Source organism: Leptopilina heterotoma, unplaced genomic scaffold (assembly GCF_015476425.1).
Source record: "Leptopilina heterotoma isolate Lh14 unplaced genomic scaffold, ASM1547642v1 Lhet_12, whole genome shotgun sequence".
NCBI classification, from domain to species: domain Eukaryota; kingdom Metazoa; phylum Arthropoda; class Insecta; order Hymenoptera; family Figitidae; genus Leptopilina; species Leptopilina heterotoma.
The window spans coordinates 406,167-550,345 of NW_025110837.1; the positions used below are offsets into that span (position 1 = coordinate 406,167).

At 31.2% G+C, this 144,179-nt stretch overlaps 5 protein-coding genes and 2 long non-coding RNA genes across 19 annotated transcripts; 4 read left to right on the forward strand and 3 right to left on the reverse strand.

Annotated features, from left to right (window-relative positions):
* Positions 1-12,349: 12,349 nt before the first annotated feature.
* Positions 12,350-13,210, forward strand: LOC122509820. The gene has a single exon (XM_043624079.1). The coding sequence runs from the start codon at positions 12,350-12,352 to the stop codon at positions 13,208-13,210; it is 861 nt and encodes a 286-aa protein (XP_043480014.1).
* A 19,184-nt stretch (positions 13,211-32,394) lies between these two features.
* On the reverse strand, positions 32,395-32,648 carry LOC122509737. The gene is made up of 2 exons (XR_006302383.1): positions 32,594-32,648; positions 32,395-32,515 (listed from the first exon to the last, which is right to left on the reverse strand). It is a non-coding gene; the product is annotated as an uncharacterized LOC122509737 (long non-coding RNA).
* A 318-nt stretch (positions 32,649-32,966) lies between these two features.
* On the forward strand, positions 32,967-33,220 carry LOC122509943. Its single transcript, XR_006302394.1, has 2 exons — positions 32,967-33,021; positions 33,100-33,220. It is a non-coding gene; the product is annotated as an uncharacterized LOC122509943 (long non-coding RNA).
* Positions 33,221-37,761: 4,541 nt separating this feature from the next.
* Positions 37,762-43,836, reverse strand: LOC122509629. The gene is made up of 3 exons (XM_043623828.1): positions 43,760-43,836; positions 40,344-40,916; positions 37,762-38,221 (listed from the first exon to the last, which is right to left on the reverse strand). The coding sequence occupies exons 2-3, from the start codon at positions 40,806-40,808 to the stop codon at positions 37,913-37,915; spliced, it is 774 nt and encodes a 257-aa protein (XP_043479763.1). The 5' UTR covers positions 40,809-40,916; positions 43,760-43,836; the 3' UTR covers positions 37,762-37,912.
* A 17,047-nt stretch (positions 43,837-60,883) lies between these two features.
* On the reverse strand, positions 60,884-77,940 carry LOC122509637 (putative uncharacterized protein DDB_G0289963). 13 transcript variants are annotated; one of them, XM_043623856.1, is made up of 16 exons: positions 77,052-77,940; positions 74,898-75,141; positions 72,681-72,848; positions 70,946-71,032; positions 70,766-70,858; positions 70,368-70,424; positions 69,929-70,024; positions 69,498-69,551; positions 69,200-69,286; positions 68,861-68,950; positions 68,730-68,780; positions 67,902-68,039; positions 66,190-66,269; positions 65,190-65,412; positions 62,940-63,074; positions 60,884-61,973 (listed from the first exon to the last, which is right to left on the reverse strand). In XM_043623856.1, the coding sequence occupies exons 2-16, from the start codon at positions 75,010-75,012 to the stop codon at positions 61,927-61,929; spliced, it is 1,521 nt and encodes a 506-aa protein (XP_043479791.1). In that variant the 5' UTR covers positions 75,013-75,141; positions 77,052-77,940; the 3' UTR covers positions 60,884-61,926. The 13 variants fall into 13 exon arrangements, with proteins under 13 accessions (XP_043479791.1, XP_043479775.1, XP_043479783.1 ...); XM_043623840.1 differs by having other exon boundaries at positions 76,720-77,080; XM_043623848.1 differs by having other exon boundaries at positions 74,898-75,290; positions 77,000-77,073.
* Positions 77,941-78,229: 289 nt separating this feature from the next.
* On the forward strand, positions 78,230-98,998 carry LOC122509849. The gene is made up of 3 exons (XM_043624126.1): positions 78,230-78,242; positions 88,362-88,430; positions 96,509-98,998. The coding sequence occupies exons 2-3, from the start codon at positions 88,395-88,397 to the stop codon at positions 98,996-98,998; spliced, it is 2,526 nt and encodes an 841-aa protein (XP_043480061.1). The 5' UTR covers positions 78,230-78,242; positions 88,362-88,394.
* Positions 98,999-119,350: 20,352 nt separating this feature from the next.
* Positions 119,351-120,945, forward strand: LOC122509854. The gene is made up of 2 exons (XM_043624138.1): positions 119,351-120,728; positions 120,872-120,945. The coding sequence occupies exons 1-2, from the start codon at positions 119,351-119,353 to the stop codon at positions 120,943-120,945; spliced, it is 1,452 nt and encodes a 483-aa protein (XP_043480073.1).
* The last annotated feature ends 23,234 nt before the right edge of the window (positions 120,946-144,179 follow it).

Sequence of the window (144,179 nt, forward strand, 5' to 3'; positions counted from 1 at the left end):
AGTAGTTACGTCCACCCCAAAAAAAAGTGTTGCTTATCACCCCAAATATGATATTTTGCGAAAATGATTTGTAGGCAATACAATGCAATGGAAACACAAAATATAAACAGATATTTAAAAACACTTAAAAAACCAACAATAAACACATTCTTGTCTATAAAATAAATTAAAACCCTTCACGAAACGACTAGAAATGTTAAGCGCGAGAAATATTTCCTTCTCGAAACACTACCCTAGAGTCAGAAAAAGAGACCTATATCTTTGATGATTTGTTTTGAGAAAATGGAAACTAGAATAGGATTTCTTTTTGGAAGGTTTATTAAATACATATTGAAGAGTAGAAAAAAAATTTTTATTAAAAATTTTATAACAAAATGGCGGCGGTAAATTGCATAGGAAAAATCGACTATTTTTTTCTTTACCAAAACGGCCAAAAAGGTTTTTCGAAAAGTTTAAGTCCTGGAACAGAAAACAAAGAAATTTTATAATCTATATAATATAAACTTGAAAAGTACAAAGGAGTTTTTTTTATATCAATTTTTGTAAAAATAGTGCTCTTTTTAGTAAAATAATCAATTTTTCGACAAAAAATAAAAAGTAAATTGTTTATAAAAATTAAAGTTTACATCCAATTAAAAAAATCCTATGTACTTTTCAAGTTTATATTATACAGATTATAAAATTTCTTTGTTTTGTGTTTCAGGACTTAAACTGTTCAAGAAACCTTTCCGGCCGTAAAAAAATAGTCGATTTTTACTATGAAATTTACCGCCGTTATTTTGTTATAAAATTTTTAATAAAAATTTTTTTTCTACTCTTCAATATGTATTTAATAGACCCTCCAAAAAGAAATCCTATTCTAGTTTCCATTTTCTCAAAACAAATCATCAAAAATATAGGTCTCTTTTTCTGACTCTAGGGTAGTGTTACCCCTTAAGTCAACTTACGTACAGCAAACCTAGCTACGAGCTACCTAGCTACACAAACAAATGGCATTACTTGTCTCTGTTCAATATCAAACTATAGATCAGAAATTAGCGGTGTTGCACATCCCCCCATGTTTCACATCACCCCACATCACCCTACAAAAATATTACTTATTTGCGAAATAATTTATAATGATATAATTTCGTAAAATTAGCTAAAGTAATGCTTTAATGAATATTTAAAAATTGTTATTTTATAAAAAGTAGGGCGTATGACCCCCAATAAACTGCATCAATTACGAAGACTTTTTGAAAAATACAATTATTTACTATTTTATAATAATATAGCTATTTGGAAATGTTTGAAAACATTATTTTCGATCTTACTTGATACAATTTTCGTAAAGAAACCGGTGTTAACAAACTTGATTGGAGATCATATTTGCGAACTATGAGAGATAAAAATTTGATTTTTCCGAAAAAATGTCAAAAAATGACCCTGTTCCCATACTGAACTTCTACATATCGTCACCTATTGGGCTAAAATTCTATACACATTTTCATTTTCAATTGTAGATTTGGGGAAAATTTTAGCGAACCTGATTGGAGATCATATTTGCGAACTAGGAGAGAAAGAATAGTTATTATCGTATCAAGGGCGCAAAAGTACTTTTGCGTCCGCTTGTCTGACGTCAGCCGGCGTAAAAGAACGTCTGCGCCCGCTTCCCCGACCCCGGGCGAGAATCAGTTACTTTGCGCCCACTTTAAGTGCCCGAAATGACATACTTTTCGTGCAGGTAGGACAGAAATTTAATTTTTTCGAAAAAATGTCAAAAAGTGACCATGTCTCCATACTGAACTTCTACATATCGTCACCTATTGGGATTACATTCCATAAACATTTTAATTCTCAATTGTAGATTTTGGCAAAAATTTAGGGAACCTTATTGCAGATCATATTTACGAAATAGAAAGAAAAGAAATTAAATTTTTTCGAAAAAAATTTAAAAAATGAGTATTTTCCAGGGATGGATTCGAAACTAAATAAAAACGAAAAAACAATTTAGTTTTGGTGGAAGGAATCAAAACTAAATGGTCGGTGTATTTAGTTTTGGTGCCAGATTCGAAACTAAATGGTCGGTATATTTAGTTTTGATTCTGGATACAAAACTAAAAGGTCGGTGAATTTAGTTTTGTTGCCAGATTCGAAACTAAAAGGACGGTATATTTAGTTTTGATTCTGGATACAAAACTAAAAGGTCGGTATATTTAGTTTTGATTCTGGATACAAAACTAAAAGGTCCGTGTATTTAGTTTTGGTGTCAAATTCGAAACTTAAAGGTCGGTGTATTTAGTTTTGGTGCCAGATTCGAAACTAAACAAAATAGAAAAATCAATTTAGTTTCGTGTCTAGAAGAAAATTTAATTAACATATAATCACAAAATATTAAATTATAAAATTAAAAAAAAAGTTATAAAAAAGATGATATATAATCAGGGTGGCCACATGTCAGGGAAATGTTAGGAAAAAAATGGTTTGTCAGGGACATGCGCAGTAGTGCAATTTAGTAGTTATTGCTGCGCAGTAGTCTACCATTACACTTGGCAATGCGCAGTAGTGCAATTTAGTAGTTATTGCTGCTCAATAGTCTACCATTACACTTGGCAATGCGCAGTAGTGCAATTTAGTAGTTATTGCTGCGCAGTAGTCTACCATTACACTTGGCAATGCGCAGTAGTGCAATTTAGTAGTTATTGCTGCGCAGTAGTCTACCATTACACTTGGCAATGCGCAGTAGTGCAATTTAGTAGTTATTGCTGCGCAGTAGTCTACAATTACACTTGGCAATGCGCAGTATAAAGATAAAGATACTAATTTTTGGTATTTTTACTAATTTTTAGTATTTTCTACTAATTTTTGATATTTTTACTAATTTTCAGTATTTTCTACTAGTTTTTGGTATTTTTACTCTTTTTTAAAATTCTTTACTAATTTTTAGTAATTTTTCCATAAAATTTTAGTAAAGGAATTTTTTATTAAGAAATTCGAATAATTCAAAAGTAACAAACTTAGGTAAGAATAATAAATTGGAAAACGATAAATTTTTGTTTTAATTTAAAATGAAATTTAAAATAGAAAAAAAATTAAAATTTTTTAAAATAATTATAGTAAGATTTGAAAATGAAAAAATTATTAAGAATTCAAAATACAAAAAAAGGTGTTTAAAATAAATGAAGTAAAAATAAAAAAATTAAAATTATAAAAAATTAATTCTGCTAAATTATTAGTAAGAATTATAATATAAAGAAAATAAAACAGAAATCGAGTAAGACTTAAAAATTAAAGAAAATAATATTATTAATAGTTAAAAGTAAAAGAAAATTGTAGGCATTTTCAGTATTTTTACTAATTTTTAGTATTTTTTACTAATTTTTGGTATTTTAACTCTTTTTTTAATATTCTTTACTTATTTTTAGTAATTTTTCCATAAAAGTTGAGTAAAAGAATTTTTTATTAAAAAGTTAGAATAATTCAAAATTAACAAATTTAAGTACGAATAATAAATTAGAAAACGAAAAATTTTAATTTAAAATAAAATTAAAATAAAATAAAAATTTGTTTAATAATTAGTAAGATTTGAAAATGAAAAAATTATTAAGAATTCAAAATAAACAAACGTGGGTAAAAATAAATAAAAGTAAGAATAAAAAAATTAAAAACATAAAAAATTAATTCTCCTAAATAATTAATAAGAATTATAAAATATAAAAATAGTAGGAATTATAAGATAAAGAAAATAAAACAAAAATCTAGTAAGACTTAAAAATTACAGAAAATAATATTATTAATTTTAGTTAAAAGTAAAAGAAAATTGTAGGCATTTTCAGTATTTTTACTCTTTTTTTAATATTCTTTACTTATTTTTAGTCATTTTTCCATAAAAGTTTAGTAAAAGAATTTTTTATCAAGAAATTGGAATAATTCAAAATTAACAAACGTGAGTAAGAATTTAATAAATTAGAAAACGAAGAATTTTAATTTTAATTTAAAATACAATTTAAAATAAAAAATTTTTTTAAAAATAATTATAGTAAGAATTCAAAATACAAAAAAAGGTGATTACAAATAAATAAAGAAAGAATAAAAAAATTAGATACCAAAAAATTAATTCTCCTAAATAATTAGTAAGAATTATAAGATAAAGAAAATAAAACAAAAATTTAGTAAGGCTTAAAAATTAAAGAAATATTAAATATTATTATTTAATATTTTATTAATTTAGTTAAAAGTAAAGGAATTTTTTAGGAATGTCAATTAAAAAATATATTTATTTATTAAGAGTTAAAAACGTTAAAAGTGAAAAAAGTAAAAGAAAAGGAAATAGAAATAAAATAATCGAATGTTTCTTAAAATCTAATTTTTACGATGAATTGTATTAACAACTTTTGAAAATATTTAATTTCTTTTAAGGAATTTAATTAAAATTTTAATAATTATTGCATTTTTCAAGGAATTTATTTTAAATTGTATTAAAAGTATTTAAAATTCTGCGATGAAAATAATTGAATTCGTAAATGAAATTTTATTATTTATGAAAATAATTGAATTTTAGAAAAGAATTTGATTAAAAATCCTTAAAATAATTGATTTTTGGGAAGAATTTTGTTGGTTATCAAGATAATTGAATTATTTTTCAGAATTACTTAAAAATTATTGAAAATAATTGATTTCCTGCGACGAAAAAAATAGGGGGAATTTAGGGAAAATTTTCAAAATAGGGTACGTTTAGGGGCCAAAATTGAAAAAGGGGACTTTTAAGGAAATAGGGGACAGACTGTGAAGCCTGGAAGGGTTATAATTGTACATTTAAGAAATTATTCAATTTCAGGTTTTAATTTGAAATTTATCAAATTTTATTTACCATAAAAATAGGAATAATAATTATTTAATTATTTTTTTAACAAAATTATTCAAGTTTTGAAAAATTGAATTTAGAGATCAGTGAAAATTTATTCATGAATTGTTTGATGAAACAGACATTAACCTTTAGAGGGCCGAAAATTTTTTAAAAATTTTACTAGTTTTTTATTAAGTAAAATTAAATAAAAAGTCAATTCGATGAAAATAGTAGTGAAAATTAATGGTGGCCACTATAGTGGCCACCCCGGCCCTCTCGAGGTTAATTCTGTTGCACTGCCTAACGATGCAGTGTCATCAGGGATTTCTAATATTTTTTGCTTTTTGTTCGCGATTATATTTTTTTCCTCCTTTCTCATTTGGTGCTCATTGCTTCGCAAAACTAGAATGTCGTCTAAAATACCATGACTCAGGTTAACGCGCAAAGTTGAGAAAATGAATCTCATTGCAGAAAATAATCTTTCAACGCTAACCTGAGTCATTGGTACAGCGTTGACAATTTTTGCCAGTCTATACAATTCTGGCCAACTGTGTTTGCGTTGCTCCCAGTAGAGCAACACATCTTCAGTCACTGGGATGCTCGGAATTTTTTCAAATTCGTCCATTATCGATACCAGATTCTTCTGTAAACATTTATCTATTCTCTGCATCCAATCTTTTTCTTTCAATTTCGAGAATATCTTCGCATTCCTCGACCGATGATGCATCTGAACTCTAAAATGGAAAATGATATTTTAATTTCTTATTGTTTACTTTACTGTTTTTATTTATTATTGTTTTATTTATTATTGTTTTTTTATGATTTACTTTTTGTTTTATTATTCATTTTTATTTATTTTTTTACTGTTTTTTTATTTATTTTAGTTTTTATTGCTTTATTTATTTATTTATTACTATTTATTATTTTATATATTATTGTTATTTATAATTTACTTTTTACGTTTTATTTTTATTTATTTTAGTTTTTATTGCTTTATTGATTCATTAGTTTATTGTTTTATTTGTTATTGTTATATATAATTTACTTTTTGTTTTATTTTTCATTTTTATTAATTTTTTACTGTTTTTTAATTATTTTTTAGTTTTTATTGCTTCTTTTATTCATTACTATTTATTGACTTATTTATTTATTATTTACTTTATATTATTTATTTGCTTTGTAATTTTTTATTTTTTATTTATTGTTTTATTTTTTATTTCTTTCATTTTTAATTGTATTCTTTATTACTAAATTTTTATGTTTGTTTTACTTATTTTTCAATTTACTTTATATTATTTATTTTACTAGTTATTATTATTTATATTTATTTTTTTACCTGCCGCTGTAGTGGAGAATTGGAGTTGTTTAAAATGTTTCCTTCATCCGGCTGTCACCGCTAGATGGCGCCACTTGCAAATTCCAAACCCCTTGGCGGGAAATTTAAAAATTTAATTTCAAACTTTCGAGTGGCTTAGAAGGGGTTCTCTGTTTTACCGACCGATTTTTTTAGTGCCGGCTGCCGCCGATGGATGGCGCCACTAGCGAATTCAAACTTGCTTGGCGGGAAATTTAAAAATTTATTTGATAAATTCAAACCGCTTGAACAGAGAGCCGCCATTTTATTTTACCGACCGAGTGCGGTTTGAGTGTTGTTCCGAGAGATGGCGCCACAACTTAGTCGTTTGAATTTTTGTATTTCGCGGGCAAAGATGGCGCCATATTGTTTACACTTATAAGATTATTAAAATTTTAATAGATGGCGCTTGTAAAAGTTGTTGAAATCTATTATATTAAACATAACCTTAAAATATATTATATTAAACATAACCTTAAAATATATTGTATTAAACATAACCTTAAAATCTATTTCATTAACCATAACCTTAAAATGTATACCTTATTATCTAACGTAATACTAATGAAGGTATTTAATTAAATACAGTATTAATAACAGTTCATACATTTATTATATTCAATATACAATATTTACACTTGTTTAATTTTAAATTCAATATGGTTGTATGGACCACCAATATACTTCAGCCGTAATTGTCCAGAACTAATAGCTTCTTGCATCTGATCCAAGCATATAGAGTCATCAGTGAACATTGGTACAAATCTTGAAGGTAGGAATGTATTGAACTTCTTATCCACCTCAGCGACGACCTTGACTCCATACCTGGTGTTGACAATCTGGATCTTCGTTATAGGATACTTATGTCCAGGAGTCAGCTCGGATAGCGGCTTCGTAGGTAGGAAAGCATCCATGCGACCAATGGCGTTGATTTTGGTTAGATCCATCTTTTCTTAGAGATAATACTTTGTGAAGTCATAAAACAGAATGACTAAATCGGCTCAAATGCCTCTATTTATACCCAAATATCACGCATTATCCCCACCATTACTTCTACGCATGCGCATTATCCCCACCATTATATCCGCACATGCGCATTATCCTCTACTCTTATTATTGAGCCACACCCACTTTGTGACGTCATAAGACAAGTCTAGACTAGTTTTAACATGTTTAATAGTTTTACACATGTGTAATAAAGATAAAAGGATGGGGAAGGGTTAATTAATGTAAACATTAATAGACATTTAATACATTTATTCATTATATAGGAAATTTTCACAATCATTATAAAAATCTTTCAATGTACAATCATTGTCAACTTCATCATTATTTTCTATAATATTTCGTAGTACATTTAATGGTTGTATCAACCAATTTCGTAGATGACATACATTTTTCACAGCACAGTTGCTGAAGCTACGTGTGTGATTTGTACATGTAGATGAACTATCTACACTTAAACTTTTTAGCGACGGACATTTAAAATCATCTAAATTAAACACATTTAATGTATATTTTTCTAACCATTTTTGTTTTTCTAAACCTTTTACATAAACGGTAGGTGTACCTATTAGCACTTCCTTTATTATAGGTTGTAATTCTTCATAAGATACGTCACCAGCAGCCCAATCGATACCATGATAATTATTTGTAAGCCATCGATTCTCACATTTGTATCTTGCAGGCAATCGACTCCAGGCATATGGCGGCTCGAAGAGGTAGACCAATGGATGAGCATCTTGTTGAAGTGGTAGAATCGCCAACTCTTTGATGACAAACTCGTTGTATGGTCTCTTGAAGCACTGAATATCTACGACGTACGCCATGGTATCTGAAATAGAATAATGGCTCAAGCTTTAGAGAGATGCTCTCTTTATAGCCTTTCCCCCACTACTCCAAATACCCCCACTACAGATGTCGTCTATGATTGGTCATTATTTCTACCAATCACGTTACTTTTTTAACAACGCCGCTGATTGGTGTATACTGTATAATGCGGTCGTGAATTATAAGGCAATATGCAGCTGTATTGGCTGGAAAATTTTCATTTGTTTCAAATTCCAATCGTACATCTACAGATGCTTGTTTTAGAAATTCGTTTTGTTTTGAGCAATCAATAACAGCCAATGGTGAATAATCTTTAAAGTTATTTCTAGTTAATAAAGGTTCAGATTCTTTTCCATAGTAGGATGGTTGAAAATTACAATACATTTCATATAGTATGGAAAATTTGTTTTGAGTAAAATTTAAATTTAAATACCCATAAGGATAGTACTGTGAGTTTAAAAAAAGTTTAACATTGAGAAGATTACAGGTATCAAATAAATTTGCATACCTTCCTTGATCTTCTTTTCGATTTGTTTGAAAACCAAGAATAACATATCGAGGTTTTTCAACTTGTGTTGAAGTTTTTACAGTCCACACGTGCTTTTGAGTGGCAGGAATCATAGGATACTTATACAAATCCCATGATCTAAAACTCATTGTTATAAGTGAGTCTTTTTCAATAAATTTCAATAATTCAATTTTTTGGCGATCATTTACCATCAAATATGGAATCAACCATTCAACTTTATTAATTAAAATTTTTAATTCTTCACGCTCAGCTACTCCTATGTTTACTACAGCATTGAGATCAGTACGAGATCTTGTTAAAATAAGTTCATGTTTTGCATTTACAACAATCTTTCGATAGTCTTCAGCAAAACCAATAATCATACTTAGTTGAATATTTACATCAAAATATCCAGCATCATTTGTTACTCTAGTATCATCATCATAAGGTAGATAACCAGCATTTTCAGAGTAAATCATTTGATTAGGTGTTTGAGAAATTAGATTCTTCATTGTGGTTGTAATACCAACATTTTTAGAGCGATCAATTTCAACACCATTTAATTCATGACGAATCTCATTAAACAGGTAGGAAATACCATTGCTAATTAACTTTGTATTAGTTACAAGCGTATTGTTTGGCTTAACAATTCTGCCAGTGACGTGTAAAGTACTTTTAGAGGGAAGAATGTACAAGTCTTGATGTTGAACTGCAATTCGAATCTCGTCACTGTTATTAAATGCTGATGACACGTATGGTTAATGTGCATGAATCTCATAGTGTGCCACAGAGTTATCAAATTTAACTGGACTTAGAATGTTTAAAATTTCTTCCATTTTTGTTACAACAACAAATAAAAAGTATGTGAAAAATCAATTTTTTCCCTTGTTTTCTTGATAAACTCTTAGGCCGAGCTGCTTCAGAAATAGTATGTTCTGAGATGTTAGTCTCTTGCGAACTGATTGAGGAATGAATGACTTCTGACATGGCAACTCTTTTATATAGCTTCCACAAGTTTTTCTATGAAATACAATTCCCATTACGTTGATTTAACGTGTAATCGAATTGTTATAGTTTCACCTCTAAAATTTATTAAATCCCCGTCTTGATCAACGATTCTTACTTGGATATTATGTATTGTCTTCACGGCGATTGGAAGATAAATGACGTGAGATGGAACTTCCACAATCTTATATCCAGCTGGAACGATTGGAAAAAATTCGTGAATTGTGTGTACCTTTTTATTATTTATGTATGCACCAGTAGTAATGTTACATTCAATTCTGATAGCATTTACCTTAAGAATGGCTACTGGTACATCTGACGTATGAGCCTTATTAGCTGTCAATATTCGTGGAGTAAATCCTAATAATTTACCAATTGAATCGTCTTGTTCAAAACTAACTTCAAGGCTGCTTGTTATTTCACTACGTAAAGTATTATTCTTAGGTTTGATTCTTACAATTTCAGATCCATTTTCAATAGAGTTTTGAATATATTTTTCAATATCTTCAATTTCATAGCTTCCAGGGGGTATAGTAATCACTTTATCACCAATATAAAATTTATTTTTACCTTGATCGATATTAGGAATTGAATTGAAAGTTAGTAATTCAACTAAGCCAAGTACATAGTTTTTATTAGATAATAATTCTATCGGAGGAAAATATTCTGCCTCTAGGACAGATGAATTGCCTGAGATAGTCAGAGTAAAAGATTCTTCCATGTTGATGACTTTTTATAAACTGATTAGCTGGAATGACTTACAATCACTTATATAGAATATATTTTTGAGTTATTTCAAGCTGTCCACATAAGAATTTTAGACATAAATGACCACAATTAAAGCTATTATAATCTTGATAATTTTGATGATTATACTGTATTAAAGTATTGTAACCTAAGTAATTGACTAGTTCATAGGGTGGTTGAAGATTACCAAAACTATCAAAGTATACTGCTTTATTATTAACTTTTTTATATGCAACCCAATGAGTTCCAGAACCATCTTTATCATCTAAATTAATAATGGCGGATTCATTTTTTCGAGGACCTCTTATAGGTAGTTCATTTCGCATAAAAACTCCTCGAAAATGGGAAATTTTCATTTCTTTAGCATATTTAAGTAAATCTAGATCTGTAAGTGCTCGTTGAGGCAGCTTTAAACTTTTTTTTTCTACATCGTCTTTTAATACCTTGTCCTTTAACGTATGGTTTCAAATGAAGTCCCAAACCTTTTTGGTATGGTTTTAAATGTAGACCTTTGCCAAGTGCCACTGCTTCCAACTCTCTATTATGACGCTGAGCTTCCTTCAACTGCTCTTTTGCTGCACTTGCATCATTAACAGCTTTTGCTACACCAGCAGCTCCCCCAGTAAGCGCTCCAAGTGCACTTAGACCAGCAAAAATTGGAATTAATGGTAACAGACCACCAACTTTTGATGGAACAGGTAGAATACGAGGTGTTAAAACCTTTTCTCTACCACCTGCTTTCCTTACAGCTTTTCGAGCTGTTTCAATAGCTGACTTTATTGTTGATTGAGCATCATTACCAGGAATTATTGATTTTCTTGCAGCATCAACAATTTTTCTAAGATTTACTCGTTTTTTTTATTTTATCTTCTTAACTCGTTTCTTTGCCTTTGTCTTCTTCTTCTTCTTTACTCCCATTCCAAATTTTGATTTTACTTTCATAGCGTTTGTTATTGCGTAAGCTGCAGCTCTTTCACTATATTGTGCGTCTGGAGCAAATACACGTTGCCACGCTTTGTCAGCTAGTACTCTATCAGCAGCGTTTCTTTCTTCAACGTTTTCTCGATTTTTCGAGTAAGCAATATCGTGCTCTTTACAAGCGGCGTCTAATGGATTAAAACCTGGATCACCTCGGTCTAGACGTTTTGCTAACTTTGTACCAGGTCCACAATATTGATAACCTGGCAAATGTAATTCAAATGGTAACTTGTTTATAAGTTTATTAATTAAACCTTTTCCTTGAGAGCGATGATGTATAATCATACCTTACTCTGTGAAAGTTAAAATTAGAATGACTTGTTAGCTATATAAGCGCTGTATTTATACCTTTAGCGGCAGTCTTAATCAGGATGCGGTTCAAGGAACAACTTCACAAGCTGCCAGTCGTCAATCTAGACTCGATTGTTAAACAACAAGAGAAGAAAGTGAAGCGTCATGGTAGTTTATTTTCCGGTAGTATTCGAGCTATTTTTTGTGGACCATCAAATTGTGGAAAGACAAATGTACTCATTTCTTTAATTTTACATCCTAATGGTCTTAGATTTGATAATATTTACTTATACTCAAAGTCTTTACATCAACCCAAGTATAAATTCTTGGAACAAGTTGTTAATAATGTTGAAGGAGTAGAGTATTTACCATTTAGTGAGCATGAAGATGTCATTACTCCTAAAGATGCAAAACGAAATTCAATATTTATATTTGATGATATTGCTTGCGAGAAGCAAGATAATGTAAGGGCATTTTTTTGCATGGGTAGACATGTTGATGTTGATTCTTTTTATCTTTGTCAAACCTATGCCCGCATTCCTAAACATTTGGTACGTGATAATGTTAATTTACTAGTTCTTTTTCGTCAAGATGAGAAAAATTTAAGGCATGTTTATGATGACCACGTTAATACTGACATGACATTTAATCAATTTCGAGAACTATGTACCACATGTTGGAATTCAGACAAGTATGGCTTTGTAGTAATTGATAAGGATTCTGATTTAAATGATGGAAGATATAGAAAAGGATTTGATAGCTTTGTAACTCTATAAATATAAGATCATTCCTAAAATATTGTTAGTTCAATATGAAACCTTGTAATAATAACATGTTTCATAAAGAAAAAGAATATCTTCATCAAATTGCTAAAGCTAGCGAGGCAATTAGGCGAAAACATCGTATGTTAAAATTAGGAAAAGAAGAAGTTGAAAATGTGCTGATTAAAACTTTTAAACCGATAGTTCAACCCTTACAAAAAATTGTTAACTTGACAGACACTGAACATGAAAATGTCAAGATTGAAAAGAAAGAGAAGAAGATGGATGATAGCATATACTATGAAAGTGAAACTGAAAAATCTCCAGATGATGATAAAATAAGTAATAAATTTCTATACTTATTAAATCATAATAGAAAGCAATGTTTAGATTCAACATACGGCATACGTAAGCTAAGTGATGGATCACTTATGATTGGCGATTCACCAATAACTTTTGAAGATCAGCATGTAAAAATTGGTAATAAACGATATCTTCAAACGCTTGGATTACTTGAACTTTTATTTAAAAGTAAACCTACTACATCGCTTATAAGTGAAGATGATGAAAGAAACTATAAAGAGATTCTGATTGCTACTAATGCACACAAAAAGAAGTATAGTTCCTCTGAATCTATACGTACGGATAAGAGTTACAAGTATTTGAATTTTATATCTCAATTCTTCCCTCGAACACCTACCAAACGGTCATCTGTAAGCGGTAGTTCATTACCTAAATTTATGATTACAAACAAAAATTTTCAACGAGAATATATCTATTGGGATGATCCAAATGAGTTGGTTGACCGTCTTAGACTATTAATGGCTTCTCAAGCTGCTGGAAATCCTAGTCACAATAATGAAATCATGTCTATCATTGAGGAACTACGTGAAGCTAAAATTATATATTAAGATGTGTTTTAGCAAATATCATTCATTTCAACAATGAGCATTGACGTGTTCGGACATCCTCTCACTCAAAGAGGAACAGCAAGACGAGGGCCTCCTGGAGTTGGTTTTAAACTTAATTCTCAAGGTAACTTTGACGTTGAAGGAAGAAAACTCTCTAATCTTGCTAATGCTGAAGAAGAAAACGACGCTGTCAATTTAAAACTTGTACGATATATGATAAAACAAGAAGTGCGTTTATTGTATGAAGCTAGTGCCTCACTTAGATCAGAGGTGGACAATAACAACTTATTTCTAAAAGTTCTTGAAGACTTTATTACAGAAAAAATAAAACATTTTGAAAAAGATATAAATCAAGACTTATTTTATCGAACAGCTGAAATTATTAGTGAATTGGATGCTCGCTTAAGTGCTCTCGAGAATGAACAACAAAAAATTAACGGTAGTGAATGAACTTCATACCCAGGCTAGAAAAAATTATCCTCGACGGCGAGTTGAAATGCGTGATATTGATGAGACATGGCAAGCAGATTTAGTAGAAATGATACCCTATTCAAAAATAAATAAAGGTTTCAAGTATTTACTAACAGTTATAGACATATTTTCGAAATATGCTTGGACTGTTCCAGTAAAAAGTAAAAATGGAAAAGATGTTTCTCATGCAATGCAATCTATATTTGCTAAAAAACGCATACCAAAAAACTTGCATAGTAACAAAGGAAAAGAATTCTATAACTCACAATTTGAAGCATTAATGAAAAAGCATAAAATAAATTTTTATTCAACATACAGTAATATGAAAGCTTCCATTGTTGAACGGTTTAATCGAACACTGAAAAGAAAAATGTGGATGCAATTTAGTTTACAAGGAAATTACAAGTGGTATGATATATTGCCTACTCTTATTTCCAACTATAATGATACAAAACATAGAACAATTGGAATGAAGCCTAAAGATGTTACTTCAGAAGACGTTGAAATTTTAAAAGAAAGGATCTCTAAACTGAGAAAAATTCCTTTAAGACGACCAAAGTATAAAATTGGTGACAAAGTTCGAGTAAGCAAATATAAAAACGTTTTCGAGAAAGGATATACACCCAATTGGACAACAGAAATATTCACCGTGGATCAAGTTGTATCAACTCAACCAGTGACTTACAAGCTCAAGGATTACCAGGATCAACCCATCAGCGGAGGATTTTATGAAGAGGAACTTCTTAAAGTAAAATATTCAGATATTTATCTTGTGGAATAAATTCTCAAGACACGTGGAAACAAAGTTCTTGACAAATGGCTTGGCTTTGATAATTCTCACAATACTTGGGAAGATAAAGCAAATGTATAATCTATTATTCGCAAATCGTCCCTAGTAACTTAACGCAAATGTCAATCAACCAGCAAATCAATCAAAGATTAATGTTAGCGTAGAACCTCTCTATAAATCAAAACTGCTTCCAACAACAGACCTTTACACTGCCAGTGCCAAATTTAATTAACATTAAATCAATAATGAATCATTAATGAATCAACAATGAATCAACAATGAATCAATAATGAATCAACAATGAATCATTAATGATTCATTAATGAATCAATAATGAATCAACAATGAATCATTAATGAATCAATAATGAATCAACAATGAATCATTAATGATTTATTAATGAATCAATAATGAATAAACAATGAATCATTAATGAATCAACAATGAATCAATAATGAATCAATAATGAATCAATAATGAATCAATAATGAGTCAATAAGTACTCCCCGGTAACAAATACCGTTTATCGTCTTGCGGACTTAAAGCTACTTTAATTTTTTTTTACAGTCTCAATGTTGTGTAATCGTGATCTAATATTATACTGTGTTCGAGTTTGAATGTCGAAATCTCGCAGACATTTTACATAATCATCAAAGTGAATCGATTTTTTCACAACGCCGGATTTAATACCTTTAACTTTTTTAATAAAATCTTTACCTTCAACCCGTACGCTGTACATCTTACTCCGCAAGCCAACAAATTCGGTAACGATCTTACCGTTACATTCATCTTTCATTAGACCGAGAATCTTTTTGTTGGCTTGCGGAATGCCGTACACGTTGTTTGCGGGATAGTCTGACTTATCGAACTTTTGGATGTCATTTTTCATATCATTGTAGACATCTTTTCATTTAATTTCGTAGATTAGACTGTCTGTATCGGTATACATTAGTTTACAATTATCGCCGTATTTTTTTAACATATACCCGTAGTGAAAATCGTAGATTAGCGTTTTGGAAACATCGAGCACACTTAACCCCACATAGATTGGTTTGTTGAGTAGTACCTCGGTTTTACGCAGTTCAATGGCAACCAGATTTTCGTCGAATATTGCTCGACTATGGAAATTCGGGCGAGAAATAAGGGCTTCAGCTCCATAGCGGCCAAACCATTGGGTGACAAGCTTAATGTCGACATGTTTACGGACATTTTCCATTGTTTTGCCGTACACAGCGTTGTTCATGAGCTTGAACAAATTTTTCTTGAACTAATTTTTGGCATTGGTTCGCATCATTGTATTATAGTCTATGTATGGTTTAAGCCATGTTGATTGCTTAAACAGTAAGACTCGATGAATTTTAACAAGCTTAATGCCGTTGGCGACAACTTGTTTTAAAGTGCAGTAGTGGATCACATATTTTTCTTTTGGTTGGAGAGTTGTTAATAATTTCTCCTGTTTCGAGAGGGGTGGTTTCGCATTTTCTGCGCAAAATGGCATGTCTTTGTGAGTATCGTGGAGATTTTCAGGATACTCCAAGTCAACTTCGAGTATGTATCCAAAAGGTGAATCGTCGGATACATTAAAATTGAAAGAGTTGTCGACATTTTCAACCCATTTGAAGCCGCCATAAGGGAGCGCTTGAGCCATTGCCCAGCCATATAAATTGTTGGCGTCAAAGTACATGATGTAGCTAGTATCTTTGCTATCATCGAAATTTTCCATATATCTATTATTCGCTATAGTATATCGGTTGCAGCATTGACTTATGCCACCTCTAATACCGGACTCAACAAACATAATCATATCGATATCGGTTATTAGTTGCAATCCTATTTTCGTGTACTTGAGCATAGCATCCCAAGTTAAACCGGGGGTCGTATAATAGTGAGCAGGATCTAACCCGTACGCTTTAACACATTCTTTTCGAAAATTTTCAAAGACATCCGCAAGTAACAGTACATCAGTTTTCATATACAAATGGACATAGTCATATAGATTTTTACAGTCAAACTCGGTCCATACATTCTGCGCATGCGCATACTCATCACCAGAAATACCAGCGTCATACAGAGTACTATAAAATTTCTATATCGGGGTCAATTTTTCCTTCAAAGCTCGTAGAAATCGCGTGAATTATAAAATGGGCGTCGTAACCGCTAAAATTGCGGAAGACTACGGGGATCGTTTGACAATCTTGATAGTTTAAATTGCATGATTCATGGGCAGCACCCCTATATTTGCTAGTAAGGTGACAGTGATCGCGGACTTTCTTCTCGCTTGCCGGTATTTTCTCATGACAAATGTGACATATTGTCGCTTGCTTAAAATCATTGATTTCTTGAGGAGTTAATGCAGTCATCGGTAACGGATTTTTAAAAACTTTATTCATTTTCTCTGCAATCTGCTTTAACTCCTCAGCAAACCATTTCGCAGGGTCAGATTCATTTTTCAGACACGGCACATATTTACATAATGATTCGTCGTAGCTACATTTGATATAATATCCGATGCTTAACAATTTGTGACGCTGGAAGACTTCAGTCTTACTTAAATTGTCTACATCTTCATCCGCTGGAAGAAGTAGACTTTCACAGTCGGCGTAAATTACATATGGCACCTTTTCTTTATTCTTAAAATTTTTAAATGTGATCAGACTCTTGTCAGGCGTCGGTAATTTAATTTTAGACTCATTCATTTTTTTACAATTTTCAATGTGTGCGTTCAATCTTTCAACACCTGAAAAGTAGTGTAAACAACGGTCACAGATATGTTTTCGATGTGCCTTCTTCGATAATTGTTTAGACACTAGGCGTGACAAATCTTTAATCCACACATAATGGAAGTTCATAAAATCATCGTTGTCATACAATACAGTATTATCATTATTATTTTCATCCGCATACATGTCGGCAACATACAACAGATTTACATGCTTATCTCTTTTTCCGCAGTAAGATGGAGAGGGTGTACCGTAAAGTTACCATAGCTCTTTGATAGACCGTAGACATTAATCGAGACATCATTAAGCTTTTCAAATTTCGGGATATTTTTAAGCGTCACTGGAAATTCAATTCCATCAAAGTTCAATTCATCTTTAAATTCTTTATAACTGGTAACGCGCTCAGGATGTGATACATTTGGATATAGGGCTGACAATACTGCCCACTTGAAACATTGATTATCTTTATTTTCACCATTAATGCATGCATGCTTGTTTTTTATTTGTGGAGGTAAACCGATGTAAGAGCTTGCACGCATTGGATTATATTTATTTACATTGATTTCAAGCCTTATAATCGATTGAAGGTTCCAATTCGAACCTTTCAAGTAAAACTCTTCAACACTATGTAGAATCGGCTGCTTAATGTACTGCTCGAACCAATCATCTAAAAGGGTTGTAGGGAAGATGTTGTTGGCCTTGGTTCCAAAAGGAATCGGCTTTACAACTTCTTCGTCATTCTCCACCCTCATTGCCTTCATTGCCAGGATTCTGTAACTAAAAATATATTATATTATATTATATTATATTATATTATATTATATTATATTATATTATATTATATTATATTATATTATATTATATTATATTATACTTACATTATGCACGGACACCTTCATCAGGTGACATTGGTAGCAGTTACACCAGTACTCCATTGTTGAATGCTCACGAGAACGCTGTGAACAGAATATGCTGATCGACTGTGTAGCTCCAACTCTTATAGGCCTATCCCCACCACGCGCGCTCACCCCACCGTGCACTCTCATTACCCTGTATGTGTGGTGGCTGAGTGAAGCTTCTTCAAGTCAACACACTGTCGGTAACGCGCGAAATTTGAATTTGAATATTATTAAATTGCTTTACAAATATAAACAAATATTTATTAATTATGTTTAATGATAAAAAAATTTAATTAGCATGATGAAAAAATTATTAATAAATGAATAGATATTTAATTTGTAAATAAATAAATTTACTATTTATTATTATTATTATTATTATTATTATTATTATTATTATTATTATTATTATTATTATTATTATTATTATTATTATTATTATTATTATTATTATTTTTTTTTTTATTCACGGGGGAGAATAGGAAATGCATTTACGCATCCCCAGGAAGATCCCACTTACCTGGGGTATGTCGGACTCGTACAAAATGCAAGGAAAAAAAAGAAACCTCACATACCTGCTTTTAACGGCAGTCACCCTACCGACTAAAACCTCTTCTTGTTTCCCCTGGGTTTCGAACCTTCTATCCACCTACGGAACTACCTAGTGGCTTCAGACTTCGTAGATGAATGGTTCCATGTAGTCGCTGGCGCAACTCTCCCGTGCCGCTCTTGTTCTGGCCTTATTTTCTCCTTGTCCTTGACAAAGTCTTCTTTGCTTCCTCGAGGGCAGTTCTGAAGACCTTGCAACTCCCTGATCCGGCTACATGTTGGATGTTCTCCTTTTCGCCGAACTTCGCCTTGCATAAGAAGCAGCATGGGCTCTTCTTACAGTCTGCTGCCTTATGGCCGGCTTCTCCGCACTTAAAGCACGCAGCCGACCTATCTACTGCATTGCAGTCTCGACCTATATGACCATAGTCAAGACACCTATGGCACCTTTTGACCATCACTCTACTTCTGATCCTGCAGGACACGAATCCAATCTTTACGTGACCCACCTTCTCCAGCTTATCAGCATCTTCCTGGCTGGTGACCACAACAGCGAGTTTCGCTCCTCGCTTATTTGGCCCAAGGACCGTCACCTTTCTGCTTCCAGCTGGAACTGTGGAAACTTTCTCCAGGGCATCCTCAACATCTTCCTTCTCAGTAAGGGCATCCATGTCGCGGATTTCCAGCGTAGTTCGCCGATCCGCCATCTGCACCTTACCCAAATCGCCGATTACCTTTGTCACCTCCTCGGTGAACAGCTTCTTGTTTGAAGACCTTCCAATTTTAATGAGAAGGTCTCCCTTTTTAGTAGGTAAAGCTCCCACAACCCTTGTCTGGCTGGCCTCCAGGTCAGCCTCCCTTCGAACCTTCGCCAGCACTTCAGCGAAAGTTTTTCCTTCGGCCACTTTAACGATCACTGTGGCTCTTCCCTTCTTGACCTGGTCTGGCTTTGGAACCGTTTTGTTCCCCTTGCCTCCAGTCTTTTTTGGTTTCTCCTCCTTTTTCCTTTTTGGATCCTTCGCAGGCTCAGGATCACTTCTCTTCCGCTTCTGAGCATCCAAGACGACGTTTCTCAACACGATCGCGTTACAGCGATCTCGTCTAGCTCTGCGATCTTGTCTAGCTTCTTCAGACCAGGTCAAACCCTGGTAGAAACTCTCGTCCTTTTTCGCAGCTGCTGCGTGCTTCTCCTTTACGTCCCTTATGAGCGATGTTAAGCTTTTGAGTCCATCCTTGATTGTCCTATTGACATCCTTCTGGACTTCACAGGACTTCAGCATCTTGCTGACCTCCTCCTCCATTTCTAGAATGCTCGCTGCCTTTTGTTCTACCCGGGGCGCATTAGAACCTGTTCTTTTGCGCGGGGTTGCTGGTCCTCTATCGGACGCGTGCCAGGTGGCGGATAGGTTAGCTTCCTAGAAATAGGTGGTATCGAGGAAATCAAATACTCGACGCGGACCAAAACCAGCAAACAAGAAACATCCATCATGAGCGATTGTAAAAACGAGGAAGAGTACCTGCGGGGTAATGCTACGGCTAAATCCCTCACTGGTTCCGATCGTCAAGCGCTTTCGAGCGTGAGGGCGGTGGCCAGTGGCCCAAGGATGCAGGAGGGCAACAACGCGTTGGTAGTGCCACAGATCATCGTGGACAGGTCGGAGAGACGAGGGAGTACGAGCAGCGTGACGAGTCAAGCCAGCTGCATTTCTGTCTTCAGTAATGCCTCGGCAAAGGACATTGCAAGCTGCAACCAAGATCGAGATGAATGCATTAAGCTGCGGGAGGAAGAGGCAGCGAGCATTTTAGAAATGGAGGAGGAGGTCAGCAAGATGCTGAAGTCCTGTGAAGTCCAGAAGAATGTCAATAGGACAATCAAGGATGGACTCAGAAGCTTAACATCGCTCATAAGGGACGTAAAGGAGAAGCACGCAGCAGCTACCAAAAAAGATGAGAGTCTCTACCAGGGATTGACTTGGTCGGAAGAGGCCAGACAGGATCGTAGAGCTAGACGAGATCGCTGTAACGCGATCGTGTTGAGAAACATCGTCTTGGATGCTCAGAAGCGGAAGAGAAGTGATCCTGAGCCTGCGAAGGATCCAAAAAGGAAAAAAGAGGAGAAACCAAAAAAGACTGGAGGCAAGGGGAACAAAACGGTTCCAAAGCCAGACCAGGTCAAGAAGGGAAGAGCCACAGTGATCGTTAAAGTGGCCGAAGGAAAAACTTTCGCTGAAGTGCTGGCGAAGGTTCAAAGGGAGGCTGACCTGGAGGCCAGCCAGACAAGGGTTGTGGGAGCTTTACCCACTAAAAAGGGAGACCTTCTCATTAAAATTGGAGAGTCTTCAAACAAGAAGCTGTTCACCGAGGAGGTGACAAAGGTAATCGGCGATTTAGGTAAGGTGCAGATTGCGGTCCGGAAAACTACGTTGGAAATCCGCGATATGGACGCCCTTACTGAAAAGGAAGACGTTTTGAATGCCCTGGAGCAAATCTCTACGGTGCCAGCAGGGAGCAGAAGGGTGGCGGTCCTTGGCCCAAACAAGCGAGGAGTAAAGCTCGCTGTCGTTGTCACCAGCCAAGAGGATGCAGATAAGCTGGAGAAAATAGGACACATTAAAATTGGGTTCGTGTCCTGCCAGGTCAGAAGAAGAACTACGGTCACAAGGTGCCATAGGTGCCTTGGCTACGACCACATAGGAAGAGATTGCCAAGAGGTAGACAGGTCGGCTGCGTGCTTCAAGTGCGGAGAAGCCGGCCATAAGGTAGCAGATTGTAAGAAGAGCCCATGCTGCTTCTTATGCAAGGCGAAGTTCGGCGAAAAGGAGAACATCCAACACGTCGCTGGATCAGGTCGGTGCAAGGTCTTCAGGACTGCCTTAGAGGAAGCTAAGAAGACCCTGTCAAGAACAAGGAGAAAATAATGGCCAGAAGAAGAGCGGCACGGAAGAGTCGCGCCAGCGACTAAATGGGACCATCCATCTGCGAAGTCTGAAGCCGAAAGGTAGTTCCGTAGGTGGATAGAAGGTTCGAAAGCCAGGGGAATCAAGAAGAGGTTTTAGTCGGTATTGTGACTGCCGTAAAAGCAGGTATGTGAGGTTTCTTTTTTTTCCTTGCATTTTGTGCGAGTCCGACATACCCCAGGTAAGTGGGATCTTCCTGGGCATGCGTTAATGCATTTCCTCTTCTCCCCCGTGAATAAAAAAAAAAAAAAAAAAAATTATTATTATTATTATTATTATTATTATTATTTAAGTCGCCGGAATGGGGAGAGACTCGTCTAGACAGGAGGGGAACCTTGGTTTCGGACATGGTCGCAGCAAACGATTTTGTGGTGGTGAACCGGGGACAAGAGTTCACGTTCAAGCGCGGGGTGTCAGGGTCTATCATCGATTTGACAATTGCGTCGCCCCGCGTGGCCCGTAGAATAGTGCGGTGGGGAGTGCTGGACGAAACAACTATGAGTGACCACCAGTACATAGAGTTTATAGTCGCTGAGATAAATCGGGGAGGGAACATCAAGCCGCATGTTGGCCACAAGAGACCCTCCTGGAACCTCAGACGGCTAAATCAGGAGAAGTTGGCGGAGTCTCTGGCCGAGGCTCGAGCTATACATGAGCTAGGCTGGATGACGAAGCCAATTTCTGTGGGCGACAAAGTGCGTGAGGCGAGGCGAGTTATTATTGCAGCGTGCAATTACTCTATGCCTCGCCGGCACCAAACAAAAGCTAGGAAGGGTGCTCTGTACTGGTGGAGCGACGAATTAGCCCGCTTAAGAAGAGAATGCAACGCAGCGAGGAGGAAATACACCCATTCAAAGGGAGACCTTTTGCTGCAAGAAGAGTGGCACAAAGCCAGGCATATTTTTAAGCGGGCTATAAAGAGTAGCAAAAATTCGTGTTGGAAGGACCTGGAGAGTTTTTCAGTGACTGGAAAACACAGAGGTTGGTCCTCTTGAGAAAAGGGGATAAACCTCTAGATAAAGTCTCATCGTTTAGACCAATTTGTTTATTGGACACGATGGGTAAACTTCTAGAGGGAATGATTCTAGAGCGACTTCAGGGAATCCTGGTAGGCAAAAATAGCTTATCAGAGAATCAATTCGGTTTTAGAAAAGGCCGGTCGACAGTAGACGCGATCTTAGCAGTTCTTGAAAAGGCGAAAAAGGTCAAAGAGGGACGGAAGAAGGGATTTTGCGCGCTCGTTTCAATTGATATCCGTAACGCGTTCAATTCCGCGAAATGGGATATTTGTATGAAAGCAATGAGATGTAAAGGGGTACCAACGTATCTGTTGCGAATGATAGACAACTATCTTAGCGACAGATGGGTTGTCTACGAGAGCGACGCATGTCATATCAAAGAGAAAATGACATGCGGAGCTCCCCAAGGATCAAAGGTGGGGCCAACCATCTGGAACGTTATGTATGACGGTTTTCTGAGGTTGGACTTACCCGAAGATACGTCTATATCCGGGTTCGCGGACGACGTGCTTTTGATATGTTACGACGAGAATTTGAGACTGCTAAAAATAAAACTTGAAGATAGTCTGCGGCGAGCTGAATTTTGGTTATATCGGCATGGTCTGAAAATGGCTCTCGAGAAGACCGAAGCTCTACTCGTCACAGACAGGAGAGTTTATGAAGCCCCGAAGATTGAAATGGGAGGAACTGAAGTCGCATGGGGAAATAAGCTTAAGTACCTGGGAGTGTGGTTGGACAAACGTTTAAGTTTTGGCCAACATATTAACATCTCAACACTCAAAGCCACCGAATGCATGGGAAACCTCTCGAGGATGATGCCCAATATCGGTGGCCCCAGGGAAAATAAACGAAGACTGGTGGCGACTGTGGTTCAATCAAAGCAGCTTTATGCTGCCCCTGTATGGGCTTCAGCCCTTAAGATCCACAGCATCTCTGACAGACTTCTCTCGGCCCAGAGAGAGCCAGCAAGGAGAATAACGTCAGCCTTCAGAACGGTGTCTGATTGCGCTCTTCGGGTGCTTGCTAGATTACCGCCAATGGATTTGTTGGCGATGGAAAGGCAGGAGAATTTCCATCTCTCCAAAGATCTGGTAGGCAACCCGGAGTGTAGAGAAAGACTCAAAGCTCTAATCCGCTTAGAGTCAAGAAAAAGACTCGTTCTGAGTTGGCAGGAGAGATGGGATGGGGAATTGAAAGGTAGATGGACTCATCGCCTAATTCCCCACCTCGCCACATGGTTGGAAAGACAACACGGTGAAGTAGGCTACTACCTTACACAAGCGATGTCGGGTCATGGTTGTTTCGGACAGTACTTCTATCGGTTTAAAATAGAAGCAGACGCGAAATGTGTGTACTGTAACGGTTCGGGTGACGACGAAGCAGAGCACACTGACGACGCGGAGCACACGCTTTTTTCCTGCGGGCACTGGCGTGAACTTAGGGAAGCCATGTTTTCGGCCGTGGGCACTGAAGTCACGGTCGAGAATATGGTTTCAATTATGTTGCAGAGCGCGGACTCATGGCGAGAAGTCGAGACTTTTGTCATCGAAGTCATGAGGAGGAAGGAGAACGACAGAAGGGCGAGATTACCCTGGAGAATTCCTGCTGCTCGGCGGGGAGCTCGCGGAAGACGAGGGAGACCTTAATTGGAACTCCTCCCTCTTCAGCTGGCGCCTTGTTAAGGACTTGGATCTGGAAGTAGGTAAGGAGACCTCCACTGGCGATGTAAGCTTGACAGCAGTTCCGCCAGGGGAGATATGTCTCAAAAGGGAGTGGTTTTTAGTGGGTCGGCCAGAACAAGAGCGGTCATCCCCACATAACCTAGGAGTACGGGCTCCAGGTATCTGACTTGGAAGTAGGCCTCTAAGGTTATTGCAGATTTTCCACTTCCCACGCAAAAAAAAAAAAAAAAAAAATTATTATTATTATTATTATTATTATTATTATTATTATTATTATTATTATTATTATTATTATTATTATTATTATTATTATTATTATTATTATTATTATTATTATTATTATTATTATTATTATTATTATTATTATTATTATTATTATTATTATTATTATTATTATTATTATTATTATTATTATTATTATTATTATTATTTTTTTTTTTTTTTTTTTTTTTTTTTTGCTTAGGGAATTTTGGGAAATCTGTTTACAGATACCTTGGATTCCGCACTCCAAGGTTATGTGGGGTTGGTAAAATAAAAAAAAGGGAATTTAAAAAAAAGGATAAATAAATAAATGTTATAATAATTTAATAAACTGGCGACCTACTACCAGCCCGACCCACTAAAACCCGTAACCCTTCTTTTGGAGCCCTTTACCCTCCCTCGGAACTGTCGTAAGACTTTAGCCTTCGAGGGAGGCGCTCCAACTCTATCGCTGCTGCGACTTTGTTCTGTGTCTGCGGTTCTCCTGCGTCAATAGTTAAAAAATTTAAAACTATTTCAATATAAAAGCGGAATTAACAGCACAACAACAATAAAAAACAAAAATTTTAAGAAGTTTTAAAAGTCAAAAGATAAAATTATAAACGGATATATAAAAAAAAATAAAAATAAACGCGTATAAAATATTGAAAACATAAAATTGTACAAAGATGAATAAAAAAAACAAAACAAATTAAAAAAAAATGTATAGGGACAAATAAATCACAAAATAAATTAATAAAAAACAAACAAACAAATTAAAAGCTGTTTAAATTACGCTTTTTGGCGGCCGTCGAGATCCTTCCTCGATATAACCGAGATTATGAAGTTCTCGACTTGCCGCCAATTCTCTTCCGACTGGGTCATCAGCGATACCATATTCTCCGGTGTAACTTGACTGTTTACACCTTCGAACATGGCCCGCCTCTCCAAGTCCCATTTTTTGCATGAGAAGAGGGTGTGCTCCGCGTTGTCCTCAGGGAACTGGCAATATGCACACACCTCGTTCTCGCGTAATTTAAAGCGACACAGGTACGAGTTAAAACACCCGTGACCTGTGAGCGCCTGAGTCAAATAATAGGAAACCTGACCGTGTTTCCTATTTATCCAGGTGGCGAGTGCCGGGATAAGGCGATAGGTCCATCGACCTTTTCCCTCACCATCCCATCTTTCCTGCCATCTTTCTATGAGCCTGTGCCTCGCTTCTTTGCGGATCAGGCCCTTGCTTGGTCTTAATTCCTCATCCCAGGAACTGCTTTCTTTAGAAAAGAGAAACATTTCTTCCCTTTCCCTCGCCAAGAGATCTGCTGGCGGGACACTTGCAAGGACCTGCACAGCACTCGTAGATACCGTCTTATATGCAGAGATGATACGCGTTGTTATCGATCTCTGCGCCGACAGTATCTTTTCACAGATGGTAACACATCTTTTACTCCTCAGGGATGGGGCCCACGCTGGTGCTGCATAGAGCATTTTAGCGTGGGCGACACTCGCCACCAGTCTTCTTTTTTGTTCACGGGGTCCGCCAACATTTGGCATTAACCGTGAAAGATTAGCCGCACACTCGATCGCCTTATTCGACGCCGTAGCCATGTGGTGGTGGAAGTTTAACCTTCCATCCAACTCCACACCAAGGTATTTAATTTGTTTACTCCACTTGACCTCGAATCCGTCTATCACGATTCGTGGGAGCTCATAACCACGTCTGTCTGTGACTAGCAGTGCCTCGGTCTTTTCCAGGGCCATTTCAAGACCTCTGGTATCCAGCCAGCTTTTTGCTAGTCGCAGACATTCGTTCACCAATGTCCCAAGAGCCTCCTCACTCTCGGCAGTGCACACGAACAACGCGTCGTCCGCAAAGCCGATGATCATCGCACCTTCGGGCAGATCCATTCGCAGAAAATCATCGTAAGATACATTCCATACAAATGGACCCACCCTCGAGCCTTGAGGAGCCCCACGCTGCATCTCTTCCCTGAGAGTGCAGGTGTCTCCCTCATATATAACCCACCTGTCGCTAAGATAATTATCCATTATCCGCAACAAGTAGGGCGGCATGTTTTTCTTTTCCATCGACTCGATGAGATCTTTCCATCTTGCGGAATTAAACGCGTTGCGTATGTCAATTGCTACCAACGCGCAGAAGCTCTTCTTTTTCCCAGGTCCCAATTTGTTTTTTCCTGCTTTAGCTATGTCCACAACTGCCTGGATGGCATCAACTGTGGACTTGCCTTTACGGAAACCAAATTGGTAATCGGATAGACGATTCTCTTCGGTCAAGTGGCCCTGCATTCTCTGGAGAACCATATCCTCTAGAAGTTTACCCATCGTATCTAGCAGGCATATAGGCCTGTACGATGAAACCTTATCTAGAGGTTTTTCACCTTTCCTTAGGAGGACTAACCTCTGTCGCTTTCAGTCGCGGAAGAACTCTCCTCTCTCAAGGCAAAGATTGAAGCATCGAAGCAGAATCTGGGGTGAAGTGTCGATTACCAACTTTAGGATCTCGTTACTTATCCCATCGATTCCAGGCGCCTTGCCTGTTTTTAATCTTTTGCCTGCTTTTTTCAGTTCACTAAGTGTGAAGAGTTCTTCCTCTTCGACTTTGCAAAAACTCCAGTCCCTTCTAAGGTATGGTTCTGCAGGAGGAAACAAAGAACTTATTATCTTTCTGACCCAATCGGGATTGTCCAGGCCGGGGGTCTTTTGCCTCGTCACTAATTTCTTAGTTACGATTTTAAAAGCCAGACCCCATGGGTCCTTATCGACCTCCTCGATTAGGTCCTTCCAGCTACGGCGTCGCGACTTGCGGATCTCTTTCTTGAGGTCCTTTTTCGCCTCCTTGAAAGCCTCTTTCAGCAAGGGATCTCCCTTAGAACGGGTATATGTCCTTCTTGCTTTGAGGCATTCCTTTCTCAAGGAGGACAGTTTTTCTGACCACCAGTGCAAGGATTTTTTCCTTGGAAAGGCGCCTTTGCGACGTGGCATCGACGCATTGCAAGCGGTGACGATTATATTTCGCACCGCTCGCACCTCTCCATTTAGACTTTTCGGCCTCCTCACCCAACCAGAATCCTCAATTAAGATAGATTCTTTTAGGGACCGGCTGAACTTCTCCTTGTCGAGTTTCTTAATGTTCCACGAGAAGGTTTTGCGACTAGGAATAGTTTTGCTTCCTTGATACTGCTCACTGCAGAACAGGATATCCACCTCATTTTCCCTAGCTGTTTGCATCAGGAGCACCTGTGCATCCTTACTTGTATGCAGGTTGACTTGAAGGAGCTTTAAGGATTTGCCCTTTTAAGTTTCTCCAGTTCCTCCTTGTAAACCGGGCAGGAAATTCTTCCAGGGATATGGTTGACTTCCGTTTTTCCCAAATCTGTACACGTTATGCACTTTGGCTTGTCATTAGTACACTTTTTGGAGAAGTGTCCCGCTTCGCCGCATCTCCGACAGTTTTTTGTTCTGTCGGGGCCCTTGCAAATTCGGGTCACGTGTCCATAGGCTAGGCACTTTTGACATCTTGTCACTTCTAAGTGCGTTCGGATGGATGCATTTATCCAGCCAATACGCACTTTGCCCAGCTTAAGCAGACTCTCGCTGTCCGTTTCATTCAAGCGTACTAGTGCCACTTTCGTACCACCAAAACGTGTCAGAAGTCGGCAAGTCACCTCTAATTCGGGCTTTTGCAACTTCTGCTTTAAGACGGTTAAAACGTCCTCCTCTAAAGTTGTTTCGACAAGATCCCGAATTTCGAGGGTCTTTTTACTGACAAGAGCCGTAACCTCGGCCTTGTCCAGAAGAACGGAGGTAAGATTCTGAGCGAACTTTGAAGTTTCACCCCCCTTTTTCACAACAACAAGAACCTCTTTTTTAAGAGTTCTCCTAATTTTCACAATCTCTGTTCCAGTTTCCTCTGGCTTTACCGAAGTTGTTGCCAGTTTTATGAGATCATGGTAGGTCTCTGGATTCCGGGCCACAATTTTTATTGCCTCCGTTGTTCTAATTTTGGGGGGGCGCTTCTGAAGTCGCTCCCTCTCCTCCGCTTTCTTCAAGGCCTTTTTCTTACGGGCCTCCCGTTTCCTATTGGAGACAGTTTCAAAGTCTTTTTCGTTTTCAGGCTTATTTGCCACAGTTGCCTCCGAATAAGAAGCAACCCTGGCCGAAGCAGCCTTACTCACCTCTGTCTCCATAACAGTAGGGTTTGCCTTGGTCTCCTTGCTCTTAACCCTCTTACCCTTGGGAGTGGTCACAGAAGAATCAGTCTCCGGACCTTCAAACTCTCTAGGGCGCTTCCTTGGGTCGATGGACTTGCTCTCGCTGGATGTGGCGTGCGACATCGATCTAGGAGTTTCAGGATTCGACCTTGGTTTGCTTGGGCTAATAAAGGGCTTAGGTATAAATCGCAGGTTTCTGCAAAGCACCTCGTGCACCTTCTCCATTGCCACCATTCCATCCTTAACATCCTTGCTAATGTTTTTTTGCTTTTTGCAAGCACGCCACATACTATCCAGTATTATTGGGATCAGATCGACCTGTTCTAAAACATTTTCTTCGAATCTGCTAAGTCCCACATCCTCAGAATTTTTTATTTGGCTCCCTCCAAAATCCTTGGAGCCGTCTGCACCGACTACCGGGGCTTGAACCCGATCAGAATCGGTGACGGGATTACCCTCATTTGAGGTACCCGCTTGGAGTAATTTATTTGAATCTTTATCCATTTCATTCATTTTTTTTTTGGTTTTAGAATCAGGGAACCACCCTGTTGGTTGCCCTTTAGTGAAAAGCCCCGCCACCACGGCAAGGTCTACCGAACATATCCATGATGTCAATCATGTCTGGCAGTGGATAAGCATCCACTTCTCCCAGCACATCAAAGACATCGATGATGTTCGGTAGTGGACAACCATCGGCGGGGATTATTATTATTATTATTATTATTATTATTATTATTATTATTATTATTATTATTATTATTATTATTATTATTATTATTATTATTATTATTATTATTATTATTATTATTATTATTATTATTATTATTATTATTATTATTATTATTATTATTATTATTATTATTATTATTATTATTATTATTATTATTATTATTATTATTATTATTATTATTATTATTATTATTATTATTATTATTATTATTTAGGGGAGAGTGGTCCTAAGTTGGCCGTGGGCCTAAGTTGGCCACCCTGCATTTCTCAGAGATGGTATACTGGACGAATCTATAATTTTGTGGTATGATATATTGATAAACCATGATATAATTTATGGACCTAATTATAATCTAAGATTCTTCTACGCATTGTGAGGACAATAATATTGTTTTTGACCAAAAAAATTTGATTTTTCTTGTTTTTTCGAGAGCAGCTACAAGAGATAAATAATTAAAAATTTCTAAATAAGTGTGTGCGCTAGTTCCTTTATTTAATGTTGTAATAAGAGGTTCTGTTGATTTTTTAAATAAATTTTTTTTTATTAGCGTAATAATTTGAAACTTGTAAAAATCTACAGTGGTCCTAAGTTGGCCACCTATTGTTTTTGTTTGTTTTTATTTATGTTTTATTTCTTTTTTGTGTTTTTTATCACGAGAAAGACCGTAAAAGTGTAACGTAGGAATTAAACAAAGACAAAAAACAAAAAAAAATGGTTTAAAAAACATTAGAAAAACTGAAGTACAAAAACGCCTGTCTCTACAGCCATCCACCACTGTAAATAAATGAAATAAAATATTGCTTCATTTTCTAAACAAAAATAGTTAAATAATGCGTTTTTATTCTCCTAAATGTATCAAATTTGTAAAATTTCTGCGTAATTGAAAAGAATATGCATTTCTTCCTTATACTCAAGCGAAAAAAAGTGGTGGCCAACTTAGGTCCAGGGGGTGGCCAACTTAGGACCGCTATTTCTGAAATGTCCAAAATGCAGCTTTTCACGATTTATTGTATTAAGACTACAAAAGTCATTCTATAACGTTCTAAATACCACAAAATTATAGCAAAACGATCTCTGAACACTAATATATACTTGCCGAAGTGATTAAATTTCATTTTGTTACTATTTTCGACCAATTTGCTTAGGCGGCCAACTTAGGACCACTCTCCCCTACTTATTTACTTATTTATATATTATGATAAATAATTAATTAATTATTATAATATATTTTAGTGTTTTATTTTTAAATTAATTGTTAGTTAAATTAATTTAAATTTGAATTAAGGTTATTTTAATATGAAGTAAAATATAATACGGATATAAAAATAAATATAAATTATGTATAAATAAAAAATATAATATTTGTAAAATAATTAACAACACATAAAATAAGGAAATAATGAAATATATTTGTATATAAAAATATTATGTACATATGTATAAGATATATAAAATTTATATATAAACTAAAAAAAAACTTTTTTTTACATATGTACAGTACATATCTGTTTTTTTGGAGATCGCTGATTACGAATCTAAGGTCAGATTTAAAAAATCCAAAATGGTGGATCCAATATGGCGGATTAGTTTTTCAAAAATTTATCCAAATTTCTTGAAAATTTATAATAGGGGGTTTTTGATGTCGCTGATTACGAATCTAAGGTCAGATTTAAAAAATCCAAAATGGCGGATCCAATATGGCGGATGAGTCTTTCAAAAATTTATCCAAATTTCTTGAAAATTTATAATCAGGGGTTTTTGAGGTCGCTGATTACGAATCTAAGGTCATATTTAAAAAATCCAAAATGGCGGATCCAATATGGCGGTAGTTTTTCAAAAATTTATCCAAATTTCTTGAAAATTTATAATCGGGTGTTTTTGAGGTCGCTGATTAAGAATCTAAGGTCAGATTTAAAAAATTAAAAATGGCGGATCCAATATGGCGGATGAATTTTAAAAAAATTGTTTGATTTAATAAAACTTGGTATCTAGAGGTTTTCGTGGTCGCTGATTACAAATCTGAGGTCAGATTTTCAAAACTCAAAATGGCAATATAAGAATATTTTATAAATTTAACAATTCTTTAATTGTTTTAACAAATAATTGTTGTTATGTACTAACTTTTTACAAAAAATATCTAGAAACGTGCAGCTTTTTTCTAATTTTGCAATTAACTAAGCTGTGTAATATTACATGAAGATTTTTCATAAATTTAACGATTCTTTAATTTTTTAAACAAATAATGTTGTTGTTTACTAACTTATTACAAAAAACATCTAGAAGTATGCAATTTTTTTAAATTTTGAAATTAACTAAGCTGAATAATATACCTCCAATTTTGCAATTAACAAACATGAATCTTACAATAATACTGATCTTGTTAACTTTTAAAATTTGGAAAAAGCATGTTTCTAAGTCTTTTGTGCAAGGAGTTAATCAACATCTATAATTATTTGTTTAAATATGTGCTAAATTGTTATATTCATAAAACATCATTATGTAGTACTACTCAACTTAGGAAGTCTAAAAAATGCACATTGTTTCATATAACAGAGTCGTAGTTTATGAAGGACTCGTAAAATACCAATATATCTAAAACAAATCTAAAAAATTTCTAAAACTGGCGGCCATATTGGCTCTGATCTTCTGTATTTTTAAAATCTGATCTCAGCTTCGTAATTAGTGACCTCTATAAACCCAAGACACCAAGTTTCATTAAATTTTTTTAATAAAATCAAACAATTTTTTAAAAATTCGTCCGCCATATTGGATCCGACATTTTGAATTTTCCTAATTTGATCTTAGATTCGTAATCAGCGACCTCAAAAACCCCCGATTATAAATTTTCAAGAAATTTTGAAACGTAGAGTGTTTTCAGGACCTTAATTTTTGTCAAATAAAATTGTTTATATTGTGGCCTTGGGTCCAAAAGATTTGAGAAAGTTGTTAAAAATCAGCAATTATTACTTTATTTCATCGAATGCATTTTCACTGTGAACACAGCTCATCAGGACTACAGAAAAAATATAAAAAAGTTGAGTAAATAGAAAATACGAAATCAATAGCAACATTGTGTGTGGAATAGACCTACCACATTGTTCAATGATACAAATTTATAAAACTTTTAAAAAATTTAAATTCGAAAAGTTTTTTAAAGGCCAACATAACCTCAAAGTCGAGACCTGTCAAAAAATGGAATAAAATTTGTTCGGATTTACTGGATTCTTGTTTGAACAAGATCCATCGAGACTTCCTTCATTTTATAATAAATAAAAATCCAACAGAACATTCCAAATTGATAAATAAACATAAAAATAATAAACAAAATAAATAACACATGTGCTCATCATTACAAAGGACAGTGATACAATTTCAAAAAAAACAAGAATCCAGTAAATCCGAACAAATTTTATTCCATTTTTTGACAGGTCTCGACTTTGAGGTTATGTTGGCCTTTAAAAAACTTTTCGAATTTAAATTTTTTAAAAGTTTTATAAATTTGTATCATTGAACAATGTGGTAGGTCTATTCCACGCACAATGTTGCTATTGATTTCGTATTTTCTATTTACTCAACTTTTTTATATTTTTTCTGTAGTCCTGATGAGCTGTGTTCACAGTGAAAATGCATTCGATGAAATAAAGTAATAATTGCTGATTTTTAACAACTTTCTCAAATCTTTTGGACCCAAGGCCACAATATAAACAATTTTATTTGACAAGAAATTTTGATGAATTTTTTAAAAACTCATCCGCCATATTGGATCCGCCATTTTGGATTTTTTAAATATGACCTTAGATTCGTAATCAGCGACCCCAAAAACTCCTAGATACCAAGTTTTATTACAATCAAACAATTTTTTAAAAATTCATCCGCCATATTGGATCCGCCATTTTGAATTTATTAAATCTGACCTCAGATTCGTAATCAGCGACCCCAAAAACCCCTAGGTACCAAATTGTAGAAAAATCCAACAGTGTGAAAAATTTGTGCATTTAGAAACAATTTTATGGGTGAAAATAGGTACGCAGGAGGGTTAATTAGTTAGTAAATTAGTAAGTTAGTTAGTAAATTAGTTATTAAACTTAGTAAGTTAGAAAATTAGTTACCTTTATAATAGTTCTATTAATTTCTGGAATTTTTAGGGTTTCCAAAACTGCAAGTTGCAATGTATGAACTGCACATCTTACCATTGCAAAATAATTCTCATCTTTATCAAAAAATGAATCTGCTAGTTCGTCTGTGTCGTTTCTACTTTCTTCAATTGTCATACCTTCAGCAGAAGTTTCGTCAATATCCATATCTTCAGCAGAGCTATCGTTAGTTTTCATTTTGTAAATTAATAATGTTGTTCATTTTTTTTGCAGTTTCACGCAATCGAGTTTTTGAGGATACAGAGTCAGTTGATGAATCAGATGATTAATGTAAAGTGCAAATTAATAAAGTTATAAATTTCTCATTAACATTATTCTTTAACTATATATATCCCTCCTTTCCGATTTTTTTTTAAAATAAATTAAAGAAAATATATAGATTTGATTTATCACATAATATTTTTTAACAAAACTTTTATTTTTTTAACGAAAAAAATTTTAATGATCTAGATTTACGAATTATTTTTATGGGCTGGTAATTACCAGAACTGTTGCTGGGATGTTGCTGAACAAGTTTCTAAAGAAAAAAAATTCAAAGTTTTTCAAAAATAAATAAAAAAATGTTTATAAATTCTATTTATCAATTACAAATTTTAATTTAATTTAATTTAATTTTAATTTCTTGAAAGAATTAAATTATTTTGAAAAATTTTAATTAAATTCTTTTTAACAATTCAATTTATTTTTAAAATAATTTATAAAAATTCAATTATTTTAAATATCTACTATTTCAATAAAATTTGAGAAAAGAATTCAATTAGGTATTTAAAAAGAAATATTATTAAAAAATTCGTCTGAAGAATTCAATTATTTTCAACAGTAATAAATTTCTTCGCAAAAAATTTAATTGTGGTTAAAAGTTTAAAAAAATGATCGTCAAAATTTCAATTATCTTTATAAATATTAAAATTTTTCTCCAAAATTCAATTATTTTCAAAAATTTTAATGAAATTCTTTTTAACAAATTCAATTTTTTTTTTAAAAAGAAGAAGAAAAGAAATGAATTATTTAAAATTTTTTTTGGTAAAATTCTAAGCAAACCTTTTATTATTTTTATAAATAACAAATATTTCACAGCAATTCAATTATTTACAAATTTTTTATAAACTTCTTTGCAATAATTCCATTATTATTTTTAAAAATATTCAATTTATTTTTACGGAGATTCAATTATTTTTATAAACATTAAAGAACTTTTTAAAAAATTATTATTATTAAAAATAATAAATGTATGGAAGATATTTAGTTAAAAACACGAAAAAAATTAAATTTTGTAAAAGTTACAAATTATTGCAAAAAATTCAATTATTTTCAAGAGTACTAAAATTCTTCTTAGGGATTCAATTATTTTCACAAATAATAAAACTCATTTGCTAAATTTCAATTATTTTTAATACAGTTTTAATCAAATTTCTCGAAAAATGTAATTATTTTTAAAAATTCTATTAAAATTCATTGATAGAATTCAATTATTTGAAAATTTGTTAATAACGACTCTTTATGCGAATTTAATTTTAAGAAACATTCAATTATTCAATATATTATTTATGTGTATTTTATTTGTATTTCAGTAATTGAATTCAAGTAGAATTTTCTAATTATAATTGATTGAAATATGAATTTAAGTTAAAAATGTAGATAATTGAATTTTGATCTTTGAATGTTTGAAAAAGTTCGACTGAATTTTTTTTAAGTTATTTGACATTTTTATTTTCTAATTTTTGATTGAAGAATTTCCGAATAATCGATAAAATTTTGTAAAATTGAATTGTAAACAAAAGGATTCGAAAATGTTGAAAGAAATGTTTTAAAGATTATTAGTAATAATTAATTTAAAGAAGAATTTTAGTCAAAAATTTTGGAAAACAATAATTGAATTAAAATGATAAAAGTCATTTTGAATAAGTTACATTATATTCTTATAATATAAAATGATTTGATCGATCGGTCATTTTCATGTTTTATAACAATTTTTTATAAGATGTTTAATTTCAAAAAGGTTTGAATAAAAAATTTTGTTAAATATAAATGTAGTTTTACAAACCTGGAAAAATTCCGTTTTTTATCCTGGAAAATCTGAAAAAGCCAGAGAATTTAAAATGAGCAAAAGTGTGGCAACTCTGATAATTCCAGAACCAAAATTTAAAAAATTAACTTATTAAGTAGGGTAGAGTGGGGTGAAAAAGCCATGGTGTAAAAAAGCCATTTGAGTTTTATTTAAAAACTATTAAGCCGATTTATCAGCTGTTTAGAATATAAATACTATTAGGTAATACGCAACTTTTGAATCTAGTTTGAATGTTGTACCTAGATTAATATTGTTTTTATTGTAATTTTAATTTTTTGTTGCTTTTTTGAAAACATTTTGGTGAACTTTTCAAACATATTACAATCTGATTAAGTGAACGAATAATAAAAGTAAATGTTTGTACATAAGGAGAAAAGTATACCGAAAACGTATACAATGTTAATTTTTGGAAATTGAACTGAATTAACAATTTATTTTTGCTCTTCTAATAACTCGTCTTGGGTGTAAAAAATCCAGGGCAAAAAATCCATTGAATATTTTGTGAAATTCACTTGTTTTCTATTTAAACTAACCTTCTTATTTTACAAAATTTCTCGTGTTTATTTAATAAAATAAATTAAACACGACGAAAAAGTAGTTCAAAGTGCATTAAAAAAATAAACAATGAATAAACGGTTGCAACGAAATATGTTATCTGTGGTGAAACTTAAAGAGAACTTCTAAAAAAGGTACGAAAAATTGGCAGTGCAAATCGAAAACAGGTAAACTTAATATAATTTTCAATTTTGCTTGCTAAAAACTCTTTCATATTTATTAAAATATTTTTCAAATAAGACTATTTGTCATATAAATAAAGGAAAACTATAAAAATACCTAAATTGATAACATGTTTTGCTAAAATCGTAGAATGGCTTTTTCACCCCACCAGGTGGTGCAAAAAAGCCACTTGCAGTGCTTTCGTAAAACTCTTATAACTTAGTCCTTTCATGAGATAAAAAATATTTCCGTCAAGAATTTTCAAGCTTAATAACTAAACTTTCAATAACAATTGGAAATTTGAGAAAAAAATTTTAAGTACAGATTTTATAGCATCAAAAGTAAAAATGTGTCTTTTTTACCCCACTTTACCCTACATAATTAATTATTGTTTCATTTTCATAATTATTAATATTCTTCGGAAAAAATTAATTACTTTTATAAATAGTAAATTTTCTAAAATTTTAAAATATCCATTGGAAACAATTAAATTATTTTTATAAGTAGGTAGTAAAATTCTTTGTAAAAATTTAATTATTTTAAAATAGAATTTTATTAAAATCCCTTGAATGAATTACTTAAATTATTTTAAGAGAATTATAATAAAATTCTGAGAAGAATTTTATTATTTTTTATAGAATTGTATTAAAGTTTAATAATTAAATGTTTAATTTCAATTATTAAGAAACATGGTTATTTTAAAACCTTGAAAAAAATGGTTCATAAAAATTCAATTACTTTTAAAATTTGAAATTAAATAATTAAATAAACTCCATTATTTAAAAAGTAAGTTGCGAAAACTCTCAATTTTCTTAATTTCCCTAACAAAAATTTTGTTTCCCTTATATTTTATTGACTTTAATGCCAAAAATTTTGTTTTCCAGACATTTCCCTGATTTTACTGGCAAAAATTTTGTTTCTTGACATTTCCCTGACATGTGGCCACCCTGAAATAAAATAAATAAAAAAAAAGAAAAAATAAATATAATATAATATATTTTTTTTGTGAAAGAAATAGACTTTGTGTGTGTGTGACTTTGTTGTAAATTACACAAAGTCACACACGCAAAGTCTATTTCTTTTTTCTTTTTAACACACACAATGAAGATATATTTCAAGTTTTATCATACATTTATTTTAATAACTGTATAATTACTCCAACTGGAGTGCAACTATAATTACAAAACTATAATCACAATCAATTTACAAATAATATTAAAATTGTAAAATCAATTACAAACAATTGAATAGATTTATTTATCGGCAATGTCATCGAGAACGGTAGTATCCATTCTTTCATCTGACATTAATTCTGTTTGGGTATCTGAACTAGTTGCAGAATTATTCCTCTCTAAATCGATACTACACTCTGATGCTTCTTTGTCACTTAATGTTTTTTGTTTTTTTGTTTTTTTACTTTTAATATTTTTAGTAATGAAATTCGAATTCGTTCTGACTACCAAAATGTCGTCTAACTTGTCAGGTTTTCTCTCAGGGTAGAGAAAATAAATCTCATCCCTGAGAACAATCTTTCGACACTGACTTGTGTCATAGGAGCCGCGTGTACAACATTCGCCAATTTATATAACTCTGGAGAACTTTTTTTGTGACATTCCCAATATTGCAGGAGATCCAAGTCTCCATCTAAAGAAGGGATTTTTTCGAAATCATCCAAAAGTTTGCTAATACTCGAAACATTGGAAAACCTTTTCTGGCTTTCTGCGTCCCTTTTTCGTCGTTCCTGATCTACAATATTGGTTACATTGTTGTCAACCAATAGCTGAAAAACATAATATTTATTTTCCAAAATATGTATAATAAATAGACATGATAAATTTAATTTTTTGGAAATACAATTATTTTAAAAAAATTTTAATTCCTTTTTTTCAAATATAATTATTTCAGAATTTGTAAATTAAATTATTTAAAACTAAAAAACTTTTTGATAAACAAAAATTAAAAAACTTAACCTTATTTATTTTTTGAAAAAATTTAAATTCAAAAAAATTTCAATGAAAGACACTTTAAAAAAAAATATTTCTAAAAATTTCAACTACAATTCTTCAAAAATTTAATTTATTTTTGTTAAATTTTTGAACAAAATTAACTGCGAAAATTCAATTCTTTATGTAAATAAGCAACCAATTCATAAAATAAATAATAATTTTCAAAAATGGTAAATGTATCTCTTTATTAATTTTTTTTTTTGAAAAATAAAATATTAATTGAAATATAATTTTAATATTATTATAATAATTATATATTCAGAAACAAGGAATTCAGGGATTTTTATTAAAAGTACTGAAAAAAGTTAAATTTTTAGAATTCATGATAAAATTCTGAATTTTTGTGTCTTATAAAATTACAATGAATTCTAATACAAAACCTTTAATTTTTCAATATCTGACAAAAATTTCATTTTAAATTACCTAAATCTTCAACAACTATCATTAAATAAATTCTTAATGAATGATTTTACTTAAATATTTTAAAATTAATTCTATTTTAAAAGAGTTGCGTTTACAATTATAATTAAATGAACTTTAAACAGGTTTCAATTTGAAATTTTATGAAATTTTAATGTTTAATGAATTTAATTAGAAATTTAAATGAACTTAGATTTTTGAAAAATTTTAGTAATTCAAAATCTTCTAAAATTAGTTAAAGTCTGTCAATATATATTTAATCAATTATTAAAAATAATGGATTTATAGAAGAATTTTAGTTTAAAACAATAAAAAAATTCAATTTTTAAAATGTTACAAATGATTGTAGAAATTCAATAATTTTCAAAAGTTTTACAATACTTATCACAAATTTCAATTATGTTCAAAATGTGCAAAAAAAATCTCGAGAATATCCCAATTATTATCCTTATAAATAAAAAAATTCTTCTTTAAAATTTAATTATTTTCAAAAATTTTAATAGAATCATTGTCGAAATTTCATTTTTTTCAATCATTTTCTTCATTTTAATGATTTTCAATATCTATTTTGATATAATTACTAAAAAGAATTCAATTATTTAAAAACAATTTTAATAAAATTGTACGCAAACATTTAATTATTTTCAAAAACTAATAATAATAAAACTCATCGCAGAATTGCTATTATTTTTAATACAATTTTAATCAAATTCCTAGAAAAATGGAACTATTATTAAAAATGTTATTAAAATTTGTCAAAAAAATTCAATTAATTTGAAAATTTGTAATAAAATCCTTTATAAGAATTAAATTTTATGAAACATTTAATTGTTTAATAAATAATTTACTTTTGTATTTAAATAATCGAATTCTCGTAAAATTTTCTAATAAAAATTGATTTGAAAATGAATTTTTGTTTAAAATTTAAATAATAATAGAATATGAAAATAATTTTGAAGAAGTTACATACAGTAACAATATTCTTATAATACAAAATAATAATTTTAACACTCGATCCTTTTTAATTATTATAAAACAACATGAAAATATAGATCACCACGAGTCTTCGACTCGGAGCAATCGATATTTTCATGTTTCATAACAAAATTTTTAAAGTTGTTTAATTACAAAAAGTTTTGAATTTAAAAATTTGGATATCTTAATTTATATGGAAAAATAATAATAATTAAATATTTAAAATATTTAAAAAAGGAATTCTTATTTTCGAATAATTTTACAATGAAAGATATTCGTAAATAAATTTAACAGAAAATTTTTTTCAATCAATTTTTTTCCTTAATTTTTTAAAAATTCAAAAAATTTCAGTTTCATTTTAAAATAAATTTTCTAATTGACAAATATAATTTATAAACATTTTTTTTATTTTTAAGAAACTCTGAATTTTATTAAAACAATTGAAATTAAGATATAGAATTGATGCAATTGTTTCCTTATAAAAATTGAGAATTTTCCTACCTCTTCTTCTACTCCAGTAGCTTCTTTTCTCACGCCTTCAGTGGACGGAGTCTTATTTTTTTCATTTGATTCGATGTGATTCCAAATTTGTATCAAAACTTCCTTCGCCTTTTTACATTCTGGTTCCCCCAGGAAAGTCAGATATCGCGGGTCTAAAAACATTGAGGCAAGTAGAGCCTCATTTTTTAGAAGTTCTTCCTCTCTTTCCTTAATTTGTTTTGTGAGATTTTCCGCAAGTTTGTTTTTCACTTGCTCGGTGAGAATTTTGCATTCGTGCCAGATTCCGAAGAAGTCTCCTGGAAAAAGATTTTCATTCTGCATCTTGAGTGTTGCTTTTTTGCAGGGTAGTAAAGCTGTAAGGCAATCCTCGATATATTTCCACTCCATCTCGGTCATCTTCAGTTTCAGTTTTTCTTTGCAAAATTTTCGGCATACGGACTTCGCCGAGAGAAGAGACGACAACATATCTGCCGTAGAATTCCATCTTGTTGGGACATCTAAAGTTGGCTTCTTTACTCCGTACTTTGCGAGAAGACTTGTGTTACTTCTCAAAGTTTTGACGACACTTCTGGCCTAAAATAATAAATTTGTTATCCACATTGAATAAAAAACTTTTGAAGAATTTTAATTGTAAATTTTTAATTTTAAGAATAATTGAATAATCGAAAATTTTAACTAATAATCTACAAGTTTATATTTAAAGATACAAATCAATGAAAATTAACTTCTAAAATTTTTATTAAAATATTTTTAAAAAAAGTAATTCTTAGATTTGTTTTCTATTTAAAATGAAGTTATTTTGAATATTTTCAATTACTTATTTTCGATTTTCAAATAAATGCAGAAAATTATAACAATAAATTTTTAAAAATAATTTAAAAATTTTTGACCACGAATTCTAATACAAAACCTTCAACATTTTCCTGTTTCTGACAGTAATATTTCTTTTTAAATAACTTCATTCTTGAATAACTATTTTAAAATTATTACTTAGAAATTATTTAACGAATAATTTTACTTCAATATTTTAATATTAATTGACTTTTAAAGGAATTGAGTATTAAATTTTCAAAATTAGATGAACTTGAAAATGCTTTAATTTGAAATTCTATAAAATTTTAATTTCTAATGAATTTAATTAGAAATTTTAATAACAACTTTTGAAAAATTGTAATAATTCAAAATCTTTTAAAATAAGTTAAATTTGTTAATCTATATTTAATTAATTAATTATTAAAAATCAGGGATTTATAGAAGAAGTTTAGTTAATAATACTAAAAAATTCAATTTTGAAGAAGTTACAACTGATTTCAGAAATTAAATTATTTTCAAAAGTAATAAAATTCTTATCATAATATTCAATTATGTTCAAAAATTACAAAAAACTCTACAAAATGACAATTATTATCTTTATAAATAAATTTTTTTTTCAAAATTTAGTTATTTTAAAATATTTTAATAAAATTCTTGTCAAAATTTCAATTATCTTCCAAATTTTTCCTCATTTCAATGATTTTTAATATGTAATATTTTAATAAAATTACCCAAAAGAATTCAATTATTTTCATCAATAATAAAATTCTTTTTTTCATATAGTAAAACTCAACGCAGAATTTCAATCAAAATTTCAATTATTTTTAATAAAATTTTAATCGAATTCCTCGATAAATGTAATTAATGTTATTAAAATTTTTATTCAATTTCGTGAAATGACTTCAATCATTTTACAATTTGTTGATAAAATTCTTTATAAAAAACCAATTTTAAGGAACATTTAATTGTTCAATAAATTATTTTTTGCATTTAAATAATTAAATTCTAGTAGAGTTTGTAATAAAAACTGTTACAACAATTAATTTCAGTTAAAATTTTAGATATGTAATGATCTTAATTTTTGCCAAAGGATTTGCTCGCCGGATGGAGTCCGGGTACTTAGAATAGTTAAATTCTTTCAATTTAAATATTATTAATTTTCACTTCAAAATATAAAATATTACAATAATTTAGCAAGAGAATTAGTAACGTCAATGAGGTTAGGTAAAGTCAGTAAAAAAACATAATTTAAACCTTCGTAAGAAAGTATATTTTAACAAAATAAAAATAATAGTGAATTAACAAAAGATTAACAAATAACGAAATGAAGTAAAAAATAAACGTAGTAAAAATATGATAACAATAAAATATAAAATATAAAAATAAAAATAAAAGCTCGATATAATACAAAATTTGATTAAGAAGGAAAACTAATAAACGCTAAAGAAAATAAAGAAAATAATTGGTCCGCCGTTACTGGCCCAAAGCCACGCCAACGATGTTGTTAGTCTCCGTTCGCTCTGTAATGAGTTATGAAATATGTTTGTAAAAAGAATAATAAATAATTATGAATAGATGACGTTAAATACTCGCGAGGGGTAGTTCCTAGTATTAACCCCCTAGATAACGTTAGGGACGAAGAAACAAGTTTAGTGCACACAAGACAGTTTAATATCTTAAACTGGAAACAAGATATCAAATTACATTTGATATTCATATCCGGCCCGTTACTAGTGTGAGTATTATGATAACTCAGGTTGCATCTCCACCAAGTAGCCCCTTGGTGTGGAGAATTCACCTGGTGCGTCATCTTCGTCGAGAGAGTTGCCCCTCAACTCGACGAGGATGGTTCAACCATAATTAAAAATGTATTTGAGTGAGTGTAAGTGTAAATGTATTCTAGAGCTAGAACCAACACGGTTGCCCCCATAGAAGGTTCACTGCATTAGAGTGTAGTGTGAGTAATGTGAGTTAAGTGTGTAGTAAAGTAGTGCATGTAGTGAGTGCATTGGTTCCACACGGTAGCCCCCATAGAGCAACCACTGCACTCACGGTGAGAGAGAAAGGAAGCGTGGCGAAGGGTGTTACCCTGGTCATCGGTTGCCCCCGAGCCCCAGAGTACAACTCCTTCTGGGATTTTACACAGAGCTGGTGGTAGCGGTTGCCCCCACATTTCACCTGTCCTGTGCAAAAGGTAAAAGGGTTAAGGGTGAGAGAGTGTAGAAGTGAGCTGCTGTTGGTCTGCCTCGGAGCAAGCCCCGAGCCCGACCGGCGGCGAACTGATGAATTTCTCACTGCAACCAAGTATTATAGATCGCCGGGTTTGACAGGTATCTCGTACGGAGAGAGAGCGACCCACGTGCTTGCGCGACAAAGTATGCGCGTTCGGTACTCTCCTCTCAGCCAGCGAGCTGAGAGCTCTGTAGTATATATAGATATACTAAAGACATGCTATACGAAATGATTTTATTTTACGTTTAGAAATTAAAACTGTTTCGTTACATCCCCCCTACTTAAAAAGCGAATTTTAATGAGCGTCTTGGGGATGATAAATACAACGAGAAAATAAAAAATAAAATAAAATTTAACTAGGTATCACTTACAAAATTTTTCTCACATGTCGAATATGTCCATTGGAGAAATCCAAACGAAGGTTCCACTTAAAACCATTATCCCTCAGACGATAACGTTTGATACCAATTGGAACTTGAATCCATGGTCCTCCAGGGAGCTTAGCGATCGTAAATGGAAAATGAGCGACATCGTGCCAAAGTGGTAAAGGATTGTCCTTGGAGTTTTCCACAGGTACGGAATTGTTATTAATGTCGACTTCTTCAATAGTTTCCTTGAGACTATTAAAAAGTTCTTCGTAAGAACTCGGACACTCGTTCGATTTTACAGGTTTCAAGTTGAGCGGTTTGTTTTGCTAGGAGTCTTGCTGCGTCCATCGCGAATGACTTTCAGGAACTACGAGGGTATTTCTTAGAAACACGAATATTTTTCCTAGGAGGTCTTTGACTTTTTGATAATAAGAGGGGTAAGAAATATTATTGGCTGGAAATGTCGTCAATAAATTTCTTCAGGTCTTTTAAATGCACATGTCGAAAATTTTTCCCCTGTTCATTAACAAGATCAAAAATTACTAGAGAAATTTTTCTTTTAACAGTAAATGGTCCACTAAATTTTTCCAACAATTTTGCATTTTTTTTTATCTATTTTTTTTAGATAAATGAAAATTTCTTTTGAGCACTTTTTCTCCGACAATAGGTTTCCAATCTCGCTTACGTAGGTTATAATACTTTTGTTGAGTATTAAAATTTTTAGCAAGATTGATTCTAACAAGTTCCAAGGCATTTTGTAATTTTTCAATTCTTGATTTAGATGTAGTGGTAGTTTGAGAATTCAAACGCGAATCTTGAAATCCAGGCGGGAGAAATTCTCGGCCAGAGGTAAGATAGGCAGGTGTAAAGCCGGTTGAAGAGTGCTTAGCGGTGTTGTACGCGAATTGAAGTTCCGATAGATGGCGGTCCCAGTCCGGTTTCTTACTATCCAAGTATTGACGAATCATTGTCTTGACTACTTTGTTGACTCGTTCTACTGGATTGCACTGCGGTGAATAAGGTGGTGTAAGACGATGTAAAATACCGAAATCTTCCAAGAATGCTTTAAATTCTTTACTAATAAATTGTCTACCATTATCAGAGACAATTTTCTGAGGAAATCCAAAACGATAGAAAATTTCTTTTAGCGTTGAAATTACTAATACTGTTGTTGCTTTACGTAATGGTTTTAATTCAAGCCATTTAGTAAAACGATCTTGAACAACACATAAAATTGTGTTTCCAGAAGTTGTTCGAGGTAGTGGTCCAATGAAGTCAATTGAAATCATTTCCCATGGTTTCTCTACTAGTGTGGCATGCATACGGTTTGCAGCCGCTTGTTGAGAATTTTTGTTGTGCTGACAATTTTTACAATTCCTAACATACTCAGCACCATCACGTAACATACCAGGCCAGAAGAAAAATTCTCCAAGTCTTGCTAATGTTTTAGCAACACCAAGATGTCCAGCTGTTGTTTCATCGTGAACTTTATGTAGAATTTTCTTCCTGTCTTCTTTGGGTATACACAATTTCCATTGATCTTCATATGGGGTATCCTTGAAGTCCAAAGAATGAAGTACATGATGGTAAAGTTTCCCATTTTCAATCCTGAAGTCCGGACATCTATCAGGGTTGTCCGAAGTTGATTTAAAATGGCGCTGATACCATTGACAAGATGGTAATTTGTCAATTGATGAAACTTGTAGAGGAACTCGTGATAAATAATCAGGCAAACGATTTTCAATTCCTTTCTTGTAAATAACCTCGAAATCCCACTGAGCCAGTTCCATGATCCAACGTGCAAGTCTTCCAGATGGTGTGACGATACTATTCAGCCATTTCAAGGCCTGATGATCCGTGACAACTATAAAATGATAACCTTCAAGATAGTGTCTCATCTTCCAAATGCCCCATTTAACTGCAAGGCATTTGATTTCTGTTGCTGAATAGTTCTTCTCGGCTGAATTTAACGTACGACTGGCATAAGCAATCACGACTTCTGATGTTCCAATTTTTTGTGTCAAAACTGCTCCAAGACCTTCAAGACTAGCATCCGTTTGAAGATAAAAAACTTGAGACCAGTCAGGGCAAGCTAAGACTGGAGCTTCAGTAAGTTTTTTCTTAATATTGTCGAAAGCTAATTGATGTTCTTCTTTCCAGGTCCATGATGTATCCTTTTTAAGAAGATGAATAAGCGGAGAAATCAATGCTGAGATGTTTTTTATGAAACGGCGATACCAAGAAACCATACCTAAAAATCTTCTCAATTCTTTTAGGTTCGTAGGAGGGGGTAATTTTAAAATGGCATCCACGTTGTCTGGGTCTGGATGTAGTCCATCTGCATCCACTAGATGTCCAAGATAGGTAAGACGAGTACGGGCAAAGAAACATTTTTCCTAATTTGGAACTAGTTTAGCTTCACGTAGTCTAGAAAACACTTCTTGCAGTAGTTTGAGATGTTCTTCGAATGTTGACGAGGTTACAACGATGTCATCGAGGTAAGAAAAAACATTTGGTGCTAAATCCACAGGGATTACAAGATCGATTAATCGTTGAAACGTTGCAGGTGCTGAATGTAGTCCAAAAGGCATGACTACAAATTCGAAAAGTCCTAAACCTGGTACTGTGAAAGCAGTAAGTGGTGCGCTTTCTTCTGTTAACCCAACTTGCCAATAACCATTTTTTAAATCCAAGGTAGATAGATATTTAGCTCCTTTCAACTAATCCAGAATACTATTTATACGAGGCAAAGGATAAGCATCCTTTTTAGTCACTTTATTGAGCCTTCGAAAGTCAATGCAAAAACGAAGTTTACCGTTCTTTCTTTTAATTAAAACGACAGGTGAGCTCCAAGCACTACGAGATTTTCTAATGACTCTTTGTTTCAGCATCTCCAAAGCTTCTTGTCTCATGTGTTCTTGAGTTACCGGATTCCTGGGTTGATAACGCTGTTTAATTGGTGAAGAATCTTCCAGACGAATTTCATGCTTTAACAATGGTGTTTGACCTTTAATATCCTTAAATAAAAGTCTTTCTTTAGATAATAAAGCATTTAACTCCTGTTCTTGATCCTTGTCCAACGAAGTTAATCCTGCAGGTCCAACTTCACAAGCCTCAACTTTAAAAGAGTTTTTTAATAACCGTATATCTTGGTTATTAATTAACAAAGAAAAGTTGAATTTTTGTAACAGATCCATGCCAATCAACATTGGTTGAGATAATCCTGGTAAAACTAAAAATTTATGCTTCACCTTTGTTGATCCAACGACGATTTTCATGTCAAAACTAGTTTTAACCTTGTATTCGGTTCCATTAGCCAGAGCAACGATGATTTCTTCAAGATTAGCAACTCCTCCTAGAGCAACCAATCGATTAGCAGTATGGATGTCGATAAATGAACAAGCTGCTCCGGTATCCACAAGAGCTGGAATTGATAGATCCTCGCAAATACAATTTCAAAAGATTCTGGAGTCAACTGGTGATAAGGTCGAATTTACTCCACTTATTCGACCTTTTTGTCGTTTCCCGATTTCTTGAAACAACAATCTCGAGTAAATAATCCTTCTCGACCACACTGAGAACAAAATTTCTTAGGCCGATTCCTGCACACATTTCTACGATGTCCTGGTCGACCACAACGCCAACAATCGGTTTTAGGATTGTAGGGTCTAGAAACTTCAGCTAAAGGTTGATTAACATTCCCACTAGAATTCTCCTGATTGACTGAATGAAGAATCTCCGCAATTTCCTCCACACGCTGAATAAGAGTACTAACTGAATCCAATTCAGAACGACGAATATGTAGACGATAAACTGGTTTCATGTTCCAGTATAAAATATCTAATTCACGACCCAAATCATAACCTCCATGTCTTCTCATGAGAGTTCGTAGGGCAGTACAAAACTCTCGAATTGACTCCAAGTTACCTTGCACTTTACTACCAATTTGATTTTCCAGATGTCTGAATTCACTAGGTGAAAGGTAAAATCTCCTTAAAGCTGAGGTTAATTCATCGAGGGTGAAAATTGATCTAATCTCATTCCTATACCATAGCAATGCATCACCACTTAAAAGTTCAGGAAAGCCACGAAGAAGTTAATCATCCGTGAATCCATAAGCCTGCTGTAACTCGTCTACTCGTTCAATAAAAGCATATACATCTTTTCCGTCAAACTGGCAATTCCATTTTCTCATCCGTTCCAACACATAAGTGTCATTGGAAAAGATTAAAGGTGTTGACGTTCTAGGTGGTCCCTCGGCAAGCTTTTGACTTTTAATTAAAGCTTCCGTAGCTTTAATTTGGTCCTTGGTGAGAGGTGCTGATTGTTGATTACCTTGATGTTCCTCAATTTCAACCAAATTTTCCTTTAAACTTGGATCCTCTAGGGCTAGGTTATCCCGAGAGATATCGTCCTCCTCGTTGTAATCCTCTGGATCTTCAGTTTTATTCAATAGCTCTGGTCTTGTTTTGACGAAAGCCACAAAACGTTGTCGAAGCTCTGCTACGGTACCTCTTGCGTCGATGTGATAACTCTCCATTTGAGCCACCAAATCATTTTTGGAAAGGTTGTAGATCCACTGGACTCCCATGATGTTAGGTTAGGTTTTAAATAAACGTCTTTACTGAACAAAGGGAAGTAAAGAAATGTGAAGATAAAAGAGTTACTCTCCATTTATATACTAGTTGATTACTCCCTACTCTTCTCCAAAGATGGTGGTGGGAGAAGAAAACCAAGATGGCGGCTGGTTTAGTAGTGAGTGAAGAGAAAGAAAATAAGATGGTTAATTTCTTCTCTTAAGGCAGCAGTCTCTAGTCAAGCTACCTTTAATGCCACATTTAGCACAAAATAGAACAGGTGGATTTCGGCACTTCTGACGACGATGTCCGTGTTGTCCGCAACGCCAACAATCCGTATCAGGGTTATACGGGTGATTTCTATCCTTAGAAACCAAAACAGGACTTCCACGAATAATTGGGTAGCGGCTGAAGAAATAGGTTTCTTTATAATCGAGTTGTTTATCATAATCTAGGTTAACCAAGATGTCTTTCATTTGGTTAATCGATTCACCTAAAATCATCTCCGGGAACACGCGACGCATCTGCCGATCTGAGATGTTACGTTTCTCCTGCTCTATTATAACCCGCTGAAGCACCTCAAATAACGTAAAATCAGGAAATAATTTCTCAATTTTAAAGAAAATTCGGAAAACTCGCTCATTCCCACTATATGAAGCCATGATGTCTTCTTCTTCTTTCTTGAAATTTTAACAATTGATAGTTGCTCGATGAGTGATACCAATCTAACCACTAAACGTAATACTTTGCAACTATATATAACTAATACCGTTCATCCCCACTCTAACCACGACAACCGCGCCCTCACGACGGCGACAGACCAAAATAAAATTTTCTTTTCCTACTCTCACTGACATCACTTCTGAACAAAAAAGAAATTTTTGGACTAAAAAAAAAATTCCAGATTTTTTACATACAAGAATCTGAACCAAGTTAATAGAAATACTAAATTTAATTAGTCCCTGTTCGGGCGCCATGTAATGATCTTAATTTTTGCCAAAGGATTTGCTCGCCGGATGGAGTCCGGGTACTTAGAATAGTTAAATTCTTTCAATTTAAATATTATTAATTTTCACTTCAAAATATAAAATATTACAATAATTTAGCAAGAGAATTAGTAACGTCAATGAGGTTAGGTAAAGTCAGTAAAAAAAACATAATTTAAACCTTCGTAAGAAAGTATATTTTAACAAAATAAAAATAATAGTGAATTAACAAAAGATTAACAAATAACGAAATGAAGTAAAAAATAAACGTAGTAAAAATATGATAACAATAAAATATAAAATATAAAAATAAAAATAAAAGCTCGATATAATACAAAATTTGATTAAGAAGGAAAACTAATAAACGCTAAAGAAAATAAAGAAAATAATTGGTCCGCCGTTACTGGCCCAAAGCCACGCCAACGATGTTGTTAGTCTCCGTTCGCTCTGTAATGAGTTATGAAATATGTTTGTAAAAAGAATAATAAATAATTATGAATAGATGACATTAAATACTCGCGAGGGGTAGTTACTAGTATTAACCCCCTAGATAACGTTAGGGACGAAGAAACAAGTTTAGTGCACACAAGACAGTTTAATATCTTAAACTGGAAACAAGATATCAAATTACATTTGATATTCATATCCGGCCCGTTACTAGTGTGAGTATTATGATAACTCAGGTTGCATCTCCACCAAGTAGCCCCTTGGTGTGGAGAATTCACCTGGTGCGTCATCTTCGTCGAGAGAGTTGCCCCTCAACTCGACGAGGATGGTTCAACCATAATTAAAAATGTATTTGAGTGAGTGTAAGTGTAAATGTATTCTAGAGCTAGAACCAACACGGTGGCCCCCATAGAAGGTTCACTGCACTAGAGTGTAGTGTGAGTAATGTGAGTTAAGTGTGTAGTAAAGTAGTGCATGTAGTGAGTGCATTGGTTCCACACGGTAGCCCCCATAGAGCAACCACTGCACTCACGGTGAGAGAGAAAGGAAGCGTGGCGAAGGGTGTTACCCTGGTCATCGGTTGCCCCCGAGCCCCAGAGTACAACTCCTTCTGGGATTTTACACAGAGCTGGTGGTAGCGGTTGCCCCCACATTTCACCTGTCCTGTGCAAAAGGTAAAAGGGTTAAGGGTGAGAGAGTGTAGAAGTGAGCTGCTGTCGGTCTGCCTCGGAGCAAGCCCCGAGCCCGACCGGCGGCGAACTGATGAATTTCTCACTGCAACCAAGTATTATAGATCGCCGGGTTTGACAGGTATCTCGTACGGAGAGAGAGCGACCCACGTGCTTGCGCGACAAAGTATGCGCGTTCGGTACTCTCCTCTCAGCCAGCGAGCTGAGAGCTCTGTAGTATATATAGATATACTAAAGACATGCTATACGAAATGATTTTATTTTACGTTTAGAAATTAAAACTGTTTCGTTACATCCCCCCTACTTAAAAAGCGAATTTTAATGAGCGTCTTGGGGATGATAAATACAACGAGAAAATAAAAAATAAAATAAAATCTAACTAGGTATCACTTACAAAATTTTTCTCACATGTCGAATATGTCCATTGGAGAAATCCAAACGAAGGTTCCACTTAAAACCATTATCCCTCAGACGATAACGTTTGATACCAATTGGAACTTGAATCCATGGTCCTCCAGGAAGCTTAGCGATCGTAAATGGAAAATGAGCGACATCGTGCCAAAGTGGTAAAGGATTGTCCTTGGAGTTTTCCACAGGTACGGAATTGTTATTAATGTTGACTTCTTCAATAGTTTCCTTGAGACTATTAAAAAGTTCTTCGTAAGAACTCGGACACTCGTTCGATTTTACAGGTGCAGAAAAAGGCAATAATATTGGTTCGGAAAGCAAAACATCAGAAATAATTCTTGGTTTTTTTATTTCCGATTTCACTTCAGAAGCAACGGCGATATTACTCAAAGGTTTGGTAAGTATTGGATAACTTGAAGTTATGAAAATAATATTGAAGGAGTACAATTTTTTTATAATATAAAGTAATGATTTTATCACTTGAACATCTTTAATTATTATAAAATATGAAGAAATCGATGACTTCGAGTCCTCTACTCGGAGTGATCGATATCTTAATGTTTTATTAGTTCTGAAAATATTTAATTTATATTTTTAAGTAAAATGAAAATTTCAAGAAAAAAAAATTTCATATTTTCTAACCTTTCCGATTATTCCAAGAAGGTGATAATCTTTTAAAATGCCATTTACTGCTAATTGCAGAGTGTGTACTCCGCATTTGACCATCGTTAGAAGTCTCGACAGAGTTTGTAGAGATGCATCTACTTGGGCATTTTGTACTTCCTCTTCTGTAATAGATGTTTCATCTAATGATGCTTCCTCATTTTCTAATTCTTCTTCATCGTCGTCGTTGTTGTCGTCATCATCATCAGCAGCATTTCTTTCCACAGGTTCTTCGACATCCTCTTCATTTTCATTATTGTCGAAAAGATGTTGGTCAGCCTGTAGTAATTTGGTCATTTTTATTACATTTGCCCCATTGTCCGTTGTACAAGTATAGATTCTGTCTATTTTGATGTTGTATTCACTCAAAATATCCAAAACTATATCTCGTAAATAAAGGCCTGTATAAGCTTCCGTAAGCTCTTTCACAGCCAACGTCCTCAGTTTTAATGATCCTTCATGGATGAATTGAATGTTCAATCCGAGGAAGGATTGATTATGACGAGTCGCGATGTCAATTTTTAAACTTAAAAGGGGAATCTGTGAAAATATTGTAAAAGTACTTTAGTAAAACTTTTATAGAAAATTTTGAAAATTAGTGAATTTTTATTCCAAACATTATTTTTTATTGTTGATAAATGTAAGTAATTTACAAGTCTCCAGTTAACACATTTTTTCTTCTGTTAAAACTTAATTAAAAAATTCAGGGTGTCTACTATTTTTGTTCAACAAATTTTCCGGTTTTGTTTTAATTTTTCCCGGTTTTTTTCATCAAATTTAAATTTGTTTCATTTAGAACCTAAATAAATCTACAAATGGCTTCAATCATTTTTATAAGAGTTTTTATGAATAAAACTAAATTCTTTTGACGAGTTTCTTTAAATTTTTTTAAAATGTTTTTTAAATTGAAAATTTAGAAAATTATTGAATTAAACAAAGAATTTTTCCATTTTTTTAAAATAATCTTGTCTCCTCATAATTATAATTAAAAAATTTGATTAATTTTATTAAAATGTATTGATACTAATTAAATTTCTGCAAACAAATTTTACTATTTTAAAAAGTAATTGAATCCTTTTAAAGAATGTTATTATTTATGAAATTAATTAAATATTTGCATAGAATTTTATTAAAATTTTTGAAAATATATGAATTGTGCAGAACAATTTAATTATTTATAAAGGTAATTGAAATAATTTTGAGGAGAATTTAAAAAAAAAATTTAAACATAATTAAATTTCTACGAAGAATTTCTTTTTAAAGTAATATTGAAAAGAATTTAGTAAATCTGAAAAATTTTGCTTCTTATGGAAGTAATTAAATTCTTGAGAAGAATTTTTTTTACAGTTTTTAGATATAATTGAATTATTTCAACGATCTTTAATAAAGTTTTTAAGAATTATTATATTTTTCGAGGAATTTAAATAAAATTGTATTAAAAAGAATATATTGCAAAAAATTTTTAAAAATGAAATTATAATTACGGTGACTAACTTCCCATGATTATTTTCGAAAAATTTAAATAAAATTTTATAAAATGATTTTAATATTTTTAATAGAATGTAAAGAAATTTTAATTATTTGTTTATAAACATTTATTTAGCTTGGCACAATAGAATTAAAAAATTTCAAAAATATTATTTTTCAGAATTTAAAAAAAAATCTTGCAAAAAGTCAATTTTATTAAAAAATTTTAAGTGTGTAACTTTTTTTAAATTAACTAATAAATATTTTAATTATAAATCTTCACACTATGAAACATGAATACATTAGAATGTGACTCTATAAAATTCAATTATTTTTCAATTATTAAATTAAAATACTTTAAAAATTCGATTTGTTACCAAGTTTTTAATGAAATTCTTTAACAAATTTACCTAAACTTATTTTCAGTTGAATTTCACAAAATTTCTATTAATTAGATAACTTTTTTTTAATTTGATTTACATACTGTATTTTAATCAATGATTGACTTTTTATTATCAAATTATGTCTAATAATCAAGAAAAACCAGGAAAAAGTTGACAGAAAAGAAGAAAAATTTACCTGTATTTTGAAACATTTTAAATTAAGTATACACTGAAAAAGAAATATTCTTATTTTAAGAGAATTTCTCTTATTTCAATGCATATTTTCCTCTTGTGTATGGCTAAAAAAACCTTTTTTTAAGAGAATTATTCTCCACTTTTCCTTTTATAAATAGAGGAATAGTCTCCAATAAAGAGTAATATTCTTAATTCAGGAATAAAATGTAAGAGGATTTTCAAAGAGGAATTGTCATTTCAAAACAACTCTCTAAAACTGAATCAGTGAAATTTGAATTGGAATCAGTGACTATTCTCTCAATTTGAATCAGTGAAATTTCACTGAAGATCAGTTAAAAATGATTGAAAATCACTGAAGATCAGTTAAAAATGTTTGAAATTTCAGTCATTTTTCACTGATTGGCCAATTAAAAATAACTGAAATTTTCAACATGCGTGACAGAAATTTTCAGTAATTCTTTAATTGGTCAATCATGGAAAAATGACTCATATTTCAGTAATTTTCAACTGATTTTCAGTGAAATTCCACTGATTCAAATTGCGAGAATAGAGTCACTGATTCTTAGTCAAATTTCACTGATTTTCAGTGGAATTTCACTGATTGAGATTTAGATAGAGAATATTTTTTTTTGTGTAATAATAAATTAATACTACCAAACAACATATATTATTATGAATCACAAATTCAATGATCCCTCGATTTGAACCGTTTACTACTTACATTTTGTACCTCTGCTGCAATTTTGTCTCTGCTGTCTCGCGCTGTCATTTTAGTCAAATCGATAATTGATTTTCGCGAAATAGTAATTTTCTCATCTTTCCCGAATCCCTCAAGGTAAGGGTCGATTAATTCACGGAAGCCACTATCTTCCATAAGTGAAAATGGCCGACCATTTTCAGTTACCAATTTGACACACGCAGATTTTAATTTTTCTGGTGTCATTAAGACGTATCTTTTCCCGGAAACATGCATGAAACCGTCATTTTTCTTTTTCTTTTTTGTCGCCTCAAAATAAACGACGTCAGTAAATACTTTCGCGTGGGCCTTTTTTAAATGGCTTTTAAATGTTGCAGAATGTTTGTTCTATTAGAAAGAAGAGCAAAGAATATTTAGAAATAATGCATGCAATAAAAATGAGATATAAAAAATTAAGAAAAGAAGAAATATAAATATCTGAAAAGAGAAAAAGGAATGGAAAGAAAAAAAGAAGAATGTTCAAAAACCAAAAATAGAAACAGAGAAGGAGAAAAAAATAAAGAAAACAATAAATTACTCTCCTAAATAATGAAATTTTCAATGCACAAATAATAACATTATTTTCAGGAATTAAATTGTTTTTAAAAATTTGAACAAAAATCATTGCATAATGATTTCATAGAAAAATAAAATTGTATTTTAAAATTTTATTAAAATTATTTAAAAGAATATGATTATTTCGAAAATTTTTTTTAGAAGAATTCAACTTTAATCATTAAATTAATTACTTCTTTTTGTATATAAATAATTGAATTCTTATAGAACTTTATTGAGAATTAATAAAAAAATTAATTTCAGCTTAAATGTTACATCATATTAGGAATATTGGAAGCGTTGTAGTTTGAAGTTTTATAAATAATTTTATTTCAAAAAAATTTTATACTTGAAATCATTGAAAATTGTATCTGTTATATATACTATTTTAATATTTAAATTATTTTTATAGTGAAGGAAAATAAACGAAAACATTCGGACAAACTTATTATTTTAAAAAAATCATTTATTTATTATTTTCTTAAAAGGAGATTTAAGTTATTAATATTTTTATCTAAAAATTTCAACCACAAATTTGATTCAAGTTTAAAAAATTACAGTTGTCATTTATACCAAATAGTTTATTTTCAAAAATTTATATGTTTTTAGTCATTTGAAATATTTAAATGCCTGTGTAAATAAAAATAAGTATCCAATTATTTAAGAGAGAAAGCATAAGAGGAGAAGTAAAAATATAAATGAAGAGAAAGAAGAGAAATATAGAAAAGAAAAGAAGGGAAAAAATTTCTTTAATTTCAATTAATTATAAAAATAAAATATGAATTGTTTTAAAAAATAGTTTGAATACTATGAAGAGGAGTTTAATTATGAAAAAATTAAATTTTTAGAATTTATAAGAATGTTCTGAATTTTCTGTTTGACTCATAAACTGTGAAATTACCACGAATCCTACACGGAGAGACCGAGATTACTAATTTTTGTATAAAATCACACTAGAATTTACTATTTTCACATTGCAACCACCGGAAATAAGGGGACTTTTTGTATTTTTTACTATTTTCTACACTAAGTCACTAATCCCGACAAATGTTCACCAAATTAGCAAAGTTTCTTACTATTTCGTCCAATAGTTCCAAACAACTGTAGTAAACTCAGAAGCATTGTGTACGTAAAATTACTATAGTCGTTTGTAAATGCAGAAAGAAAGAGTGAAAGAAAAAATACGGATTTTTGTCGCCGGTTTCCCGTCAATTCTTGACTAATGGAGGTAAACTGGAAGGATTTTTACATACACAGACACACACACACACTTATATATTTGTTGGATAAATATTTGAAGACACACACATGTTTATTTCACTTATATTCATAGACGCGGTTAATTAATACACTAATACACAACTGCACACACGACAACGAATTTCACTGAAAGCATACATCTTTGTTTCCTTATATATTGAATGATAAAAATTTACAGCACTTACGAGAAAGCAGTTTACTTTTAACAACTTATTATAAGACATAGTCCTTGGGACAGGAATAAATGCAAAATTTATTAATTTATAATGGTCAATTTCCGAGATAACGAACGACCTACGTTTCACTTTATATTTAATTATTGTAGATAATATCCAAATTTATTTTACATACGCGAAACATAGTCACTGTCAATGATCGGATGGCATCGGCTCATTTACGGAGATTGACGAAGTTAGCAACCAATAGAAATGCAGGCGCCATATGACTGCACTCGCTAGCCACACTTGCTCACCAAAAATTACTACAGTGGATCGTAGGTTTTAGTGGAAAATGTTTTCATTTGTCAGATTTTGTCTAATTAAATTAGAGAAAACTATAATCAATTTTTGCTACATTTACAACTCTTACACAAAATATTAAAACTTGCTATTTCAATGTAGCAAATTTATCTATTTCTTTTGTAAATTTATCTAATTCTGTAGCACATTATGCTAAAAGTCTCCTTATTTCCGGTCATTGCAACCATTTTTAGTAATTTTTACGAATGTGGGTCTCTCCGTGTAATACAAAACCGTCAATTTTTTCTATTACTGTCAATAATTTCTTTTTATATAAGGTGGATATCACGTCAAAACTCCACCCAAAAAAAAATGTTGTACAATTATTCCCAAATTTTTTTTATGATATGCCCTATAGGTTAGTAATTTATCATATAAATTTTTTTGAATTTTATAAAAAATTGTCCAAGGGGAAGGGGGTAGAAGTTCTGAACTTTTGCGTGACGCGCTCCACTTTGATTATTTCTTATAATTAGAGGAAAAAATTTAAAAAAAAATTAGAATATGGGTTTTTTAGATTTTTTCATGGGCTTTCGAATGGCAAAGTCTATTTTCAAAAATTTTTTTATTTTGACATAAATTTTGAAAAAATAAAAATAAATTTTCACTTTTCGCATCTTTGGGTTCATTTTTTCTTTTTTCTTTTATTTTTAAATGAAAGCTGAGCTTTTTTCTGATAAAATACTTGTTTTCCAAAAAACCGTTTTTTTTGTTTTCGAGAAATGAATTTTTGAATATAGCGCGCGCTATCAAAAAAATCAGCGTCTATTTCGGCATGTAAATCAGTAGAGATTTAAACGTGTATTTACACGTTTAATTTTTGGACACATTCTACGTAGATATAAACGTTCAAATCCTCAACGATTTGAAAATTTAAAAAAATGTTTAATTTTATTATTTCTGTGTATCAAATAAATCCTGTTTCAAATTATAAAGTGAAATGGAAATATTTTACATTTTGTCGTACAAGTCAACAAGGATTCATGTACCAGATTTCTCCAATTTTGTTTATTTCTTTACATGTGTGTCCGAGGATTTTGTTCTCTCAATTATATTTCCATCATACAACTTTAGAATGTTTTTCAAATTTTATCAACGTATATATGCATATATCATCGAGGATCTTGGAAACAAGAAGTGTTATATTTTCTTACTTCTCCTTGTAGGATTTCGATGATTTTTAATGTTATATTACTACGCGAAAATCATTAAGGACTTTTATCTTTATACGTTTCTCTAATTTTTAGTTTTCTTAATTTAAATCGTCTGCAATTTTGAACTCAGCAGTTTTTTCAGTTTCAACACATGTATAAATCATCGAGGATCTTAAAAACAAAAAATGTTTCATTTTGTTATTAACGTACATATGTCGATGAGGATGTAAATATATAAAATATAGAAAATACAAATAAAAAAAATTTATGTATTTATATATTTGTTTCTCAATTTGTGTTACTACTGGTAAATCACTAAGGATTTTTAAGTTTGTTATTTTTTCTAATTTTCTGTTTTCTGTATATTAAAATCGACAACGATTTTGAACTCTATAATTTTTTTCTTCTTTCTACATTTATATGTAAATAAATTATCAAGGATCTCGAAAACAGAAATTTTGTTCACTAAAAATTTATTTCTAAATTTTACATTACTGCTCGCGAATTTTTGAAGACTTTCACTCTTTTAATGTTGTCTATTTTTTGAATTTTTAATTACCTCGTCCCTTATAACCCTCTTTTCCAACACTGCTGAAGTTTTACTTTCTATAGAGTTACTCTCTATGGAGTCTCCAGTGTTCTGCGCGTAAATTATTGGAAATTTTTAAAAATATCTTTATCTAACTTTCAGATTTCTGTATTTAAATAGACAACAATTTTGAAGTCTAGGATTTCGTTTCAAAATTTTATATAACTACAAGTGAATTCTTGAATAAATCTAAATCTTAGCATTTATGTGTATAAGTCATCGAGGATTTTTTCTACGAGGAATGTCTCACTTCCTCAAGAACTAAAGTATTTTTATATCTGTTTCTTATTACTACGTGTGAATCATTGATGATTTTTAGTAATATTTTTTTCTAATTTCTAATTTTCTAAATGTTTTATTTTCTTAATTTTGCGTATATTATCTCGTCGAAGATTTTGAACTCTATGATTTAGTTTTGAAATTTTATATTACTACACGATAATACTTAATACGTTCAATGTTTAAATTTTTTTATTTTGCAAGTTTTCTAAATTTAAATTGGCAACAATGATAGATTTCAAAATTTAATTTATGTGTATAAATAATGGAGGATTTTGAAAACAAATAATGTCTTATTTTCTTACATCCCCCAAATGTTTTTGAGGATTTTTAATTCTATTTTGTTTTTGAATTTTATATCACTAAGCGCAAATCATTAAAAATATCCAACTTTATTATTTTTCTAACTTTCAGTTTTCTGAATTTAAATCGGCTATGCATAAACCATAGGGTATCTTAAAAATAAAAAATGTTTCATTTTCTTATTAACGAGTATAAGCTTATTGCTAAGTTATTCCCAATAGTTTTTACTTTTCTTGTTAACAATAAAGTGTAAATGTTACATTTTGTTATGCAATAATCGAATAAATATTAAAAGAATATCAAGGCTTCCATTTCCGGTACCGGTTTAGTATACATGCGTGAAGAAAAAGTTGAGAGCTTTTTGAATAAATTTTAAGGTTTAAAAAATGGTGGGTAGTGTAGAGTGTTGAGTGTGCAGTGGAGTTTACAGTAGTGCAAAGGAAAGATATGTTTGTATAGAGTAGTGAATATGTGAGTGATAAAAAAGGTAAAAAAGATAAGTTGGTATTGTGAGGTTAGGTTGCTTGAAGTGAGAGAGTGGAGAGAGATAGTGATAAAGTACACTGAGAGAAATTTTTTCATAAAATAGTATCAACTGTAGCTATACTTTTTTTACATCTATGTCATACGCCATTGGTGAAAACAACATACTCATTTCGCAAAGATAATGCTCTTTTGGTAGGATTACTGAGCGAATTCAGTTTGTTTTCATAACAAAATCTCACGACAGAGGGCATACGAAGTGCGTTGAATATTTCAATACTATTTTATGCAGAAATTTCTCTCAGTATAGATTTCTAGAATGGCTGAGTCTGGCTCAAGTAGTGCATGCGAGAGTGAGAAAAAGGCGCGAGTATTTGAAAGAGGAATAGGTGAGAATGGAAAAAGAATGACGTGTGAGGATTGCATGGATTTGTTAGAATTAGTATTAATGTTGAAGGATGCGATAAAGGAAGGTTCTAAGAGAGTGAAAGGAAATTTAATGAATATTTGTGAAGATGGGGAACAAAGAGACAGAGAGTTAGAGGAAATTGAAGAGAGATTGGAGAAATTACAAGAAATGTAAAATGAATGGGATATTAAGTGGAAAAAGGAAAAGGATAGCATGTGGGGAAGAATGGCGAGTGGATGTAGTGGAAAAGGATAAAAGGAAAAAGAATGTTGTAGTCAGGGGTATGAATGTAGGTGTGTTAGAGGGTAAAAAAGAGGTGGAAAAAGTGTTTGCGTGGATGGGGGTAAGTGTCAGGGTTAAAACTATGGAGTTGGGTAGTGAGGAAGAAAAAATGGATGTGATGAGGGTAAAAGGGAGATTGAAAGGAAGTGTTGTAAGAATAGATGAGGAAAGAACCTGGAGAGAAGGAAGGATTATGTGGCTACTGAAAGAAAGAGCGTGGTCTGAGAAAGTGAATGGAAAAGTGGTAAGAATGAGTAAAGATTGTATTTGGGTGGATGGTCTAAAGTTTGTTGAAAAAGATGGATGGTTGAAAAAGATGTGAAACTAAAGTGGAAATAGGGGTTAAAGTAAAAATAAAAAGGGGTGGGCGAAGTAAGACGAAGATAGAATGGGCAAAAAAGGAACTGGAAACGGAAGCCCGGCACTGGCGAACTGAGAGATTGAGAGAGATGCGAGTAGGTTATGTTGAGAACAGCGGTTAAGTTGCATTAGGTTAAGTTGTAAGAGTATAATTTTAGTTGTAAGAATTTTTGTATTTATAGAATAAGTTGATGTATGTACTTGGGAGTAAATAAACTATAATAATCAGAAAAAAATCTTATGTTCCATTCATTTTCTAGAGACTACATACTTTAGTCCCATTTTCCCTTAGTATTGTCTATTGAAATTTTCAAAAAATTTTCTATATATATAAAATTATTAGTCTGTATTGAATAATTCAAAAACAAGGTATTAGTTTTGACAAAAATATTTAATAACAATTTTATGTTTTGAGAAAAGATTTTCTTCATACAAAGGTTAACATATTGCATTTAAAATATGAATGGAAACAACTAGTCCATCATAACAATTTTGTATATCAGTTTAAATTATATTGAAGTACTTGCATTTATAAAGAATTAAAACTATAGCTGTTCAAATACATTTTTAAATTTCTTCTCATACTAACTATATTTGTTCTTCTTATTTATCCGACAAACCAATATTTGAGCTTAAATTGTCACAATATTTCTCGACAATTTTAAGGTGGCAACCTTAGTTGTAATTTTCAAAAAATCGTTTTTTATTTTTGTGTCATTTTTTTAAGTTTAATGTTTCTAATATATTTAATCGTTATTTTTTATTTTGAACTCAATTCAGGCAATGGTCCACAATTCCCCAACATTCTTAAAAATAATAAAAATGCATTTTTAGGTAAATCTGAAATTTTTTTTAGGTAAGTGATAATTTTAAGAAACTGACTATGAATTAATTGTCTAAGATATCACGGAGTGAAATTTATAGTAGTGGGTAACATAATTGTGGTTAGGGTGACCATCTTTAATGCTACAAATACGGACAGCTATCTAGATAGTAACCGTTACTATCAATATCATGCGGAGTAACATCTTGATAGTATGGGGTAGCATTACTATATTTTTTGTAACTTGGTAGGCAGTAGCATAATGTTAAATATATATATATAGGTACATTTAACATTGCCAGGTAATATTGGTACAATATTGAGCTCAAATGTTGTGCTACTCAGGTGTATTAATTACAATCATTTTAATATCTATTAGATAAAAATTGTGTAAAAACGCATAACAATTTGTATTGCTTTATTTAATTAAATAGTTTTTGTTTTATATATAAAACAGTAAATTGAACTGAACTTTAATAGTAATAATAGAAAAAAATAGATGAAGAAAAAAGAAATTGAAATGAATTTATGAAAATTAATTACTCTAAATAACTTAATAAAATGAAATTGAACGGACTAAACTATAAAACTTTCAACTCGGAATTTAATCTTCCTCTTCTGAATCTGGCTCTTGAGTATGCTTCTTATTGTCTGAAATTTATTTAAATTATATTGAGTGCTTTTTCTTTGGCTAAAGTTTTAATTATTTGAAACATCTAATTGATTTAGTATAGTAATCTAAATTATTCTATTCCACAATGATATCAAAAAATTATTGATTTTGATGTAAATACAATGAGAAATGAATTTAATAAATTTTGAGTTTGATAATAAAAATAAATATTTTATCCTAAAGTCAAAAATGTGTCTTAGCTTATATTTAAAAATTTTATATTTATTGTTTTGTAAATAAATCTTAAACAATCTTTAAAAAATATTCAAAATCGGGGCCATAGTAATAAGATCTTTGAAGCCCCTTCCAAAAAAGAATACTTTTGCGGGAGCCACGATATCTTCTGACTGCTTCATCAGGGTTGGGTACGTAATATACCTCGGGCAAATTACATGAGTATTTTTCGTATATTACATGTGTAAATTACCTCAAAAATTTCAAACACAATACATTTTTTATGGTAGGGGTAAAATACGTATTTTACATATAATACCCATGTAAAATACGTCAAAAACCTCTAGACACGCGTCACTACAGAACCCTGTGCTTCATTGAAAATTTGAAAAATAAAATATTTTCTGTTAATAGATGTAGTAGGTATAGTTATATAGTTATCGAAGGAAGACATTTTTTGTTTATTTATTAGAACCAATTTTACATGGTTTAAATGGTCTTAAAAACAGTAATTTCTACTAAAAAAATTCACCGAACATTCAATTTTTAATTTTTTCATGAACCCTTCGCTCAATTACGAGCTATTCTCACCAGCAGTAAATATTTTTCATTTTGATTTTTGATGAAGCAGTCAGTAGATACGTCACCACTAAAAAAATAACTTTTTTCTAAGGAACTCGGGAATCTCAAAAAAAAATCTATGACTCCGATATTTACTATTTTAAACGAAAATTTTATGTGTTACTTATTTTATATTAGTGTATTCCTACTTTGAGACATTTCAGGGTACAATTGACTTCTCAAACTGCCAATATGTTGGCTAATGTAGTATCCACATTTTTTCAGTCGAGTTCCTTTTTCCACTCCGTGAACCTTCCTTTCATCAAGGTAGTCATTAAAACAGGCTAAAATTAATTATCAATTTTAAAAAAATTTGTAAACCTAAAATATAAACATATAAATAATTTTTTAAGTTAATTTAATATTTCGCATTGTTTCAACTTGATGTTAAATTTAATTTTAGAAAGATAATACTTAAGGGGGTTAAGGTTTTTTTAGCAATTTTTAGGAATTTTTGTCGATACAGAGAGAGTTAATTTATTTTATCAATTTTGATATAAAACTGCAACATTTTAACAATATTTTCCAAAATTTGCATGACAAAATATTAAGAATTGAGAGACTGAATGAGAGTTTTCTCATTCAGTGCAATAAAAAAAAGTTGTCCTGTATACCAACGGAACTAAAATACTCATAACTCTGTCAATTTTGCTTCAATTAACTTGAAATTTTAACACGTTATTCTGGAGATATTATGCTTTCATTTAAAGAAAATTTTTTAAATGCAAAAAAAATTTCAATACCTTATCCCCCTGTTAATAAAAAAATTGTTCTCATACATGCATTACTTTTTTCTGTCATAATTAAGCATTTAGACACAAAATTCTATCGATAGATTTGCAACGGAGAAGCAAATTTGAGAGAAATGATAGTTTATTTTACGAGGGGGTGTTGATTTTTTACTTCGGTTGTGTGGAGGATTTGATATTGAATTAATAAAGATTTGTTAACGAAAATTTTGTGTAGTGATTATTATTGAAGGATCAACAAGTAGTTGCAGATTGGTGATTATTTTGACTTGGACAAAAGTCGTGTTTCGAAGGAACAAAGTTTCCCATTTGACTATTGTTTTTGTTAGTTTTTCAATATAAAATTAACTAGTGAAAATTTACACTTGTAATTACACCTGTAAATTTTTGCTTATTACATGTGCCGATTTGAACATGTATTACACATGTAAATATACGAGGAAAATTTTTTTACACGTGTAATAATTTTTTCTCATGTATTTACATGTGTAGTTACACGTGTAAAAACTTTTCCTCGTGTATTTTCATGTGTCCAAATCTGCATGTGTTTATTTTCAATAGGGTGGCGTTTCACTGCTACGTTGGTGCTAAACTTTGATTTGTGACGAATAAGGGAAAATGATAAATTAATCTTTGTAATAAATGAAAATATTTTTTCAATATATCATTTTCTTCTATTTGCCTAAACTGCGTTTGTCGAATAGCTAAATGCCTAGCCAGTTAGCTAATTGCCTAATCCTTCCAGGCGAATAGACGAATAACAGTAATAATGAAGCTCATTTGTCTATTCGGCGCCGTTTAGCTAATTGCCTAGGCATTTAGCTAAATGACGAATTCTTCTATTTGCTTACGACATGTACATTACAATTTACCAAACAGTAAAAAGACAGAATTATAATTATATGTGAGTATTAATATCAATATTTGTACGGCTAAAATAGCAGAGCCCCTTACAATAATAGGATATATATATATATATACTGTCCTCAGTATATATACAGGACATCCACAGGATATATCTAGGATATCTTTAAGATATACACAGAACATTCTAAGGATATTAATAAAAATGGGTCTAAAATGTCCTGATAATATTACTAGAACATAAAAAATTGCCATCTTAGAGATATCTCTTGGATCAATTAAAATTCGAATATTTTTAAAGCAGATATTTAAAAAAGAGGTTACATTTTACAGTCAATGCGTGAAAAAATATCAAATTTTTTTTAATTATATTTTGAATATATTTTAGATATCCTAGAGATATTTTATAAACTTATTTAATTTATAATTGATTTATAATTTTAATTTCTAGAAGTCTCTTTCTCAGTGGGCACAGGGATGTCTAAAAGACGTCCCTTTTTGTCCGCGGACAATATCGGGGACAATTATGGTAATGTCTCTGAGTCATCAAAAAGACAACTAAAAGACGTTCTATGTCTGTTTCAAAAGACGTCTAAAAGACATAAGAAAGAACGTCTAAAGTACGTCTTAAAGACGTCTTTTGGACGTCCTTTTTACATTCCTTCAGATCTTAAATAGACATTTCATTTATAACATTTTCTCAGTTAAAACACAGTAATATTGTATTAAAGGTCAAGGTGTTAGCTCTACAGTACAATAATTTCTTAGACAAATAATAATCCTCACCTTCTACAACACTTTTCTTTTTAGGAGTAAGAAGTTTTCTAGGCGACCTATCCGGCAATGGAATTAACCTTCCCGTATTTTTAATGCAACGATTTACAAGTACAGAACGGGTCCAAATAGCCGCTGCTAAGTACTTTACGAACTTTGAATCATCTAGAGTGTTAATTGCATCCCATGTGTCTTTTTTTATATATTCTTCTTTTCCTAAATAAACTTTCTCAACCTGACATAAAGAAACATCATTCTTACAATAATATTAATATAGGTCATCTCAAACAAAATTAAAAACCGCTGTCTATTTGTATTGTTGACATTATTATATTTATGTTAACTTCGTAAATATTTTGCTTCCTCGAAAAGAAAATTTAATAATATAATATGTTTAATAATATATAATACTTTAATATAAAAAAAGTTTTTAAGCAAAGAAGTACACAGAAACAACCTGAGTTCAAAATGGTCCACGTATAATACTCATTTTGATAAGCAACAAGAACAATCTCACAGTTTTAGCCAAATAGTTTTAAAATAAACCATATTGCAAAGAAAGAGATTTCAATTTAATAAGTTTATCTCCTGTATTTTTGAAAGTAAATAAAGTAACTTTTAGGTTCAAAAATCATGTCCATTGACGGATGATGGTGCCAATCGTCTAAAAGGTATGTCTAAAGAGTTACTACAAACATAATAAATAAAACATCTGTTATTTTATTGAAATCTAACCTTAATTGATATTTGATACAGAGCAGGTTCATTGTGAATAACTTGAAGTTTATTGTTAACTCATTTTTATACGGAACTCAAAACAATAAACAACAAAAATGAATTCTGGTTTTTTCTGTGTAGAAAAAAATATATTTTTTGCAATTTTTTGTTTTTCAAAAGTAAGTCTTCCCTCAATATTTTCCGACTTTAAAATACCAATAATTTAAAATAAATATAAATTAGATATGGGGCTTTTAAGGTATTTCTTTGAAAATACGTGTAAATACATATATACCTTTCTTCCACTTTTTTTAGTCTCAGTAACTATTGAATACTTTTTAATAGTTTCTTTTTCACTTTCACTCTCTTCAGAGTCTAGAATAAAATAACAGTCGGAATTTAGGCGCTTTCTTGTATTGTAATTACCAGAGTTGCAGTCAAAATAGATTAATGGTTTCTCTTTATTGATTATAAAAAATGACTAGAGTATAATTTATTAATTTAATTATGAATTTTTCATATTTAACGAAAATTGCAATTAAAATCATTGGTACAAATAATGTACAAAAAAGTTAAGAAAAAATTTTTTAAATCAAAGAAATTTTTCTTTAACCCTATAAAAATGCAAAAATTCCTTTGATTCATAGAAAATTTCTTTGAAATAAAGAAACTTATTTCTGGATGTACCATAAAATTACTGTTCCAAAACATTTTGTTATTGTGTAGGTATATATACTTATTTTTAGGCTAATTTAGTTATATGTGTTCCCAGTAAACGAAAACAAATTGAAATGAATTAAAAAGAATTCACAAAGAGCTTTCATGAATCCCGCTTTGTGACAAATACGAATTGGAGCCATGATGCAATTTTCCTGAATTCGTGAAACTGTATTGAACTTCCGAACCTTCTATTCGTACCAATTCACTGGAGAAGTTTTGAGCCTTTAATTTTTTTTCAATTCGTTAGCACGAATTCAATGCATTCCTTGGCCATTTCTTTCGAATGCGAATTCGTTTGGACAAATTGGTACATATTGAATTAAATTCAATTGAATATACAAAGAGCTTGAGTGAATCCCGCTTTGTGACAAATACGAATTGGAGCCTACCAAAAATGTTAATTCGTTTCAATTCATTTGAATTAGTTTTTTTTACTGGGTTATGCAAAAAGGTCTCTAGCTTGTATTCACACTTGAGTATGGTGTTAACAACTATCAGGACATCGATTTTGTACAATTTTGAAAATTGTGTGTAAAATATTTATTGTGTTATAATCAAATGTATTACCATACTGAACTATGGCTATTCTCTTAAACAATCTAGTGATAATTTAAATATATCATTTTTATGACGAGTAGTGAACAAAATACTTTAGTTAATCCTATGTCCTTCCTGCAATCTTACAGAAGGATATCTAGTAGTAGTGAAATGACTTAGATAACGTTTATTGGTCGTTTTAGAATTTTTTATAAAATAATTCTGGTCAATCTTGAAAAAATTGTGAATGAAAATGAATAAATTTGTGCCTAAAAAAGCATTTTGTCATTCATAAACTACGTAGCAACGTTTATGAATGACCCTTGTGTTTTATAGTATAATGTTTATTTTTACTTACAGAAATTAAAAATAATGAAAAATACATTTTAAGTGAAAAACTCATTCTTTGATAAGTACAATTTTTTGATTAATTTATGTTTTATAAATGACTGAAAATAAAAAATTGTGTTTAAAATAAACTGCCTTAGATAATTTTTTTAATTATATAGTTCAATGCTAGTAGCTTTTAAAATGTACATATATGTGTGGGTTGTGAAATTTTTAGAGAGTATATGATAGAGGGATTAAGAAAATGTTTTAAATCAAGTTCGCAACTTGACTCTATAAATCAAGCTCTGCAAAGATTTTATAACATTTAAATAAAATATTCTCTATTCTGATTTGGAATTACGTAATTTATATAGCAAATGTTACTATTTTTTAAATTAAAATAAGTAGTTAAACACGTACCAGAATCTTTCATGAATTTACGATCCCGTTTTGTAATTTTGTGCTTTACTGATTTCTCCTTTGACTCAGCTTTTCTTACTTTCTGCTTTTTAACTGGGATAGTGCAATCGTCAGATGAATCATCGCTCTCTAAATTAACTATTAGTTAATAAGGAAATAATAAAGAATCATTTACCTATTACATCATAGGTCCACAAGTTGGGGGATAAAAATATATGTTTGTTTTGTAAAAAAGTTACAATTTTTAAGTTACTAAACGTTATTTCTAAGTTTCTACATAGGATCCGATAAGGAAAAAGTCCTTTAAAGAACACTTGCAGAGACCCATAAGGGATCCCGTGTGAGATATATCATATAGGATTCCACTTAACATAAAAAATTTTAGAAATTACAAATTTGAAAAAGTTTTTGAGTTTTTTTTATTTTTGAAATTTTTAAAATCTTAAAAAAGTAAAAAGAAATAAAAAAATTGAATTTGAAATGTTCGGGTAAAACAATGTTTCTATGAAGAAGCAATTAAGAAAAAATTTGAAAATCATTACTTTGATTTTTCAAATTTTTTATGAAAATAGTGGGATATAATATTGAACGTTTTTACATTAATATACAAAACTAGAAAAATTAATATTTTATTCAATTTTAAAATTAAGGTATAATATTCTCATAAATTTTGTCTACAGGGTAATCTCAAACATATGCTTGTAACAATTAGTTCATCATAACATAATTATAATTTGCAAAAAGTAATTTAAAATACTAGAAAAATTCAGATACTTTTCAAGTCTTATTTGAATTTGGAGTATAAAGAAAACAATTAAAAACTCTTACCAATTACTTGTTTCTTATTTTTTTTATGAGATGACTTCTGAATTTCTGAAGCTGTATAAAAAATTAGTTATATAGTTGAAATTAAAATTTTCCTAATTATGAAAAATATTACAAAAAATATGATTTAGCACCTGAATTAGAATTATCATTATTATTTTTTTGGGAAGATGGAGAGACATTATTTCCTTGTAATTTGGCGCCTTCGTTCATTGACTCATCGCCTTTTATTAAAGATAAAATTCAATAAAGATAAAGTAATTAATAAGTACAAAAAAGACTTTCGTTGTAGAAGGATATAATAATTAATTTCAAGAATTTTGTTTTAAAAATAAATAATTTCATAAGTAAAATTTCTCTCTGTGTAATGAAAGTAATTAAAATAAATAATAAATTGGATCTATAATTAAAATTCATAGTAAAAAACTGATTATTTTGATACCCGTATGTATTTAAATAATTTAATAATATACCAGACTGCGAAATATAACTTTTTGAAGTCGGTTGAGGAGAAAAGAGATGAAAATTATCCTCAGTACCCTTCGTCGAATCATCGCTATCTAAAGTAAAATAAAACAATGCGTAAAACATATAAACAATATAATTAGGTATAATAATTATAGATAAAGCTCTAGAGCACAGGCCACAGTGACAGTTTATCCTACTAATATAGGATATTAGTAGGATTTGTACTGAACTATATATCAATAAGATATAATTAAGAGTTATGAAAAATTCAATAATATTTTAACATATAATAAAAAGCAATACCTTGAAGAACTTCAATTTCTTCTGTATTAACAGAAGTTGCCTTGGAAAGTTTAACTAAATAAAAAATTAAATCAATATTCACAATAATACTTTTCATTACATTGGCACTCAAAAAATTGATGTTCTGATCTTAAGGTGCGACTACCCTGCCACTATCTTATGTTTTTGTGGTCGCAGAATCCGAGTCTAAAGTTTGTTAAACTGCATCACGTTATATTTTTGAAATTAAATTTTGAAATTATGAAAAATTCTGATTTTTAAGTATTACCAAAATTACTTTATGATTTTAGGGTCGATGAAGTTAAATCTAAGTATTTTTAATCTCATCACTTCCGGCTTTTGAAATAACCGTGAAAGAGATCAGAACATATAGTTTTTTGTGTAGCTGTGTTGCGATTAACTACATGCGTTATGAAAATACTATGAAATACCAAATTTAGAAGGATGCCTCCTCAGCAATGGTGAAGGAGCATTGCTTGAAGTATTTTCAAATTCATTGTCGTCGTCTTTCATCAAACCATCCATTTCTACAAAAAATTTTTAGTAAAATAAAACAAACTATAATCAAAATAATTATAATTGTTTCAATTAAACATATATATATAATCACATTCGATCAAATTTTGAATTTAATATGTTAATTTTAATCTGTATCGTTATCAACACCTAACTTTTACGTGAATTGCTTATAAAAAATGGTCACACTTTAACAATTTAATACCCAGAACATTACAGAATCTACATAAATTTAATAAAACGATTTTACTGTCAACTAAGTTCTTCAGAACACTTTAGGAACCTGTTAAGTCAAAAACCTTCCATAATAATTAGGACAAGTATTGATGTCACAGCTAAACTTAAAATTCATACCTTCTTCTGTGCGAGAAACTTGCTTTTCCAAAGTAGTTGGATTACCACGGTGTAAAACTACTTAAACGATTACATGATTATTAATCAGGTTTAGGGTAGTTGCACCAGTAAAAGAATTAACATTAGTAAAAGAACAAATTGTTAATTTATCATAATGTTCAACAAATTACAATTTTTGGAATTGTTAAAAAATACTTTTGGATCCCAATTTGTTATAAATTTAGTTTATGATAAAACATTAGATTCAAAATGAAAATAAGTTTGAAGAATAATTTTTATATTTTTTAATCAGTTATAGAATATCTGTAACATGCGTCCTTTCAAATGTTCTTTCACTAGTGCCACTACCGCATAAAGACTTTGTATAGAAATTTATTATGTAAAAACCAATACAGTACCGGACCGAGGGTTATGAACTTGTGCCTCTGTCTGAATAGTGTTGATCAAATTTCTGCGTGTAATATCAGAATCGTTCATGGAATCATCGCTTTCTATAATAGTAATTTATTAGAACGAAATCAAAGAATATTTAAAAAGAAAAAATATATTGTTTTAACTTGAATGAAGCAATATATTACCAGATTGTGGCTGAAGAATTTGAGTTAACGCTGGACGCATATATTTTGTGGGATCATAGTCACCATCATGCATTGAATCATCACTTTCTAATTGCATTTTAATTGAGTAATTAAAACTTTCAAATCATTCAACATTTTTTGTGAGAACTACATGATTTAATTCACAATATATTGAAAAAAATATGATGCAATTTTCAGAGATTCATAATTTCTACTTTGAAAGGCTTATTAAGTTTTTTCATTTTAAGGTTGGTAATAGTTTGTATCTGAGCTTAATTTTTGTCACAAAACTATACTCCCAAAATATTTTTTACCCATATAGCACGTAACCTTGCAGAAATCTTCCGATAAAGTAACCTTACAATTTTAGCAAGCTTTTTTCGCAAGCAATCCGGATGAAAAATTATAAATATCGATGGAAAAAATTTTTTATTTAAATAATCTGGCTGAATTAGAAAATTTTTAGTCTTCATTTTGAATTTTTTCGTCCAAAACGAAAAGCAACAATTGATTAAACAATTAACTCAAAATAAAATGATAAGATAATGCGCTTGATAGATTGAGAATGGTCCAAATGTGATTCTTAAATTTTAGTAGCTCGTCTTTATAAGAGGTGGTAGTGTCTACCCTTTAGGATGGGGCTTTCTATTAGCAAAGTTGCTAATATACACTGTAAAAATTTTAGGAAGTTGACGGTCACCGGTGTTGGCTGTAAAAGTTTTCGAGTTAACTATCAACTCCCAAAAAGAGTTAGTTTAATAACTCCTTACTTTTACCAAGAGTGAAAAACAGGGTGTTGAGCATCATCTCCCACGCGAGTTATTTTATCATTGTTTAGTTTCTACACCTTGATGAGTTATCATAGTTATGTAAAGTTTTAACTCCCTTCATCAAATTTCCTTCATCACTGTTACTCTCTATTGGGTGCGACTTATGTAGAAAAGCGATAAAGAAATAGGATTTTTTTAGAGAATTCGTTAAGTACATATTACATATTTCCTGAAACAAAAATTCTCCGGACTATAAACTTCGGAAATACATATACCACGGCCCACAGGAAGACGTGCATTAGCTCTAAAATATGGATTTGACAAAAAACCTTTTAGATGCTAAGCCTACATAACTTGGTAAAGATTTCCCACTGTAATTAAGCCTCTCTACTTACTACACATTAACATTTTTTCGTGCAACGCAAAGTGTTAACGATAATATATTTCATGATAATTAAACGAAAAATCATTGTTCAAGAAAAATTTCAAAATTTATTGAAAAATTAAGAATTAGAGAAAAATTTGATATTTTTCCGAAAAGTTTAATATTCATTAAAGAATTTTCAGGTGTTTTTGCTATGGCTTTAAAATAATTGTTCTTGACGCCGCGACTGAATATCTCAGTCACTATGTGCTGAAGAATTAAACTGTCAAGGAGAACGAAGCGTAAACTATAGATATACAGCGCCTGTTTGCGAGTTTGAGTACTCACGCAGGCAAATTTTTTTAAGTTCATATTTTTCGATTCATTAACCAGTTTTGTAATTCTTCATGAAACTTCAATAAGTTGTCCATAAATTAACTACAGATCTTCTCGAAAAGCTTAAAATAATATTTCAACCTACGGTTTTTCCCATATCCCCAATTCTTAAATAAGTTTTGTAAGTATTCTTGAACAAAGAATAAATTTTCAACTTAACTATTGTCCCTTATGATAATAATACTTTTAAATCTTTCAATATTACCAGAATCGGGAGAAAGCTTTCGTGACTTTTTTTGCAAATCAGAATGAATAGCCTTCTCGACAATTTTGTTATTGTCTGCCATGAAATCAGTAACTATTAAATCGACACCATCATCTGAGCTTATTATTTCCTTCCTATTCAAAGAAGTACTTGGCACATTCTGCGAAGCTGTTTACAGATATAGAAAATGGAAAAAAATTTGTTGAACAATAATTTTCTAAAGAAAAAGAAAAAATTGATATTTACACTGTAAATAAAAGGTTGTGAATTAGAGCTGATTTTCGGTATTAAAATAGAACCAAATCACGATTTAGTATCCAAAATTGGTACTAAATTAGTACCTTTCTTTTTACATTGAAAAAAATTGCTGCTTTTGTAACTTTAAATAATTATAGGTTGAACAATAAGGATACAAAACAAAAATCTAGATTCTATAATTGGTACGTCAGATAGTGAATACATTTTTTTCTCATAATTACTCTGAACTTAGAAGTTTAGAGGAATCATGATAAAGAAATGTAACAGAATCCTTGTTTGACTCACTGCAAAATGTAGAATTACATTTAGTAATTTTCTGCTTCAGCAGAAAAAGGACAGTTTCAATATCATCTAAAAATAATGTATAATAGCCCTTTATTTTCGCGTGATGAAATGAAGCACTTTCCTAAACCTCACATTTTTAAACCATATTACACTGCAAAAAATAATAAGCAGAATGTGTTTTTTACTTAGGCAATTTTTGCCTAAGAATAAAAGCAATACACGCAAAGCAATTGTTTCTTTTAAACAAGGCAATTTTTGACTCAGTTCCTAAGATTGAAATCACAAGGCAAATTTTTATTTGAATATTTAGAGAATACGATATGAAATAATAATAAATTTTTTTATTTAAATATTTATAACTTATTCAATGAAGCTCGAAAATGAAAAAGCTCGATCGAATATTTTCGAGCTTCTCGTAAAGTATAAAAGCTAAAATAATTTCGACCTCTTGAATTTTTTGAGTGCTCAAATATTTTCGAGTACTCGAAAATTTCTAATGCTCGAGACATCGAGCCCGGCTCGAGCTCCGTCATACTATTCGAGCTTTTTGCACACCTTTATATATATATATATATATATATAATATAATTTTACTATCGTGAATGTAATAATATTTCTTTCTAGTTTATTATTTAAAAATTAAAATTTTTTATTAATATTATATTTGCAATTTGAGTAGAAAGGAACTTTTATTTTTAATTAATATTTTATTTCAATTAATAAAAAAATTTTATTGAAAAAGTGAATTTAGTACCTTTAAATACTTCAACAAAATTTTCTAGATTCCATTTCTGTAGTATTTTCTTACTTTGATATATTCATTGATTTAATTAATAATAAAATCCCAGCTGAAAAAAATTGTTTGGATTTTCCCATGGACTTTTCAGGTAGAAATCCATATGGAGATTTGAAACTATCCACATGAAATCCGCATGGATTGCCATGTGGATTTCCGCATGGATTTTTTTATATTTTTAATAAACACAAAATATGAACGAAAACCTCTTTAAAAATGCAGAAAGCAGTGAGTGAGACCCCTTTGGGGTCTCAGAATTTTTTTGATGTTTATTTCTGAAAATATTTAAAAATTGAAAAAATAGAAAATTTCCATGTGGATTTCCATGTGAATTATTTCAAATCTCCGCATGGATTTCTGCGTAAATTTCCATGTGGAAAATCCAGACGGACTTTTTCAGTTGGGATTCGATTTGACATATGTAAACAATTTACTTGATAAATGACAAGAATTTGTTACCTTATTAACTAAAGCCAAATTTAACATTTTTAAAAGAAACAATTATATTGCGTGTATTGCTTTTGTACTTAGGCAAAAATTGCCCATGTAAAAAGCACATTCTGTCTATTATTTCTTTCAGTGTAAAAAATTCAAGGCTCAACTTGTGATCAGAAAAGATGAAACTTTGAGTGATTTTGATGTGTATCAAATTAAGTCGAATTCTTACATAATTTAAATGCAAGTTTTAGCTTCATAAAAAAAATTTAATCTTAACATTTATTTTTCAAAATTAAGTCGGTGCTGATAACTAAGTGTCAGTTTCAGATAGATAGATTTGATATTTTAAAATTTTTAAAATCTTAATTTAAATTCTTTTTTATCATAGAAGAAAATAGAATTTAATTTTTCAAAGATTCAACAAATTTTCTTTAACTTACTTCCAGAAAATGTCAATTTTCTTTTAGAGCTCAATCCCTGTGTCGAATTTAAATTACCTTGCAACAATTTGATCAAATTCTGAGCTTCTTCTAACTTTTGTTTTAAATCAATCATTTCCAAGTTTTCAGCATTTTTGTCTTTTGATTCTAATAGAGTTGAATGGGACAAATAAGTTGCCTTTTTAGAGTCAAATATGCTTTGTTCTAGACTTTTTTGAGATTTCGCTACCAAGGTTTTTTTGTCCTGTATTTTTTTATAAACTTTATAAACTTTAAAACAATAATTTTACAAAAAACTAATACTAATGTTTGTTCTTTGTGCTTTTATATAGGGGAGACTGGGGCAAAAGGTTAAATTTTGTATAAATGATTTTTTTAGACAATATAATCCGCCTAGATGCAAATATTTATATATCAATATTGTAGGGCAACTTGTCCCCTACAACTTTCAATAAAAAAGTTTCTGGTTTTTTTGCATAAAATACATGATTTGTCCTGTCTTGACAATTTTGTTTTTTTTATCTTTTCGCCCCATGCTGGGGCAAAATGTTAAATTCTATTTTTAGCCTACTAAAACTATTTTCTGATAGGTGTTAAGTAGTAGTGTTTTACTTACGTTACAGTATACGTAAACAAGTAATTTAGTTAATAAAAGATCTGTGTTTATTTAACAAAAGCTTTAGAACAGTTATAAAGTTAAAAAAATAAAATTTCAAAAAAAAAAATTTTGGTTTATTTTACGTGAAAGGTTTTGTTTTTTGACAGAGTACTTACCTAATGCCAAATAAATAATTTTGAAACAAATAAACCCAAAAATGCGAAAAATGTAGGGGAGTATAGTCGAGGTTGGACCACTGTCTAGGTAGGCCATTCGCGTTTTTTTGTCAAGTTCACTAGCGCCACCTACGCGCATGCTTGTCGAAGCTTGTCTTAGTAAAACCTAACTTTTTGTTCAATTACATTTTCGGAGAATCGAAAATTGTGTTTTCTGTGACGTCGGTACAAAAAAAGCTCAAAAAAAGTTTTGTGCATCATGTGGAAAATCATTAATAAAAGATAAAAAAAATTGAATCGTCAAGGCAAGCATACAGAAGTTTTGTGGGACTCATTGTTGAAAGAAAATCAAAGTGAAAAATTGAATCCCGAAACGTATTTCTTTTTGGTTACAATAATTCGGTAATGTTACTTTCTGTCAAAGTCGGCCACTTTGTGTTTAAAATGCGCAAAGATGAGGACGAGCTACTTCATTTGCAAAAACTGCAATTCTGTATAACTCATAATATAATTGATCATCTTATTAATATTTTTATTTAATTTTATTAATATTTTAGTGCAAAATTTTTTTTTATTTATATTTATTTTTTAAATTGTTTATTTTTATTATTTTGTTATTTCATTAAGTTACAAACTGTAAACAATAAAGAATCAATTTTCCGTAACTCCAAACATGTTATTATATTTTTTAACGATTAATGCCCTTTGAATTTTAAACATGGCCGACCTTGACTGTAAGGACCAACCTGGACTACAAGTTTTTTTTTAAAATCTTTATAACTTTTTCATTTTAAAACCAATACATTTACTTTGTACAGAAAAGATGTTCCTATTAAACAGGACTTTCCAACAATATACTTAAATTGTCAAAATTCATTTTTAAGAAAAATTTATAAACAAAAGTCAAAAAGTGGGCCGACCTCGACTATGTTCCCCTATAAAATATTTTTAACAACATGTAAAAATACATTTAACTTTTCGCCCCAGGGTGCGTTTTTGGCTTTAACAACAAATATAAAAAATCTGACTAAAAATATTTAGCAAATACCTTTAGGTATCTCTTCAGGGGACCCAAATAAGGACCTAAATAATTGCGATGAGAATAAATTAGAAAAATATACTTAAAAGTTTATATTTTGTTTTACGAAAAAATTTTCAAAAGTAGGGGGAAAACAAATTTTAAATATGGACACCACAAAAATGAACAGAATGTCACATAACTCCTGACATTTATTTAGAGTGATAACACTCTTCTATAATTAAAATTGCAATGCTCTAACTATTTCCGTTCAAAAGATAATGAATTTGAACTGTTTTGCCAGTTTAACCTTTCGCCCCAGTCTCTCCTAATTATGATTAAATAAAACCAAGAGATAATACATATAAAAGTAGAGCGTGGACTTATATGTTTCAAATAGATAGAAGAAACTGCAAGTTTAATAACTGCTTTTGGTAGTCAGTTTAGTCTATATCAAAATGATATTTTAGGTAATTCAGAAAATATATTAAACTCTGAAATGTGGTTGTAAATGTATTTTCAGTGATAAAGTAGACGTAGGCGAGATTACTATTTAACTTTTATTTTCGCAACGTGCCTTATTTAACACGACACAATCTCCAAAGCGCTGTTTGTGTCGTGTCTTGACACTTTATATAAACGTATCGTGTCGTGTCCATGTAAGAAAAAGTTTTTGGAGTGAAAATGATATTAGAGTAATTAGATATAAAAATGGATAAGGTGGAGAAGAGTAACAAAAAATAAAAATATTGTAATCGTAGTGAAAAACCTTTTCCTGCTGTTTTTTCCTTGCTTGTACGCTTTCGACAAATTCTGAATCAGATGATACATTTAAGTTAATAGAATTATTAAGAGCAGGGATTTTCATTCGAATATTGTTTTCCTCTTGAAACTTAATTTTTTCTTCAATCTGCTGACGAGTTTCTTTGAAAAAATGAAAATTTATATACTATACATATGAGTCAATGCATAGCACAAATTATATAATTTTAATAAATTTTTCATAAGTAATAAAACTACTTCGGCAAGCTTACGATGTGAACATGCTGTTTTACATTGTAGAGTAGAACGGGGCGAGGCAGCCAAGACGGCACATTTTAGTTTAAAAATTAAAAAATTTTACAACCGTTTTCCTAAAGGACCACGTTTTTGGCATATTTACAAAAACGTGGGGTGAGACGGCCAACTGTTTTACTAGTGAATTAACATAACTTAAAGTTAAAGTTAGTGAAATCTAACAAAGTAGTTGTCCTGAATTTACTTTTTTTTGTTCAAAAAAATTTACATTTGAATATTATTATAATAATAGGGTAATGTCACCTTGAGTGGACCGCCTGAGCTTTTAAGTTATCTGACAGCGGAAACGTGAAATAAATAGTGCGAATAGCAGCACCGCACCTAGAAACCGTAAGAAATTAAGTTCCGCGATAATCATATACGTTATCGTTTGATGTAACAAATTTTTAAGAACACAAACCAAAAAAGAAGTCGCTCTTACAATGAGCAAAGTGATTCGGAAGTGTAAAAGTAGTGTAAGATTTAAGTTTTAAAAGGTAACTTATTTTTTCCCTACTACTTTGAACATTGAAATTGATTGTCTTATTTTAATTAAGTGATTATTTTGACTCAAGAAAAAATTGTGGTGGCTGCCATAAAAAGTTGCATGTCACCATGAGTGGACCACTGTTTATAAACATGAGTGGACTGCCTGTTTTTTATATTTTTAATGTCAGTTTACCATTTTTATGGATATAAATTGACAATAAATTGTTTTGAAACTATGTTTTATGTTCTTTATTAATTTTTTTGAGATATTGATATGATATGTGCCAAAATTATTAAAAATGGTTTCACTTATAACAACTTTTACAATTTTTTAGGAGTGGTCCACTCAGGGTTACACTTGTCTAGGGATCCAAACTAAAGCTTAGAATAGAAACCTCCGATTAATTTGCTTTCATAAAGAATTTTTTAGAAAAAAAGCTTAGGCGGTCCACTCAAGGTGACATTACCCTAACATTAATTAAATTTAATTTCACTTCTTAAGGAAAGCGTTGGCTATCTAACCCCAAGAGTAGGTACTTTTTTCAAGAAAACCTTCACAAAACCCGTAATACTAAAAATATCGCAATTTCATTTACACCATCGTCTTCAGCACTAAATTCTGCATTAAAAAACACTTACATGAATTTTATTCGTGTAACTAAAATTAACTAAAATCACAAAAATAACTCTTAAAAAAGTTACATCCAAAATTCTGTTTTTCATAAATGATAGTGCCACTGCTAAACTGCTGCAGCAATAACGCCTATCTTTTAGCATCTAAAGTAAACGACCATAAGCACTCTAAATTATCAATGGCTCACTGTTTGAAAAAGTTATGCAGAAATAAGAAGCAATTGGCTGCTTCACCCCGTACTACTCTAAGCATCAAATAAATACAAAAGAAAATTATTAAAATTTAGGATGTAAACTAAACGGTTATTACATTCTTGTTCATTTTTTGACTTTCCAGAATTTTGAACTACAAAATACATCTTATTTCTATTTCAAAGTAGAATTAATTCTAAAAGAAAATTTTGGAAATTTACACAAAAATTCATCAGAAAAACCTTTTTTTTCTTTTTTCATGTTTTATAAAATGTTACTAAATAATTGCTTTTTTTCTCTTTTTATTCCGATATACCTGGATAACTATTTTGATATCGAATACTAAACTATAGAAAATGAATCACGCAGGGGAAGAGGGGATCTAAAATACCTAAAATATCTATCACATAATATATGAATGACCCCAGTAATAAAAAAGAGTTAGGACTTGTTAGATTATAAAATTTTTAATTTTTTATAAATTTATTGAAATTTCCCTGATTTTGAATGAAATTTAATAACTTATCCCTGACTTTTCCATGAGTTCTTTGACCGCTGGACATCCTGATTATTAAGAAAGTTGAGTGTTATTTAGAACTATTCTGATAAAAATATATTCTGAATTTCCATTAACCCTCTGCCTACGCTACCTTATCCCTACTCTAGCGCTTTTGAATATAATTCCCATAGTCCCTATCAGGCAATCGAATTGTCGTTTTCTATCGATAACGGTCACTTGTGTAAGTAGAGGGTTGAAAATCAAGTTATAAAAACTAATTGCTTCGTAAATATTTCCAGAATGACTAGGAATAATATTTATTAAATCTTGTTAATCATACATTTAGGCCTCGGATCGACTGAAAGGCACAAAAAAGGTGCTTTGTCTGTTAAAAATAGGAAAAAGTCGTTTATTTAATTCAGTGTTGTCACAAAGATTTTAATTAGAATTTCCCAGACTTTCACTGATTTTTGAATTCAATTATTCAAAACATGAATAATTTTGTTAAATCAATATTAAGATAATTCTTTTTTTATTTCAATCAGCAACGAGCGGTATGACCCTTACAAGAATTTAATTCTTGTTTTACGAGTCATATCAGTTGAAGAGTCGTTTATCCCTCGTTAGAATTTGGCTCTTTATTCGACATGTTCCATAAAATAAGAAACATCGATGGTTTTCTTACCAATGGTAAATTCACTTATTATTTGCTAACATCAAATCGCTTTATTTTCCTCTACGCCCAACAGGTTATGGGCCCAGGAACCGGGAACTATTCGCGACCGAGTAAATAGTACCAGTGTTTCGTGATTTTTAACTATTTTCGTTGAACCGCAAAGTCCGTGAACGCATAGCCTAAAAAAATGGCGCACTGCTCGAACACGACGCGACTCGAAATGTTATCACGGGATAACTACGATACGTGGCAAATCCAAGCCGAAGCCCTTTTCACCAGAAGCGACACCTGGACTTACGTATCGGGTGAAACCAAGGAACCTGAAGTAACCGGAGATGGCGAGGCATTGCGCATGTCCCAAATCGCGAATAAAGCGTGGACTCAAGCCGATCGGAAGGCGAGAGCGGAGTTGATTCTTTGTATAAGTCCTTCAGAACTTAAGCAAATAAAAGGGTGCATAACATCTAATGCGGTATGGACGAAGCTAAAATCAATCTATGCATCAAAAGGCCCTGCTTGTAAAGCAACCTTATTAAAATGTTTAATTTTACACAAAATGCAAGATGGCGATGATGTGAAACAACATTTGTCAGAATTTTTCGACGCAGTCGACAAATTGCAATCGAAGGAAGTCGACATCAGCGGTGATCTCTTATCAGTTCTACTCTTATACAGGCTCCCTAGTAAATTCGAAAATTTTGCTGTGCCATCGAGACACGAGATTCTCTACCTGATCCGGAAACCTTGAAAATCAAGATAGTTGAAGAATACACCGCCAGGATGCAAAATTGTGAAACGACGGACAGTGGTGCCGCGATGTTTGTGAAAAACAAATACAAATTTCCAAAGAAATCGAAATTCCGTAATCGCGAAAACGCAGTCGAAAATCGTGACAACGAAGGTGAATCAAATTCGTTTAAACCGAGACCGAAATTTAAGCGTAGTTTTTGTAATAAAAAAGGACATAAAGTATCCGAATGTTTTCTCAAAAGAAAACAAAATTAAACTGCACTGAGAGAAGTCCGGGAACTAATACGTCCCGTGCGAGCCTTGAGTTGTACTTTTGAATGTTTTTATGTGAACCCTCGAATCGGGATGTCTCAAGCCCCGATGCGAAACGTGGAACGTCCTGAAGCGAGATTACGCAGAACTTTCAGTTTTTGCCACCAGTTGCTTTCTCACATGCGAGAACAATGTTTGACTGGATTGGGGAGTCTCAGCACCCGATTCGGAACAACTCAAACACGACAAGCAGAGTAGCTCATAGCGACGTCTAGCGGGAACTATTACGTCTCGGTCTTCTCTCAGTGTGCTAATAATTGTGAAACGACTCACTGTTTTCTCGTCGAAAACGAAGTTAATTCTTCTGTTGATCTTTGGTGCATCGATAGTGGGTGCACTGCACATCTTTGCAACGACAAAAGTGCTTTAGTGAACGTAACTACTAAAACATGTGATTTAAAACTAGCCAGCAAAAATACGACCGAAGTAAAAGCTAAAGGCGACGTTTTATTTGAAATTTCAAACGATGCAAATACGAAAGTGATGTTAAAAGACACACTTTACGTACCGTACTTAAGGACAAATTTGATTTCAGTCGCTAAAATAGTAGAGAACGGAAATGAAGTGACATTTAATAAAAAGTGCGCGATCGTCAAGAACAACACCGGTCAGACTCTTCTCACAGCTGATCGAGTCGGTGACTTATTTTTCCTCTGTGGAAATAATAAAATTTCTTGTGCGATATCTGAGACCGATAAAATCAAAAGTGACTTCGAAATCTGTCACTCTCGACTCGGACACTTAAATTCAAAATACATGACTAATATACTTAAAAGTGAATGCGTTGACGGTTTAATATTCGACATACCAGCAAATTCGAGCAAGTGCAATAAGTGTTTATCTGGAAAACTGTCTAGTGTTCCTTTCAGTGATAGTGAAAATTCGTCGTCAGAATTATTGGAATTGATTCACATGGACATTTGTTGACCAGTGAGAATTGATTCTATTGGTAATGCGCGATATTTCATAACGTTCATCGACGATTATAGCAGATGGTGCAGTGTTTATTTCTTAAAAAATAAAAGTGAAGCTGTCAATATGTTCATCGAGTATAAAAAGTTCGTGGAAAATCAAACCGGGAAACGGATCAAAGCCATCCAAAGTGACAGCGGTCGCGAGTTTGAAAATCTAAAGATGAACGATTTTTTGAAAAACGAAGGATTTCACCATCGACTGACAGTTCCGTATACGCCACAACAAAACGGCGTAGCTGAACGGAAAAACAGAACTCTGGTCGAAGCTGCACGTTGCCTTATGATCGAATCAGGTGTACCATACAGTTTTTGGGCAGAAGCCATCAATGCTGCAAATCACGTCAAAAAAAGATGTCCAAACAAAGGAATCACTAAAGGGACTCCATATGAAATATGGACCAGAAAACGCCCAAACATCTCGTATTTTCGAATTTTCAGAAATAAAGTATTTTTCTTCGACAAGACACCGAACAAAGGAAAGTTCGATCCACGTGGCATCGAGGGAATTTTCATGGGTTACTCCGATCAGTCAAAAGCTTATCGCATCTGGTCTCCTAAAAGCAGAAAAATAATCCTATCCAGAGATGTCAAATTACGGAATTCACAACATCCGATTCATTGTTTGAAGATTTTTATCCAAAAGACTTCGATAACACTATTGTCAAGGAGAAAAGGATTACAAAAATCGAAAAACCCAAATAATTCGAGATAAATCTCAATCCACCGAATTCAATGGACAATCATCAACCTCCAATTCTTGAACTTCCAGGAGAAATAGACACCGAATCATCTTTAAACGACAAACCATCTTTCATTAGATTTCCTAAGACAAACAAGCACAGACTCTTCATTTGGAAGTGAACCTCCGTTTTTAGGATTTGACGACGCTGTAAATACCATATTGTGATGAAATTCGGACCCTGATCATAAACGATACTTGGAAGTTGGTAGAGAAGCCAGTTGACGAAAAGATCATTGGAAGTAGAATTGTCTTACGTAACAAATACAATTCTGACGGATCTTTGAGCAGACGAAAAGCCAGAGACGTCGCTCAAGGTTTTTCTCAGCGACCTGGCATCGACTTTTTCGAAACATTTGCTCCGGTAGCTCGAATGGAATCTTTTCGATTGTTTATGGCTCTTTTATCAAAATACAATTTAAAAATTTCACAACTGGATGTGACCTGAGCATATCTTCATGGAGATATCGACACGGAAATATACATGAGAAAACCAGATTTGTTAAAAGAAGCCCTAAGAAAAATCATTGAGACGGACAAAAATAAAGAAATTATCGACAAAGCAAAACACATGATGACTGACCTTTGTTCAGGAGACAAAGTTTGCAAACTACAAAAGGCCATCTACGGATTGCGTCAAGCCGGACGTCAGTGGCATGCAAAATTACACAAGATTTTGGAGTCAATTAATTTAAAAGCGACGAACTCGGATCCGTGTTTCTACGTGGATATCCAGGGAAATCACCGAACCTACATGTTAATTTACGTGGACGATATCTTACTTTCATCTACCGATCCTTAGCGAATCAACGCAATCAAAAGAAAACTCTCATCGAACTTCAAAATAACGGACAACGAAAATATCAATTATTGCCTTGGTATTCAAATCGAGCAAAGTGACGACAAAATCTCACTGAGTCAAAGTGGATACATCAAGGATCTTTTGGCCAAATTCAACATGAGTCAGTGTAAACCTGTGAAGACCCCATTGGCTACAGGTATGAAACTTGAAACCCCTACTGAAAATGAGAAAAATGAATCACTGCCTTTCAGAGAACTCATCGGCGGTTTAATGTATATCGCAACTAGTACTCGTATCGTCCTGATATCGCTCATTCTGTCAACGCCTTGAGTCAGTTCAACAACAACTATGGACAAAAACATTGGGAATCCGCCAAGAGAATTCTACGATATTTGAAGGGAACAATCGATCGAAAACTCATCTTTACGAAGGACGATCATGGTCTACGAGGATTCACAGATGCTGATTGGGGAAATGACCCTATCGACAGACGATACGATTTACAGAAGAATTCCATTATTAAAAAAAAATTGAATACAATTTTACGCAAACATTCAATTATGTTCATAAATAATAATATTTTTTACAGGAATTCAATTATTTACAAATTTTTAAATAAATTTCCTCGCAATAATTCAATTATTTTCATAAATAATAACTTTTTTACAGGGATTCAATTATTTTTATAAGTAATAAAATTCTTTTAGGAATTCAATTATTTTCATAAATAATAAAACTCATTGCATAATTTCCATTATTTTTAATTCAATTTTAATCGAATTCCTCCAAAAATGTAATTATTCTTAAAAATTTTATTAAAATTCGTCCAAAAGATTTAATTTTTAAAAAAATTTGTTGATAACATTTTTTATGAGAATTTAATTTCAAGAAACATGAAATTAATAAATTATGTATTTTTGTATTTAAATAATTGAATTCTCGTAGAATTTACTAATAAAAATGGTTTTAAAAATGAATTTCAGTTAAAATTTTAGATTATAATTAAAAATTAAAAGCATTATAACGTGGATTTTTAGAAATAATTAAATTTTGAAAAAGTTTCAAACTAAAATCATTAAAATTCTTAATTTTTCATATTTTTGACAAAAAATTCTGTAGAATTAATTCTTTTTAAAAGTTTAATAGGATTTTTATTGAAATTATTTCAAGGTTTTATTTTTCAATATATATTTAATTGCAGAATTTCCGAATAATTAAAATTTTGTAAAATGGAATTGTAAACAAATGAATTTGAAAATTCTCATAAAACTCATCGCAGCGTTTCAATTATTTTCCATACAATTATAATTGAATTCCTTGAAAAAAAGTAATTATGTTAATGCAAGTTTTAATAAAATTCGACAAAAAGAATTCAATTATTTAAAAATTGTTGCTAAAATTCTTTATGAGAATTGAATTTTGAGAAACATTCAATTATTCAATAAATTATTTACTTTTGCATTTAAATAATTAACTTCTTGTAGAATTTTCTAATAAAAATTGATTTTCATTTCATAAAAATGAAATTCAGTTAAAATTTTAGATTATAATTGAATATTAAAAGCAATATAGCGTGAATTTTTAGAAATAATTGAATTTTAAAATTAATCTTTTTGAAAAAGTTTAATTGAATTTTCTTTTATATTATTTGAAGTTTTTATTTTATTGTAAACAAATGGATTTGAAAATTACCAAATAATTTTTTCGAAAATTATTAAAAATAATTGATATAAAGTAAAATTGTAGTTAAAATTTTTTGATAATAATAATTGAATTGAAATAATGAAAATAATTTTGAAGAAGTATAATATTCTTATAATATAAAGTAATGATTTTATTACTTGGTCATCTTTAATTATTATAAAGACCAAAAATAACACCAAAATTGATTATTTTAATCTTTTTTGGTGTTAATTTAATCTGCAACACTTTTTAATACCTCACGATTTACTGTGAGGTTAATTATTATTGTAATATGTTCCGAGTTTAATTTAAAAATATTATTTGAGCCCTTTGAAAAAAATAACTGATAATAAAAATATATTTAACAGAAAAATTTGGTAACTGTAAAACATCTGAGTAACAATGACATGAATATATGTAAAATTGTTATCTTTTGCAAAATTTTACTTTGAATTACTTTCAAATTTTTTACATTTTTAAAAGTCAAATAAATGTAAATTTTTAGAAGATTGAGGTTAAACAGAAATCAAAAGGATAAACTTATTACGCTTATTTGTGTGATAATTAATAAAAAAATAATTAACTTTTGTTCAAAACTAAAATTTTGATAATTTGGAAAGGAAAGATATTTTTCACTCAATTAATAATTTCATTTTCAAATGTTAAAAACTAGAAAGTATGTTAATAATATGTCGACGTCTTCTCAGATTATAATAAGGAAAAATTTAACACTATCTAATGTAACTTAATTTCAATTTTATGACTTTCAGATGACAGCAATGAAAATTATTTTTTTAGTACATACATTTCATTTTTTTCGAAAATATTTCGAAGATGGTTTTCTATTATTACTTTTAAGCTGCTTCAAAAATAGGTTCTTTAAAAATTTTGTATTCCAAAAAGGGTTGTAATTTCAGTTAATAAATAATTTCGAATATTTAAAAAGAAAAACAGATCATTCAATTTTACCTTCCATAAAAATGATTTTAGCTTGATAATACTCGCCATCTGTCCATTTAACCTTGTATAATTTTCCAGGTATGTATTTTGAATTCACTAAACCTTTAATATTTTTCACGTTACAAGTGAAAAAAAAATTATCCTCTTGAAAACGAACGTATGCGTACATTTTATTTATTTTCTAAATTGCAAATATATTAAAAATATTTAAGTTTAAATATTTACTTTTAAATATTTGAAAACAGTATCTATAGAAACGCGTTTGAGGAATTTCGTATGTTTTGAAAATTGCAAATGAAAAAAAAGAATTATACCTGTCAATCTGACATGCTTATACTGAAGTATGTATATGTAAAATTGACAGATACAATAAATTATGTTTGTTTATTTTCTTTCAAAAATATAAAAAGAAGGGAAATATAAAATAATGTCGCAAAATGAAAATGGAAGAAAGGATATTCCCAGGAAGAGAAAAAAAACAATGTATAAATTATGGTTGGATAACGAGGAAGAGGAAATACCACGATCATCATCTTACAACTATTTGGTTTGTTTATTTCCCCAAAAATTGCATTTATTGACAACACTACATGAGAGGCTAAATAAAGTTATTTATATTAAATTTAAAAATTTAAACTCTAAAACTCAAATATTTAAATTTCCAAACTACTAATTCACATTATGTTTTCAAAACACAAATAGAAAAATTTATTTAACCCTTTCATAAAATTAGTCAATTTCAATTTTAAACATTTTGAAATGTTATATTTTAATTAATTGATTGAATTAATATAAAATTATATACTTAAAATTATTCTTTAACCTATTAATTTTTATACCTTTATATATTTTAACCAATTTTTCTTTTCTTATTTGTTCTCGAAATCAGTCCGTTTCTCTGTTTCAAATAAATTCTTGTTTATGATTCTTCAATTTTTATATAAATTCAAGTAATAAATATATTTAATTTAAATAAAGAAATAATCAAAATAATTCAAACAATCAAAACCTTACTTTGAGTGTGTCAATGTTGACAAATCTACAGAGATGGGTCGTGACGAATTACTAGAACTCGTTTAAAGGTGATTCTCCAATTCCAATTTTCACGCTGACTATAGACTGAAATCTTATGGTATCGGGATGCATACATTCGTAAAATAAAAGTTACTAGATTAAATATTTTGACCAATCAGAGTAGTAGATTAGTCGTATTTCTTAAAAGGTTATTTACGATTGGTTAAGAACATTTTCTTGACACATGTATTGAGGAATAGAAGTATTACAATTTACAGGTTGCAAAGTAGAGATCTATGGTAGCTTGTTGTAAATTTTATTCCTAATACAACTTATTTATTAAACAATTAAATTAATTAATTTTTTTATTTTATTTTTCTGTAACATTTTTCTATTTTTAAAATTAAAGAAAAATCCGAAAAAATTTTCTATTTTAAGTAAATAAATTTCAGTAAATTTATTTTCATATATTTTTTTATTCCATAGTTGACAACTTTTTAAATTGTTGTTATTATTTGTAATTTTTACGAAATTCAAAAAGTTTAGAGACTATTTGTATGCTTTTAATTAAAATAGGATCTGACATGTTTTTTCATAGAAATTTTTAACTTGGTAAAATCATTTATCACAACAGGAATTGTTTGGTCCAGGGCACCTTAAAGATGAAAAACCAATTGGTTTTAAATTTTCTAACACTTAAATTAATGATAATTTAATGAAAACCACATGATTTGACTTATCAAAACATGTAGATTAATAATAAAAAATTAAGATTTTTCTCTAAAATTACTAAATTGTGATTATCCTGAAACCTAGAACTGACAAAATAAGCCCTTTTCATGTGGATATCTACATATACATTCGATAGATTTAACATATGAATTGTATTACAGAAAAAGATTTGGCAATGTCAACCAGACGATGTTATGGATTTGGAAACAGAATCATTCCATGAAAATGAAGTAAATTAATATGATTTTCTCATAAAAACAAATATTCTAAAACATATTAAATATTTAAATAATATTGTTGTACAAATTTCAAGAAATTAATTTAATTCAAATTAATTTCAAATTTTTATTAATTGACATCATGTTTAAATTAACGTATTGACAATATTATTATTTTGACAGAAGAAATATGCATTATGTAATTAAATGTGGCATTTCTTGTCATATATTTGTCTTTTATTTTTTTAAGTAGAAATAGAAAACTTACAACCCTTTGCGGCATAGTAGCAACCCACACTATTACTTTTTATTCACATTTTTTAACTAGATTGAAAGTTTTCAGAGTAAAACGTGCAAATCTTTATTTGCTAATGAATGAAAATATTATGAATTGTAGCAAAAATTAGATAATTAAGATTCAAAAATATCACACCAAAATAATATTACAATTTTATCGTAGAAAAAAATATTTATATTTTGCCAATACTTTTGTTATAATTATTATTGTTTAGGGTAATGTCACCTTAAGTAGACCACCTAAGCCATTTTTGGAAAAAATTCTTTATGAAAGAAAACGTATATGTTTATTGCGGAACTTAATTTCTTATTGCTTTTGGGTGCGGAGCTGCTATTCGCACTATATATTTCATATTTCCACTGTCAGATGTAAATGGTCTTTTTCCTATCGTTCGAGTTAATCTAATCGTCATTCATTCTTACACATACAACCTCGCATACTATACAATCAACATTAATTAGCTTTTTAAACCCCTAGCCTAAACACCAAATTTTCAGAAACTATTGTCTCTTTGGTATCTCTCGCTTTTTTTCATGCTTCCTATTTTTCGCAGACTTGCATACAGTAATATCATCATGATAAGAATTTTCTGAATCCTTGCTACCCTCGTCATAGCTCTTTTTTCTCAAAGACGACCTTTGAAATTGTCGAAGCATATCTGTAGAGTTGTCAGGATTGTCTGACTTATGTTCTTTCCACTTGACCATTGGCTAGGCGTGTTCTGTCAAATTATACGTAATTTTAATTCCGTGACGTTTACAAAAGTTAAGTTTTTAAACGTGTCCGAGGTGAAACATGTGTCCCTGTCAATTATAAAACGATCAGGCGCGATAAGACGATTTACAAATTCATCAAATTTTGCTAACAGTCGTAAAGGATTTTATGTTTCGTACCGTGTATAATTGGGGGCCTGAAAAGCATAACCATCGTCTGACTCACGCAGGAGCTTAGGTTCGAGTGCAGCGTCGGTTGTGCTTTCCATGCCCTGATTGTCAAAATTTTGTCCATCTACAATAATTTGTAAATATTTCGGCGAGTCAAAGTTACAAAGGGACCTAAGTGATCCAGATGTAAAAATGGTAAAACATAAACGTTAAATTCACCCTTTTCATGTAGCGTAAGTGATTTTTCTTCCTTTTCAAAAATACAAATTTTTCGCGCCAATAATGTTTCGCTTAGATGGTATATAACAATTTTGTCGCCGGTAACCGAAAAGCTAGGTCTGAAATGTCATCTAAATCTTCGACTGAGCCCGAGAAAAGGCGTCTTTTCTAAACAGCTCGATAATTGGTGTTGCTATTTTTGTGAATCCGGGAATAAAGCGAGGGGTTTTTCACTCATGAAATGCTGGATTATTCTAATTCAGATCTTGTCATACTCTGTTTCTACAGAACTATAATTAAGTTAAATTTCGTGAAAGTCTGTCACTAAACGCGTATGTAAGAAACTAGGTAAACCGATAAATATCGCATGAATTTGTGAATATCTGTCAAGCAATTTGAAGTGAATCTAACGGAATCTTAAGGAGAAACCTCTCGGAATAAACCAACGGAAGAAACTGGCTAAACCGTGAACGGTTTTCGGAGTGAGAAATTCGAATTGCTTTAACATTTTTCGATGCGAGAATAAGGCTATCTTTAATGATTGTATACCTTAAATAATTTACCTGAACTATTCTGAATTTTCACTTCTTTAAATTGAATGTGAAGCCAGCGTCTTTCATAACTTTAAATATTGTTTCGGATTAATTTCGTTAATAACTCCCTCCACGATTTTGCATGTACTAAAATATTGCCAAAGTACGTCAAGATCATACCATACGGTGCGTTTATAACTCCAAATACAGTCTCTTTAAAAATTGACTGGTCTCAGTCTGCGTGATGAAGATAGTCGAAAAGCCCTCTTCGTCAGACGAATTTGTAAACAACCTTGTTTTAAATCAAGGATCTCAAAAATGATAGTATCATTTAATTACTCCATGCCGTCATCTACGTTAGGTGAAGTTAAGTTTAATCTAACTGTGCTCGCGTTTAATTTATCATAGTCAACAATTAGTCTAAACGTTCCGTCAAGTTTTTGTATAAAAATGCACGAACTTGCATACGAAGACATTGATTCGATGACTGTTTTATTTCTCTTTAACTAGGCTACCTTTTTTTAATTTAATTTCTTTTCTTGGTGTTTATAAGATATGGTTTCGCGTAAACCAGATCCACAACTAGTTTTTCTACTATGTCCATTTGTATTACGTGTGTACAACCGAGTTCTGTCATATCCAACGCGACACTAATTTTGTAATCGTTGATAAGTGTCAGTAATTCGTAGAACTATTCTTCGCTAACAAGTATACCCTCAGCTAAATCGTCTTTAGTTATCTCTTTTTTAATCGATTAAATTTCTGTAACATACTCGTTAGTTTCAATAACGGTAGTTAAAACAGTTCCCTTTTCTATTATTAATATTATTTCGTTATCATTAAAAGGCCGTAGCAGTATAAGCATGTAAAAAACCCAATCCCCTTCTGGATTGGGTCCATATTTAGAAAATAATTTTGACCTATTTCATGAAACAATTTTTTTGGTCAATACAATATGAGCAGTTGATAAAAAAAATTGTCGACCAAATTCTTGTAAGACAAGTCAGTAAAAAGACAGTAAAAAAATCTTTTTTTTTTAAACATTTTTTTTGGTCGAAATTTTTTTTGCACAACTGCTATTTTTTTTCTATAAAATAATTGTCATTTCAAAAGTAACATATATTTCTTGCAAGATGATTGAAAGGGTACTTCATACTTTAAAATTAAAGAATTCCTTTCGTAGGCGACCTACTGCCAGCCCGATCCACTAAGACCCGTAACCCTTCTTTTGGAGCCCTTTACCCTCCCTCGGAACTATCGTAAGACTTTAGCCTTCGAGGGTGTCTCTCCAACTCTTTCGCTGCTGCGACCTTGTTCTTTGTCTGCGGTTCTCCTGCGTCCATAGTTAATAAATTAAAACTATTTCAAAGTCTAAGCGGAATTTACAGCACAGCAATAAAAAAAATGCTAAAAAGTGTAAAAAGTCAAAAGATATAATAATAAGCGGGTACAAAAAACAGAAACGTATAAAGTATATAGATATATGAAGTTAAAAATTAAAATTGTATAAGGACAAATAAATCACAGAACAAATTAAAAATTGTATAAGGACAAATAAAAATCACAAAAATAAATTAAAATTGTATAAGGACAAATAAAACACAGAATAAATTAAGATAATACGGGACGAAACAAATTTAAAAGCTGATTAAATTACGCTTTTTTGGCGGCCGTCGAGTTCTTTTCTCGACATAACCGAGATTATAAAGTTCTTGACATACCGCCAATTTTCTTCTGACTGGGTCATCAGCGTTGTCCACAGCGAACTGTCAGTACGCACACACCTCATCTTCGCGTAATTTAAAGCGATACAGGTACGCGTTAAAACACCCGTGCCCTGTAAACGCTTGCGTCATGTAATAGGAAACCTGGCCTTGTTTCCTATTTATCCATGTGTCTATGAGCCTGCGCCTCGCTTCTTTGCGGATCAGGCCCTTGCTAGGTCTAACTTCCTCTTCTAACTTCCTTCTGAGGAATTTCTTTCTTTAGAAAAGAGAAAGATTTCCTCCCTTTCTCTTGCCAAAATATCTGCTGGCGGAAACCTTGCAAGGACCTGCACAGCACTCGTAGATACCGTTTTATACGCAGAGATGATACGCGTTGTTATCGATGTCTGCGCCGACGGTATCTTCTCACAGATGATCACACATCTCTTACTCCTCAGGGATGGGCCCAGGCTGGTGCTGAATAAAGCATTTTAGCATGGGCGACACTCGCCAACGGTCGTCTTTTTTGTTCACAGAATCCGCCTACATTTGGCATTAACCGTAAAAGATTAGCCGCACACTCGATCGCCTTATTTGACGCCGTAGCCATGTGGTGGTGGAAGTTTAATCTCCCATCCAACTCCACACCAAGATATTTAAGTTGTTTACTCCACTTGACCTCGAATCCGTCTATCACGATTCGTGGGAGCTGTCTGTGACCAGCAGTGCCTCGGTCTTTTCCAGGGCCATTTCAAGACCTCTGGTATCCAGCCAGCTTTTTGCTAGTAGCAGACAATCGTTCACCAATGTCCCAAGAGCTTCCTCACTTTCGGCAGTGCACACGAACAACGCGTCGTCCGCAAAGCCGATGATCAACGCACCTTCGGGCAGATCCATTGTTACCAACGCGCAGAAGCTCTTCTTCTTTTCTGGTCCCAATTTATTTTTCCTGCTTTGGCTATGTCCACTACTGCCTGGATGGCATCAACTGTAGACTTGCCTTTACGGAAACCAAATTGGTGATCAGACAGACGATTCTCTCCGGTCAAGAGGGAGAGCCATCGATTCAAGGCGCCTTATCTTCTTTCAATCTTTTGCCTGCGCTTTTCAATTCACTAAGTGTGAAAAGTTCTTCCTCTTGGACTTTGCAGGAACTCCAGTCCATCCTAAGGTATGGCTCCGCAGGAGGAAACAAAGACTTTATTATCTGTCTAACCCAATCGGGATTGTCCAGACCGTGGGTCTTTTGCCTCGTCACTAATTTCTTAGTAACGATTTTAATAGCCAGACCCCATGGGTCCTTATCGACTTCCTCGATTAGGTCCTTCCAGCTACGGCGTCGCGACTTGCGGATCTCTTTTTTGAGGTTTTTTTTCGCCTCCTTGAAAGCCTTTTTCAGCAAGGGATCTCCCTTAGATCGGGTATATGTCCTTCTTGCTTTGAGACATTCCTTTCTCAAGGAGGCCAGCTCCTCTGACCACGAGTGCAAGGATTTTTTCATAGGAAAGGCGCCTTTGCGACGTGGCATTGACGCATTGCAAGCGGTGACTATCATGTTCTTCATGGCTCGCATCTCCCCATCCATACTCCTCGGCCTCTTCACCCAGCCCAAGTTCTCAATTAAGAGGGCTTCTCTTAAGGACCGGCCAAACTTCTCCTTGTCGAGTCTCTAAATGTTCCACGAGGAGGTTTTGCGACTAGGAACTACCTGTCTTTTTCCACTCCGTGTGTCGCCCATCGAGAATGAGAACTCAATGTAGGGGAATGTTGTCATACTTGGACGGTCGTCATACTCGGACACTTCCAATATTTTACATTATACTAGCAGCGCCATCTGTATGCGAGCGTGGAATGTTTTGTTTTCGTTACGGAAAGCTTTTCATGTCACGGCACATTTAGGAACTATTTATTTTCATGTTTTGTTGGCGCAGAGGCCTGAAAGTGCCAAAAAAAGTTTTAAAGAACATGCAAAAAACGTGACATAACTCTGAGTAAAAACATGTCATCGACAATGTAAGCATACAAATACGTTAAGTAGTTTCCACGCAAGAAAATGATAAGAGAAATTGTTGATTATTTGAATAGTTTGGTTATGACGTTGTGCGATAGGATTATGGCACTTGTCGTCATATTTGGACACTTTATGTTGTTATAGTTGGACACCTGTACTCTCTAATATAAATCAGCGATAATCATGAAGAAGATTAGGACTTTTGCATAATATGTTTACAAACAATGCCACGACACTTATCCGCAATAACTCCGTTGCATGTATTGAATGTAAACGAGACGTCCACCTTAAGTGTGCGAAAATGACAAAAAGTTATTTTATTTGTCAAAATTGCGAATCTGATTAATTTTGTTTTGTAAAAGTTCAATTGTAAGTTTTGTTTGACACAATAAAAATAAATAAGACATAAAATACACCTGATTGGGTCATAATATCCTTTTTTCTTGCTGATTTTCAAAAGTGTCCAACTATGACTACAGTGGCCAAATATGACTACATTTTTATTTTTTTTTCAAAATGCCCGCAATTTGTTTGTTTTTTATTTATCAACTTATCAATCATGGAAAAAGTTTCCTTTTTATTCAACCTTTTAAACTATTAATGACAGTAATCTAAATTATTATTTAAACTAAAGTTATGGACAAGAGTCAAAAAAGAGTCAATTTATGACAACATTCCCCTACTGGTGGTCACTTGCAGCATATTTCTCAGAGACCCGCCATTCGCTTTTGCAGCTTATTATTTTAGACGATGCGATCGATAGACCTATAATCGATCCGATCGCACCTCGTCTGAACGTCCATCTATTTGCACGGTTTACCACTAATAAGTCGTTCCTGGAGATCATTTCCCCAATTAGAATTCCTCTCTTGTCGAGTCTCGTCTCACCCCACTCTGGCGACTTTGCGTTAAAATCGCCAGTCATGATGACATCTAGCCTGGATTCTGTAAGGCTCGCTTCTAGGTCTTCTATATTGGCTTCGAAGTTGGTCAGTGGGTCGTTGGGTGAGAAGTAGCAGCTATACATACGTATATTATCCACCTCTATCCACACGAACCCACTGCTCGTCTCCAGGAACTTGTCAACAGGTTTAAGGCGGCTCTCTTCGCCTTATCCTGATATTAAGGGGTGAGGTCGCTTCCTTGATACTGCTCACTGCAGAACAGGATATCGACCTCATTTTCCCTTGCTGTTTGCATTAGGAGCACCTGTGCATCCTTACTTGTTTGCAGGTTGACCTGCAAAAACTTTAAGGATTTGCCCTTTTAAGCTTTTGCAGTTCATCCCTGTAAACTGGGCATGCTCTCTTTCCGGAATCATGGTCCGTTTCTGGCGTCCCCAGGTCCAAGTACGTAAGGCACTTCGGCTTTTCGACACAGCTCTTCGCGAGATGGCCCTGCCCGCCGCATCTCCGGCAGTTTTTACTTCTGTAGGAGCCTTTGCAGGTTCGGGTTAAGTGTCCGTAGACTAGGCACTTTTGGCACCAAGCCACTTCAACATGCTCTATCGACAGGTCGGGTTCATTGAGACCTTTTTTTGGGGGGCTATCCATTCAAAAAAATTAAATCAACATAATGTTATCTCTTTCTATCTCACAGAAATATCCAACTCTTGGGGGGACAAGCACCCATACCCCCTGGATCCGCCACTGGAAGGATACCTCCTTCTCCTGATTGAAGAATTAAACAATGCGCCATTTCGACGATGGTGCTGTTTTCTCTCTTGGAAATCCTGTTTTGTTCCGGATTATGCGAAACAGTTGTATGACGCGATATTCCTCGATCTTTCAGAAAAGAATCCATGGTCTCGTTAATGTATTGACGCCCGTTATCCGACCTGAAGCATTTCACCTATTTTCCTGTATGAGTTTCAAAAAAATTAAGTACTTCTTTCGTCGCAGCGGGAACTTCATCCTTCAGCCTCAGGAAACGTATTTCTCCCTATCTAGAATGATCATCAATAAATTGAACCAACGATGCCAACTCGGGGAAACTACCCTTAGTTTTATGCACGTAGTAAAGACCGTTAATTCTTCCGACAGTTAACTTTAGACTTCCGTCTGAATCAATAACTACATAATTACACTTCAGTTTACATTTAAACTGTCATTGGAGTCTATTGTACTACTTTGAGCAGTAGAATTTACTACTTTCTGTAGTTACTTCTATAACATACCTGCAGTTACAAGAGCTACAAATTTACTTTAATTGAATTAATAATTTTTAACTAGATAAAATAGTTAAAATAAGTATGCAAAAATAGTCAGACTAAGTGAAAAAGTAGTTTTTATTATTATAATTTATACTCTACTAAGGAGATGTAGTTGAAAATGTGTCATGAATTTTTCTCAGTGTATATTTAAACTTGGATTAATATTAAAATAAAAATAGATTTTTTTATTATAATGATTATCAAGAATAAAAAATAATTATTTTTAGATTGTTTCAAGTGCAGCTTGCGAATCGTCTATGGACAATCAAATCCACAATAGCAATATGGATGTTGACAATATAAATGACCTTCCTGATGATTCAGAAAACGAAAGCATTAATGAAATTGATGATAATGACATTGCTGTTAATGATGCTGATGACATTTCCATAAGTTTAGAGAACGATGCTGTCAATCACAATAAATTATTCGAGACATTACAATCTCCACACATTTTAGACACGATCTGTACGCCAGTAGCAGTGAGTCAAGGAGAGCTTTTGCTCATGTTTTTAAAATTCGCTGTTGTAAATGAATTAACGCATACAGCTGTAGTAGAATTATTTAAGGCAGTGAATTGCATTTTCACTACAAATGTTTTACCAGATACTGGTTATTTCATCGATAAACTATTTTTCTCGTCAAAATTTGTAATATATCATGCCATTTGTCCCGAATGTCAGAATTATGCAGGTACATTTAATCGTTCGTGCATTCAAAAAGAGTGTGAATTTTGTAAGGAAAAATTTTCTGTAAACGGTAAAAATTTTACAAACTTCTATGCAACGTTTGATATTAAAAACAATGTTAAAAGTTGCCTAGAACGCAATGATAATTATTATAATCATGTTATGCAAGATAGAATTCAGGAAACCGACATTTTTAGTGATATTTATGATGGGAGAGCCTATTCAGATTTCGTTCAAAGTTTGCCCCCTGAAGATAAACATCAGTATGTGACTTTCACCTTCAATTGTGATGGAGCACCTGTGTTTGAAAGTAGCAATACTTCAATTTATCCAATTCAATTAATGATAAACGAGTTACCGTTCGAAGTTAGAACAAAGGAAACAATTGTCGCTGCGTTGTGGTTTGGAAAATCTAAACCAAATATGAACGTTTTTTTGAAAGGATACGTTGACCAAATGAATGAACTTACAGATTCGAGAGTGGAATGCGTCATACAAGGAGAAGCACGTTTGATTAGACCATTTGCAATATGTTGCAGTGTAGATTCAGTGGCCCGGTATTCTATGCAGGGCGTAGGACCGCACAATTCCTATTATCCTTGCAATTGGTGTCTACAGAAAGGAAAATATATTCGGAATAAAGCAAACACAGGTGGTTGTGTGAAATTTCCAATTATGAAAAAAGTGCCTGAAGAACGGAACGAAGATAACTTTTTAAATTGCTTAGAATACTTGATAAATGGACCGTCAACTGAAACTGTTCAAGATGTCATGGAAGAAGTTAATGAAGGACAAGAACAAAATCAAGGACATGAACAAGAAGAGGAAGAAGATGTCGGAGAGAAAGAAGACGAAGAAGAAGAAGAAGAAGAAGAGCATGCATATGGTGTTCGGCACGTTACACCATTAAATCTTCTACAAAATTTTAAAATGATAGATGGGTTTGTCCCCGAAGATATGCACTGTGAGCGGTTGGGTGTAGGAGCACAATTTACAAACATCTGGATTAGAAAGTTGTCTCGTAAAGATTTAACAACAATAGACAATCTACTAGAATCGTTTTCAGTTCCTCACCAAACTATGCGACTAACAAGATCTATAACTGATAGAGCATACTGGAAGGCTAAAGAGTGGGAAAATTGGATTTTGTTTTACAGCATACCGATTATGCAATTATTTTTAAGTATAAAGTTACTGACTCATTGGGCACAATTCGTGGAGGCATTTTATATATCACAAAAAACTTCTATAACTAAAACAGATATAGAACGAAATGAGGAATTATTAAAACGATTTATAGTAGACATAGAACCAAACTACTCGAAAGCAGCTATGACGTTTAATGTTCATCAGCTGTGGCATAGGCCTAAGTCACTGACAAATTGGGGTCCATCATGGGCTCATAATGCTTTTGCATTTGAAGCGGGCAATGGAAAAATATTACGAATGATTAACTCTGCTAATGGTGTTACTCATCAAATTTGTAGAAAACTTTCGATGTCCCAAAGTGATTCACTTTTATCAAATATTATACTTCCAAAATCATCAGCCCGTGTAAAAAAATACTGTTTTAATTTAGAAAACAAAAGTACACAGAAGACCTGTAAAATAACATCAAGCAGATATTTTGGATCACCAAAGGCAGCAAATATAAATTGGATCAATAAACTGCAATTGACATCAAAAGCTGTATCTTATAAAAAAATGGTGAAATCCAAGTGTCTATTTTCTGTTAACGTTGAGAAAAACAATCATTCTGATAATAGTTATGCAGAACTAATTGATGGTTCATTTGTAAAAATTAAACAATTCATTGTCGATGAGCAACTAGAAAAAGAATTCGCTATTGTACAAGTCTTCGTTACAGAAAATGCATGTCAAAATCTTTATCCTTACCTCAAAAAGATGGTTGATTTTGAAAGAGGTCTTCGTGCAATACCCACTAAAAATGTGAAAAATATTTCGGTTTATCTCGAAGTACAACAGGATGAATACATTTGCTCCGTACCAAACTTATTTTATATTTAATTTTCAAAAAAGTTTTGGTATCATGGCTACGCAAACTTATTATTAATAAGTTTTTTTTGCTATCTCCTATAGCTCCCCTTTTAATGTATTGTTAAAGTTATATTATTTTTAAATATATTGTCCAGTACTTGTAGCAGAAAATTTTAATATCTTATATTAAATAAAAATTGGATAATTTTTATTAGAGCTGTGCCAAAAGCTCGAAGCTCTTGAGTAAATTCGAGTTTTAGAGAAAATTAAAATACTGTTCTAATACTTATTTAGTTAATTGATTCAATATACCGCATAAATTCGAAATTTTCTACTTATTAATATTTTTTTTTGTAATTTAAAAGCTAGAATCTAATCGAGTACTTGAATTCACTGGAGTACTCGAAAATTTCGAGTACTTGATACATAGACTCGGCTCGGACTCGGTTCGGCTTTTCGAGCTTTTTGTACAGCTCTAATTTTTATCAAATGAATACGGATATAAAGTATTCTTTTTTTGACTTCGAAATAGTGCACGGAAATTTACTATACTTTTATAACTTATTTTATTGTGATTCTTAAAACTTAATTGAAAAACTGGTTATAGTGTTTTTCCATATTAGATAAAAAATTATAATTTTAAATACAATGATTGATTGTGTCACTTCCTTAATTAAATTTGGAAATTATTAATTAATGATATACATACATTTTTTACCAAAAATTCTAATTGTACTAAAATACTAATTATTTCCATGTATTTATGTTTGATAATACAATGTTGCTTGATTATACTAAGCATTTAAATGTTTCACTACGACTAAATATGTTAAAACACATCATGATCTAATAGAATAAAGTAATTTTAGTTCTTATTTTTAAAACAAATACCAATTCAATTTATATTTCTTATTATAAATATAATGCATTTAATAAATAGTTACAAATTATTAGTAGAAAAGTTGACAACCTTTGTCAAATTAATTATGTCCTCAAATAAAACACTTGATAATATTCATAATTTTAATACAAAACTTGTCTCAAATAAAATTGAGCACAGATGTACTATGTACGATTTTATTTAATGTAGATGCGTAAATAAAGAAGCAGGTTCAGCATCTATAACTTAAACTACCTATTAATATTCTTAATGAACACCCTAATAGCATCTGGATATTTAGGATATCCTACAGATGTCTTACTCTCTAAATCTTAAGTAGCGAAAAGTATACAACTGATTAAAATTAGCATATATGCGCTGTGAATTAGTGAAATTTCATTAAATAATCAGAGAAATTTCACTGATTAATTAGCTTATATACGCTTTTTGAAATTAGTTGTATACTTATCGCTGTGAAATAGTTAAGTTTTGCTAATTCAGATTTAGAGAGTAAGGATATCCGGAAACTATTATATCTGTAGGATGTACCAGGGATGTCCTGAAATATATTAAGAACATCCTAGGGATATCCAAATCAACTGATTAAAGTAAACATGGAGTATAAAGAACCAACGTCATTGATGATTCAAAAAGTGATGGATCCATTTCTTTTATTAAGAAATAAAAAATAGGAGACTATTTTAAGATTTGGCCTGTGCTTGTCCATTTTACTATCATTGGGTAACAAAGGTTGAGGAACAGACATAATCACCAATCAAGAAGTGGCTAGGTGGCAATAAATTTCTTACTTCAGTATCACCAGTAAGTGAGATTATTGGACTGATTTGCATCATCTATATCATCATAAGCAAGGCTACAAACTTCTTGTAAACGTTACCGTGCAAGAGTCAGAAACACCTCAAAGATGATTCTTCAGGTATTCTTCAGGTAATTTATTATTCTTCACCTCCCAAAAAATAGGGTGTCGAAGTTGCCATAAAAAATTAGGGGACTTCATCTTATTTCAAAATTTGTTTCCGAAATTTTGTTCAAATCCATTCCGGATTCAATGAACGATCTTCGTAGCTCTAGATCACGCCATGGAATTAAGCAGCGTTTTTTCATTTCACTTTTCATTTTCCTCACTTCACTTGTTACATTCTGCATTTTACTTTTCGAATTCTATTTATCACTCTCCACATTTCACTTTCTCATTCTACTTTTTATATCTGATAACAAATAAATTTATTAACGAAATAGAGTAACTTTTGGATTTGCTTGAAATAATTGATGACTAAGACTTTGCCGATTAGTTTACAAGATGCAAGTCAACCTGTAATTAGCTTATTGTCACTCCACACAAAGCTATCATCAGTTCGATTTTAAGAAGTTCTTGTCGCGGTATCATCATTCTTGTAGTAACTTGGGTTATCTAGGATATTTTGTACTAACCCAGTAAGAAGTAAGGAATTGAGAAGAATTTAAAATTTTTAACTTTTTACAGAAAATGTTAAATTATCAATTTTTTTGAATTCCGTTTCTGTCCAATTCCTACGTATTCCTTTTTGAGGCAAAGATTTCTTGAAAGTGAATTCCAATCAATTCCGTTTTAATATTTCTATAATTTTTGAATTTTTGTGAATTCCGAAATACTGTGTGATACTCGGTAAGTTTAATTTCTGTCTATTCCGTTTTAATATTTTGTAATTTTTTAATTCCTTTGAAGTTTGCAACACTTTCAGATAAGTGCTTCTAAAATTCGGTAGTCATAGTGCAGTTAAAAAAGCTGAGCGGACAAGATGTTTGTCTCCGACAATGAAACTTGAGGGTTCAAATCTTCAAACCGACAAATTTTTTTTCCGCTTAAAATATTAAATCGGTATTCAAAAGAATAAGCTTAGCTTCTTTCCGGCTTCTCCAAATGAAAATGAAAAGAATTGGTCACAAACGGAATTCAAAAGAATTAAAAATTTCGAATTCTTATTAATTCCTTACTTCTAACTGGGATGTCTTTTCTATTCAATGAATAGAAAAATAAAATAGCTAATTCAAGTATGCTAACCCGGCATTAAAGAAGCTATTTAAAAAAATAAAAATCCTACTAATACAATTTCCTTTTACTGTTTCATTTACCTTTTTTATTATGTTAATCCACCTAAAACATGCGTTTTCTCCGTTACCGAAAGAAATTTCCATCCAGTGTCAGTGTTTATTTACCAACTGCAAACAAGATTAATATCTTCTTGTCTATTTAAGATACCAGTAAATGCGACAAGTGATCTTCAAAATACCTTCGTCACACTGCCAACAAATCTACTTATCATCGATGAAACCAAAATAATGAAGAGCCTATTAGAACTGAGACCACGATTTATACTTACCTCCGGCTTGCACAGATCTGTGTGGTAGGCAGTCCGAATCAAATGTATCCGGTGCGAGTTGAATTGGTAACCTTCAAATTAACTAAGAGATAGCTTCACAAATATTCTTAACCGGAGTTTCAGAGACTGTGAATGGTGCCTAGATCGAGTTATACAAATAGGAGGTTCAATTTTTGCCGATCTCAACACAATACAATAGTGTACTCGTTTTCTCAAATTTTAGTTTTCTAAAAAGTTGTTCATATTTTGAGCTCACTTATCAGATTTTGGTCTTGACTGCGAAGGGGTTAAAGAAAATTTAAAGGGTTAAAATATTCAAAAATTAACGTGTAGTAATATAAATTTTCAAAACGCCACCCTATTGAAAATAAACACGTGTAGATTTGGACACATGTAAATACACGACGAAAAGTTTTTACACGTGTAACTACACATGTAAATACACGAGAAAAAATTATTACACGTTTAAAAAAATTTTCCTCGTATATTTACATGTGTAATACATGTCCAAATAGGCACATGTAATAAGTAAAAAAATTTTAATTTTTTTATTGTAATTACAAGTGAAATTTTTCACTAGTTAATTTTACATTGAAAAACTAACAAAAACAATAGTCAAATGGGAAACTTTGTTCCTTTGAAACACGACTTTTGTCCAAGTCAAAATAATCACCAATCTGCAACTACTTGTTGATCCTTCAATAATAATCACTACACAAAATTTTCGTTGATAAATCTTTATTAATTCAATATCAAATCCTCCACACAACTGAAGTCAAAAATCAACACCCCCTCGTAGAATAAACTATCATTTTGTTAAAAAATAAATTGAAATTTATATCGATTTAATTCAACTTTTTCGATTCCCGTTTAAAAAGGCAAAATTTCTTAGATTAAATATCTAACTAGATTTTTCGAATTTCGACATAGACAGTTGACGAAACACAACCAGCTGACAATCACAAATGACCAAAAAATCCAGATGAACGTGAATTGAACAAAAACGACGAAAAATATAAGGAATTTCGTGTGCACTCTCATTACTCTTTTAAACTGTTTTAAATCAAAAATTTTAGTGGGAGTAAGAACTACCTGCGAGGCGATTCTACATTTATTGAGACGACCGGAAGCGTTTTCCTTATTATTTTTTCGTAAGAGTTGATGAACTCTGACAGTTAATTTTTTTGGCGAGGGAACGCGGGTTTTGAAAAGAGTCCGTCGCGCTCTAATCTACTTAGGTGGTGGTCCCGGGTGGATCCTTCTCACTGGCTTCCCCACGCGTGGCGATAATCGTGAAGTGGGGGGCAACGGGGAAGACCTCACGGTCTATGCAATCTTCCACTTCGAACTGGGGCAATTTATCGTCTGACGCAGAGGATTTTTCAGGAGTAATAATAATAATTAAAATAATAATATAAAATAATAATAATTAATAATAATAATAATTCTTCCACTGGTTGTAGAGCGATCAAAGGACTATCTTCCAACGCAGGCTCATTATCCTCCAAATCCACTCTCCCGGGAGATTCTACTTCCGCTGTCTCCTCGATGGGTTGAGGGAAATTTTTAACTTCCGTCTGTGTCTCCTTCACGGCGATCTTCGGTAACTCTGTCTTCCGTTTCAAGAGCCGAATAATTTCGATTCGGTGGTGACGTTCCAGAGCCTCGTATTTTGCGCGAAACTCGGCTTCCTGAAGTAACAATTTATTCTAATACGCCTTGGACAAGGAACTCAATTCGCTGTGGAAACCCAACCCGCGATCGTCGATGACCTTCCGAAACCCGGGAAATTGTATTTCGTGAAAAGTTGGACAATGCGTTGGAAATCTTCTCTGTGTTCTTTTCTCTCCGATTTCTCTCCCGTTGACGACGATTGATGGTTATCCTCCCTATTTCCATGGAAGATCAAGGAACTTGTCCATCTGCCGGAAGAACCGAAGGTAGCCCCCAACTGGTCGCGACTGCTTAAAGGCGAGCCCTCGCAAGCCGTACCATATACTAGCTGAGAAAAATGACCCGGAAACTTCCAACGACGTACAAGTTCCGAACGTAGAATACTTACTGTTCCGTTGAAATCGAGCCGTAGGATCGATGAAATAATCTCTCGGAATGGATCGATGGCGATTGTTATTGTAAATGGAGATAAAAGGTGAAACGAAGTCAAAATTTTCTCACAATGCGGAATAATCCAAAAATCCAATTTGTAAGTCACAATAAAAGAATAAAAACTCCCGTATTGAAATTTCAGAAGGTGACGACGAATGAAATAAAAAAGATTAAACTATCAATAACTTCACTTTTATTCACTTTTAATTATACAGATATGTCTTTACAAAGAATGAAATTCGCGTACGCGTTCAAATTCAAATGTAAGGCGGTATCAATTGCTACGGTAGAAAGCGTCTGCAACGGTAGTCTCATAAGAGAACAAGTGATTTTACTATGGATGAGACCCCCTGAGGTGCGCTCGCACGTACGTCAAAGAGAGGCCCGTCGCAGGGGCGAATGAAAAAACTCTCATTCAGTCTCTCAATTCTTAATATTTTGTCATGCAAAAAAAAAATTTTCGGAAAATTTCAATAGACAATACTAAGGGAAAATGGGACTAAAGTATGTAGTCTCTAGAAAATGAATGGAACATAAGATTTTTTTCTGATTATTATAGTTTATTTACTCCCAAGTACATACATCAACTTATTCTATAAATACAAAAATTCTTACAACTAAAATTATACTCTTACAACTTAACCTAATGCAACTTAACCGCTGTTCTCAACATAACCTACTCGCATCTCTCTCAATCTCTCAGTTCGCCAGTGCCGGGCTTCCGTTTCCAGTTCCTTTTTTGCCCATTCTATCTTCGTCTTACTTCGCCCACCCCTTTTTATTTTTACTTTAACCCCTATTTCCACTTTAGTTTCACATCTTTTTCAACCATCCATCTTTTTCAACAAACTTTAGACCATCCACCCAAATACAATCTTTACTCATTCTTACCACTTTTCCATTCACTTTCTCAGACCACGCTCTTTCTTTCAGTAGCCACATAATCCTTCCTTCTCTCCAGGTTCTTTCCTCATCTATTCTTACAACACTTCCTTTCAATCTCCCTTTTACCCTCATCACATCCATTTTTTCTTCCTCACTACCCAACTCCATAGTTTTAACCCTGACACTTACCCCCATCCACGCAAACACTTTTTCCACCTCTTTTTTACCCTCTAACACACCTACATTCATACCCCTGACTACAACATTCTTTTTCCTTTTATCCTTTTCCACTACATCCACTCGCCATTCTTCCCCACATGCTATCCTTTTCCTTTTTCCACTTAATATCCCATTCATTTTACATTTCTTGTAATTTCTCCAATCTCTCTTCAATTTCCTCTAACTCTCTGTCTCTTTGTTCCCCATCTTCACAAATATTCATTAAATTTCCTTTCACTCTCTTAGAACCTTCCTTTATCGCATCCTTCAACATTAATACTAATTCTAACAAATCCATGCAATCCTCACACGTCATTCTTTTTCCATTCTCACCTATTCCTCTTTCAAATACTCGCGCCTTTTTCTCACTCTCGCATGCACTACTTGAGCCAGACTCAGCCATTCTAGAAATCTATACTGAGAGAAATTTCTGCATAAAATAGTATTGAAATATTCAACGCACTTCGTATGCCCTCTGTCGTGAGATTTTGTTATGAAAACAAACTGAATTCGCTCAGTAATCCTACCAAAAGAGCATTATCTTTGCGAAATGAGTATGTTGTTTTCACCAATGGCGTATGACATAGATGTAAAAAAAGTATAGCTACAGTTGATACTATTTTATGAAAAAATTTCTCTCAGTGTACTTTATCACTATCTCTCTCCACTCTCTCACTTCAAGCAACCTAACCTCACAATACCAACTTATCTTTTTTACCTTTTTTATCACTCACATATTCACTACTCTATACAAACATATCTTTCCTTTGCACTACTGTAAACTCCACTGCACACTCAACACTCTACACTACCCACCATTTTTTAAACCTTAAAATTTATTCAAAAAGCTCTCAACTTTTTCTTCACGCGTGTATACTAAACCGGTACCGGAAATGGAAGCCTTGATATTCTTTTAATATTTATTCGATTATTGCATAACAAAATGTAACATTTACACTTTATTGTTAACAAGAAAAGTAAAAACTATTGGGAATAACTTAGCAATAAGCTTATACTCGTTAATAAGAAAATGAAACATTTTTTATTTTTAAGATACCCTATGGTTTATGCATAGCCGATTTAAATTCAGAAAACTGAAAGTTAGAAAAATAATAAAGTTGGATATTTTTAATGATTTGCGCTTAGTGATATAAAATTCAAAAACAAAATAGAATTAAAAATCCTCAAAAACATTTGGGGGATGTAAGAAAATAAGACATTATTTGTTTTTAAAATCCTCCATTATTTATACACATAAATTAAATTTTGAAATCTATCATTGTTGCCAATTTAAATTTAGAAAACTTGCAAAATAAAAAAATTTAAACATTGAACGTATTAAGTATTATCGTGTAGTAATATAAAATTTCAAAACTAAATCATAGAGTTCAAAATCTTCGACGAGATAATATACGCAAAATTAAGAAAATAAAACATTTAGAAAATTAGAAATTAGAAAAAAATATTACTAAAAATCATCAATGATTCACACGTAGTAATAAGAAACAGATATAAAAATACTTTAGTTCTTGAGGAAGTGAGACATTCCTCGTAGAAAAAATCCTCGATGACTTATACACATAAATGCTAAGATTTAGATTTATTCAAGAATTCACTTGTAGTTATATAAAATTTTGAAACGAAATCCTAGACTTCAAAATTGTTGTCTATTTAAATACAGAAATCTGAAAGTTAGATAAAGATATTTTTAAAAATTTCCAATAATTTACGCGCAGAACACTGGAGACTCCATAGAGAGTAACTCTATAGAAAGTAAAACTTCAGCAGTGTTGGAAAAGAGGGTTATAAGGGACGAGGTAATTAAAAATTCAAAAAATAGACAACATTAAAAGAGTGAAAGTCTTCAAAAATTCGCGAGCAGTAATGTAAAATTTAGAAATAAATTTTTAGTGAACAAAATTTCTGTTTTCGAGATCCTTGATAATTTATTCACATATAAATGTAGAAAGAAGAAAAAAATTATAGAGTTCAAAATCGTTGTCGATTTTAATATACAGAAAATTAGAAAAAATAACAAACTTAAAAATCCTTAGTGATTTACCAGTAGTAACACAAATTGAGAAACAAATATATAAATACATAAATTTTTTTTATTTGTATTTTCTATATTTTATATATTTACATCCTCATCGACATATGTACGTTAATAACAAAATGAAACATTTTTTGTTTTTAAGATCCTCGATGATTTATACATGTGTTGAAACTGAAAAAACTGCTGAGTTCAAAATTGCAGACGATTTAAATTAAGAAAACTAAAAATTAGAGAAACGTATAAAGATAAAAGTCCTTAATGATTTTCGCGTAGTAATATAACATTAAAAATCATCGAAATCCTACAAGGAGAAGTAAGAAAATATAACACTTCTTGTTTCCAAGATCCTCGATGATATATGCATATATACGTTGATAAAATTTGAAAAACATTCTAAAGTTGTATGATGGAAATATAATTGAGAGAACAAAATCCTCGGACACACATGTAAAGAAATAAACAAAATTGGAGAAATCTGGTACATGAATCCTTGTTGACTTGTACGACAAAATGTAAAATATTTCCATTTCACTTTATAATTTGAAACAGGATTTATTTGATACACAGAAATAATAAAATTAAACATTTTTTTAAATTTTCAAATCGTTGAGGATTTGAACGTTTATATCTACGTAGAATGTGTCCAAAAATTAAACGTGTAAATACACGTTTAAATCTCTACTGATTTACATGCCGAAATAGACGCTGATTTTTTTGATGTTGAAATAAATTGCCCAATATAAGGAGTGGTGCATCCAAGTCACTGAACTCGGATCACACCATTGCCTAAATCTGCAAGGTTGCAGAAATTGGCTTGACAACAGTCAAGTGCAATGAACTTAATTTATGATTTCCCCACTAAATCGTCTCTCAATAAAATTGATTGACACCGGGAAATCGAGGCAGTTTAGTCCAGGTCGTAGTCACCTGTAGTTGTAGCCGGCAGTTTTGAGCCAGGCATTTTCTAAGTCCGGCAAGTTAGCCGTGTTCAAAGTTAAAATATTTCTCAGAAGTTTTAAAGAGTCAAATTAAGTAAAGTTTGTTCAAGAAGAAGTGAATTTATTTGAGAAAAATACAATTAAATCGAAGTAAAAAAAGAGTTGAATTGAATACATATATTTGAATAAAATAAAATAATTGAAGTGCATAATTGAAAGAATTGATGAAGTAAAAAAAAACATAAAATATTGAAATAAAGTGAAAGGAAATAAATAAAGAGAATTTATGAAATAAATATTAAGAATAGAGAATTGAAGAAAATAATAAAATAAAAGAGTAAAGAATAAATATAAAGAAGTTGTGATTCATACAAAAGAATAAAAATAATTAAAGTAAAGTAAAAAAATCTAAAGTCAGCAGAAAGATAAATATAATTCTAATAAATTTAAAGGATTTGTTTTAATTCCAATATATGTAAGGACAACCTTTCTTTACGAGGTTTAAGTCTCAGGTTTTGTGTATTCCTAAAGGAATATTAAAGTATTCAGTGAAAATATCAATCTAGTGACCCTAGATTTGGTATTTCCCCAATTTTCTGGAATAACCGTTTCGAAATAGACAGAGAGATAAAAACATTCGTCATTGGATTCACATTTCAAGGAAAGAATTTCTAAGTAGTGAGTAAAGCATTTTGTATAAAATTACATATACTCTTCACCTCATTCACACACATACACGTACTATTCTTTCATACACAAGTATAGAATTACTCTCTACTCACACCAATTTAGAGTTACTTGTATTAGGGATTTCTTTGGGTAAAATATATCTTATTTGTTTAATCTTATTTTTGCTTATATTTTAATTATCCCTAAAACTATCCTATCTTCTCCAAATTCAAAGAGTAGGATTCTCACCCCTTGGTTGAATTAATAACCAATAAGAGGGGGGATTCACTACCTTTACAATTTCTTTGTCCGAAGGACACGTTAAGTTAAAGTTTATTTAAAAATTGATATTATTAAATTAATTAATTTAATTTTTCAAATTCGACTCTAACAAACTGGTGGCAGCGGTGGGATTCTTTCTCTTTATTCTTTGAAGGAAAGAGAAGATAGAAAAAGTAAAAAAAAAATTATTAATTAACAATTAAAAAATTTTTTTTTTTTAAGACATATATAAAATTAAATTTTTACATACAGGGTTACACTATACACATTAATACTAAAAGGTTAATATATTTTATGAGAAATTTAGATATATACATATTGAAATGCATTGATTGTCTATTTTATATAAAATTATCTATCTGTTTCTTCACAGGAGAAAAATATAACAAATTTAAAAAGTGCGGTAAAAGAGATTTTTTTTTATGTTCACTAAAGTTGAACACAGGGAACAGTAACTACCCTTGCGACGGCAAGCTCTGGTTTCTTTAATAAACCGCGCCCAATTCCTTGATTTAACCTTGCCGGAAGTGTGTAGCCACTTGGGCAAGTGAGAGGATTAAAAATTTCTAAAAACTTTGTTTAAATTACAAAAATTAAAATTCCCAATTAGTTTCGGGTACTAAAATACAAGTTTAAATAAAGTTATTTTAAAAAAAAATTCTATTAATCAGTTAGGTTAGAACATAGTTACAAATGTATGGGAAATTAGAAATTGATGAGACTAAAAGTTTAGGAATAAAGAAAAACTCTAGCAGAGTAGTGTTGATTCGAAAGAAATACAATAAAGAACAAGTAGATTTAGTAAAACGAGTGTTATTTTCCGAAGAAAAATTAGAACAAAGCGCAGAAAATAAAAATACTGTTCTCGAAAGTATCACAAGAAACTTAGGCAGTTTAAGGTTGCGTGAATCAGCATAAAGATTTCATAGGAAAAGCAGAATTAAAATTTGAGAAAATTTTTAATCAGATAATTATCTGAGAGTAAAAAAAAATATATAGAATAGAAATTTTAATTAGGCCAATTGCAAAAAAAAAAATCTAAAAGTTTTTATGAAAAATTATTAAAAAGAAAATAATAAAGAATTTAAAGCTTACTTTGCGAATTTTAACAAGGTGTATCAAAACGTAACTGGGTTAAATTACAACACGCAAGGCCGTGCGTACGCGAGCAGTGAGTATCAATGAAAATTTCATAATGCTGAGTGTAGTTAGTAGATTTCCTTTTTAAAAAAAGAATATAATAAGGAAAGTATTTAAAGGGAAATTCACATCCTAGATTTTTTTTATTCCTCATGAAATCTATCAGTTTAAAAAAAAAACAAATAAATGAAGTAAATAAATGCTCCAGAATTATTACCTATCCTTTTTATTTTATTTAACCAAATCCTCAAAGTTACTGAAGTGAGTAATATGTCTTTTTAAATTTCTTTAAAAAGGCATATTTTACCATTCATACGCTCGACTTTCACGGACGCTTAGAATTTATTTCTTCAAGCGAAAACGAAAGTTTCGTTAGCAGTGAATATTCAGCAATTCTGTTCAAAAACGAAACAAAACAATATTAATTAAATGTAAAATTTTAATTAATATTAAATTTAATCATACATCTCACAACAGACCACAGTCTCCCCGTACTGTTGTTAGTAGAGTTTGATTTTCGTACTACCTATGCCTAAACAAGGGGCATTTATTTTAAATTCAAAAGCAAATTGTAAAAGTAAAAGAGGAAAAAGAGGAACAAAAAAGATTTATTCTGTTATTGCTAAACACAGAGAAATTTACAATAACTTAGTGAATGCACCTTTAAATCCAAAACCCATATGTAGAGTAGCACCTACAATCCGAGAACCAGAAATACCAAGAGCTCCAGGAGTTATAAATATTAATAGAAATATTATAGAGGTAGATTTAACAATTGAACAAGCGTTAGAAGAGAGAATCATAGCTCATAGGGAAGAAGTACAATTAAGAGAAGAGGTAGTAAGTAACGTAGGAGTCACTGACCATTACGATTCAGACAGTGCTAGTATCATAGAAATAGAAATCGACTAATTTTTGTTGGGGCATTTGAATATCTCGACTAACCTAAAAAAAACGCGTTAAAAATAAACTTTAAAAAAAAGAGAGGACAAAGAAAGAAAAATTTAAAATTTTTAATAAACGTTAAAACAAATCTTACATTTTTTATTTGTCGCTCGAATAACAAACTCAAAGTTAAGGGTAGTTTAAATATTATATAAATGAGTTAAGTAAAAACTATATCAAATGTCAGTTTCATTTAACGAATTAGTACAAGCTAGTATACCTATTAGAGTTCTAAAAAATATAGTTAGTGAAGATTTTATTGGAGGACAAGCGCAAGTAGTAGTAACCACAGAGACGAAAAGTAATTTCATTTCAGCAGAAATATTAGACTTAGAATATTGGCCTTGCGACGTAGAAGTAGGAACGGTACTAGGGGAACAAGTTAGAATTTTGGGTGGTGTATTAATAGAAATAGAAGAACAAGAAGTATATTTTCAAGTTATAGAGCCAGTGTTTCCAAATTTACAAAATATCAATTTAGCAGTGATAGGTTGGAAAACAGCAGGAGGAAGTGGCTGGATTTCTCACCCATTATTAGACTATTATTTCGGGAGTTTTTCATATAACTAGTAGCCAGCAGAAATCAACGATTAAAAAGGAAACCAAAATGGACGGACAACAACAACCTCCTCCAGAAAACCAAGAAAGAAGAGTGGAAAATGCAGGACCAGGAGAAGAAGAAGAAGGGGGCGGAGAAAATTTGAACGCGACAACATTAGCTTAAATGTTTAGAAATAGAACGGATTTAGGTTTTACTGCAAATCCGGTAAATCTAAGAGAAATGGCGGTAGAGAATCAGGGGCAAGGACAAATCCTCGTACAACAAGCCCTAGCACACTCATTAACAGTGCAACAGGCAGTAAATAATGTTCCTTATTTTGATGGAGAAAATATGAGTGTACAAGATTTCATACAAAATGTAGTATATGCTAGTTCTCCATTAACCCCATTTTGTCAACCTACGTTCATAGCGGGAGTATTAGGAAAATTGCACGGAAGCGCAAGGCAATGCACCCTAAATAAACAATTTCCGAGAATAACAGACTTAATGGACTTATTAATAGAAAGATTCGCTCCCGGATTACCATTCCAACACTATTTTGTAGAAATTACAAAATTACGTATGCATAGAGAAGAAGATATTCACAAATTACATGATAGACTACAAGGATATTTGAGCGGCGCGAGAGGAGCAGCACAGAATAAATATCCTGCAGTAGCTAATGCAACTATGGTTATAGTAGAAGATGTAGCTCGACAACAATTCGTTAGAGCCCTACCAGAAGAAATTTCAAATATAATTGAAGCTCGACGCCCTGCTAGCCTAGAACAAGCTTTTCTTTTTGCAAAACAAACCCAAGAAGAAAGAGGGGTAAATAATCGACAAGGACATACCTCTTACCCTGCGAAACACAACTACAGTAACAATTATGAACAACCAAGAAACAATACGTGGGGACAAAGGAACCCAAGAAATAGGGAATTATTTGATGGCAGATATAACAGTCAAAACAGATATAGGAACACCTCATTCCAAGGAAATCAACCAAACCAATTCAATAATACACAAGAAAATTGGAGAAGATCAAACTATGGAAATTATAGAAATTACGGAAACAACCAATACAATCCAACTGGATACAGTGTAGGACAAACGAACAGCACAGCCAACAATTTAAACTGGCAGCAAGTTCGTCAGACGGACGCGCCGATGAACTCTCAAAACCAAATGCGTCCAGGGGTGTTACCATACCAAACCAATACAAACTCTACAAATTAGAAGCACCAATAAAAGAATCACCGGTAGCTACGCTGAAAGGAGATCATCTATATAATGGCGAAGCAAATTTTTTCATAGATACAGGAGCTGACATAAATGTAATAAAAGAAACCGCTTTAAAAGGCACTGCGCCTGTTTCAACTGCAAATACATCCCACATTACTGGAATTACAACAGAAAAAGTATACACTTTGGGAACAGTAGATATTGAAATAATGAAAAAAAAACATCCTTTCCATGTAGTAGAAGAGGGTTTCCCAATAGAAGCCCAAGGAATTTTAGGAAGACCATTTTTAAGAGAAGAACGATCAAATATAAACTTCTTTTATAATAGTCTTATAACATCATCAAAGCCCACGGAACCCATACCGTTCATCGATCCTGAATCTAAACAAGCTAATGTAGATTTGGAAGAGGAAGTGAAACCCGTACCAAGGATTACTTATCCTGAACCTATTCAACAAGTCCCCAAAATAAAAAGGGAAATAAAAATACAACCTAAGGTTCTGCGTATTAAAGCCAGAAGTAGACAAGTTGTAGAAATTCCAGTACTAAAAACGGATTTGAAAGAAGGATATTTGCCAAAAATAGAAACTCGAAAAGGGATATTTCTAGGAGAAGCGCTTGTAACTCAAAAACAAGGAAAGTGTAAAATAATGGCAATAAATACTACAGAGAGAGACATTACCGTTTCAATTTCCCCACAAGAACTGTTACCCTTCGAAATAGCAGATGAGGAAAAATTGAAAAATACACAGAGTGAAAGGTTAGCAGAAAATCGAACAAAAACAATTTTAGAAACATTAAAATTAGATTATTTAAATCCAGAAGAAAATAATTATGTCAAAAAATGGGTAAAAATGGGACAAGACAGATTTTACTTGCCAGGTGACAAATTGCCAGTCACACCATTAGTAAAACACTACATTTCGACATCCGACGAAAATCCGGTAAAATGCAAGCAGTACAGACAACCGCCCGAATACGAAGAAGCAGGAAAGAAATTAATTGATAAAATGGACGAAAACGATTTAATAAAACATTCTAAATCCAATTACAATTCACCAGTACTAATTGTACCTAAAAAAAGTGATGCAGACGGAAATAAAAAATGGCGACTAGTAATAGATTTTCGAGCCCTTAATGAAAAAATGGTGGGGGAAAGCTACCCCATACCTTTGATAAATCATATTTTGGAAAGATTAGGAGGGGCGCAATATTTTTCCGTTTTTGATCTAGCGATGGGTTATCACCAAATAGGGACAGCCGAAGAGGATCAACACAAAACAGCCTTTTCTTGCGGTCGGGGACACTATCAATATAAAAGGATGCCAATGGGAATTAAAAATGCCGCGTCTACATTCCAAAGGCTCATGGATAATGTCCTGTCAGGATTACAAGGAGCAGAACTATTTGTTTACTTAGACGATATCATAGTGTTTTCAAATACACTAGAAGAACACGACAAGACAATATCTCGATTGTTTGAGCGATTAAGAAAAGCAAAATTGGCATTACAACCCGAAAAATGCGAATTTTTACGAAAAGAAGTGGCTTACCTAGGACACATTGTGGGTGCAGAAGGAATCAGAGCAGATCCAAAGAAAATAGAAGCAATTAAAGATTTCCCCACTCCACAAAAACCCAAGGCAGTAAAAGGTTTTCTAGGCATAACAGGTTATTACAGAAGATTTATAAAGGACTACGCAAAAATAGCGAAACCTTTATATAGCTTATTGAAAAAGGATAAAATATTTAAGTGGGACACAGAAGAAAAACAAAGCTTCAAAAAACTTAAGAAAGCTTTGTGTAAAAATCCAATTTTATTGCACCCAGATTTTAAAAAGATATTTAGAGTGACTACCGATGCATCTGAGCACGCTGTCAGTGCAGTACTCACACAAGAAAAGGACGGAATCGACTTGCCCGTAGCCTATTTTTCAAAAACCCTGATTGGAGCAGAAGAAAACTACGATACGACAGAAAAAGAATGTCTAGCAGTAATACAAGCCCTACAACATTTTAGACCCTTTTTATATGGTACCAAATTCATACTATCTTGTGATCACGAGCCTTTAAAAATAATTAACAATGCGATTAAACCAACTACAAGAATGGCAAAATGGTTGTTAAGATTACAAGATTATCAATACGATTTTGTGTGCAAGCCTGGTAAAATAAACCGTTGGTTGTCAGCCTTATCGGAAAATCCAGTAGGAAAAGCAGAAAGCAGTGTAGAAGAAGATGAAACTACCGACACGGATTCTAGCGAATTACAATCCTCGGAAAGTACGGAAGAGGACGAAGAAATGTCAAGAAAAACAGAAATTAAAGCATTCCCCATAAGTAGTGCTGCAGGAAAATATAATAAAAAGGCAGACGAAAAACTAGATAAATTAATTGCTGATAACAAAAAGAAAAAGGGAAACGTAGGAACTTCTAAAAATCAATCAAATCTTCCTTTTAGAAGCAGGTCAAAATCAGATTCTACTATAAAGGAACCAAAGAAAGTAGACCCTTACGAGAAACCGAAAAGAGGGAGACCACCGGGAAAAACAAAACAAAAAATAATAGAAATAGATACAGATGACCGTCCCATTGCAAAAAGACTCAGGAGTCAAAATTCAAAACCCGTAGAAACAAATAATCAAACGGAAAATGTTGATAAAGTAGAACTTGATAACATAGACGAAAATTCAACTTCAGAGAATGAAATAACTGAGGACCCAGAACCAACCCCCATATTAAGAAAACAGTACAGTGTGTTACCTTCATTAATAGATAAACCTTCAACATCAAAAGATTACTCTTCGGAAAGTGAAGAAGAAGAAAGTAGAGACGAAAATATAAAAGAAGTTAAAGAAAATGAGATAGTCATACAAGTAGATCCCCCCGTGGACAGCTCTGAAAGTGAAGAGGAAAATTTTCAGGAAGCTGAGGAAACAGTAACAAATAAAAATTCAGACGAAAACCAAGAAAATAGTGAATCTGAAGAAATAGAAGAAGAAACTTTACAATCGGATGGAGTAAATCAAGACACATTAAAAGGCGTTCTGGATTCAATAAGAAGATTCGATAAATCGTTAGTGGACCACGAATCATATTTTTGGGACAACGAGATGTTTGAAAATGAAGCAGAAGAAGAAGCACAAGAAGTGTCAAAAACAGATGATGAACTCCCGGAGGAAACAAGGGACATGGATGACATCATAGAAGAATTAAGGGATATAGCTACAAAACTACCAAAACAGGACAGCTATGTAGAGAAAACTCAGGAAAAACCATTTACAGACAAAACAAAAAGAAAATCTGTAACTTTTGAAACCCCTGTACGTTTAGAATTACCTAAAGCTCGATCAACCCCCTATTTAAAGGAAACTATTTTAGAGGAAACGGAATTAAGAGAAGAAGTTGAAAATAGAAAGAAACATGTTTTTCCAAGAAAATTAGTAGACACAAATATGGACGAGAAAGAAAAAGAAACACAACCTCAGCTAGAACTCGGTCTAGGAATCAGTATGCCGTACATCGAAAGTAATTACCCAAAAATAGAGAATTTTACAGAATCTCCAACAGAAAATGCCCTAAACAAGTTAGAGGTACTACAGTACGACCGAGAACCAATTACCGTTGTTAAGGACAACTATGTGCATTTCATGGCATCAGATTTGGAACCGAACGACTATACAGCCAAATTAATGATCGCTATAGGAGCAATAGACTTGTTAGAAATGAAATCGAAAAAACCAAAAAAAGGACAAATATTAGTCACTGAATTTGGGAAACACAAAGTCTACACGGTAATAATTTCCAAAAATTATGACGACACTGTAAGTAAAAGTAAATTGGTGAACACATTGGCCAACTTAAAAAACACCCTTCAAAAAGACAATATAAAACAAATACGCGTACCTAGACACGTAGAAATGTTAGAAGAATCAGATTACAATTGGATAGAACAACTAGCAAAAGTTTTTCTAAAAGCAGATATTAAGATAACCGTATGTCACGGAAAAACGATGATCCCTCCAGAGGAAGTAAGAACAAAAATAATCGCGGAATACCACGATAGTCTGATAGCAGGACACAAAGGAGTCAATAAAACATATCGAAGAATCCGAGAAAAATTCACATGGCCAGGTTTAAGACAAGAAATTACAGAATATATAAGAAAATGCAGAAGTTGTGCAGAGAAAAAAATTGTTAGAACAAAAAATAAAGAAACTATGGTCATAACGGATACACCATTGGATGCATGGGATAAAGTGTCCCTAGATACAGTAGGAAAACTCCCTACCACCGCTAATGGAAACTGTCACATCTTGACGATGCAAGATCAACTTAGCAAATATTGCATTTTTGTAGCAATACCGAACATAAATTCTACGACAATAGCAAATGCAATAGCCACTAATCTAATTTCAGTATATGGAGCACCCAAATGTCTTTTAACAGATCAAGGAAGGTCATTCACAAGTAATCTGTTAAGAAGATTGGCGAAATTATTTAAAGTAGCCCAAGTAACTACAACAGCGTATAGACCCCAAACAAACGGAGCGTTGGAACGCAGTCACGCAGTATTAGCAGAATTCATTAGACACTACGCAAAAGCCTTCGACGATTGGGACAGATTATTGCCCTACGCTATGTTTGCCTATAACACTTCAGTCCACGAAGCGACTAAGTTCACCCCCCACGAAGTAGTTTTTGGGAAAACCGCACGCACCCCCTCTATATTCCCAACAGAAGAAATAATGGAAACGTACGAGTCCTATTTGAGAGAATTAGTAACACGACTAATTGAAATTAGAAGAATGGTAGCCAAAAATTTAATTCAGTCAAAAGAAAAGATCAGGAAAAAATTAAGCAACAAAACAAAACCCTTGGACGTGAAAATAGGAGACTTAGTAGACGTTAAAGAAGAAGTAAGAGCTGGAAAATTCTCCCCATATTACCACGGACCATATGAAGTAGTAGGGATCACAGAAAAAAACAATTTGATACTAAGCGACGCAGAAAAGAAGAGGTTCCGAAAACACAAGGATCCCCTCACAGCACCGGGATATTCAGGATATCCCAGAGACGTCCTGGGGATATCGATTTGTTTTCGGAAGTTTGGATATCCCTGGATTATCCTCTGGATATCCATGGACGTCCCTAGGATATCCCAGAGATATCCAAACTTCCGAAAACAAATCGATATCCCCAGGACGTCTCTGGGATATCCTGAATATCCCGGTGCTGTGAGGGTCAGGTCAAGAAAGCATATTCCTGACAGAATGATAAAAAGGGATTGAGAATAGATAAAGACGGCTATGTACATGTGTATACTGATGGAGCTTGTAAGGCAAATGGTAAACCTAATGCACAAGCTGGAATAGGAATCTGGTTTAACCAAGAACACCCCTTAAATATCAGCGACAAAGCATGTAATAGGCAGACTAATAATAGCGCAGAAATGGAAGCCATCATAAAGGCCATAGAAATTCTGAAAAATTTAAATTATAAGAAAATTAGGATACACACCGACTCTAAATTTGTAATATACGGAATAAAAGAGTGGCTACCTAAATGGGAAAATAACGGCTGGAAAACAAGCCGAAAGCGAGAAGTCATAAGTAAAAAGGACTTTGTAAAGATGAAAAGTAGTTTAAATAACCTAGAAGTAGAATTAATATACGAACCAGGACATACTGGAATAATAGGAAACGAAGAAGCAGATAGATTAGCTAAACTAGCAATAGAAAACTAACCAACAAATAGAAATAGAAAACTAAACATATAATTCAATTTTGGTTACAGAAAAAAAAATGAAGAACTATTTCGGGATATGCATTATAATACTAGGAATAAGCGGGCTCACAAAAACACAAGACGTAAACCCTTTAATGACCATAACGCCTCTAAATAAGAACACAGGACTCTTTTACGAACTTATGCCAAACCTACAACGCATATCAGGAACATGGAGGACGGTAATACTAGTAGACACAGACACTTTCAAAACACATTTACCTAATTTGGAAACAGAATATAGAAAAATAGAAACAGTTTGCCAAAATGTAATGAAATTAAGTTGTGAAGATTTTTTAGAATACAAGATGTTAAATAAAGAAATTACAGTAGCCAAGTTACTACGAGAACAATTATTAAATGTCATAAAAGAATTGCAACAGCAAACACCAACAAAACAAACACTTAAATTTCAAAAAAGGAAGAAAAGAAACACTCCATTAATAGGGTTCATAGGAAAAATCGCAGGACCAACCATAGGAATATTAACGTACGATGATGGGGAAAGATACGAACAACTTTTCACAGAATTAAACGAGGCTCAGAAGAACATATCACATTTAGTAGGAGAACAAACTCACATAGTAAGAGCAGACTTACAAAATTTATATGATTTAGCACAACGACAACATAACAGTTCCGAAGAAGAAAGAAAAAGATTATATAAACTCGAAGAAGACATATTTGCCGTAGAATCAAAATTAACTACTACAGATTTCATGTTACAATTACAAAAAACATCAAAACAATGGAACGAACAAATAGAAACTTATAAACATGGATTAGAAGAAACCTTAAACGTCATATTCAAAGCCATAGAAGGAAAATTACATCCAAAATTATTAAACAACGAGCAGATAAAAACAATAGCAACTGAAGCACATAAATTCTTAGAAAACCAGGAATACCCTATGCACATAGACAACCTAAATGTCGCGACAATTGCCGAAATATCAAAAATAGGATTACAAGTAAAAGGAGAAAATTTGATGATAACACTAGATATTCCCCTTTTAGAAAAAGAAAAATATTTACTTTACAAAATGCACGAGCTACCAGTACTACAAACTATAGGAACAAAAGGAAACAGAGCGTACATTACGCCCCACTCCAAATACATAGCCACTAGCATAGAGGGCAGACATTATTTTTATTTAGAAGAAGAACAGCTAAGGACTTGCCAAATAGTGGAAGGAAGATACGTTTGTTACCTAACACAAGGAATTTACGACATTATTTTAGCACCAAGTTGTGAATCAGAATTACTAAGAGAACCTAATAATAACACCTTAAGAAGTTGTGATATCCGGATCACAAAGAATCAACAACCACTATGGGAACCTCTAATCACAACAGGGAATTGGTTATATTCACTAACGAAAGAAGAAACTGCATATTTGATCTGTCCCAAAACAAAAGTCAACACTTTCCAACTAAAAGGAATAGGAATAGTTAATTTATCGCCAAAATGTACCTTAAAAACTGACACAATAAAATTACCTACATTACAGATAATTAACAACCCTCAAGAATATATTTATGCACCTAAAATAGAATTAAAACTAGAAGAAATTTCACCGATACTAAAAACAGCAAACCCTCAAAAGGAGGTAACAACTTCAAACGAAATACGACCAATTTGGAGAAAAATGGAAACCGACGAGAAATTACAAGAAATAGAAAAAGGTCTCGAAATCCAAAGTTTACACACACTCGGGAAAAAGGAACAATACCAATATACAAATTCAATAATAGGAACTTTAACAACAATAATAATAATAATCGTAATCTATTTAATTATAAAACAATGTATAAAAAACCATATAAAGATTCTATGCTGCCTAAGAAGAAAGAAAAAAGACAACGAGACAGAAACGCAACAGATGTACACCATACCTTCTAGCCCTACACAACAAAGACACAACAACCCAAATACTAGCAATCTTATAAACCAAAAAACACAACCAACCACCTTAACCATCAAACAAGAAATTCTGCAACGAAGCGAACAACAAGAAGAAAACAAACCTACCACCAGTAACAAAATACGAAAAGAAAGAAAAATACAAGAAAACCCTATTTCTAAATTGCGATATATAGAAGCACCAGAAATTAAATACGTGGACATACCCTAAACAAAAAAGACAAGACCAACTAAAAAATAAAAAAATGAAGAAAAGAGGATAATGTATATTATATTCTATATATTATACCCTATATTTAATCGGTTATGTATTAAAAATTATGAATAATAATTTAATTAATTAACAATAAAATTAAAGGTAAAATATTACACAAGAAAACTTGCAACTTTTAAAGTTTGGTAGTGGATCCCCTCCTTCCTACTTATTGTTCAAGTAGTGAGGTGAGAATCTCTACTGTTTGGAAATAGTGGATTTTAAGGTTTTGGAATTGTTGTGTAGATGTTAATAAAGTTAAACAAATTTACAAAATAATGAGAATATATTATAACTTCTAAACCCTAATACAATTATCTAAATTTCCCTTATTTACTTTATTTTAAAGATTACAATCTTTATCTTCTTTCAAGTATGTGATTCTACACAATATCTATTTTCTGATGCGTAATGTGTTTATGTGCATATATTGTATCTTAGTGTGTAAAACAACTTAGCTCACCTTTGTCATTTATATATTTCTTTTTAGTTTTATTTCCTTTAATTAATATCCTTTGTTATTTAACGCGCTTGCACTTTATTTAATATTTCACTTTTCATTTCTTACTTTTGTCACTTTATTTCATAACCATTTATTTATTCACTTATTTTATTACTTCATTTTTATCTTGTGGTCTATTATTGAGACCTTCAATTTAATTAAACAAACAAGGGCTTCGTACAATAACTTTATCTGGCAGTATAGCCCTAACTCTCCGTCGTGGTCATGCCGAGACACACGGGCAAATGCCCAGATTTTCCTGTGTCAATCGATTTTATTAATCGACATTACAGTGGTGAAATCATACTTTAGTTTATTGCACCTGCTCGTTGCCAGGCGCTTTTCTGCAAGCTTGCAGTTTTAGGCAGTGGTGTGATCATGGTTCATTAACCTGAACACACCACTCCTTAAGTTTCACAATACATTGGTATCTGAAGCCTCATTCTTTTAATTAAAGTTAAATTCCTAATCTTTTTCAATGTAAATTTATAGAAATGTGAAATATAATTAACTGCAATAATTGAGAGATATTATATTTTATTAATATTTAAACTCTTTTTAAACGAGATTATAACGAAAAGATGAACTAAGTATGTTTCGTTATTGTGTTTAACATGGATATTCGTATTTGTGTTAATATTTTCTTATAAACATTATATTTATATTTTGTTATCACGAAGGGATATTTAGTGACGAAGTCGGTTCGTCACAAATGCCCCCCTTTTAATAGGCTGACGTCCCTTGTCAGCTGCGGGAAAGCGTTATCAAAGATCCTCTTTTAAAATTTTTAGATATAACTCGTTTGAGTTTTACAAAAATCGTATCCTGGTTATCTTTCTGTACAAAAATTTTAGCTTATTTTATTTTATTTTAGTTAGAGTCGAATTTGAAAAATTAAATGAATTAATTTAATAATATCAAATTTTTAAAGAAACTTTAACTAAACGTGTCCTTCGGACAAAATAATTTGTAAAGGGTAGTGGATTCTTCCCTCTACTTGGTTATTGGTTCAACCAAGGGGTGAGAATCCTATCCCTTGAATTTGGAGAAGATAGGATAGTTTTAGGAATAATTAAATTATTATCAAAATTAAGATTAAACAATATAAGATATATATATTTTCCCAATGAGTCCCTAATACAAATAAAACTAATCTTTGCGTGTGTAAAAAGTACGTGTGAATCTGTACGTGTGAATGAGATAATCGTGTGTGTCGTAAAATGTAAGATGTTTTTACTCACTACTTGGTATTCTGTACTTCGAAATTCGAATCCAATGACGAATCTTGTTTTTATCCTCTTTACTATGAACTTTAATATTCCTTAGATAATGCACAATGCTGAGACTTCAATTCTTTTACTCTTTAATATAATTTATGATTTCTTTAAATTTATTTTCACTTCTTTTATTTTAATATTTCTTTTCAATTCCCTATATTTAATTTTTATTACGTAAATTCTCTCTATTTATTTTCTTTCACTATATTTCAATATTTTTTTTATATTTCTTTGATTCCTTTAATTACACACTTTAATTATTTATATTCAAACATATATATTTTCAATTCAATCTTCTTTAATTTTTATTTATTTATATTATTCCCAATTATATTCACTTTCTTTAAACAAACTTTTTATTCAACCGTTAGACTTTCGATACGATTAACACGGCTAAATGCCGGACTTAGAACTTCAGGCTACAATGGCCTGGACTAAAACTGCGGGCCTAAACTGCCCGGGCTAACTGCCGGCTACAACGGCCTAGCTTAAACTGCCCAGATTTCCCAGTGTCAATCAATTTTATTGAAAGACGATTTAGTGGGGAAATCGTATGTTAAGTTCATTGTACTCGACTGTTGTCAAGTCAATTTCTGCAACCTTGCAGATTTAAGCAGTGGTGTGATCCGAGTTCAGTGACTTGGATGCACCACTCCTTATATTGAGCAATTTAACTTTGATATTTTCTAACTAATTTTCAAAAGGGTCAATAAACTGTTTGTCCAAGAAAAGGAATTTATTAAGAAATACCGTGTTTTATTCTTAGGCTTTTCATTTCAAATTGTGAAACTTAAAGGAATGTTAAATCTATTGAAATATATATTATTTATATAAAATTAGATCTTTTTCCAATTAGAATATTCTGGATTAAGATATTCAAAGAGAAGAATGTCCCTTTTGTGAAATTTGTTGTTGTTTTTGTGTAAATGTTTTGTGGTGTTTAACAAAATCTCATGTTGTGTGTGATTGTTGTATGTAATTTTAGTTTTAAATATAATTAAAAAAGTTATTAACAATATAAAAAGTTACGGAGTTCGGCCGTAACAAATGCCCCCCTTTTATTAGGCTGACGTCCCTTGTCAGCTGCTATGAATGCGTTATCGAAGATCCTCTTTTAAAATTTGTAGATATAACTCGTTTGAGTTTTACAAAAATCGTATCCTGGTTATCTTGCTTTACAAAAGTTTATGTTGGAGAGTAATTATGTTAATCTTTCTTAAAAACTAGCCTTACAAATTTTAATATTTTTTCATTTATAGAACATGTTCAAAATGAAATGCGATTCAACATGCCGTATGCCTAAGTTCTTTGATTAAAGTGTTCTTTATAATTTTTTTTATCGTTGATAAAGGTATTTTTAGTTCAGTTATATAATGTTAAAAGAATATTGTCGAATTTGACTTAAAGCGCTGACAACGTCTTCCCCTAGTATCATATGAATTAACGTAACGATGTCTACCTAAGTTGTATTGTATGTGATAGTCATAATGAAAGAAAATTTTTTTTAATTTTCGAAAAGAGAAGAAAAAAAATTGTGACGACAATTCTGTTGTCATGCCCCCCTTTTATTAGGCTGACGTCCCTTGGCAGCCATTTCTAAATGCTTATGTTTTTTCTTTTCTTTCCAATTTTTCTAAATCTTTTCGCGTTGTAAAGATTTGTTATAAATAGAGGTAAATTATTGTTGTGAGTTTTAGTTTAGTTTCAAGTTTAGTTTACAATAGAAGCAAAAACAAAACTGGTTTTCGATGGTTTACAAATTATTTTTGTATTTATTATGATGTTTTTTTTTAAGTATTTTAAGGTCTAGAGTGGTAAAAAACTGCTTTATTATATTTTTTTCCTTAAACTTGTCTTTTTAACTATAATATAACCAATGTAGGCATTTGTTTATTTCAAGATATGTAATTTTTCTAAATTTTCATTTCACTTTTTATTAATTTAGAGTGACAACGTTTATTATTTTAAGTATTTTTTTATTGATCCTTATTTTTAAATGTATATTGTAAATTACAAAACCTATAGCTAATTTTAGTATACAATTTTTTATGGTGCTATTAATTTCAAACGAAGAATACATTAAATATTTTTACTTTTAATGATTTGAAAAAACATAATTTCATAGTATCAAAATTTGAATTTATCATAACAAATTGTTCTTGCTAGAAATTTATAATTATAAATTTTTTTTAACGAAGATTGATAAATTTATTTATTATTTTAATTTTTCTTAATGCTGATATTAAATAATTTTGCATAGGTTGCAGAATATTTTTATTACACAATAATAAGATAAAAATTTTATTTTCGCAAAAAAAATACTTTCATAGTTTGGAATATTGTAAATTTTCATAGTTTTCTTGAAAAAATTCGATTTAAAATATTTTATTTTGAATTGTAATAACATGTTTTTTTTATCTTTATATAATTTAATTATTTTAATATGTGGTTAACAAAAATAGATTTTTTTTAAAATGTCTTTTTAACTTTAAAATTTTTGTGAATGTTTTGTAGTTCTTTTAAAAGATGTGCAACATTTAAGAAAAAAAATGTTAAATTGTATTAATTTAACTCTGTTTCCTTATTACATTTTTGTGCAGTATCAAATAGAAATTGGTAAACAATATTGAGAAATTATAGAAAAACGGAACATTCTGATTTTTTTTAATTTCATTACTAATAGTAATTCTGGTCAAATAGTTTTGATAAAGCAAAACTTTTCAAATTATTTATTATGCTTATCCGTCTTAAAATTTTATTTAGAGCATTTAAATATAGTGCTTTGTATTGAAAATTTTCATTCTTTAAAAATTTTTTATATAAATTCATGTTAGAATTAGTGTAAATTGAATAAGTTTCTTTTTTTTAGACGAAGAAAATGTAAAGCATAACAAAAAAATGCTTACAAAAAATGCTATTTATCATACTTTAACTTTTTTTTTTTTAAAAAAGAAGAAATAAACTGCACTTTTAATCAAAAATGGCTGTTTAAAATATTTTTAAGAATTTGCCTTTCAATATTTATGTTTCCATTGATTCATGTTTTTTATGTTTTTTTTAGAAAAAAAAAATTAAAAATGGCTTTACGTTTTCTAAGATAAATTTTTCTTTTTTTAATCTTTTCAAAGTGTATTTTATTCATATTTATAATTTAAGGGTGTTAACTTTGTTAATTTATATTAGTATTATTGGTGTTACAACAGTTTCATTTGTGCTCGAACTTTAAAGCATTCCCTTTAATATTATTTAGTGCATCATGTCTTTTTAAGGAGTTATAAGAAAAATAGTCGCAGATTCTAGAAGTAGTTAAAGCGTATTTTAATTATAAATTTCATGTTTCGAGCATCAATGAAACAAAATTTTTGAGTATTTCAACGAATACTATTATTTATTTTAAATCATTGCAGTACTTTTATTTTTGAAATACTATTTGTTTAGGGATCTAGTTAATTTGGTTAATAATAATAAAATTATGTACAATTACATTTTTTTTAAATAAAAATGTTGTAACTTTCCTTTTTGAAATTTTCCTTTTCTTAGTTTTTTCATAGGGCTGTCCGGATTCATTTGTTGTATTAATGAATTTGAATCAACCATGACTGCGACATTCTCATTGTTTGCTTGTTCAATATCTAAAAATTCTTCACTTTTCTTAATAATTTTTTCTTCATCTTTTTTATCTGATTTTGTTTCATTCAATTCATGGCTAATTTCAGATGGTTTTGAATTGTTTTCTCGCTGTGGAGTTTCGTGATGATAACAACTATAATTCTTTAAGTCATTATCTTTTTCTAATTTGATTATATTTTTGATTTTCTCCGAACTTGGCATTTGTAGTGTTTCCTTTCTATTCTCTTCCTCTTTTTCCAGCATTTTGTTGTCCAAAATACAAGTTTGGTTTTCTTCTAACGATAAACTGATTTTTCTGTCTAAATCTCCATGTATGTCCATCTTTTTCTTGTTTGGTGGTTTTTCATTGATGTTGATATCTTCTTTGTCGTCGTCGAAAGTACTTATAATAGGATCCATATATACTGCTGTTTGTTCTTCTTCTTCCACAGGTTTTTGTATTTTTTGAATGGTCTTTTTGTTAATTGATTCTTCGCTTTTGCTTACAACTTGTGGCTCATTCGCTGGGGTTGAGACACTATAATTTAATTGATTTTCAACCCTAAAGGAGTTTTGGTCTGTGAGTGAGTTCTGCAAACACATTGAATTATAAATATTAGAATATATTTCGTTAAAGCTCATTGTATAAGACCCTTCGTAGTTGTTATATCTGTGGTCTTTTTGATCATCTCTACTGTAACCATCCTGGACGTCCTTGTATCTTTTATATTCGTTTCTAAATCTGTGTTGTGAATTTCCGTATTCGACATTGTACTCGTCAAAATTCCGATCATAGTTATAAAAGTCTTCTCTTCCATAATCTTGCCAATCCATGTTCCTGTTTTGTCCATTTTTTCTAAAACTCTTGTCCATATTCTGATTGTTAAATTTATTGTAGCCTCTATTTTTTCTTCTATGTTGTTGACCCCATTTTTGTCGTTGGTTCCTTGGTTGATACGTGTTGTAATGGTCAATGGCATTGTAATTTGTTCTCGAAAAATCGTAGTTAGAGGGAGAGGAGTTGTCGAATAGAAAATTTGGAGAAAAATTTTCTTTTAGATGATCTAATAAGTCTATCAAAATTTTAAATTTGATGCCAACAGTGCTAGCTTTTGCGGTACCTTCTAATTTATCTAGTATAATTGTTATTATAAGGGCTTCACAAGTAATTGGCATTCGTGAAGCTACAAATGTTATTTGTTCAATGAATTCTTCAACTGGTATGTTGTATCCATCAAAAAATTTTAATTGTTTTTCGAATAGTGATAAAGACAATGCAAGATTAAATCTTTGATTGACTATCCGAGAATCTTCTTCACGGTTTACTTCCGACATTTTTTTAAACGTTATTCCTCTGTTTGCGTATTTCTGCTAATTCAGCATGATTTATTTATTGTTCTTCCAACTGATGAAAGTTTATTTTCAATATGTTATTTTTCATTCTTCTATTTCGTAGACTGATTTCACTAAGGTCATGATCTGCAAAATTTTTGTGCTATAATATTTTTAATAAAATGCCTAAGTTCTCTTAATTTTCGAAGTTTAATAAAATACTGAAATTTCCTCCATTTTTTCTATGCGTTTTAACTAGGATTTTTATTCAATTTGTAATTTTAGGTTTTTTTTTTAATTTCGTTAAAATTTTATTTGTTATTTGTAAAAAATATGAATTTTATTAAAAAGAAACAATAAAAAAGTATATATTTTTTTAAATTATACAGAAGTAAATGAGTTTTTCTTTTAATTGTCTATATAAGCATTTCTTTCGATGTCTACTTCCTACTGACCTACACACCTGAAGTGTAATCTGACACAGTGTCGCGTAACCGAGTTCGTATACCTATCTAATTTAGCACATTGTCTCTCTATATTTTATTCCCAATTATTCTTTTTATTTACTCATAAAAATAAATTTAATTAATTTCGCAAATAATTTTTGTCATTTCCCGAATTTTATCTTCATTGTTGCTCTTCAAGACGGAGGATTCTTTTCTGGATTTCTTTGAACTTTGAACCTCGTTTTGTTTCTTGGGTTTTTATTCTTTATGTCAATTCTCGTTTATCAATTTTGTTTAGTTTATATTACTTATATTAAAACAATAATTTTTTTAAATAATATTTACTCGCGATTTTATTTCTACTATACCCTTATATTTTCGATTTCTTTTTATTTTTAAACATAAAAAATTGTATTATTTATTTTTTTAGTAAAAGCTTTTATTTTACCGAATAAGATAATTTTTATTTTAAATTGTTGTTTTACGCGATTGTATTTTTTGGTTTTTTTTTATCCCTTCACTTGCCCAAGTGGCTACACACTTCCGGCAAGGTTATGTCAGGGAATTGGGCGCGATTTATTAAAGAAACCAGAGCTTGCCGTTGCAAGGGTAGTTACTGTTCCCTGTGTTCAACTTTAGTGAACAAAACAAACAAAAAAAATATCTCTTTTACCGCACTTTAAAATTCGCATATATTTTCTCCTGTGAAGAAACAGATAGATAATTTTTATAAAAATAGACAATCAATGTATATCAATATATATATATATATATATATATATAAATTTCCCATAAAATATATTAACCTTTTGTGTTAATGTGCTTATTGTAACCCTGTATGTAAAAATTTAACTTTATATATGTCTTTAAAAAAAAATTTTTTTTTTTTTTTAATTGTTAATTTTTTTTACTTTTTCTATCTTCTCTTTCCTTCAAAGAATAAAGGGGAAAAATCCCACCGCTGCCACCAGTTTGTTAGTGAACAAAAAATATAGTCTATACTGTAAAAAGCTTTAAATATAATGACTAATCAGCTAAAAAAATTTTTTTCTCTCTCTAACATTAAAATTAACTTAAGGAAAACAGAAAATACTAATCACCCTATAATAAAAAATCAACCCACTAACTAATCCAAGTTAAATACCACATATATTAATAATTAACTAACACCAACTTGTATATAAATACATTCAGACACTAACACACATATACAATAGCAAAATTTAAAAAAAAATAATATTTTCATATATTAAGTTTTTTTTCTAGTTCTAAGTTTTTTTAAGTTTTTTTTTACGGTCGATAAGCAACAAATCGCTCTCGAACCGAAAATTGTATCCAATCCTCATGGTTTAGACATAACAGCACTGGAACTCCAAAAATAGGCCCAAAAGGACCCGAGAACGAAGTAAATTACTCCAACGATTTCCTCAGGAACATCCTCTCAAATTATCCTCCAGGAAATAGGCGAACCAGTTTAGGACGGGATAAATAATAAAAAATATATATATATAATAACAAAGACAAAAATCTAATTAAAAAAAAATATATATATATAAATGAATAAGTACAAAAAAAACAACATAAAAATAACAAAAAAATTTAAAAAAAAAAACATATTTTAATCTACAAACATGAACATTTTTTTAAAAAAAGGGGGTAAAAAAATAAAATAACTTTAAAATATTGTTTTTAATTTAATTTTTTTTTTTTTTACTGAATAATACTTTTAATATTAATATACTATTACATAATATTTTTAAGCAATTATATAAAATATACTAAAAAAAAACACACATAAAAAGGGGGGCACAGGGTACCTAAAAAAAAAAAACCAATGAAACATACATAAACAAAAATACTACATACAACCAAACAATTCATTAACAAACTTACCCAAGATAAAATTTTAAAAACCAAGAACCCCCACAAATCATAAAAAAATTTGTAAGCAGGAACCTCCAATTAAAATTCAAATAGCTAAAAAAAGAGCCATGGTTAACAAAAATTCAAAACAAAGGAAAACAAAAATTAAAAATATACTTACAATTTAATATAAACGATAGGGAATAACAAAAATCCACTGCTTAAAGCCTTTTCCTCTCCACAAAAAAAAAATCTTCTAACCACCTACAAAAAGAGCCATGGTTAACAAAAATTCAAAACAAAGGAAAACAAAAATTAAAAATATACTTACAATTTAATATAAACGATAGGGAATAACAAAAAAAATCCACTGCTTGACGCCTTTTCCTCTCCACAAAAATCTTCTAACCACCTAAAAAAAAAAAGAGCCAAGACTAACACATTTCTTTTTTTTCTCCAAAATATTTACAAAAATTATTTTAAAAAAATACTTACCAAGAAAATAAAACATCAGGACAGCATAAAAAAAAACAACGGCAAAACCTACAAAGAGGAACAACAGAAACAAAATTAAAAATCAATATAAAAGAAAAATTACAGTTTATTGAGAAAGGTTATTAAAAATAAACAAAAGTTGAAGAAAAATTCTAATAGTAAAAAAAAACAGAAAAATAACTTATTGGATAACTGAATTTTTCCTCAAAATTGAATTTTCATGATTTAACTTTTAAATAAATTCTTAAATAAATGCATAATACAAAAGCTCAACATCACTTGAAATTAAAAAAAAAAAACATTTCAGATTAAATTTTGAATTAATTAAATTAATTTAATTCTTATAATTGAATAACAAATACACTCTAAAAAATATGGGAATATTAAACACCATATTATAAGATTTAAAAAAAAAATATATAATTCCCCTTAATACGAAAATTATAGCTTTAAAACTAACAATACTATGCATGAAAGAAAGCTTGTGGGTGCTTGAGGAAGTGGTAAAACGCCGGGGAGCGGGCGGAAAGCATAGAAGCAAGATAAATGCATAAAAATCGTACGGAACATGCACACCCTAGGCGCTTGAAATTTTTCAGTTCTCGACAAACTGGGAACGCGCCAGAGAAGATAGTTTGTAGGTACCCGAGGAAGTGGTGAAACGCCGGGGAGCTGGTAAAAGTAGTGAAGCAAAGAACAAACGTATGGAGCAAAGCATTGCTTCGTGACAACCGCGGAGCATGCGGGGCGTATACGAACGTGAGGAAGCGGAGAAAGAGAGCCATGCATCGAGCATAGGCATACAGTACCTCGTATATATCTATATATATATAGAGAGACTGCAAAAACTCGCGCTTAGAGGATAATTAAACTTTTATTTTTTTTAACTTCCTTCAGAATTTCACTGAAAAATTAAGTAAACATTTTTTTTTTGGGCGAGATAACAAAAATACCATTTTTTTTTCTTTCAAAAATTTCATGCATTAATTCACGCGTGTAATTATCTAATTTCAATAAACAAACAAAATTTTTAGTAGAAACACTAAGAATTAAAATTATAAATTTTTCTTTAAATATTTTCAATACTAAAATCTCTAAACCGGTTAATGAAATAAATTTAAAAAAAAAAAAATCTCTAAAAAAAAATTAATAATAATAATTTTATAAACAATCAATAAAATGATGGTTAAAAAAAAAAGTAATTAGCAACTAATTTAAAAACAACAATCGTTACACAAAGTTAAATCAAAGAGTATATAAAAGAAATTCCAGATTGAGAAAATACGCTGACAAGTAAATTAGGGTTAAATTACATACCAAGGCCTGCCACGAAACACAGCAAAATAGAAAAAAATAACTTACACAAATCCACTCGAACAAAACATACAAAATTATCTCATTTAAAAAAACCAGAAATTTCAAAAGTTGAACATCAAATTAATAATTCCACATATTTTACAAATGCATAAAAAAGGTGATCTCATACAAAAATTAATATTTTGGTAATTTATGGAAATTTTCGTGGTAATTCATGGAAAATTTACAGAAATTTTCACTACAATAAATAAAAATATGTAAAATCTAAATCATTATTAAATACTTAAAATTTGGTAATTTATGAAATTTTAGTGGAAATTTTTGGAAATTTATGAAATTTTAGTGGTAATTTGGGGAAATTTATGAAATTTTCGCGGTAATTTATGGAAATTCACAGAAAGCCATAACGCAATAAACTATAGATCGTGACAAAAATTAATAATTACTCTTCTTAGTATCAACTAATCATATTTTACCAAACTATTTTAACATAAAATATAAGCAATTGTTTTTTTTTAAATTTTTATATTACTCACGCTCAAACACGAAACAGGAACTAATCCAAAAAAATTAAAAGTCACAAATAAACACTAACCACAAACAACAGTTTTTTTTAGTCCTTTAAAAAAAAAACACACACAATCACTTCAAAATCAAAAAAAAAAACTACACCAAAATATACACATATAACCATAACGAACTATAGAAGAACAACACACGAAAGATACTGACAGACATACCTATACTGCATTAAAACAGGGGGGAAGATAAGGAAATGCAGCGACGAAAAGAATAGATAGAAGCAAAACAATTAACACCTCACCAGGAGATGCTGACCCCACACGACAATTAAACTTGTTACTTCAAAATTTACTTACAAAAAACGCACATCGGTATTACCTTTTTTTAAAAAATTATTTAATTAAAAATTTTTTTTTTTTATAATAAATAAACTAAAAAAAAATGAAAAGCCAATTAAAAAAAAAAACTGAAGAAACAAACAAAAATAGATTATGATTTCATTATAAAGCATGAAATAAACAATAATTAATTTTAAAAAATGGAAATTATTAAAATAACAATAAAAAAAAAGGGAGAAATTTATTGAGCTGCAACAACTAAAAAATTTTCTAATATAAAAAATCCTCAATAACAAAATTTCAAATAAATTATACTTACCTCAATATAACAAAAAGTATATATATACATATAGATGTATATATAAATTACAAATATTTCAATAATATAGGATTTAACAAAAAATTTAACAATTTTTTAATAACAAAACTGACTCAAAATTTTTTTATATGCTCAAGAAGTTTTTTTATTTTAATCTTTCAAAAAAAATACAGTCCAATAAAAAATGTTAATATTAAATAATATTTCTTTCTTTTAACAATAAAAACTAACAAAACGTAGGAAGGAGATAAAAATTTAAAAAAAAACAGAAAAGATAAATTCAAAACACCTTTTTTTTAAATTTATTAAAATAAAACCCAAAATCTAATACATTTTTCACAAAAAATTACAACATAAAGAAAATGAGTAATAATGAATAAAAAAAATACACACTTATTAACACGGAAACCAAACACTCTGCAGACTCACGTTCCAACGCTAAAAAAAAGGAGATAAATTTAAAAAATAAATCGATAAGAATAACAACAAAAACTATTTAATTCTTAATAACTACTCACAATATCCCAAACATTAGAAATAGAAACGGGTTCCTCCCATTCCAATCTATACCGCTGCACATAGACGAGCTCCAAGGCAGCATTTTTAGGCCGATAACCCATCCGTGGAGGACTATAGGGCAAGGCTGAGAAAGGTCTGCAATAAGATATAAAAAGACAGAAATAAAAATACACATTTTTTTTCCTCTTCCTTCTCTTCTCTCTCCCCATCAAAACAAATACACTCACCGAAAAACAGTATTAACACCTAAAATCCCTATTATCTCTTCCATCGGTTCATCTTCGGGTACGTCACAGGAAGTCGGATTAATATAAGATGAAGGAGCCCAATAAGTCCGAAACTCATACTTTTTAAACTCCCAAGACCAGCGGTATTCCTGATACCAAACAGCATCCTCGAAAGATGCCCCTCCATTAAAAAAACGATGATGTAAAAGAGGCCAAGGCCCAAAAACCACCCTCAATTCCCCATCCTGCCAAGAGGTAACTACAACCCGTACACTAAAAAAAAAAAAAGTAGAGAAACACTTAATGCACATATGTAAAAAAAAATATATACACATAAACAATTTGATACTATAAAAAATATATATACAAAAAAATACAAATCATTTAAAGACACAAAATATAAAAACAACTTACCCTCTTTCTCCACGTTCAAACAAAGAACGCTGAGCGTCCTCAATCTCAGTCAATTTTAGTAACAGAAAACTTTCCGTACTAACAATACCCCGATCAACATAATCTAACACCTGCGCCATGACGGAAAAATCAAAAGAAGCCATTTTAATTAAAAAAAATTATTAACACAAAACAAACACTTCAAAATCACAAATACAACTATCGACTATTCACAACAAGACGTCGAAAAGAACTGACGAAACATAAGACATAAATCACCTCAACTAACCAAAAACACAAGTTAGCAGAATCAAACCGTGAGAAACAAAACTGAAACTCAGGACTGAAAACAGGAAGAAATACTCAACTTACATTCACAATAAACTTAAATTTTTATTCGATACAAAAAAAAATTTTTTTTTCCCCCTCTCCAAAAATCAGATTTAACACCCTTTCGCTTATCCTGACCTAACATCACATCTTATTTTTTTTATTATTATCTATAAACTGTCAAGGGACGACAGTTCATATAAAAGGGGGGCAGTAACAACAATGTTGTCACCTATCTTACAGAAATTAAATAATTTTTTTTTTTTTAATTTTCATTTGGAATTAAGAGCTAAAAAATTTATATAATCAATACATTATAACACAAAGCCATATTTTTTTTTCTCTCTTTTACATAAATTAGAATCAGAATAAAACTACTATATCATATTACACTTACGGCCTTCTACTTACCTTGACGTTACACTAACACAGAAAACTGAATTTGCAAATTCAGCAATTTCACTCATGAATAACAGCTCGTACATCGCAAATAATTTTTTTTTTCTTTTTTTCATAAAAGAAAATTTTTTTTTTATACTTTAATAAATACACTTACCTTTCAGCAGTCCCATTCATGTAAAAAAAAAAGAGGACAAAATATTTGTAAAACTCGAAAGAGTTATTTAACAACTTTATGCTACAAGAATACAACATTGGACCACCACACAAACAACACGCATTCATAGCAGCTGACAAGGGACGTCAGCCTAATAAAAGGGGGGCATTTGTTACGGCCGAACTCCGTAACTTATTATATTGTCAAAATGCCTTTTATTTATAGTTAAATTAAAATCATTTGAAACAATTAAACAGAACACAAGAATTTTGTCAAACATCATAGAAAAAACACTCACACAAAACAATCCTTTGTAATCTTTGTAATCTCACGAAAGAGAAATTCCTCGTTTGAATATTCTAATCCAATGTATTTCTATTAATCAAAAACCTAATTCTAAAAAATAACTACTTCAATTAAATTTAACATTCCTCTGGGTTTCGCAATTCTTGGGGTGAAAAACCTAAGAAATATAGTACAGTATGTCTCAACGAATTCCTCTTCATTGACAAACAGCTTATTGACCTTTTGAGAAATTGTTGAAATAAATTGCCCAATATAAGGAGTGGTGCATCCAAGTCACTGAACTCGGATCACACCATTGCCTAAATCTGCAAGGTTGCAGAAATTGGCTTGACAACAGTCAAGTGCAATGAACTTAATTTATGATTTCCCCACTAAATCGTCTCTCAATAAAATTGATTGACACCGGGAAATCGAGGCAGTTTAGTCAAAGGTCGTAGTCACCTGTAGTTGTAGCCGGCAGTTTTGAGCCAGGCATTTTCTAAGTCCGGCAAGTTAGCCGTGTTCAAAGTTAAAATATTTCTCAGAAGTTTTAAAGAGTCAAATTAAGTAAAGTTTGTTCAAGAAGAAGTGAATTTATTTAAGAAAAATACAATTAAATCGAAGTAAAAAAAGAGTTGAATTGAATACATATATTTGAATAAAATAAAATAATTGAAGTGCATAATTGAAAGAATTGATGAAGTAAAAAAAAACATAAAATATTGAAATAAAGTGAAAGGAAATAAATAAAGAGAATTTATGAAATAAATATTAAGAATAGAGAATTAAAGAAAATAATAAAATAAAAGAGTAAAGAATAAATATAAAGAAGTTGTGATTCATACAAAAGAATAAAAATAATTAAAGTAAAGTAAAAAAATCTAAAGTCAGCAGAAAGATAAATATAATTCTAATAAATTTAAAGGATTTGTTTTAATTCCAATATATGTAAGGACAACCTTTCTTTACGAGGTTTAAGTCTCAGGTTTTGTGTATTCCTAAAGGAATATTAAAGTATTCAGTGAAAATATCAATCTAGTGACCCTAGATTTGGTATTTCCCCAATTTTCTGGAATAACCGTTTCGAAATAGACAGAGAGATAAAAACATTCGTCATTGGATTCACATTTCAAGGAAAGAATTTCTAAGTAGTGAGTAAAGCATTTTGTATAAAATTACATATACTCTTCACCTCATTCACACACATACACGTACTATTCTTTCATACACAAGTATAGAATTACTCTCTACTCACACCAATTTAGAGTTACTTGTATTAGGGATTTCTTTGGGTAAAATATATCTTATTTGTTTAATCTTATTTTTGCTTATATTTTAATTATCCCTAAAACTATCCTATCCTATCCAAATTCAAAGAGTAGGATTCTCACCCCTTGGTTGAATTAATAACCAAGAAGAGGGGGGATTCACTACCTTTACAATTTCTTTGTCCGAAGGACACGTTAAGTTAAAGTTTATTTAAAAATTGATATTATTAAATTAATTAATTTAATTTTTCAAATTCGACTCTAACAGTAAAGGTTTTTTATTTCAGCCACTGAGTTCACTATTTATACAAATATACATGTACAAAACTTTTAAAAAAATTAGATGCAATATAAATTCCCTGAAAAAAATTCCTAAACATCACCGTTTTTTTCAGTCACTCACACTAGTTGTGGCCCTTAAATATCTGTCTTTTATATCTCTAAAAGAATAAAATGATAGTGTGTGTAAAACAGAATATATATATACATATATATGTGTGTGTGTGTGTGAACGAAGAGTGTAATATGTGTAAACTGTAACGTGGAAATATAATACTAACTATACTCGGTAATTCCGTCTATTTGTCACTTTAATCCAATTTCTGTTCCCTTAACTTTTATAAATAATTCCTTATACAAACTCTTCTCAAAGATTCAGGAAATACCAAATCTAGGTGCACTAGATTGACATTACACTATGAACTTTAATATTCCTTCTAATTGCACAAATATCAAGATTCAATATTCTTCTATTTTATATCTCTTTCACAAATTCTTTATATTTATTTTTATTCACTTTATTTTAAATATTTTCTTTTCAATTCTTTTACTTTTTCATTTATATGTCACTTTTATTTTTTTTTATATTCTAGTATAGCTTTTAAATTCAACCTTTTTTACTTCTAATTATTTTATAACTTTACTTCAAGCAAAATCACTTTCTCCAACAAACTTTTATTTAACCCTTATAACTTCTGAGAAAATCCCTTGCTCAGGGATGCAAACTATATTTTGATCTTTACAATCACTACGGCCAATTGCCGGACTTGAACTTCAGGCTACAATAGCCTGGACTAAAACTGCGGGCCTAAACTGCTCGGCCTAACTGCCGGCTACAACGGCCTGCCTTAAACTGCCCAGATTTCCTAGTGTTAATCAATTTTATTGAATGACGATTTAGTGGGGAAATCGTATGTTAAGTTTATTGCACTTGACTGTTGCCAAGCCAATTCTGCAAGGTTGCAGATTTAGGCAGTAGCGTGATCCGAGTTCAGTGACTTGGATGCACTACTCCTTATATTGAGCAATTTACTTTTTATATTTTCTAACTATTTCTCAAAAGGGTCAAGAAACTGTTTGTCCAAGAAAAGGAATTAACTATATTAATCTTCATACTCATTCAGTCTGTCACACTATGAGAGAGAAAGCATGATAAAGAGAAAGAGAGGGAGGTATTGTCTCTCCTTTTAGTATAGCGTAGGAAGGAAAGAGAGACAAATAGGTAAGATAGTAACGCCTATTTCTTTGGTTTACAGAAGAACATAATGTTTTCTCTATTTTTCGTGTTAGGTAGAAAGAGAGGAACAGAAATTGGTAGGGGAAGGAAAAGTGGGAAATTTCAGTTTCAAGCTAAAATACGAAAAGGGCGTCTTATTTCCTTATTGGATAATTATTTTTCTTTTCTCACTCGCAGATATATTAAGGAGTGAAAGAGAGGGAGATCGAGAACGAGTTATGAGTGAGGGATATAAATTTTATCGTTTTTCCATAAACCTTATGGACAATTTTTCACGAATTTTTGACCCCCCTGCCTCCGGTTGTAGATAATCGTGGACATTTGGCAAACCCTTCCCCCTTTACACTTGTCCACGTGGATACTGCAAATTTAGAAAACGAGAATGATCGCGTTTTTTCTCTTGCGCATTCCTTTTTTTAATATTTTAATTTTTTTAAACAAAAGTACTTACAATGAGAATAATGGCGCAAATATAATAAATGTTTTAAAGAAAAATTGAAAAAGAAATGTTTATGAGAATGATAATCAAGATCACCATCAGCAGTTGTAGTAAAAATTGCTGCAACTTCATTCACACTTTGTAAATTATAACGTCTACTATCCATCCCAGGCTTTAATGAAAATAATAATTGCATCTCAGGCTCAATTTCTGCTTATTCCCGAAATCTTTTTTAACCAAATAGTTATTTGATATAAAACTACTTAACTTAAAATTCACATAATATGCACATTATTTGACATAAATTTCATTGCACACTAGAACCATTTAACATAAATATCATTTGTCATAGAATTCATTAAACAGAAATATTATGTTATATAAAACTCAGATAACTTAATTCCCATTTAAAATAAAAATTATGTAACATAAATTTCTATTGTCATAAAAATCATTTAACATAAATTTCTTTTGACATAAAACTCATTTAACGTAAATTTTATTTGTTATAAAATTCATTTGACATCAATTTCATTTGGCATAAATGTCATTTAACGTAATTCTCATTTGACATAAATACCCAGTAAGAAAACTAATTCAAACGTATTGAAATGAATTAAGATTTTGGTAGAAAGCGGAATTCATTCAAGCTCTTTGTATATTCGATTGAATTCGATTCAATTTGCCTAAAGTTGTGCAAACGAAATCGCATTCGTAAGAAATGACCAAGGCATGCATTGAATTCGTGCTGACAAATTGAAAAAAATTAAAGGCCCCAAAACTTGTCCATTGAATTAGTATTAATAGAAGGTTTGGAAGTTTAATACAGTTTGACGAATTCAAGAAAATTGCAGCATAGCTCCAATTCGTATTTGTCACAAAGCGGGATTCACTGAAACTCTTTGTGAATTCTTTTTAATTTATTTCAATTAGTTTTTGTTTACTGGGTATCATTAGACATAAAATTAGCTTGACATAAATTTAATTTGACGTGAATATCATTTAATATAATTATTATTTAACGTAAAATTAAATTTATATAAATTTCATTTAGCATAAATTCCATTTAACATAATTCTCATTTAACATAAAATATACTTGACATAAATTTCATTTGGTATAAATCTCATTTAACATAATTTTCATTTGACATAAAGTTCACTTGATATCAATTTCATTTGATGGATAAGTCATTACACATAACTCTCATTTGAAATAAAATTCAGATGTCATAGATTTCATTTTACATAAAGATCATTTGACCTAGAAATAGAGGCGCAAATTTCAAAATTGGCGAATCACAATGTTGTTAATAATATCCAATTGGTTACTTTTAAAATTAGCGCCGATATTTTTATGTAAAATGTAATTTGTGTGAAATGATTTTTATGTCAAATGAGAATTTTGTTAAATGACTTTTATGACAAATGAGAACTGTGTTAAATGTCTTTTATATCAAATGAACTTTATGTCAAATAAAAATTATGTTTAATGGGATTTACACCAAATGAAATTTATGTCAAGTAAATTTTATGTCAAATAAGAATTATGTTAAATGGTATTTATGCTAAATGAAATTTATATAAATTTAATTTTACGTTAAATAATAATTATGTTAAATGATATTTACGTCAAATGAAATTTATGTCAAGCTAATTTTATGTCTTATGATATTTATGTCAATTGAGAATTACGTTAAATGACATTTGTGCCAAATGAAATTTATGTCAAATGAATTTTATAACAAATAAAATTTACGTTAAATGAGTTTTGTGTTAAAAGAAATTTATGTTAAATGATTTTTATGTCAATAGAAATTTATTTTACATAATTTTTATGTCAAATGGGAATTAAGTTATCTGAGTTTTATGTAACATAATATTTTTGTTTAATGAATTCTATGACAAATGATATTTATGTTAAATGGTTTTTGTGTGCAATGAAATTTATGTCAAATAATGTGTATATTATGTGAATTTTAAGTTAAGTAGTTTTATATCAAATAACTATTTGGTCAAAAAAGATTTCGGGAATGAGCATGCGTCTCGTTTCTTTCTGCATACAAAGATGTATTCATTTGATAATAAACCTGACTATGTATTTTGAAACAATATGGTCCTGGTCGTCTATTGTTAAAATTAACTAAGTTAGCGTTGAAAGAAGCAAAACCAAATGAATTATTTTAAGGTCGTATATATTATGACGAAAATGCCCAGGTAATTCGTGGGTGCCATCAAATAAATTTTGTAATATGAGTGGAGGAGCAGGTAGATCTTCAAGAATGACTTCGCCATGTTTACAACAATCATGAAATGAATTTTTTTTATTAGATACTCTTTCTGCTTGGAAATGTTTAGCATTACAATGCTGACATGAAATGTTCATGGCACCAGCAAAATGTTCTTCTATATGCGAGACTGAAATACTGTCAGAGAAATTTTTATTCTGTGTTATTTCTTTTGACTTTTCATGACTTGATGTTGTTCTTTTTTCTCTAAAGAACGTCTTATTCTTTTTTTTACTTGATTTTCATTTTTTAAATTAGTATATTTTGTAACACTTCTTAAATCAATATAATTATCTAATGATCTCGAAGTCATGCATTGTAATTGTCTATTATTAAAAGTTTCCTCTAAACTGTTGATTTTTGAATTAATTGTTGCATTTTCAATAATTACATTATCTGTTTTTTTATAATTTCCTTTGTGTATTACTTCTCCTGATGTACTATTATTATTCTGCGCTGATATTGAAGGCATATTTTGCAAACTTCTGTTTATAATAATTTCTCCCTCATTTCTATTAGTTTTTGATTTTATAAATAATTTACTGTTAAATTTATGTTCACAAAGTTTTACATAAGAATGATCACGTGTAATGTTCATTTCATTACAATAATCTGTCTCTATATGTGACTTTGAAATAATATCAGACTGATTTTGTTTTTGAACAGAACTATGTTTATTTTGTCGAGAGGTGCGCTTGTGAGCAACATTTCTGTCACGAATTGACGTTTTAACTTTAGAAGTATTAATATTTTCTTCTGCTGATGATAAAGCTGTGGATATGCTTTGGGGCCTCGTATTTAAAGTTTGCTCTGCACTGATGAATTCATTAGAATCCAATGATTCAGAGCGAACAATTTTATTATTTTCCCGCTTTTTTTGTCGATGATTTTTTATAGGCAGCTTTTTTTGACGTTTTATGATTTTATATTTTTCTTCTTCTTCAGAAAAATGAACTATAGCTCTTTTTTCTCGTTGCTTCTCAGTTATTATTAATCTTGTATATTTCATTCCATTGCTTGAATCAATAGAAATATTATTAACATCATTTGCTGGAACTAAAGGCAAATTTTCTAAACAACTATCAACAACATTTTTTTACAAACATTGCTGGTTCAATTCAACGATGATAAATTATTGTCAACAATTTTATTTTCTTCATTTTGGAAACTTTTTTCTCTAGCTCGATTCCTAAGATGACACTCCCAATTATATTCAACAGTCATAGTTCTAATATTAGTCGACCTTACTGACGGAAATTTACTTAAACGATTGTTTTTGAACATTAACATTAAATGATTTCTTATGTTATAATAATAGTAATTGACAGAGTGGGGCATAATATTAAAAAATATCGATGTTGCGAATGCTATTGCATATATTCCACAAGCAAGACTATTGTTTGGTTGTTGATCAACAGTTGTGAAAACTACTGGAGGTTTAAAAGGATATAATCTACTTAAATATTTCCTTTGATCTTCATTTAAACATCCTTCATTAATTGAGTCTCAAATAATTATTATAAAACAATTCGATGGCCCCGAGCTATTTCATACAAACTCGCCCGCGAGTTAGTATGAAATAGCTCGGGGCCATCGAATTATACTAATTAGTTTTTGAAAATATTTTAATGTAATTTTTCAAAAATAATTGAATTCTTTAAAAGAGTTTTTGTATAATTTAAAAAAACTAATTAATTTTTTGATGAATTTCAATTAAAAATCTCGAATATAAATGTTTTTTTCAAAATAATTCTAAAATATTATTTTTGTATGTATTTAGATTTTTGGAAATATTTGAAAAAACTGAAAATATTGAATTTAAAAAATTAGAAGCATTTTAATTATTTTTATTTTTAAATTTGCCTTTAAAGATTTTTTATTCTTCAAAAACTGATTTTTAAAAATTGTAACAAAATACTTAAAATGAATAAATTATTTTTCAATTAAATTTTACAAAATTTCAACTATTCAAAAAGAATTTTATTATAGATATATTTCAAAAATTTAATTATGTCTAAAAAATGATTCAAAAACAATTTTTAAATGATTTGTTTATAGTTACTTGCACTTTTTTAATAAAAATTGTGGTTTTTTATTTATTGTCTCAATTTTCTTAATTTCCCTGAAAAAAAAATTTTCCTGACACTTCTCTGACTATGGTGTTAATATAATATTATAATAATTATAAAAAAAGGTTTTTAATAAAATTCTAGGGTTTATTTATTATTTTAATAATTAATTCATTAACGCCTGAAATAAGAAAATTCTTTGCGCAATTTCAACCTAATACTTTTCTGAATAAAACGGATCATATTTTATTTTATTGAGTATCCTCTTTTCGATTTCGGTTTAAAAAAAGAATTTCGTTCAACCCAAAAATTAAATAAAGCGGTTTTTTTTCAAAAACACAAAAATATTTCATTTTTAAGTTTGATAATTTTTTTACCCTTTAACACCTTCCCAGTGTATGACGTCTCTATAGTCGTCATACACTGGGAATTACTTTTGCCTCTATAGGCAAAAGTAATTCGTGCCACCAATGTGTATGACCGCTATAATTGTATCTAAGAGGAAAATTTCTGTAATAAATGAAATATGAATATCAATGAATATTCTAAAGTTTTTGCGGTCGCTGAAAATGCTTATTCGGGGGATTTTGAGGTTTCTAAATCCAAATCTTTAGTCAAAATTTAAAAATTTAAAATAGCGGCTCCAAAATGGCGAACGAAAAAATTAAAAATCCGTAAATTTTGACATTTTTCGATTGCCTTTTTTTATTTTGATTACGCTGATTACGAATTCGATTTTAGTTTATAATAAGTCAAAATGGCGGATCCAATATGGAAAAAAAAATTTACTTTATGCAATTGATCTTAACTTTGTCACTCTATGGTTTTTAAGGTCGCTGATTACGAATACGATGTTTGTTTTCAAAAATCCAAAGTGGCTAATATAATATGGGGAAGATAAATAAAAAAAATTTTCTATCCACGCTCGCTGGTCATGAGTCGGCGCAAGTGCTAAAACAGCAGTCAATTGTCAGTGAGCGCTCCTAGGACATTTACAGCTAACTGACTGTTATTAGAACTCCCGAGTAACAAAATAAAAGTCAATTGCATA

Excerpts from the sequence above, each read along its gene's own strand:
- LOC122509849 (XM_043624126.1), top strand. The coding sequence starts at position 88,395 with ATGGATTTGGAAACAGAATCATTCCATGAAAATGAA. Across the intron at positions 88,431-96,508 it reads AATCATTCCATGAAAATGAA|ATTGTTTCAAGTGCAGCTTG; the intron begins GTAAATTAATAT and ends AATTATTTTTAG.
- LOC122509820 (XM_043624079.1), top strand. The coding sequence starts at position 12,350 with ATGAAACCTTGTAATAATAACATGTTTCATAAAGAAAAAGAATATCTT.
- LOC122509629 (XM_043623828.1), bottom strand. The coding sequence starts at position 40,808 with ATGTTGTCGTCTCTTCTCTCGGCGAAGTCCGTATGCCGAAAATTTTGC. Across the intron at positions 38,222-40,343 it reads CTACTGGAGTAGAAGAAGAG|CTATTGGTTGACAACAATGT; the intron begins GTAGGAAAATTC and ends TATGTTTTTCAG.
- LOC122509637 (XM_043623856.1), bottom strand. The coding sequence starts at position 75,012 with ATGATTGATTTAAAACAAAAGTTAGAAGAAGCTCAGAATTTGATCAAA. Across the intron at positions 71,033-72,680 it reads AAAGCTTTCTCCCGATTCTG|AAAGTGATGATTCAATGCAT; the intron begins GTAATATTGAAA and ends AAATGCAATTAG. Across the intron at positions 61,974-62,939 it reads GTACCCTGAAATGTCTCAAA|ACAATAAGAAGCATACTCAA; the intron begins GTAGGAATACAC and ends AATAAATTTCAG.
- LOC122509854 (XM_043624138.1), top strand. The coding sequence starts at position 119,351 with ATGTTAAATAAAGAAATTACAGTAGCCAAGTTACTACGAGAACAATTA. Across the intron at positions 120,729-120,871 it reads ATTACAAGAAATAGAAAAAG|ATTCTATGCTGCCTAAGAAG; the intron begins GTCTCGAAATCC and ends AACCATATAAAG.